The sequence below is a fragment of the Vitis riparia genome, chromosome 4 (genome assembly GCF_004353265.1).
Source record: "Vitis riparia cultivar Riparia Gloire de Montpellier isolate 1030 chromosome 4, EGFV_Vit.rip_1.0, whole genome shotgun sequence".
In the NCBI taxonomy this organism is placed as follows: Eukaryota; Viridiplantae; Streptophyta; class Magnoliopsida; order Vitales; family Vitaceae; genus Vitis; species Vitis riparia.
Window position 1 is genome coordinate 3,607,791 of NC_048434.1, and position 144,179 is coordinate 3,751,969.

Sequence of the window (144,179 nt, forward strand, 5' to 3'; positions counted from 1 at the left end):
AAAATGACTTGTAACTTCCTTATAAAAATCAAACATTCTTCTTATAGTAAATGATTGGGTTCGGATTTTGGAACTCCAGCCTTTAGTTATTTTGTCGACATCTTCATCAATACAATCTGGTGGTAGTGGGGTGGAATCACAAATTGTGATAGAGTCGGCATCCCATTCCTCCCCTCTCACTCTCTTTACGTCCTTAAAGTATGATATAAGTGGTAGGGTTGGCTTTTTTGAGTTAGAGTTGATACAATAAAAAGGGAAATGGAATTATTGCCTTTTAATGACTCTTTTTTACAAAGGAAATCATCAAATAATACTATATTTTCATGCTCTAACCTTTTCCTCTTCCCTTGCTTTTTGTTGGTCCTCACCGCATGATTCCACTAACCCATCATAATCACCTTTTGAAGAAGTTTATGTTTGGGTATCAAAAAATTAAACCAAAAATGGAAGGGAAGGAAAAATAAAAAAAATAATGCAACTTGATCATGCATGGATGCTTTTACTATCTTGTTTATATATGCTGACTTAGCCATTATATATATCCATCAATTGATTTCACTTCTTCATACCAACGTACAGCTTAGCCTGCGGTTCACAGCTTCTATGGAGCTTCATCTTCTTCCCATTCTAACTTGCCTCTCTGTGAGACTTCACTTTTACCTTTCTTTTGTTTTTATTTTTCTAACATAACCCATTACATGACAAGGGCAATGCTAGTTATATTATTTTGCAGAAAATGGTACTTACACTAAATTTTCTTTAAAAAATGAACATTTTCTAATCCAAATTTTAAGTCTTACTGTTCTAAATTGTCTTTGTTACGTGGGTTTTCTGATTTCTCCTAATCTCCTTACTATATATTATGCATGAACTTGTAGCAGCTGGTGGTGGTTGTAAGCAATGCTTCTCTACCTTCTGAGGTCTACTGGAAGTTGGCTTTGTCGTATACTCCGATGCCCAAAGCCGTGCGAGATCTCTTGCAGCTGAGTTAGTTTCAATGAATCCCTAACTCATATGCAAATTTTTTTTTGTTCTTTTTTGAAATTTGGTGAAGAAAATAATTTACTGTTGAATATTAGTTAGGCAACTGATTCTTAATTAGCCACCTTGGCATAATTGTAATAGCTAGTAAGAGGATATTATTCATATACTTTCAATGAGTTTGCAGACTCAATGGAAGGTGGAAGTTCAATCAATGTGAGCAAGGTTGTACTAAATGCCATCCCAGCGGATGTCTTTATCAAATACCAAAACCCATTGGCTGTTGACACCCCCACTGAAGACCAACCTCAAGACACCTCCAGAAAAGGTTACTTCTTGGAAAAAGACCTGCATTCCACCACAAAAATGAAGATGCACTTCAGAAAAACTACAAATGAAGCCACTTTCTTACCCCGTCAAGTGGCCGACTCCATACCCTTTTCATCTGACAAGTTCCCAGAAATTCTAAACCGGTTTTCACTGAAACAAGATTCCGAGGAAGCTGAAATAATGAAGGAAACGATACAAGACTGTGAACAACCAGCCCTGGAAGGAGATTCCAGGTTCTGTGCCACATCCTTGGAATCCCTAATTGATTTTAGCATTTCAAAGCTTGGAAAAAACATCAAACTAATCTCAAATGGAGTTGAAATGGGAAGCCAAGAATACGAACTCGGAGTGGGAGTGAAGGTGGTTGCAGACAAATCAGTGGTGTGCCATAAGCAGAAGTATCCATACGCTGTGTTTTATTGCCATGCAATCCATAAGACGAGGGTTTACACACTTCCATTTGTGGGAACCGAGGATGGAACCAAAGCTGAGGTTGTGGCTTCTTGCCATATAGATACATCGGCTTGGAACCCGAAGCATGCGGCCTTTCAAGTGCTGAAAGTTAAACCAGGAACTGTCCCTGTTTGCCACTTCCTTCCTCGTGATGATCTCATCTGGGTTCCTAAATAGCTAGAAATCTGAAAGAAAAAAAAAAACCTCAAGCCCAGTCGCATAAGTCGATCTTGTATTTTCTAATATCCATATCTGATGTGCTTTGAATAAGTGCTGGTTAGAGGAATGTATGTATGTCTATGGGTACTATTTGCAATGTAATTCGGGTTATGCCATGACCATCTTCTTGGTTTTTATCCATGTTTTCATAACTGGACTGGTCATTGAACGTGAAAAATTATCAGTTTATGGTTCACCGGTTGGACCGGTGGTCGAACCGCGGTTGAACCAGTAGTCGAACCGGTAACGTCATAAATATGTAATTTATATATTATTAAAATTAAAAATAATTCTAAAAAATTAAAATATATATGAATAAATTAAAAATCAATAATATTATTTTATATACTTGATATTATCGAATTAAATCATATTAAAATTTTAAATTTTATTAAATGAAATATGTGTAATATTTAAAAGTGAATATATTAAAATGAAAATTTAAACTAATTTTATAATTTTTAAAAATATTATATTATTTTTATTTAATATTATAAAAAAATTAAAATCCAATATATATTATTTTGTTTGGCATATTAGATAACAAATTGTGTGTAGCCGAGTGGTGTCTTAGCAATCCCACATCAAAATCTTAAAGAAATAAGGGTGCAAAGGATGCTTATAAAAGCTATCCTCATTGAAGGCCAAGACATCATCCCATCTTGTGGGCTCAAGACTCAGCCACTTAATGGTTGGGGTGGGTATGGGCTTTGTTATAATAAGACATGGCCCAGCATGGTTTTTTGCCAAAAGTTTTTATACAATGGGGTCCTCATGCTTACAAAATGAGGGGGCAACTTGAACCGTTTGTTAGAATTATTTGGTTCCATTGGTTCACTGGTCCGACTGTCGTTTCAATACTTAAACGGTTTAATAGGGTAAATCGGTCAATAGTTGAATTGGTTGGATCAATTGGTCCGATCTGGTTTACACATCATTGGTTAAAACATGTAAAAGTATCTAAAATTGTGCCTTAAAAGCCAACAGTACTTCATGGGTAGTTTGACCATATCTTTTGCCCTTTGTGAATTAATTTAATGAAGAAGAATTTTTGGTTAAAGGGGTTAAAATAAGTTTGAAATCGAAAAAATGACCCATTTGAAATATTTTTATCATTTTTTAAGCCCTTTAAAACATTATTTCTCTCACTTTTTGCTCATTTTCCTTATGTTTTTGTCACCTCCTTTTCCAATGAAGCTCACTCACATCTTAGATAATTAGAAAAAGAAGGAAAGGGTCGGATAAAATAGATATTATATCTATATTCTTATTCAAATTAATAAAATTTTAATTTGACTACATAAGTTTTTCTTCAAAAGAAATTGATACATATATATATATATATATATATATATATATATATATATATATAAATATGATTGGTCAAACCATATTAAAAACCTTACATATCATTTTTATCTTTATGTTATTACATAACAAGGGCGATCCTAATTAGCTTCCACTAACATAATAAATTAATGAAGGCTCTCTCTGAATCATGCAAACCTGGTATTTTCTATTCTTGTATGATTGGTATTTGTTTCTCGAGAAACTGGTACTGTTTTCTTGGTCTTTTTTTTCTTCTTTTTTTTTTTTGTGCTCCAAATTAATTTAAAAGAATGTTTCGGACTAGCAGTTCCCTACCTTTAGACCCTTGTTGGTAAATGAAATGTAACTGATATTCTCTTTGTATTTCAACATGTATGAAATGAAAAACCTTTCATATTTCATATCTTCTCATAAAAACACAAATTTTATCTCATCAAGGGAAATGGTTGAGAATTTAAGTTGGTACTTTTTCTCATTTTTATACTTTCTTGGTTATGTTTGATTTTTGAAAATTTTGAGGAAAAATATAATGAAAAGAAAAAAGAAAATAGAAAAGAAAAGTGGAAGAGAAAGATGAAACCAAATAAAAAATAAATTTAAAATTAATAAAATATTTTTATACGCTTTTTGAAATTTATTTTACTTATTTTTCTTTATGATATAAATATTAAATAATTTAAAATTACATAAATTTGTAATTAATTTTTATTTTATATAGATGTATTTTCAATTTTTTTTTTACAATAAAACCAAAGATGAGAAAACCATCTTCTTTAAAATATTTTCCTTGGTTAATATTTTTTTTAAGGGGCCAAAAATAGCTTAAATGATTATTGTCACACTGAGACGAGTAAGTGAAAAAATCTTGTAGACAAAATTAAATATAGAGAAATAATTTGGCGATAAGGTTGCTAATTGCTGACTTGCCTTCAGAACCAACTGGGCATCAAAACCATTGAATCTTCTTTTATAACACATGTTTGTAGGATGAGTCATTATCAAGGGTGTCGTCCTGCTAAGAAAACAAAACAAAAAAGCTGATATTCCCATTATATATGGATTTTATATCCTTTTGGGTGTACCCCACTTCTGCATCAAACCCAGGCTTGTTTGCTCGTATATATGTATATCTTTTTTGGAATCAAATATAGCCACATAGCCTTAAGATATTTATTTTTAATTATTAATTAATTAATTAATTAATTAATTATTCTGGAAAATAAGTGATGGTGCCTTAGTAATGAATTACTTTAAAAAAATTGTAATAATTATATAAAAATTATAATTATTTTTTGTTTTTAGAATATCTAAAAAATTATTAAAAAAATATTTTCTTATATTTTATTTTTAAATTAAAATAAATAAATTATCCTAGATTGTTTTTAATTGTTTTTTCAAAGTAAATAGACTAGAAATGAATCATTGGACCTGTCAATCACTTCATCAATGATGAGTGCTAGCATGGCCATGAAATCAATTCTTGGCGCCACCGAATACAGACAATGATGATACTTAATTTAATTTGTTTGGCTTATCACTTTTGCTAGTTTTTGTCCATTCCCATTTTGTATTTTTTTTCCTAATTAAATTAAACTGTGAATAATAATAAAAACATTTTAAAAATTACTTATTAAATTTTACATATATTTGATGACTAAGATATAAATTTAACAAAATTGGGGGAAAATAGCCATTAAAGAATTATTTGAAATAGATATTTTTTTTTTCTATTTTTTTTATTAAATAAAATGTTATTGAAGTCACTGCAAAAATACTTTTCATTTATATCAAATATTATTATTATTATTATTGAATACTATAATATTGTATGAAAATGATGTACTCCAATAGCCGAATGTGGTGTGTTGAAAGTCCAATGTGATGCCTTAATATATTTTACTTCTTCCGGTCAAGATTTTATCCTTCTACTTGTCAAGTTTCAATTCTTTTCAAACAACTTTTTTATTTCCCCTCAATAATTGGTGCAATCTAAATGGTTTGGATTTATATCAAAATATCAATTAATTTTTCTTGAGAATGATATTATATGAAAATGATTTTACAGAAATCACTTTCATAGAGCTTTTATTTCACATGCGATCTTAGAAGATGTTAAAGCATGCGTCAATAATCGTACATGGTTTGGACTGATGTTATATAAGAATGCAATATAATGGAGGATTGAGAGGTATAAACAAGCGGAACAGTGCTAATCAGCAAAGGAAGAAATCCCCACATTTATAAAGTGTATAAATCTTCGGCTATGTTTGGTTCTCGAAAAATTTGAGGAAAAATGTAAAGGAAAGAAAATAAAGAGGAAAAATAAAAGGAAAGAAAAATCGAATGAAAATAAAAAATAAAGTTAAAGATGATAAATTATTTTTAATTGTTATTTCAAACTTATTTTATTTATTTTAACTCATCAATATAAAGATTAAATACTTTTAAAATACATAAGTTTCTAACTAATTTTAATTATATTTAATTTTTTTTTGAATATTTTATAAGACAACTAAACATAAGAAAATCATTTTCCTTAATTTTTTTTTTTTTTTTTTTTGTATTTTTCGGGAACCAAACATAACCTTCAAGAATATATTAATCAAAGTAATGATGAAAAGTTATAATAAAAGGTTTTTATTCTTTTTACGATTGATATTACATACATAATTTTTACTCTCTTTAACGAAATCCTAAATTATAAGAAAATAGAAATACACTAAGGATAAATTCATCATTAACATTTTATTATTCAAAAGACATCCCGAACTATGGAAAGTGACCATCTCCTTCCTTATATTTATTTTCATATCCTATTTATTTTTTTTACAAGCTTGTTAGGTGAAAATTAGTTCTAAAAACACCAAAAACTGTTCTTAAAAACTGTTTTCCAGAATAGTTTTAAAAAACAACAACCAAACAGACCCTTAATTTCAATAATTTAAGGAAAAAGAAAGGGTTTGTAGGTGGGGGTGTGGTGGTTGGGTGGAACTTACCTTTGTGAAAATACAAAAAAACAGTTAAGAAAAAAAAAACAAGAAAAATAAATTATTCTTTGAATATTGAAAAAATACTGAAAACATCTTTTTATTGTTCTAAAAAAAGTGATTTTTGAGAACACGAAAAACATAAAAAAAAAATAAAAACACACCCCCTTCCCCAAACAAATTTTTTATGTTTTTTGTTTTTTGTTTTTAAGAACAGAAAATAGTTCTTGAAAACAGGAATCAAACAGACCCAACGTTATCTTACGTTTTTTTGGAAGAGTGAGAGATACAAGTAGAACAATTAAAATGGATAAAAAGAAATGAGAGGGAAAAAATGCTTTTGAAGGAAAATAAAATAGAAGGGTAAACTTTTCAAATATAATCAAAATTAATGAAATCTATCAGGAGTATAAGAATTATGGAGAGAGAGAAAGGGAAAACATATATAAATTTGTATTAAGAATTTAAGAGTGAAGAGAAGGTGGGGACAATGGAGATGGAAAGATAGACAAATCAAGAATTTGTAACCACTTTTACTTCTTCATAAATTGACAATGACATATTCCCATTTGGTGTGTGTTCATATATGGATTTTATATCCTTTTGGGTGTACCCCACTTCTGCATCAAACCCAGGCTTGTTTGACCATTCATATGTATACCTTTTTTGGAGTCAAATAAGTGATGGTGCCTTTCATGTCATCCATTATTGTGATCACAATTTTTCTTGTATCTTCAACAAATTTTTTTTTTCAATCAAAATATTTGTAAACATGTTAGTAATGAATTGCTTAAAAATAAATAAATATTGTAATAATTATTTAAAAATTATAATTATTTTTTGTTTTAGAATATTTAAAAAAATAATTTTTTTATATTTGATTTTTAAATAAAATAAATAAATTATCCTAGATTTTTTTATTTTAATTGTTTTTTCAAAGTAAATAGACTAGAAATGAATCATTGAACCCAATTATTGGTGCCGATCAATTCATCAATGATGAGTGCCAGCATGACCATGAAATAAATTCTTGGCACCGCCTGATACAGACGATCTTTGTTTTGCTTATCACTTTTGCTAGTTTTTGTTCATTCTTATTTTGTCTTTTTTTTTCCTAATTAAATTAAATTGTGAATAATAATAAAAACATTTTAAAAATTATTTATTAAATTAAGAATTATTTAGTAAATTATATACATATGTCTAGAATATAAAAATATATTATTATCATTTTTAAACAAATAGACACTTTATAAAACATAAATTGATCGTTGTGTTGTTTTCATTCTTGAAAGTAAGACCACTCAAACAGTGGAGCTTTGAGGGGTCAACATGATAGGTGATAAAATTTTAGAATATGATATTTGAAATTATTTATAATATTTTTAAAATGATAATTTCAATTTAGAGAAAAAAATATATATTAAATTGAAATTATTTATTTAAAAGATAATTTTCAATTAATATTATAAAAATTAAATTTGAAAATAGTTTTAAAAGCATCATACCTTAATAATATTTTTAAAATTACAGTAATTTTTTTTTTCTTTCAAAAAATCTCCATTTTACTTCAACAAATATCTTATCGTGATCGTTGTAGATAACTCTCACGTGGTGATAATTCATGGGCATGGGCATGCAGGCTGCGGCGGCACTTGGTGATAATTTAAGGAAGGTGGCCCATATAAGGCAATGATTGAGCTGGCTTGTACACTCACCCTACAAGGCATGGCTTTCATTGCACAAGTGGCGCAAGTGGGAGTGCCAAAATAATAAAATAAGGCATTTATCACCACGCCAATTTTTTTTTTTTAATACTTTTTTCTTCTTTATGGTATTAAATATGATCATAAGAAATAAATTATCAGTACAATTGTATCTTCTTTTATAACAGACAGGTTGCCAATTACCAACTTGTCATAAAAGCCATTGCATCTTCTTTTATTACAACAAAAATAAAAAAAAACGTGACATGTTTGTAGGATGAATCATTATCAAGACAAGAAAACAAAAGAGACTAAAAAACAAAACAAAAAAGCTTATGATCATCTTTGTATTGCTGCTATGCCACTATTTCAGTATCGAAAAGTACCACCCAAATAAAAATGATAACATGATAATGTCGTCTCTGAATCAAGCATTCATCATCAGGCTTGATCACTCAAATTATCTTCTATTGTGTACTCAGATGCTGAATATTGTAATCGTTAATGGACTCAAGGAGATGATCAATGGCTCACAACCTTCTCCTCCAATTTTTCTTAAGAATTCTGAAAGTACAAACCCAGATTTTCAGATCTGGCAACGACATAGTCGTTTTGTCATGTGTTGGATTTATTCATCTCTCATTGAGAATGTAATGTCGCAAATCATCGATCTCACTTCCGCTTCTGAAATCTGGAGTGCTCTTGAAAAATTCTTCTTTTGCTGCATTAATTGTATTTAATATCTTATTTATTTTTTTATTTTTTAAATTTATTGTATTTAAATTTATTTTTTATTTTTTTTTCATATTTAATTTTTTTATTTGTATTTTGTCTCATTTTTTAAATCAATTTATTTTTTAATTAATTAATTAATTAATTAATTATTCTTGAAAATAAGTGATGGTGCCCTTCATGTTACCCATTATTGTGATTACAAGTTCTTGTGTCTTCAACCAATATTTTTTTAATCAAAATATTTGTAAAAATATTAGTAATGAATTACTTAAAAAATTAAATATTATAATAATTATTTAACTATATTTATTTTATTTTATTTTATTTTTTTTTTTACTTTTCCTTTGTATTTGAAATAGTGTATAAAAAAATGAAGTATTCAACTTCAATTTTTTTTTTTTTTTACTATATTAAGTTTAAAAATTTTAAAATCGATTTAAAATATTTAAAATATATAATGTATACTTTTTGTATAAAAAGTTTTAATTTTTATGCAAAATTTGATTAATTTAAAAAAAAAACAAAAATAGGAAATATATTCTAGGACACTTATTTTGTTAATTTTTAAATAAAAATATAAACATGAAATTATCGTCTATAGATTTTGTTAATTTTAATTGTTTTTTTCAAAGTAAATAGACTAGAAATGATTCATTGAACCCTACTATTGGTGCCCATCATTCCTACTCTCCCCGAACTATTTAAAAAAAAATTAAGATCTTCAAAATGCATAATTTGGATATTGCAAATAATGACCAAAAGGATACCTAAAAACTCAACCAAATTCTTGAAATTCAATATCAAGAACCAACACCATATTCTTATACTCGATGTCTCTTTGGGATCTCTCGTCTTTCAAATGAACTATGTGCATCATCTTTGCATCCAATTTCTTAGTTGACCAATGTCCACCGCAAAGGAATTATTATTAGTAATTAGAGATATGATGGAACCAAACTCAACTCCTATAGCGTCAAAGCTTGACATGACTGAAACGGTTGTTGCATCCTACTAAAAAGACAATAAGGCATCACACACATCTTTCTTTCTACCATAAAGAAAGGGATATCATCGTTACTCATAAATCATAATGATTCATAAACACACCTTCAACAGAGTGAACCCAGGGTAAATCCTGTAAAGAGGCAAAACATTATGCATCGGTTTTGAACATATTAAATATGACTTGCATCCACTATCCCAAATACCCAATATCATTGTCGAGTTGCTACATTTAAAGTGAGGAAACGACTTTAGAAATTAAACCTTGTTATCATTTGATTGTCTCTATTAATATAGAAAATTAATTACGGCCTGTCTTTATTATTTGAATATCAAATAGTTCAATTCGCAAAGACACAACGAAATGTTATGAATTTTTTAGAAAATAGAGGGACGGCTACTTATGTTGATTCATGTTTGAAGCGAAGGGAGCAAGCCAGGAGGGCAGGTTCCTCGTTTGATTTTTGGTTTAAATACATTTAGAATTCATTTTAGCATAATATAAAAATAATGAGTTATTTTAATAAAATCTAATATAAAAAAATTTATCAAATATCAAATTATTATATATAAGTTGTTTTCAAACTTAATAATTTATTTATGTATTTAATTGTTGGGAGTTAGTAGGAAGGAATATAGAGTAGATTTAAATGATTTGGTAAAATTAATAATTTAGGTAGGTAAAAAGAAGAAAAATAAGAAAATAGACCTTTCACCGGCTTCAATTAAGAGGAGGTTGGTGTGGTTGGTGTTTAAGAGAGACGTTTGCAATTAGAAGAGGATCGAGGAGTAAAAGAAAAGAAAAAAACACAAGTCATTAATGGGAGCATTTAATGCTTTCATATCCTTTTGTATTAAAAGCTTTCAGACTTGGAAAAACTGCTGCGCCTCGTTTGGACTCTTCCTCCTTCCTCAATTATTGGGCCTGTTTGATTTCTCTCTCCTTATTAATCTGCCACCTTTGACCCGCTTGGCCTTTTCTTTGCCATACTTAATACTCCTATATTTCCCAATTCATATAAACACATTTATTAAATATTTATTACTTAAGCATTCGGAAGGGTCAGCATTCTCTTACCATTAATATATACATTTAAATATGATTAATGATGGAGCATTCTCTCCCTCCCGTGAAACCGGCCGGCTGGCGTCATCACCGGCCGCCACTCATACCTCTCACCGCCCCGACAGACAAAGGTTGTGTTTTTCAGCCTGGCTCAAAAATCGTGGATTTAGGGTTCGTGAAATTTAAATCCAATGGCACAACAGCAAAGAGACCCCAGAACAGATCTAGAAAACACAGGGAGCAAAAAAGGAGCAATTTTTTTGGTTTTCCTTGGGGGTTTGGTATGGGTTTTCTCGGAAATCAAACGAGGATGAATTTTCCCGAAAATCGAATGGGGGATGGATTTTCTTGGGGATCAAACGGGGATTTTTTTTGCTTCCGCCGCCGCCGCCGTTGTGTTTTTCAGCCTGGCTAAAAAATCGTGGATTTAGGGTTCGTGAAATTTAAATCCAATGGCACAACAACAAAGAGACCCCTAGAACAGATCCAGAAAACACAGGGAGCAAAAAAGAAAAACAATTGTTTTGGATTTCCTTGGGGGTTTTGCATGGATTTTCTCGGAAATCAAACGAGGATGAATTTTCCCGGAAATCGAATGGGGGATGGATTTTCTTGGGAATCAAACGAGGATGAATTTGCATAAATCATAAGCACTAAAATATGTTCATGTGGCTTGTTTACATAAACCATAAGTACTAAAATTTATTAACTACTGATTAGGGAAGATCAGGGAATTTACATAAATCAAACAACCCTTAAAAAAGCCAAGAAATTTAGAAAAATAATGATAGGGGAATTGTACCTATTCAAATGTGTGGCTTGTTTTCCTTAGACATTGGCATAGTAGCAGCCAAAGTAAAAAACCCACCTAGAGAAGACAGTACTTTAGCATATATATAGATAAAAGTTAAAGACTGAAAAGAGAAGAAACAGTGAAGTACTTAAGGCTCACGGGGAGGAAAGCAGAGACATGGTCGGGAAGAAGACAAAACTACATTAATAAAGCTCTGAAATTGCAGCAGAAAGCTCTATCCATTTCAGAGAAAAGGACCAAGGTTGGCTAAGCTTGTAAGAAAAGCAGTGAAGTTGTTTGCATGTATAAGGAAGGAGATATAAATTATTTTTCTTTTTCATTTTAGTTTTGAAATATTTTCTCATTTAGTATAAAATGTATAGAAAATAATATTAAGGAAACATGCATTGCTTTGGCATCTCTTGTTGGAATTTTTATGTGTGGACTTACATAATCAATTTAATAATGTCATAAATCAGTGTTATTTATTTTTGCATTGTGGTCCATAATGGGACTGGACACATATTGTTGCTTCATTTTTTATGGGCTCACCCTAATTCACTTGACTGGCCCATTAAGTCAAGTGGTGGTCCAAATAATGTGTGTGATATATATATGAATATATTTATTTATTTATATATATATATATAAAAGAAAAGGAAGGGCTCCCTCTCTGGCTGTCTCCATGCTCCTTCCTCCTTTGGCTGAAAGAGAGCACGCACTCTCGTTTTGGACTGAATCCGGGTGTAGAAGGGAAGAGCTCATTAACCCGTAATTCTCGCACCATCAAGCACCGGAGGAGCTTCCTGAGTACCAGAAAAGATGAAGAAATGGCCTTTCACGAAATTAACCAAGGTGAACGATTCCGTTTTTACCGTTCAATGCATGCTTAAATGTCAACATGTGATCTTATGCTGTTTAAATTTTCTTCAATTGGTATCAGAGCAAGCATGGATGACATTTGAGCTGCAATTTTGGGTTAATTTTTGGGTTTCCCGTTTCCTGTTGTGGAAGCAATTTTTTTTGGAATTTTATTTCTCGTTTGATGTTGATTCTCTGTTTTCAAGCCCGATTGTTGTTGGAAACTTGTAGAGAATATTGTTTGGAGCAAAACCCATCATTTTATTTGATTTTTGGAGCTTGTTTGGTGGGATTTCGAGAATTAGGGCTTGCTTTGGTTCTTCCTATTATGCGTTTTTTGTGCAAATTTTGGGATTAGATTGAAGGTTTGATGTTTGAGGATGGAAATCTAAGCGTTTTTTGTTGGAAAATGCCCAAAATTTTGGCCGAAAAAGAAATTTTTTTTTTCTCCTGCACCAGCCCGTGTTCAGCTGGAGAAGGAGATGAACAGTGACGTGATGACGTCATCATGACGTCATAAAAAAAAAAAAAAAAAAAAAAAAAAAAAAAAACCAAATTTTTTTTTTTTGTTTGTTGCCTTGGTATTCTTGGATTGATTATGCATGTTGTTAGAATTATTATGCAATTGTTAAAATTGACTTTATTGGGATAATTATTATAATTATTGGTTTTATGGTATAATTTTTTATTTTGTACCAATAATGTTGTCCAAGGTCAATTTTGTTAACTATTTGAATTTATTGTGGCAATTTATAACACTTGTGTGATTGCCTATCGCAATTCCAAGTGTGTCAAGTTGCGCAAAAGCCCTAAGTGATTATCTGGGTTCATGCTGGTGGTACGGGTATAGCAGAGATGTGCATCGAAGAATGGGCTTTTGGCATCAGTATGACATCATTATGATAGGTAAAAAATTGGGTTTGTGGTGTATTTCTTTTTATTCCTTTATTCCTTAAAGGACTTCCAGTACACGTGTTTTATTATTATTATTATTATTTTAGTTTCCTTCAACCAAAAATTTCATTTTTAAATTTTAATCTTAAATTCAATTTTCCATAATTCCAATATTATTTAATTATTTATTTATCTATTTATTTGCTTATTATTATTATTATTATTATTATTATTATTATTATTAAGTTTTAATTTTTTAAAATTTAATTCTCGAAATAATTTTTCTAATGTTCTAATTTTAAATTTAATTTTTCAAGATCCAATTTTTTTTTAAAATTTAATTTTCTCAAAACCTCACAATTCCGAATTAAAATTTTAAAATGTCACCTCCAAATAAATCTTCAAAACTCTATTTCCTGTGAAGTCAAATCTTTAAAAATTCAATTCTCCTACAATTCTTCAAAATTTCATTCTCTTAAATTTAATTTTCAAATTTTCATTTTCACATATTTTTTTTTGAAATTCTGATCCTCAAATTCATTTTTTTTTAAAAAAAACTTCTATCTTTAAATAATTCTTCCAAATTCCAGTTTTCAAATTCTAATTCCTAATTTAAAAAATTTTAATTCTATATTTATTTATTTAATCATTATTATTTTCGTATTATTATTATTTTATTTTAGTTATTTTTTTTCTTAAAATTTCATTTTTAAATAATTCTTCCCAATTTCGGTTTTCAAATTTAATTCTCAATTCATCAAAATTCCAACTTTCAAATTTAATCTCCAATTTCCAAATTTTCAATTTTCACATGTATTTATTTATTTATTTATTTATTGTTATCATCATTTTATTTATTTCTTTTAAAAAAATTCCACCTTCAAATAATTTTCAAGGTTCCAATTTTCATAATTTAGTTTTCATATTTCCAACTCTCAAATAATTTTAAAAATTCTAATTTCTTTCAATTTCAATTTCCAAAATTCCAATTCTTGAATTTAATTCCCAATACTTCAATTTTTAAATAACCTTCGAGATTCCATTTTTTCAAATAAATTTTGAAAATCCAATTTTCTTTCAAATAGTTTTAATTCTGTTATGGTTTTCAAACAATCTTATGCTCCTCTTAATTTTAATAAGCATGAATGAACTTTTCATAATTCTGGAGTAATAGAATATGTGATATTAATTCATGCAAAATAAACGGGTTTTGGTGGGGGCCCCACATATGTGACTGATAGATCGATTGACAGATAGATCGATTTGATTATGATACATGATTGATTTATCCTACTTTATGATATGCTCGAAATTATTCCTTAATTGTGCACTAACCTCACTTCTTGATAGCGCTTCATGGATCACTGCCCAGGTACGCATCCACATCCACTCTGGTCATTTTCGGTATGCATGTTTAGATTCTCACGTGTTCATGATCACTCTGAGTATTCATTGATTTCCTCATCAATTGCCATGATTGCTTCATTTTATTAGTAGAGACCCCCGACTTTAGGGACTTAAAGGGGTGCTACGGTTTGTACCGTACCTTCCCGATAAGTAACCTGACCCCCGAACTCGATCCGGTTTCTCACAGACCGCCTTTCTCAAAATAAGGAGTCACACTTAGGGTTTTTCTTTCTTATTTTGTTTACCCTTTTAAAAATAAAACAAAAATAAGTGGCAACTCCAAGTCATTTTTTTTAATCAATATAAATCAACTTTTCAAAATTAAAATCGAGCTCACCATCGAGTGGGAAATGCATGAGCCGAAATACGGGGTCCACAAAATGGCGACTCCGTTGGGGATCACTAGAGGGTCAAGCTTGAACATAAATTGAGGCAAATGTGGCGTTTGATTGGTTGATCAGTGGGTACCCACCTCTCTTTGTGCGTGTGTTTATTTGACTATTGATTACACATTGAGAGCCCTTGATATCATTACACTTGATGCATGCTTGGGTGTTTGTTTTTACTAGGGACATTGACATGTTGATTATGATGATTGTTTATCTTGATTGAGCATTCCGATTGTGGCGTTTTTTTTTCGTGCTTCATATCTATATATGTTTGGGACATTGATATGTTGATTATGTTGATAGCTCATCTTACCTTGCTTAGCATAGTGACCCTGATTTTGTCATGTTTGTTCTGATTACCTCGCATGTATAGACTCACCATTGTATATCATTTGATTGGACATGATTGATTCTCTCGGCTATATATTATCTTGATTATCATGGAGCATGCTATCATTGTCAGATATTCTTATTGATTAGCTTGTATGTAGATTTGAATGATATATACCTGTTTTTGCATGACTGTCTGTTGCATGATTTCTCTGGTTCCGTGTGATTGCATGAGTTGCTTGTTTATGTGGGACACACGCTTATCCCCTTATTTCCCAGTCCCTAGTCTCGGTCGATATTGTTTTCCTCGGTCTCGTATTTGATACGAAACTTGTTGCTTTGTTTGCTCTTCGACCGAGCTAGTGATTAGGAGTAGGGTCTAGCGATGGACTATATCTATGTTTGGGAGCATTCTAGAGGTGGTCAACATATTGATGTTGATTGAAGTCCGAACTTTGAAGACTTATATAGCCTAGAGTTAGATTTCAGGATATTTGTGTGGCCAGTGTGTCTTCTTTTAGTTTCATAGGATTTTCGGATGCACCCACACCACTCACTGTGCACCTTAGATCGTCAATGAGTGATCAGAGTTGTGAGATACGCTAGCCATTAGGAGAGCTTTCACCATATGAGCCCCTTGGGATGCGAGGTAGTGCATGTGTGGAGGTGATGACCACCTTGCATGGAAGCGCCCCGTCTCTTTGGAGGCATACAGAGGGTTGCGTACCACAGGAGGGTACGATCGCTTCTACTAGGGATCTTTTAAAGTCTACCATTTTCCTCTTAGAGCCACCTTGACCTTGTAGGTTGAGCTATAGATCCTTTGATTAGGATTCCTTCCTCACACGTGGGTGCATCTGAGAGCCTTCAGAGCCTTTGTAGTCACAGTTTGGATTTGTTACTCATTTTTTTTTTAGTCTCCATTTGAGAGTGCTCAGAGATCGGTTTGAGTTTGAGTATCGGTTGGATCACCTTTGTCGTGTCACCTTGGATTATGTTTTTCACTCGATGAGTTTGTCATGCTTTCTCCCTAGGGCTTTCGTCTTTCTTTCTTGGTTCGACACATCCATTCACTTTGTCGTCACTTGCTTGATGTTTTGGGATATGTTCATTGATTATGCTCACTTTTTTATATTCTTCACCTATCATGGGCTTGATAGTTCATTCTTTGGTTGACTCGCCTGATTCTATTTTCAACCATATTTTCATTACAGAAAGGTGAAAGACAGGTTTTCACATTCACACCATTTTTGAGATGTTCACATTTATCACCTAATCATTTTTCTTTATTGAGCTTGGGTTGAAATTTAGAGATATTTTATTATAGATGGAGTATCGATCTCATGACAGTGTTGTTTTTCACACCTCATTCATTTTTTGGATCGTTGATAGAAATTTTTTAGTCACATTTGCAGCATAGTGGACACCTTTATGACCTTAGAGTTTCTGTCATATTTCCAGTTTTAGATTGCCATCACAGGACCATATATCAAATGATATGTTATACTTTTGACTTGGGACATCTATTCATTTGCGCGTCATGATCACTCTGGCCTGACCTATCATGAAGGATATTGAACCTATTGACCTAGGATTAGGAGATCGACCTAGGGAGTTTGAGATTGTGACCCGTTTCACCTTCTAATCTGAGCAGTACCGTATCTATATCCATATCCTGACTTTTCAGACTTGATGACTTATCCATTTCGGATTTGACATGACACCATCCCCTGATACCACTATACGACCTTACCATCCTTGTTCGCCTTAGCATATTACAGTACCATTGCTTGTTCTTTCCATCATTTCCTTGATCTGACCAGGCAGAGTCCGAGATGGTTTGACCTAAGATGAGCTCTAGATGGTGATAGATGGATTTTGATGAGAGAGTGGCTTGACTGCTTGATGATATTGTTGAGATAAAGGGGTTATCATGGAACATCCAGATTTGAGTCATTGCACATGACTTCAGAGAGTTGGGATGATTAGAGATGGTGATTTTATGAGACGATGGTGAGTGGCTTATGATGATGGAGTGAGGTGATTATCAGAGGACATTGACGATTATCACAGAGCATCAGTGAGAGATTTCACACGATTTCAGAGGAGTTGACATGATTTTGTTGGACGAATGCCAGTCGTTAGTATTGACCATGTGAGATCTTGAAAGCACGATGTTCGAGGTTGTGGTTAAAGGATGGGTGGCCATCATTTCATGAGCCCATTGACCCTATCATCCTTACATATAGAGTTACCCGTTGCTAGCCCTTTGAGCCTCACACGAGCACATAACCTTTTTTTTCATCACCTCATTTACCTATCACACCGGGTTGGGGACCCTGTAGTGCTTACATGCTATGTTTGGATGCGTCATGAGTTCCAGACCTGACATACATATTCGAGCCTCATTCTTCACTCTTCACTGTGATATTTTCCGCTTAAACATCATTTCATCATTATTTTTCTGATATCACATATCACCACTTGTGATATTCGTTCTTTGTCTTTTCTTTCATTATTGCTTACTCGACATTATCTGTGTTTCACCTTGAGTGGTGGTTTTTCACAGGTCACTGCATGGAGGATTGTCACGTTCCTCCCCCGTTTGCCTTATGGGCAGTGGTTCAGAGATGTTATTTTGAGAGGTTGTCTTGTTAGTGAGGATTCATGTTACATTTGTATGTGGAGAGGGTTTGATCATTTGGGTATGTATTTTCATGGGAGTTCATTCATTATTGATCAGAGTATGCGCAAAAAAAAAAAAAAAAAAAAAAAAAAAAAAGAGGCGCATTCATCATTGTATCATTCTCCATTAGGCATGTGTATGGACATGCCGGTTTACTTCATTCAGCTTATGTGTCAGAGAGAGTTCGTATGAGAGCTTATTTATGAGATTCTATCTTGGTGTATATTTTGGGTGAGAGTATGAGTCATCCATTCGATTTTTGTGAGAGAGACGAGCGACCTTTCTTTAGTATCTCTGGATCCTTGTTCTATCCATCATTCCATCTATTTCAGATGTGACTACTTTCTATGCTTTGATGCAGGTTGACCATTACTCATTTTTCTATCTCTTTGTTTTCTTGTATCTTTGTTTTGTTCCTCCATTCCACCCTACCTCATCTGATTTCATTCTTTTCTCATTCTGCTTTATGTTTGACTTGGGTTCAACATCCACACTTTATTCTTGCTTATTCGATATGTCCATTCCTTTATCATCACTTTTCGTGTGGGGACCCCCAGGTCCGGAACTCATGACGTTTTCTGCGCATTGCATCTCATGCATGAGGGGTACGGGGATTATATCATTGGGATCTTTGAGCCTAGTTTCCTTTTGTTTCTTTCACCCTATTACCTTAGCCTATGTTACGTCCCGTGTCTGAAGACCACCCTGAGGCCATTACTTTACATCGTGTTTGACAACTCCCACATGGGCAATACTCGAGCTTGGTCGGAGATTATTTCTCGGAGCATGATGGATGGGGAGTTGAGATGATGATTTACACTAGGCCATACCCCTCTTATCAGCGATGGATTTTCAGAGGCGGCATTATCTACACTGGGGCATACCCCGCTCATCGATGTCAGTTTCTTAGTGGGATGACGTTTTGCACTGAGGCATAGTCAGTTGGTTTCTTCATTCAGTTTATGATGGATTGAGAGTTGTGGGATGACCTTACACTAGGGCATGGCCATCTTAGAAAGAACTTTTATTGGAGATACAGTCACTCTACTCGATACTTTGCATTGGAACACACTCTACTCAGTGATGGTTGATTTTTGAGATGACGTTTTATTTTGAGGCGTAGCCCTCTCATATGGTGATGGACTTTGTTTTTTTTATTGGAGCAGTCACTTCAGGTGGTTTATACCGAGGCATAGCCAGTTCATTCGTACTCATAGAGCTCAGGGATTGTGATTTATATGGATTATGTTGAGATGTTTCCATTTTTGGCGTCAGGAGTGGAGATCGATTGATTTATTGATATGCACTATGCGTGGTCCTTTTCAGCAGTTGTTGACTTGGATGCACTGATTTACACTGGGGAATAGCCGGGAGGGAGAGCTTTCTTTGGAGCATAGCCACTCTATTTGGATCCTTTACACTGGGGCATGTCCATCTTTTGGAGGGAGATCAGATTGGTTCATGACATTGGAGCATCTGATGAGTGATATGGAGATCATTGGATTATTTCATGTTGTCCTCATTGCATACTAGGGCATAACCGCCTAGTTGGATGTTTTGACATTGAGATTTAACTTCCTGTTTGTGATTATTGCTTTTCGATGGATTATGGAGCTCTTGATACCTTGGGTTTAGTCTTCTCGGCATACTTGGACGATCTCGGATACATACCTTTCATCTCGTACTCAGTTATTTCACCCTGGATACTTTCATGCCTCCTATCATACCAGAGCCTGATCATCACCTTATTTTATCCTACACATCCCACCGTGACACCTGACCTCACCCTTATCTCGATTAGGAGGAGACGTGGATCAGTCCTTGATCACTTTGGTTGTGTTTTCATACATCTTTCGGACTTTAGGTTCAACATCTTCCATGATGGCAAAGCCTAATAGATTGCCGATTTATTAGTGACGATGTTTTCCATTTTGACAGTTGACATGTTGAGTGTTGATTTGCTTGTTTCTTTGTGTTTTGAGCACTAGTCATCACTGTTTTATCCATCAGTTATTTTTGTTTTGTTAGCATGGTGTCACGATGCATGGTCCTATTTGGCATTACCTATTTGAGGTTGGGCATTTCCGTTACCTGATGGATGAGCTTATTTCAGAGTACAGTAGTTTTGAGACATTGTATATCTCAGTCTGTGAGGCAAGTGATCCTTCACAGCTTTGGGCATGGGAGTGTGAGGCAAAACCAACTTCCAGTAACCCTCAGAAGGTAGAGTAGCATGGCTTACTACCACCACCACCTGCGATTAAGTTGCATTAATCGCAATAACACAACTGAAAGGTACAAAAATGATGTTGCAGTTACCACAAACTACAAATGAAGCTATGTTCTTGCCTCGTCAAGTTGCTGACTCCATACCATTTTCCTCTAAGAAGCTACCCAAAATTTTGAATCGGCTTTCAGTGAAGGAAAAATCTGCAGAAACTGAGCTGATGAAGAAGGAGATAGAAGAGTGTGAGGAGGCTGCCATGGATGGAGAATCTAGGTTCTGTGCAACATCATTAGAGTCCTTAATCGATTTCAGCACTTCAAAGCTCGGAAGAAATGTGAATGAGGTCAAAACGGGAAGCCAAGAGTATGGATTTGGAGTGGGAATGAAGAATGTTGCAGACAAATCAGTGGTGTGCCATAAGATGAACTACCCATATGCTGTTTTCTACTGCCATACATTCACTAAGACACGGACTTATATGATTCCATTGGTGGGTGCTGATGGACTTGGAAGGCCACATGCTGTGGGTGCCAAGCTGATGTATCACTGTGACAAGCTGCCATGACTTTAGATTTGCTTCCATCTAATATCCACGCTCCACAGAATATTCCTGCACCATGAGTGGATAATCATTTTTATCTGGAAATCAATGATTTTACATGTTCTAATCAATGATGAAGTACGCGATATGATAAAAACCAAGAAGATGATCCTAATAGAATTATGTTGCAAATGGTATCCATAAACATGCATTCATTCCTCGAACCAGCGCTTATTCAAAGCACACCAGATATGGATATTAGAAAATACAAGATGGAATTGTGCAACTGGGGCTTGAGGCTTAGTTTTTTTTTCCAGATTTCTATCTATTTAGGAATCCAAATGAGATCATCACGGGGAAGGAAATGGCAAACAGGGACAGTTCCTGGTTTAACTTTTAGAACTTGAAAGGCGACATGCTTCGGGTTCCAAGCCGACGTATCGATATGGCAAGAAGCCACAATTTCAGCTTTGGTCCCATCCTCGGTTCCCACAAATGGAAGCGTGTAAACCCTTGTCTTGTGGATTGCATGGCGGTAAAACACAGCATATGGGTACTTCTGCTTATGGCACACCATTGATTTATCTGCTACAACCTTCACTCCCACTCCCAGTTCGTATTTCTGGCTTCCCATTTCAACCTCATTTGAGATTGGTTTGATGTTTTTTCCAAGCTTTGAAATGCTGAAATCAATTAGGGATTCCAAGGATGTGGCACAGAACCTAGAATCTCCTTCCAGGGCTGGTTGTTCAGTCTTGTGTCGTTTCCTTCATTATTTCAGCTTCCTCGGAGTCTTTTTTCAATGAAAACCGGTTTAGAATTTCTGGGAGCTTGTCAGATGAAAAGGGTATAGAGTCGGCTACTTGACGGTGTAAGAAAGTGGCTTCATTTTTAGTTTATCTGAAGTGCATCTTCATTTTTGTGGTGGAATGCTGATCTTTTTCCAAGAAGTAGCCTTTTCTGGAGGTGTCTTGAGGTTGGTCTTCAGTGGCGGTGTCAGGAGCCGATAGTTTTCCATACCCAATATAGACAGGTCCTGGGATGGCATTTAGTACAACCTTGCTGACATTGATTAAACTTCCACCTTCCATTGAGTCCAAATTCATTGAAACATATATGAATAATACCCCCCTTAGTGGTTAAAATTATGCCCAATGGGCTAATTTAGAATGAGCTGCCTAACTAATATTTAACAGTAAATGATTTTCTTCACAAAACTAAAAGGAAAAAAAAATGGTGTATATGATTTAGGGGTTCATTGAAACTAACTTGGCTGTAAGAGACCTCACACGGCTTTCGGCATCGGAGTATACGACAAAGCCAATTTCCAGTAAACCTCAGGAGGTAGAGAAGCATTGCTTACAACCACTAGCAGTTGCCACAAGTTCATGCATATATGTAACTTCGATAGTAAGAAGATTCAGGAGAAATCAGAAACCCACATAACAACGACAATTCAGAGTAGTGAGACTTAAAACTTAATTAGAAAATGTTCATTTTTTAAAGAAAATTTAGTGTAAGTACCATTTTCTGCAAAATAATATAACTAGCATTGCCCTTATGTAACGGGGTATGTCAAAAAAGAAAAAAAAAAGGAAGGTAAAAGTAAAGTCTCATAAAGAAGCAAGTTAGAATGGGAAGAAGATGAAGCTCCACTGAAGCTGTGAACCGCAGCAGAAATATAGTAATGGAGTGAAAACAGAAGTGAGGCTAAGCTGTATCACTGTGACGAGGAAGGAAATGGCAAACAGGGACAGTTCCTGGTTTAACTTTCAGAACTTGAAAGGCGACATGCTTCGAGTTCCAAGCCGACGTATCGATATGGCAAGAAGCCACAATTTCAGCTTTGGTCCCATCCTCAGTTCCCATAAATGGAAGCGTGTAAACCCTTGTCTTGTGGATTGCATGGCAGTAAAACACAGCATATGGGTACTTCTGCTTATGGCACACCACTGATTTGTCTGCTACAACCTTCACTCCCACTCCCAGTTCGTATTCCTGGCTTCCCATTTCAACCTCATTTGAGATTGGTTTGATGTTTTTTCCAAGCTTTGAAATGCTGAAATCAATTAGGGATTCCAAGGATGTGGCACAGAACCTGGAATCTCCTTCTAGGGCTGGTTGTTCAAGCATTTCAAAGCTTTTCTTTAGAAAATGAACATTATCTAATTAAGTTTTAAGTCTCACTGCTCTGAATTGTCGTTGTTATGTGGGTTTTTGATTTGTCCTGAATCTTCTTACTATCGAAGTTACATATATGCATGAACTTGTGGCAGCTGCTGGTGGTTGTAAGCAATGCTTCTCTACCTCCTAAGGTTTACTGGAAATTGGCTTTGCCGTATACTCCGATGCCGAAAGCCGTGTGAGGTCTCTTACAGCCAAGTTAGTTTCAATGAACCCCTAAATCATATACACCATTTTTTTTTCCTTTTAGTTTTGTGAAGAAAATCATTTATTGTTAAATATTAGTTAGGCAGCTCATTCTAAATTAGCCCCTTGGGCATAATTTTAACCACTAAGGGGGGTATTATTCATATATGTTTCAATGAATTTGGACTCAATGGAAGGTGGAAGTTTAATCAATGTCAGCAAGGTTGTACTAAATGCCATCCCAGGACCTGTCTATATTGGGTACGGAAAACTATCGGCTCCTGACACCGCCACTGAAGACCAACCTCAAGACACCTCCAGAAAAGGCTACTTCTTGGAAAAAGATCAGCATTCCACCACAAAAATGAAGATGCACTTCAGACAAACTAAAAATGAAGCCACTTTCTTACACCGTCAAGTAGCCGACTCTATACCCTTTTCATCTGACAAGCTCCCAGAAATTCTAAACCGGTTTTCACTGAAAGAAGACTCCGAGGAAGTTGAAATAATGAAGGAAACGACACAAGACTAAACAACCAGCCCTGGAAGGAGATTCTAGGTTCTGTGCCACATCCTTGGAATCCCTAATTGATTTCAGTCAAAGCTTGGAAAAAACATCAAACCAATCTCAAATGAGGTTGAAATGGGAAGCCAGGAATACGAACTGGGAGTGGGAGTGAAGGTTGTAGCAGACAAATCAGTGGTGTGCCATAAGCAGAAGTACCCATATGCTGTGTTTTACCGCCATGCAATCCACAAGACAAGGGTTTACACGCTTCCATTTGTGGGAACCGAGGATGGGACCAAAGCTGAAATTGTGGCTTCTTGCCATATCGATACGTTGGCTTGGAACCCGAAGCATGTCGCCTTTCAAGTTCTGAAAGTTAAACCAGGAACTGTCCCTGTTTGCCATTTCCTTCCCCGTGATGATCTCATTTGGATTCCTAAATAGATAGAAATCTGGAAAAAAAAAACTAAGCCTCAAGCCCCAGTTGCACAATTGCATCTTGTATTTTCTAATATCCATATCTTGTGTGCTTTGAATAAGCGCTGGTTCAAGGAATGTATGCATGTTTATGGGTACCATTTGCAACATAATTCTGTTAGGATTATCGTCTTGGTTTTTATCATATCACGTACTTCATCATTGATTAGAACATGTAAAATCATCCGAACTTGTGCCTTAAAAGCAAACAGGACTCCATGAGTTGTTCGGCCACATCTTTTGTCCCTGTGAATTGATTGGAGATTTTTTTTCTTCTTTTCTTAATTTCAATCGGTAGCTTTAACCATATTTATAGGATTTCAATGGTAATGAATACAATCCAAATGAAATTAAAAGTTAAAACAAGTGTTTTAGAAAGAAACATATCACTGCTCCATGCAACCTCTAGTGATATCTTTTTCATTGATTCTTTTTCCAGATAAAAATGATTATCCACTCATGGTGCAGGAATATTTCTCCTCACAAATCATATTTGGTCAGCGAGAAAAAGAGAAAGTGATAGAAAGTAAGAATTTAAGAGACAAAAACTCCAAAATGAAAAATTAAATTAAAGAATGGCTAGACAAGTTGCTAAAGCTGCTACTATGATGAGCTCTAAGGTGGTTTCCAAGTCTCCATTAGTCTTTAAGTCACCTCAAGTGTAAATTCAAGAAAAATCTCTTATAAAAGAGAAAGGTAACAAGAAGAAGAGGATAGAGAAGCTTATTGAGAAGAAGACGTACGTGGAAATGAAAGATCAGGGTATTGAGTTCACACCAAGAAAGTTCATTGTAAATCACTTATGTTGTGAAGATATTTTAGCTTTCAAATTCTAGAGTGATACTCTTTTCAATGAGTTGATGAACAGAAAAAAGACGAAAGAAATGATTCTTGTGCTGCTATAGAAAATCTTACAAACAAAACAAAAGAAGAAAAGTAAAGATCACATGCTTGTAGCAGGATCTTTGACAAGGGTTCCATCATAGCAAAAAGACAAAGGAAACAATCCGCTAAAACTTTATACATATATAAAACTTTATATATATAAAGTTAAAGCAGTGTAAGGATTAATTATTATATGTGTGGGGCATGAGTCATTATGATTGATCTAAGCAAATAAATTATTTGGGAGATTAATATTTGAAAAATGGCCCATCTTATGTTAGATTCCCATTAGTTGTTTTTATTTGTATATAGTTTTCTTTTGTTCTTAATTAACAAACACCTATTGCATTATTAAGTTTATGTTTATATAAAAAATTAAATAAAAATAAAACTTTATTAAATAACTAAACTTTAGTTATCTTATTTTTAATTATATTAATTTATTAATTAAAATATAAAAATTATCATAATAATCTTCTTGTTTATTTATCTTTTTAAAATATTTTTGTATGATAATTATTAGAGAAGTATAAACTTAAAGACTGTACAAATGTAAAAACTACAAGTCAAGGATTACAAAGCATAAATCCATTACTGAAGGAAAAATATATAATTTTATTTGACAAATATTATCCCTAAGGTTTACTTTCCAGTACTTATATTGATATTCACATTTGTATTACCACTAATGGTATTTCTAAATCTAATGGCTTTTTTGATGATCCCATTTCCCTATTAGAATGTAGTGTTACATGACATCACTCTCTTTCATTCCTATGCAATTTGAAAATTTCCATTGTTTTCGCCGGGCTTAGACCATGTCACTGGAACGGATATGTTAAGAGTGACAATTGTGATCCATTATTTTTTGTTAAAAATAAATACAATTTTAGTATTTTTGTAGAAATTTTAATTATTTACTTTCTGATCCATTATTTAAAATTTTAAATTAAATTGAAATTTTATATATAATCGAATTTTTACGTGTGGATGGTCCGTTCCAACCCATTATTATTTTATTTCAGTGACAACAAAAAGGAGAATTTCATTGTTTAATTACCTCAACAATGCTCATGTCACAATTATTCAAAGAATATAGTCCTGATCAGAACGATACTGACAAGTATTATTATTATTTTATTTGAATGATAATAAAAATATGACGTGGTCGATGGTAAGGCCCATTATATTATTGCGGTTAATATAAGCTTGAAATGTGACTTGCAAAACCTACTTACAAGATATGGGTTAGTTAATAAGACAAAATTAATTTGATTGATCTTTTTCAATCTTATCCTCCCAAGAAGATCTTGTTACGAAATAACAAGAATAAAAATCCACGGGTATAAGAGACGAAAATTCACTATATAAAAATTTGACACAGAAAAAAAAAAATTCGAACAATTATATCAAAAGCATAATCATCGTAACCCTAAAAAATTATATATATATCATCGTGTGTATATATATTGATACGATTCCTCTACTACCATCATAAGTCCTGTAAAAAATCTCATAATTTTAACTTCACCATATATATTGCATTGTAAGCTTTTTAGATTTGACTAAATAGAATTCGTGTTATTAAGCTCTAACAGATTCAATGGGAAAATTTTAAGACAAGTAAAATAGAGGAAAATAATGAAAAGGTTTAAATTTGACAAATTTGGTTAATTTTATACATACATTGAAATTTATTTATTTTTTTCTTTCTCTTGAAATAAATGAGCATTAAAAATATATTAATTTTGTATATTTTATTTTATTTTATTTCATTATAAAAATAACCACAAATCATATAAATTTGGTTTCTTTTTAAATTTACTTTTTTAATATGTTTTATGATTTAAAGAGAGATTAAATAAAAGGTGGCAAGTGGGGTATGATTTAACTTTACCTTTGTCTGATTGCCATAAGAAGAAATTGAATGCTAACAAAAACCTAGTCATAGAATATTAACACATACGTCAGGTTGGTAGGAGGATGTACGTACGTCATAGGTGACATCCATTTATAAAAGTAATTAATAAATGGTTCCCATTTTTCACTAACTTATAATCTATCTATATATTAAGAAATCTCTTTCATAGGTATTTCAACCAGTAATAGAACATGCTTTCCAAACCCATCCATCTTGTTCCAATTTTATTTTTTTGTCTTTTATAAAAGATTTATCAAATTATCAATTTTTTAAATAAATACTAATTTAATTGCGGTTATGATCAATTTCCTTTCAACCTCCTCCATGATGGCCTCATTAGTCTAGATCTTTTGGAGGTAGTGTGCATAGGTCGGATGGAATCAACTGTAGATAGTATATATCTAATAAGTTTGGTTCTTTCTTTGGAGAGCATGAGAGTATATACCCTGTCAAAAAATGCATATTGCTGTTTAAGAGCATGTGACAGAAATAACTCCAAAAAAATACCAAGTGGGGAGTATAATTTGTGCATTATTTAAACAGAAATGTATAAAGAATACTATCTTCTCCGGGATAAGGATTCCAATCGATCACCCAATTCCAATGGAAAGCATCTACCAAATAGATAAAAGACTATGAACAACCTCTCACACAGAATATTGTCTTAAATTTCAATTAGATAATGACGATGCAACGACCTCTGACGCATGAAAATCTTGCGTAGTTTAATGGAATTAGCTTTGTCTGTGTCTATGCCACTAGCATTTTGATTAATGCTTGTGGGACATGAGTGAGAGAAGAAATCCACTATAAATAGGAAGCCATGCACTTCCTTCCTTCCCATTCCGAGTTCTAGGTAAGCTAGCTTTGTACGAGTTGGATTAGTTTCAGAGCTTTAATGGAGTTTCATCCCCTTCCCATTCTGACTTCTTTCTTGGTGAGCCTTCACTTCCACCTTTTCCGATCTATAGGACTGTGAGCCGATATTTGTGATTACATTTTCCCTTTATTTGCAGTTGAGAGAACTCACGTATAGAAATTTTTTTTGTGACAAACTTAATGGAAATCCATTGAGATATATATTAGTTTCAAAGTTTCAATTTTTTTTTTTTTTTTTTTCATTTGTAGGTGGCTTTTCTTGATAACTTCTTTGTATTTCTTGACTGACATGTATATATGGCATGAACTTGTGGCAGCTGGTGGTGGTGGTGGTGAGCCATGCTTATTCTCTACCTTCCGATGTTGATGGGAAGTCGGCTTTGCCTATTACTCCCTTCCGGAAAGCTATGCGGAATCTCTTAATGCAGCCTGGTTGGTTTCAATAACTCTGCAACTTCCTTTTTTGTTGGCTCACAATAAACCTGTTTGAGAATTGTTACTAGTTTGATCGTTAACCAAATCATGCACACACACATGAGCATAAAAAAAATAATAATAATAAAATAAAAAGGATAAATTTTTTTATATGATGTGGTGATCATTGTGACCGCTACGTCAACGTAGTGCACTAATACTCAAGAATCTACTTATTAAAATAAATGAAAAGGGTTACAATGATGAAACTCTCGAAAAACACTTTTCAATTGCAACCACGCTTTTTAAAAAATGAAACCCTAATTTATAAAAGGATTAAATATGTAATATGAGCAAATTTGTTATTTATCATATATTAAAATGAATGAAAAGGGTTACAATGAAACTCTTGAAAAACACTTTTCAATTGCAACCACACCTTTTAAAAAATAAAACCCTAATATATAAAAGGGTTAAATATATTATAGGAGCAAATTCGTCATTTATCATATAAAAAAAAATTCTCCAAATACCCCGATAAAAGAGCAACAATAACTTAAAATTGTTTTTATTCAAGTATATTGTTGTAGTAAAATTGTTTATGTTATTCTATAGTTTGTTGCTGTGTAAGAGGAATATTAATAACAACTAGTTTCAAACATAATACTGAAGATCATATTACCATTTTTTTTTTCATGTTGAAGATATAATATGATTATCAAACAAAATGGGGTGACTTTGATTTAAAGTATTTAATTATAAGTTAATAATTTTAGAAATAAAATTTTGAATAAGTATAAACATGAAATAATCCAATAAAACTAAGACTTGATATATAAATTCTAAGAATAAAATATTATGCTCGTTTAACATAAATGTTAAAATTTTAATTTGATATTTAAATTTATAAATAAAAATGGAATTAAGAAAAATAAATTGAAATGATTTTAATGAATATAAAGTAAACATTATTTAATTTAATTTTAGTATATAAAGATAAAAATTAATATATATATATACACACACCTTTATAACTATATAATAAGTAATGAATATGTAACACCTAATACCATGCTAAATTATACTATATCAACAATTATCCTCAAAGTTTGGAAATGATGGCAAAGAGTTCTAATGTTTGACCTACTTACAAAGAAGACTTAGAACCCGTTTAATAGTGATTTTGAGAAGCACTCTTAACCTTTTTAATACTTGAAAGTTTTTATTATTCAAGTATTAAAAAGTCCATAAATGTTTTCTAAAATCAGTATGAAACATATTCTTAGAAATGACAACAAATTAATAGATTTAAGTTGTTATTACTCCTATTTAGGTGAACCTGCCTAATAACATTTATCAAACAAGTCATTTTAATTGAGTTGATGGCTTCAATCTTGACACTATTCATTTTGATTTATTTAGTTAATTTAGTGAATTGTTTTTAAATGATTATAATGTGGCTTATATATAATCATTTTAATTATCGTGTCATATTAACACGATTATAATTAAACCCCACATATCACTAGTTGTCGTAAATGAGAAAAGTATATTTCATGCGTTTATTTGAAAGCATATGCATAGTAGGAAACCATTTTTTCATATTTCAAAGTGTTATCCTAAAATATTTGTTAATTTATACGCTTTTAGATAAATAAAATAAAATCGAAATACTACCTTTTAATAATACAAATATTATATTGGATTTAGACGAGTACACATTTCACTTGAAAATTTTTGATAGGTTATGTTTACAATTTGTAAATTTTGTAATTTTTTTACCTTAACATGTGAAAGGAGGATCCAATTCTTACCTCTAATGATAGACTAACGATCATGAGTAGATATTAAATAACAAGCCCAACTGGGCCCTTGAGTAATAGACTTTCACAAACAATCATTCTCCAACTTGTCTATAGTAGCATTTTGAAATTAAGATGCAAACTCTCAAAAAGCAGGAAGTTCTACCGATGCTCAAAAGCATGCTAGCTCGATTGCCGAATATGAAGCAGTCTATGGAAACCCTCAAAAAGTAGAAGGAAGTCCTATCAATTCTCACAAGGATGGTAGCCCAATTGCCGGATATGATGCAGTCTATGGAAACCCTCAGAAAGCTGGAGGAAGTTCTATCAAGGCTCACAATGATGCTAACTCAGTTGCCGGATATGATGCAGTCTATGGAAACCCTCAAAAATTAGGACGAAGTTCTACCAATGCTCATCACAAAGATGCTGGCGCAATTGCTGGATATGATGCAGTCTATGGAAGCACGAAAAAACAAGGGGATGCTAGTCCAATTGCTGGATATGATGCAGTCTATGGAAGCACGAAAAAACAAGGGGATGCTAGTCCGATTACTGGATATGATGCAGTCTATGGAAGCACGAAAAAACAAGGGGATGCTAGTCCAATTGCTGGATATGATGCAGTCTATGGAAGCACGAAAAAACAAGGGGATGCTAGTCCGATTACTGGATATGATGCAGTCTATGGAAGCACGAAAAAACAAGGGGATGCTAGTCCAATTGCTGGATATGATGCAGTCTATGGAAGCACGAAAAAACAAGGGGATGCTAGTCCGATTGCTGGATATGATGCAGTCTATGGAAGCACTCGAAAACAAGGGGATGCTAGTCCAATTGCTGGATATGATGCAGTCTATGGAACCTCTCAAAAAGCAGAAGAAAGTTCCATCAATGTTCACAAGGATGCTAGCTCAATTGCCGGATATGATGCAGTCTATGGAAACTCTCAACAAAAAGCAGGAGGAAGTTCTATCAATGCTCACAAAGATTCTAGCCCAGTTGCGAGTTATGGTGCAGTTAATGTGTTTTTGGAAAAAGACCTGCATCCTGGGACAAAAATGGCTGTGCGCTTCACAAAAACCTCAAGTGCAGCTCATTTCTTGCCCCATCAAGTTGCTGAATCCATACCTTTTTCATCAAACAAGCTACCAGAAATTTTGAAGCGATTCTCCATGAAAGAAAACTCCGCAGAAGCCCAGATGATACAGAAAACAATAAAACAATGTGAGACACCTGCCATAGTAGGAGAAGTTAAGTACTGTGCGAGGTCCTTGGAGTCCCTAATTGATTTCAGCACTTCAAGGCTGGGAAAAAACATTCGAGTTCTCTCCAATGAGGTGGAAGCGGACATCCAGGAGTATAAATTTGGAGAGGGAGTGAAGATGGTGGGAGAGAAATCAGTGGTGTGCCACCAGCTGAACTATCCATATGCTGTGGCATTCTGCCATACACTTCACATGACAAAGATTTACATGGTTCCATTGGTGGGTGCTGATGGAACCAGAGTTGAAGCTGTAGCAGTTTGTCACCGGGACACTTCAACTTGGGACCCAAAGGCTTTGGTCTTTCAAAGCCTCAAAGTTAAGCCAGGAACTTTGCCCATCTGCCATTTCCTTCCTAATGGTCATATTGTCTGGGTTCCAAAGTAGGTAGAGATCCGCAGAAAGCCTCAAACCCAATTGCTGGCTTGCAGTTTCTGTAATATATTGTATGCTATTTGAATAACGGCAAGGGTTGAGGAATGTGTGTCCTAACTCCTATGTGTAATATTATTCAGTAACGAGTGACTGTCTCCTTGATTATTTATTTCTTCGAGTTAATTTCATTCTCCTTCTCTCAATTAAGTACGTCTAGCTCCCATAATTTTAAAATTTCAGTAAATATTAGGCTTATTCTTTTCATTTCTTATTTTCACTTATTACCTATTTCATTCAAAATAAAGGAAATGTATGATGAAATTTTAAATTTACGAGAATTAAATATATTTAATCAAAATCTTAAAAATGGTGAATGAAATTAACTTTTATTTTTCTGTTAATATTATCTATTGCAAATAAAAGGAAACAGTGACCAGAAGAATAGTGGCAATACTTACTATAATCATTTTATTTCAGTAATAATAAAAGCAAAATTTTCATTATTTAATTACCTCAACAATAATCATGTCACAATTACTCAAAGAATATAGTCCTGATCGGAACAATACTGACAATTATTATTATTATTTTATTTGCATGATAGTAAAAATATGACATTTATCTCTTTTTGTTTTATCTACTTAATTTCCAAACCCATCCATTTTTTTCCAATGAGTTTTCTATTTTTATTTATTTTATATTTTATAAAAGATTTTTCAAATTATCAAATTTTTAAATAAATATTAGTTTGATTGTGGTTATCAATTTTCTTGCTATACAAAGAAAAACAGCAAATCAAACGGTATTTGATGTTTTAAACTCTTTAACAAATCTAATAACTTTTAAAAATAATTTAGAAACCAATTAATACCTATTGCAACCTAAAAATGTGCTATCCATGTTGACAATTTATTACCCCATTTCCAATTGTAGTTGTAGATGAGGGAGATAATTTTCCTGATGAGGACATTATTATAGACATTATTACGATGGTATGGAAAAGTGAAGGATGCATTATGATGGAGCTTCCAACAATCGAGAACATGTTGTTGATGTATTTTAGTTATTTCTCTTCTAGGTGATCACATTCCTAATCAATTATATAATCATAATGATTGAAATCGATGCAATCGAAGCATTAAAAAACCAATGTGAAGGAACGAGTCTTAAGTACAAATAAATGGAATCACTTATAAAAATTAAGAATATAAAAAATAATATTTAAATTTAAAAATGTATTAATAATCTAATAAATTATTATCAAATATAAAGATATATGATCTCCATCACATTTTTCAACTGCCGTCCAACTTGGCAGCCAATGTCGCTACCCTCCTTTCAACCTCTTCCATGATGACCTCATTAGTCTAGATCTTTCGGAGATAGTCTGCATAGGTCCCATGGAATCAATAGTAGAGAGTATGTATATATCTAATAAGTTTGGTTCTTTCTTTAGAGAGCATGAGAATATACCCTGTCGACAATAATGTCGGTTTCCCATCAGAATGAGTTTGTAGAGGAGAAAAAAAAAAGGGTAGCTTTAGCACAAAATTCATATTACTGTATGTGACAGAAATAACTTTAAAAAATACCGAGTGGGGATTAAAATTTGTTCATTATTTAAAAAGAAATGTATAAGAATACTATCTAATTCTCCGGGATCAAGATTCCAATCAATCAGCCAATTCCATTGGAAAGCATCTATCAGATAGATAAAGCCGATGAACAACCTCTCACACAGGATATTGTCTTAAATTTCAATTAGATAATGACAATGCGACAACCTCTCACACATGAATGCCTTACGTAGTGGTTTAATGGAATTAGCTTTGTTTGTGCCTATGCCACCAGCATTTTGATTAATGCTTGTGGGACATGAGTGAGAGAAGAAATCAACAATAAATAGGAAGCCATGAACTTCCTTCCTTTCCATTCTGGGTTCTAGGCTGCTAGTTTTGTACGAGTTGGAGTAGTTTCAGAGCTTTAATGGAGTTTCATCTCCTTCCCATTCTGACTTCTTTCTTGGTGAGCCTTCACTTCCACCTTTTCTTGAACACTTCGTTTTTATATTTCATGGAATATAACTTACATATATGTCATGAAGTACTTGTGGCAGCTGGTGGTGGTCAGCCATGCTTATTCTCTACCTTCCGAGGTTGATTGGATGTCGGGTTTGCCTAACACTCCCTTCCCGAAAGCTATGCGGAATCTCTTAATGCAGCCTGGTTGGTTTCCAACTTCCTCTTTTGTTGGCTCATAGTAATAGTGTGTTGAATAATGTATTTATGAGTATCATCTATCAAATATTTCTTCAGAAAATATTATAAGTGTTTTTTCAATTATGATTTTTCATATTTTTAAAGATATTTCCTAAAATTTGATCAAATATCAAATGAGTTCTAAACTGTTTGAGAACTATTGCTAGTTTGAATGACCATAATAGACTAAAAAATAACTTGAGTAGAGATGAGATTGATTTATTTTAATATTTATGTCAATTATGGGGATTATAGGTAACGACGAATTTGAAAAATAAAATTTAACATCGAGTATAAATGAGTTATAATCATGCGAAATTATCAATAACCATGTTTTGATAAAATATTTGCTGCTTAATGCAACAAATTAAATGGCCTTAGTTACACCATCAATCATGGGTTTATGTGTGGCTTTAGAAAATATGTGTCCTTCATTATTTCTCAAGTTATTATCATCGTCATCATAATTAACCTTTTAAATTGTTGAATTTGCAAACACAACAAAAGACGGAAGTTCTACCAATGCTGACAAGACCATCCCCACTGCTAAATATGACACCCTTTATGAAAACCCTCAAAAAGCAGCGAAAAGTTCTATAAATGCTCACAAGGATGCTAGCCAAATTGATCAATATGATTTAGTTCATGGAAACCTTAAAAAGTTAAATGAAAGCTCTAACGAATCTCCCAAGGATGCTATCTCACTTGTCGGATATGATGCAATCTATGGAAACGCCAAAAAGCAAGGAGATGCTGTCCCAATTACCGGATCATATGATGCAGTCTATGGAAACCCCAAAAAACAAGGAGATGCTACCCCCCAAAAAACAAGGAGATGCTACCCCCGGATCATATGATGCAGTCTATGGAAACCCCAACAAACAAGAAGATGCCACCCCAGGATCATATGATGCAGTCTATGGAAACCCCAACAAACAAGGAGATGCTGCCCCAGTTACCGGATCATATGATGCAGTCTATGGAAACCCCAAAAAACAAGGAGATGCTGCCCCAGTTACTGGATCATATGATGCAGTCTATGGAAACCCCAAAAAACAAGGAGATGCTGCCCCAGTTACCGGATCATATGATGCAGTCTATGGAAACCCCAAAAAACAAGGAGATGCTGCCTCAGTTACGGAATCATATGATGCAGTCTATGGAAACCCCACAAAACAAGGAGATGCTTCCCCAGTTACCGGATCATATGATGCAATCTATGGAAACCCTAAAAAACAAGGAGCTGCTACTCCAGTTACCGGACCATATGATGCAGTCTACGGAAACCCCAAAAAACAAGGGGATGCTACCCCAATCACCGGGTCATATGATGCAGTGTATGGAAACCCTCAAAAAATTGTAGGAAGTTCTATTAATGCTCAGAAGGATGCTAGCTCAATTGCCGGATATGATGCAGTCTACGGAAGCGCTCAAAAAGTGGTGAAAGTTCCATCAATGCCCACAAGGATGCCAACTCAATTGCCGGATATTATGCAGCCTATGGAAACCCTCGAGATGCAGGTGAAAGTTCTATTGATGCTGGCAAGGCTAGCCCAACTGCCTCATATCGGACTGTTTACGGAAATCCTCGAAAAGCAAGTGGAAGCACTGATATCAATGATGGTAAGCCTAGTAGAACTATGCAATACGAGAGGGTCTACGGAAATCCTCAAAAAGCAGGCGGAAGTTCTGTAAGCGCGGGCAAAAATAGTCCAAACATGCAACAAGGACACCAAGATGGTACCAGTACAGGTAATGTGTTCTTGGAAAAAGACCTGCATCCTGGGACTAAAATGATGGTGCGCTTCACAAAAACCTCAAGTGCAGCTCATTTCTTGCCTCAGCAAGTTGCTGAATCCATACCTTTTTCATCAAACAAGCTACCAGAAATTTTGAATCAGTTCTCAGTGAAAGAAAACTCCGCAGAAGCCAAGATAATACAGAAAACAATAGAAGAATGTGAGAAGCCGGCCATAGAAGGAGAAGAGAAGTACTGTGCGAGATCGTTGGAGTCCCTAATCGATTTCAGCACTTCAAAGCTTGGAAAAAACATTCGAGCACTCCCAAATGTGGTGGAAGGGGAAATCCAGGAATATAAATTTGGAGAGGGAGCGAAGATGCTTGGAGAGAAATCAGTGGTGTGCCACCAGCTGAACTATCCATATGCTGTGGCTCTTTGCCATGCATTTCACATGACAAAAATTTACAAGGTTCCATTGGTGGGAGCTGATGGAACCAGAGTTCAAGCTTTAGCAGTATGTCATGAGGACACATCGATTTGGGACCCAAATGCTTTGGCTTTTCAAGTGCTCAAAGTTAAGCCAGGAACTTGGCCCATCTGTCATTTCCTTCCCAATGGTCATTTTGTGTGGGTTCCAAACTAGGCAGAGATCCGTCCGCAGAAAGCCTCAAACCCAATTGCTGGCTTGCAGTTTGTGTAATATATTGTGTGCTTTGAATAACTGCAAGGGTTGAGGAATGTATGTCCTATGAGCAATATTATTCAGCAATGAGTGACTCTCCCTTTTCTTTTCTTTTTTTCCCTTTCAGTACTACCCATTGCAGCAATTGCAATGCTAAACATGCACTGAGTATCATATCTAAACGCCCACCAGAAGACAGTTTGAGATTACATATATGAAACTATGGCTTGTAATGCTTTTATAAAAAAAAAAAAAGTTCTAGCATATTAAAAAGCTTGTAATATTTTTATCAATAGTACTCTCATAATATCTATATTAAAAATTTACTTTTAGAAGTGTTTTGATAACTTGTTAGGCAATAGAAATTATTATTTATTTTTTTTTTTAGGATGGCAGGGCAAAAATTGTCATGATCAGGAGGCAGCTAGAAAAAATTATGAATGGTAAATAAGAAAATTATATTAAATAATTTTATGTCTTGTATATTAAAGAATATAAAATAACATCATCAATAATTTTAATATATTTTATAACAATTTTTTTTTTAAAAAAATATTTCTAAAAGAATTTAGCCATTCTTTTAATTTTTTTTTTCAAATAACTAATATAAACTAATTGAAAATAATCAAATTAACTTTTGTTGTAGAGTTGTAAGTGAACTTGTAATTTGTAGGGAATTAAACCGAATTCTCAACCCGTGAGAAACAAAAATTAGAGAAAACACACGCCAAAGAAAAAACAATCACACGCACAAGACAGTATTTACGTGGTTCGACAATTTACCTACGTCTACGGAGTTGTAAGGATATCACTATTATCAGGGAAGAATACAGAGTACAACCTAGCGGTTACAATATCCTCTCTATATATATAACACGGTAACCCCACCATACTAAAAAACCCTAATTACAAAAGATGGTTCCACAATGGGTTAAACGAGTCCAACAGACCTCAATAAATCTCCCATTAAAAAACCATGCAATATTATTCGGGTCGGGTCGTCAAATCGGATCAAACAAAACTAGGCTCCACAAAGTCCAACATAATTAAATATCATTGTAGATTCATCATTATTTAGTTAAACATTAGAGTCCAAAATATTTAAACATCTCAAAATAAACCACCATTAAAAATTTATTTAATAAAATTTTTGTTGACAAAATATTTCTTTTATTCATAGAAGTAACAAAACCTATTAGTATGATAGAATTTTTTTTTAAAAATAATTTTCTATTTTTGGTTCTTAAGAATAAAAAACAAAATGTTTTTAAATAACACCTTTTAGTTATTTTCTAGTGTTTTTATTTGTTTTTTGAGGATTGTTTTAATAAATAATTATATTAACACATTGAATGATTAAAAATAAAACACTAAATATAAAAATTATTTTTAAAAATATTAAAAATGAGTTTAAAATATTTTAGGTTTTTAAATAGATTTTTGTTCTATAAAAACTAGAAAACAATTTTAAAAAACTGTTTTCAAAAACTATTTTTTGATAAATACTTTTAAAAACAATTACCAAACAAAACCTAAAATTTTTTATATGTTTTTTGTTGTTAGAAATAGCAAAGCAAACAAAATATGAACGATGTTTCCATTCATAGGCGGGCATAGCCATATAAGTGTTGCTTCACAGAAGCATATTTCAGGCTTTCAGCTATCCTTGTATGGAAAGCTCAGTCTATGTATCAATTTCTTCCGTAGTGTAGGGATCAATCCTTGAGCTTACTGAGATGATAGAGGTTTCATATTCTTGAGAAAGGCCTTCAAAGATTGCATCTATATAGTCTTCGACAGAGTTTATGGCCAACTAGAGGAAGAAGATCAACTGTGCTTAAAAGCATACTTCAACTACAATTTTATAAAAGTATTACAATTTAATTTCTATTTAGTAAAAATAATTTTTACAAATTGTTTAAAGAAAAAGATCCTTTTATAAGTTCATCTACAAACTTTTTTTCAACTCAATCTTATTTACAAGAGTATTAAAATTCAATTCAAATATATTGGTAAAAAAAGGTTTGATAGAAAATTATTTTTACAAAAGAGAATTCAATTCTTCTTTTTTAATTTTAAGAAAATGATTTATTTTATCCTTAATTTGATAAATAAAAAATTAAAAAGAAATTCTCTATGTTGGCTTAAAAAAAAAACAAAAAAGAATTTCTCGATTTTATTAAGTGAACTTCGTAAACTATTTGGATTTCATTAAAAGATCTCAACTTTATTATTTAAAAAATCAAATGAATTTTTTTTTTTAAAGGATTCCAATTGAATTTTTTATTTGGATTAAGCAAAATTTATTCAGATAATTTTACCGATTTTATAAGGAAAGAAGGGTTTTCAATTCCATTTTAATTGGGAGGTTATAATTTTATTTTTATTTTTATTAAAAAAAAGTGATTTTGATGGTTTCAAAAAGAAATATATATATATATATAAAGGATTTTTGTCGTTTCATGGTTTAAGTAAAAAGATTTTTCATTTTATTTAAGGATTTTTGCATGCTGTTTTTATTTTGTTACATTAAAAAAAAATCATATTAAACACACAAAAAATAGGATAATGTCCGGTCAAAAGGTTTTCAATTTATTAATGGCATGATTTTCGGATTATTTAAAAAATAAAAATCTCAATTTTATCTAAATGGATTTCATATTTTTATTTTTATTTTTTAAAAAGAAAAAAAGAAAATTCATTTGTTTATTTACTTTTTTTTTTTCTGTGGGTGGAGGAAAAGGTGGAAGAAAAAGGCCAAAATTTGGGTTTGAATTACTGCAATATTATTCAGTAATGAGTGACTCTCTCTATTATTCATCTTAGCATGCACTTAGTATTATATCAACACACCCACCAGAAGAGGATACCTTTACGGTTACCTTTACAACTTCATAATTATTTTGAGTTCTGCATTAGAATCGCCCTTTTAACAATTATTATAATTAATTAAAATTAATATAATGATGTATTTAATTATGTTAAACTTGGACAATCCCCTCAATCATTGAATTTGTAAAGCTTTTGGAAGAAGGGCATGGAGCCCAATGGTTCCAAAATAATTAATCAAGTTGATGGGACTAGTCCCTTTCTCCTTTCATTACTGAAATTACAGTTCGCTCCCATCATCGTCCCTTCATTTTCACTTTATGGTATTAAAGTTGCATTGTCTGGCATTCAGAATGACTGGTGGTGATAATTCATAAGTCTGTCTCGTCACATCTATTATAAGTCTGTCTCGTCACATCCAATGGCTACTGCGAAGGAGTCCTGGCCCCACCATATAGAGGCACCTCCCTTGAGCTCTTTCCATCCCAGCTCAGCCACATTCCTCTTCAGTTAGAGAGCTTTCATGGAGTTTTACCTCCTTCCCCTTCTGGCATTTCTCTCCGTGAGCCTTAACTTCCAACTTTACTAATCAAATCATAAAGCATGCACTACATTATTATTTCGGAAAATCAATACAAAGCCCAGATGAAACTATTCTTTACAAAGCATTTTCAAAATATTTTTCTGAAAATATTGAAAAAAGCAATATGCAAATTTAAATGGACGGAGTTCGCAACATGCATGCATGTTCATCATTTTCAAAATATTACAATGCATATGCAGTGTTTTACTGTCAAAAGATCCCGGCCACAAGAGCTTAAATGGTTCCATTGGTGGGCAGGGATGGGACAAAAGCGAAAGCAGTTGCAGTGTGTCATACAAATACAATGGAATGGAATCCCAAGTATTTGGCCTTTCAGCAGCTCAAAGTCAAACCAGGAACTGCTCCCATCTGCCACTTCCTTCCTAAGGATCACATCGTCTGGGGTTTCAAAATAGAAATGCATGGGCAGTAAATAAATAATGAAAATAGCTCATCTTTAGTTCTTCGATCGGTAATGTTATGAACTTATGAGTTATTTGCTGCCACCCTCTCCCAATGTGTTATGTATGTATGTTTGTATGCGTGTGGGATATCGTATGTATTCTGGTATGCTTCTCATCAATGCTTGGAGCGAAGTCAATAACTATCGTGGGTACCACCACCTCTATAATTGAAGAATTCATAAGTTGGTATGTAAAAGACCACTGGCTTTTGGACAAGGGACGTGCATGGAGCCCAATGTTTATAAAATAATTAATCAAGTTGGATGGACCTATCTTTTTTTCCTTCAAATGCTTTATCTTCACTATCTTTATGACCAAAATAAATAAATAAATATCTATAATTGAAGAATTGAAGAATTCATAAGTTGGTATGTAAAAGATCACTGGCTTTTGGACAAGGGACATGCATGGAACCCAATGTTTATAAAACAATTAATCAAGTTGGATGGACCTAACCTTTTTTCCTTCAAACCCTTTATCTTCACTATCTTTATGACAAAAATAAATAAATAAATAAACATATGAAATTATGTTTTCTCCCACCAACATCCTTTCCCTTTTCTCATTTCATTTTCCTTGTGAGAAAGGGAATAAAATGATGGAGATGAAAAGAGCCCAAACAGGATCTCTTAAAGAACTAGGAAGTTGGATGTAAAATATATCTACTAAAAAAAATCAGACTTTGAGTTGATGGTAGTCTTTGTCTACTAAAATGCTAGTTGGTAAATATATGTTTCACAATTACTTGCTTAGATTTTTCTTATAAACGTAGCCTAGTCAATAAATTCATGGATGATCCAGATAAATTATAAAGTTATCTATTATAAATTCTTATTAAAAAAATAAGCTAAGAAGTAAGATTAATTTTAATTACAAAATAATATTAAATTTTCAAAACAATACAAACATACCTTCAGACCTTCCAAAATATTAACTTTAATCAAAGAATAATATTTATGATGGGTGGTAAAACTATCTAAATATGTTCCACTTAACTTCTATAAATAGGTGGCTTCCTTCGTTTTCAAAATCACAATGATAGGCCTTGGGAGACTACCACACTTGAGAAAAGTGAAAAAAGATTGCCCCCAAAATTAAAGAGGTTTTTCAAAAGTTTTGAAGATAAATTTGAAGATTAAGAGATACTAAGTTTGTAGCATCTTTGATATGAGATTAATTAAGCATTTGTCAATAAATGTGAGCCAAGCCAAAGTCTAAACTAAATCAAGACTCAATTCAAGTTCATTTTAGAAGAATTAGAGGACCATATAAAGATTGTACATCATTCCTTAAATTAATTAAATTTCAATTTCACTACTAATTTTTCTTTAAGAGAAATTTGCATGTACAAATTTCTTATACACCCAATGAGACAATCTCTATCTCTCATTACAAACAAAAAATATCTATATGGAGTCTAGAAAAAGTTCTAACCCCTTAACTCAAAGCAACGCAAAAGCAACTTTCCAACAACAAACTCTAGTTATTTCTTTCTTTGATCAAACTACAAATTATGAAGGAACTACTCCCAAGAACCCAAACATCTCTTTAGCTTTGTTGGAGGTAAAAGAAAAAATACACGATTGAGTGAGTGGTACCACACCCAACCTCTATTCCGAAAGAGCCTTCAAACTCTGAGTTATTTTCTTCTGCAGAAGACAATGAGCCTAGAAGTAGGACTACTCCAACATTTCGTAGTGATGTTTCCAAGGCAATGCATGACATGGTCATTGTTTCTATTGATTATTCTAATGCCATCATGCTATTATGATAACAAACACACTTACTTCACAACAACATGCTAACATAGCCAAAACAATTGAAACTCTCACTAAGCCTCAAACCCAATTGTTGGCTTGCATTTCTGTAATATATTGTGTGCAATGAATAACTGCAAGGGTTGAGGAATGTGTCCTATCACCTATGTGCAGTATTATTCAGTAATGAGTGACTCTCCTTGGTTTTTTTTCCCCTTTTAGTGCTACGGCTACCCATTGCAGCGATTGCTAAACATGCACATAGTATTATATTTAAACGCCTACAAGAAGACAGTTTGAGACGAATACATATACAAATAACAATGGTGGGTGTCTCCACCTCTATGATTGAACTCATTAAGCACCACCTGCTTTTGGACAAAGGACATGGAGCCCAATGTTTCCGAAATAATTAATCAAGTTGATGGGATTAGTCCTTTGCTCCGCAATGAACCAACCTCTGAAATTATATTTGCTCCCACCAACGTTTTAACACCCCAAAATTTAATCTAGGGGCAAAGTAGTAATTTACAAAGTAATTAATTAAATTCATTAAGGGTGAAAGAGTTATTTTACAATTAAAAATCCTAGGTATAAATTCGATTTTCGTCTTGTCTTCTTCATTCAGAAAACCCTATCAACCAGAAGTAGAGAATTGGAAATCATAGGGCTCAAGAGTTAGAGATTTAGAGTTGAAGTTCAGGTTTTTTCCAGGTAAGATTATAACCCTAAATTAATATATTATATTCATTAGTTAGTTCTGAACACACTAGTTATTCTTTGAAAAAAAATTTAATTTAGATTAGGGTTAGTTATTTTTTAATTTGTTTTAATATCAAAATATTGGAAATTTAGTATTATTGGTGGTTTTGTTGTTAGAAATTGGGAAATCTTAAGTTTTTGAAAAAAAAAAAATGATTCTATGGAAGATTTCGATTTCGGTTAAGGTTAACCTATTTTAAAACTTTTAGGTCAAAATATTGAAATTAAGAGTATAGGTTGTTCTATTGATGAAAATAGGAAAATTCAAAATTTCTTAGATAAATAGATCTAAGTAATGAAATTTAAAAAAAAAATGAGTAAATAAATATATTGTTATATGTGGCTCAAGGGATTAGAAAATATTAAAAAAAAAAGAAAAAAGAAAAAAAGAATGCCTGCTTGTGGAAAATGAAGAATGGTGAAAAGAAAAAAAAATAGTAATATTAATAATAAAAGAAGATGTGTACGAATGTGTTTGGTGGTTAATATATATATATATATATATATATATATATATATATATATATATATAAAATATAATGATGGAGAGTTATCGTGTATAGGTTATGTTAGGTGAAAAAAAAAACTTGAAAGTGAGAGAATATAATTTATAAATAAAAAACATAGAATTTAATTAGTGAAATAAATTGTAGTTTAATTAAATTATGTTGTGTCCCAAGAAATAAATTGAAAATAAAATTTAAGTTTTATATAAATTAGAAATTTATTAATTTTTCTAAAAGAGGAATATATTAAATTATCTTTCTTAATTAAAAACATTAATTTGAATACCTAAAATTTTAGGATTGTCAAACTTATAATTTTAAATAAATAGTAATAGTTATTTCTCTTATACTTTGTTAAGTGAATAATAAATTTTTCATAATTATTTTTCTCCCAAGTTTTTGAGGATTTTTTTTGAGGTAAGGGAAATTAATACAATTATTTTTTTTTTAGAAACAAATTTTTATATACATCATTTGAAAACATTTTGAGTTATTATTTGTTTTATGCATGGATAAAATATGTTTTGCATGAAAAGTATGTTAGAACCTAACATTTTGTTTACAATAGAGAAATGTGGAGATATATATTATGTTTTGCAAATTTGAATAATTGAAATAAGTGTTTGACTCTGGTTTGTTTGACTCTTGTCAACGGGATATAATAGTTGATCTTTACATTTCTTGGTGGGGAATGTAATTGATTTAGACCTCAACCTATAAGGGTTTGGTTAGAGGTTATTAATAATACTAATAGTGTTTGATTTCGTCCACCTTAAAAGAATAATTTGAAGCTAATCACTTATTTGAAAAGTCCCACCTAACTCAGTACCATTTGATGTTTGATGACCAGAGTAAATAAATGATTTGAATGTTTTAACTGAATTTGTTATGAAAATGTTTGAATCATAAATAAAAGTGTATAGTAAAAGTTTTGAATGTATTGGCAAAATTAACTCAAAGGTTTATGAAAATAATTAGTTATAATATCTCCTATTTTGCAAGTGAACTTAAAATATTTGATCCATGAAATTGTATTAATATTTCTTATTGGGCTTTGAGCTCATTTCCCTTTGTTGATAATTTTTCAGGTACCCTTAGTTCAGGCGATGAGTGATGGTTAGGTCGGGAAATGGTCATCATTAGGATTTTGCTTATGATGTTATTTTTTGACATTGTTAGCTTATAAGTTTATGTTTATTTGGATTATTTGGTTCTTGGAAGCTATTTAGATATTGAACTTTTAAAATTTTATGATAATTTGAAGTTGAGATTTGGAGATTATGACCATGGATGAGCCACTATTTCATTTAAAAACCCATAACAAGGTGATTTGGGCCCGATCCCCACTTCGGTTCACACATTCGAACCCTTGGTACATCCATAACAAAATTTGGTACATCCTTCATAAAATTTGGTACATTCTTCACAAAATTTGGTACATCCGATCCGACAGATTCCGGGATTCCCATTTCAACATGGATGGTCCATAATTTCTTTTATAAACCCATAACAAAGTGATTGGGAGTCGATCCTCACTTCGAAACGCATTTTCGGACTCTCGGTACATTCTTCACAAAATTTGGTACATCCGATGCTAGTGATTTCAGGACCCCCTTTTGACCATGGATGAGCCACTATTTCATTTAGAAACCCATAACAAAGTGATTTGGGTCTGATCCCCACTTCGGATCACACTTTGGAACCATTGGTACATCCTTAACAAAATTTGGTACATCCTTAATTAAATTTGGTACATCCGATCCGATAGATTCCGAGACTCCCATTTCAACATTGATGGTCCATAATTGCTTTTAGAAACCCATAACAAAGTGATTGGGGGTCGATCCGCACTTCGTGACTCATTTTCGGACTCTTAGTACATCCTTCATTAAATTTGGTACATCCGAGCTTAGTGATTTCAGGACCCTCTTCTGACCATGGATGAGCCACTATTTCATTTAAAAACCCATAACAAAGTAATTTGGGTCCGATCCCCACTTCGGTTCACAGTTTGGAACCCTTGGTACATCCTTCACAAAATTTGGTACATCCTTCACAAAATTTGGTACATCTTTCATTAAATTTGGTACATCCGATCCGACATATTTCGAGACCCCCATTTCAACATCGATGGTCCATAATTGCTTTCAGAAACCCATAACAAAGTGATTTGGGGCCGATCCCCACTTCGGAATGCATTTTTAGACCCTTAGTACATCCTTAACAAAATTTGGTACATCCGAGCTTAGTGATTCCGGGACCCTCTTCTGACCATGGATGAGCCACTATTTCATTTAAAAACCCATAACAAAGTGATTTGGGCCCGACCCCCACTTCGGTTCACAGTTTGGAACCCTTGGTACATCCTTCACAAAATTTGGTACATCCAATCCGACAGATTCGGAGACCCCCATTTCAACATGGATGGTTCATAATTTCTTTTAGAAACCCATAACAAAGTGATTTGGGGCCGATCCCCACTTCGGAATGCATTTTTACAACCTTGGTACATCCTTAACAAAATTTGGTACATCCGAGCTTAGTGATTCTGGGACCCTCTTCTGACCATGGATGAGCCACTATTTCATTTAAAAACCCATAACAAAGTGATTTGGGCCCGATCCCCACTTCGGTTCACACTTTGGAACCCTTGATAAATCCTTAACAAAATTTGGTACATCCTTCACAAAATTGGGTATATCCTTCATTAAATTTGGTACATCCGAGCCTAGTGATTTCAGGACCCCCTTTTGACCATGGATGAGCCACTATTTCATTTAGAAACCCATAAAAAAGTGATTTGGGGCCGATCCCCACTTCGGATCACACTTTGGAACCATTGGTACATCCTTCACAAAATTTGGTACATCCTTAATTAAATTTGGTACATCCTTCACTAAATTTGGTAAATCCGATCCGATGGATTCCAAGACCCCCATTTCAACATCGATGGTCTATAATTGCTTTTAGAAACCCATAACAAAGTGATTTGGGGCCGATCCCCACTTCGGAAAGCATTTTTAGACCCTTGGTACATCCTTAACAAAATTTGGTACACCCGAGCTTAGTAATTCCGGAACCATCTTCTGACCATGGATGAGCCACTATTTCATTTAAAAACCCATAACAAAGTGATTTGGGCCCGATCCCCACTTCGGTTCACACTTTGGAACCCTTGGTACATCCTTTACAAAATCTGGTACATCTTTCACAAAATTTGGTACATCCGATGCTAGTGAATTCGGGACCCCCTTTTGACCATGGATGAGCCATTATTTCATTTAGAAACAAATAACAAAGTGATTTGGGCCCGATCCCCACATCGGTTCACACTTTGGAACCCTTGATACATCCTTAACAAAATTTGGTACATCCTTCACAAAATTTGGTACATCCTTCAATAAATTTGGTACATCCGATCCGACAGATTCCGAGACCCCCATTTCAACATGGATCGTCCATAATTTCTTTAAGAAACCCAGAACAAAGTGATTGGGAGTCGATCCTCACTTCGAAACGCATTTTCGGACCCTCGGTACATTCTTCATAAAATTTGGTACATCCTTCATTAAATTTGGTACATCTGAGCCTAGTGATTTCGGGACCCCCTTTTCACCATGGATGAGCCACTATTTCATTTAGAAACCCATAAAAAAGTGACTTCGGGCCGATCCCCACTTCGGAACGCATTTTTAGACCCTTTGTACATCCTTAAGAAAATTTGGTACATCCTTAATTAAATTTGGTACATCCGATCCGATGGATTCCGAAACCCCCATTTGAACATGTATGGTCCACAATTGCTTTTAGAAACCCATAACAAAGTGATTTGGGGCCAATCCCCACTTCGGAACGCATTTTTAGACCCTTGGTACATCCTAAACAAAATTAGGTACATCCGAGAGTAGTTATTTCGGAACCCTCTTCTGACCATGGGAGAGCCACTATTTCATTTAAAAACCCATAACAAAGTGATTTGGGCCCGATCCCCACTTCGGTTCACACTTTGGAACCCTAGGTAAATCCTTTACAAAATCTGGTACATCTTTCACAAAATTTGGTACATTCGATGCTAGTGAATTCGGGACCCCCTTTTGACCATGGATGAGCGATTATTTCATTTAGAAACAAATAACAAAGTGATTTGGGCCCGATCCCCACATCGGTTCACACTTTGGAACCCTTGGTACATCCTTAACAAAATTTGGTACATCCTTCAATAAATTTGGTACATCCTTCAATAAATTTGGTACATCCGATCCGACAGATTCTGAGACCCCCATTTCAACATGGATCGTCCATAATTTCTTTAAGAAACCCATAACAAAGTGATTGGGAGTCGATCCTCACTTCGAAACGCATTTTCGGACCCTCGGTACATTCTTCATAAAATTTGGTACATCCTTCATTAAATTTGGTACATCTGAGCCTAGTGATTTCAGGACCCCCTTTTGATCATGGATGAGCCACTATTTCATTTAGAAACCCATAAAAAAGTGATTTGGGGTCGATCCCCACTTCGGAACACATTTTTAGACCTTTGGTACATCCTTCACAAAATTTGGTACATCCTTAATTAAATTTGGTACATCCTTCATTAAATTTGGTACATCCGATCCGATGGATTCCGAAACCCCCATTTGAACATGTATGGTCCACAATTGCTTTTAGAAACCCATAACAAAGTGATTTGGGGCCAATCCCCACTTCGGAACGCATTTTTAGACCCTTGGTACATCCTTAACAAAATTTGGTACATCCGAGATTAGGTATTCCGGGACCCTCTTCTGACCATGGATGAGCCACTATTTCATTTAAAAACCCATAACAAAGTAATTTGGGCCCGATCCCCACTTTGGTTCACACTTTGGAACCCTTGGTACATCATTTACAAAATTTGGTACATCCTTCACAAAATTTGGTACATCCGATGCTAGTGAATTCGGGACCCCCTTTTGACCATGGATGAGCCATTATTTCATTTAGAAACAAATAACAAAGTGATTTGGGCCCGATCCCCACATCGGTTCACACTTTGGAACCCTTGATACATCCTTAACAAAATTTGGTACATCCTTCACAAAATTTGGTACATCCTTCAATAAATTTGGTACATCCGATCCGACAGATTCCGAGACCCCCATTTCAACATGGATCGTCCATAATTTCTTTAAGAAACCCAGAACAAAGTGATTGGGAGTCGATCCTCACTTCGAAACGCATTTTCGGACCCTCGGTACATTCTTCATAAAATTTGGTACATCCTTCATTAAATTTGGTACATCTGAGCCTAGTGATTTCGGGACCCCCTTTTCACCATGGATGAGCCACTATTTCATTTAGAACCCCATAAAAAAGTGATTTCGGGCCGATCCCCACTTCGGAACGCATTTTTAGACCCTTTGTACATCCTTAAGAAAATTTGGTACATCCTTAATTAAATTTGGTACATCCTTCATTAAATTTGGTACATTCGATCCGATGGATTCCGAAACCCCCATTTGAACATGTATGGTCCACAATTGCTTTTAGAAACCCATAACAAAGTGATTTGGGGCCAATCCCCACTTCGGAACGCATTTTTAGACCCTTGGTATATCCTTCATTAAATTTGGTACATCCGATCCGACAGATTCCGAGACCCCCATTTCAACATGGATGGTCTATAATTGCTTTCAAAAACCCATAACAAAGTGATTTCGGGCCGATCCCCACTTCGAAATGCATTTTTACACCCTTAGTACATCCTTAACAAAATTTGGTACATCCGAGCTTAGTGATTCCGGGACCCTCTTCTGACCATGGATGAGCCACTATTCCATTTAAAAACCCATAACAAAGTAATTTAGGCCCGATCCCCACTTCGGTTGACACTTTGGAACCCTTGGTACATCCTTTACAAAATTTGGTACATCCTTCACAAAATTTGGTATATCCTTCATTAAATTTGGTACATCCGATCCGACAGATTCCGAGACCCCCATTTCAACATGGATGGTCTATAATTGCTTTCAAAAACCCATAACAAAGTGATTTGGGGCCGATTCCCACTTCGGAACGCATTTTTACACCCTTGGTACATCTTTAAAAAAATTTGGTACATCCGAGCTTAGTGATTCCGGGACCCTCTTCTGAACATGGATGAGCCACTATTTCATTTAGAAACCAATAACAAAGTGATTTGGGCCCGATCCCCACTTCGGTTCACACTTTGGAACCCTAGGTAAATCCTTTACAAAATCTGGTACATCCTTCACAAAATTTGGTACATCCGATGCTAGTGAATTCGGGACCCCCTTTTGACCATGGATGAGCCACAATTTCATTTAAAAACAAATAACAAAGTGATTTGGGCCCGATCCCCACATCGGTTCACACTTTGGAACCCTTGGTACATCCTTAACAAAATTTGGTACATCCTTCACAAAATTTGGTACATCCTTCAATAAATTTGGTACATCCGATCCGACAGATTCCGAGACCCCCATTTCAACATGGATCGTCCATAATTTCTTTAAGAAACCCAGAACAAAGTGATTGGGTGTCGATCCTCACTTCGAAACGCATTTTCGGACCCTCGGTACATTCTTCATAAAATTTGGTACATCCTTCATTAAATTTGGTACATCTGAGCCTGGTGATTTCGAGACCCCCTTTTCACCATGGATGAGCCACTATTTCATTTAGAAACCCATAAAAAAGTGATTTGGGGTCAATCCCCACTTCGGAACGCATTTTTAGACCCTTGGTACATCCTTAACAAAATTTGGTACATCCTTAATTAAATTTGGTACATCTTTCATTAAATTTGGTACATCCGATCCGACGGATTCTGAAACCCCCATTTGAACATTTATGGTCCACAATTGCTTTTAGGAAACCCATAACAAAGTGATTTGGGGCCAATCCCCACTTCGGAACGCATTTTTAGACCCTTGGCACATCCTTAACAAAATTTGGTACATCCGAGATTAGGTATTCCAGAACCTCTTCTGACCATGGGAAAGCCATTATTTCATTTAAAAACCCATAACAAAGTGATTTGGGCCCGATCCCCACTTCGGTTCACACTTTGGAACCCTTGGTAAATCCTTCACAAAATCCGGTACATCCCTCACAAAATCTGGTACATCCGATGTTAGTGATTTCGGGACCCCCTTTTCACCATGGATGAGCCACTATTTCATTTAGAAACAAATAACAAAGTGATTTGGGCCCGATCCCCACTTCGGTTCACACTTTGGAACCCTAGGTAAATCCTTTACAAAATCTGGTACATCCTTCACAAAATTTGGTACATCCGATGCTAGTGAATTCGGGACCCCCTTTTGACCATGGATGAGCCACAATTTCATTTAGAAACAAATAACAAAGTGATTTGGGCCCGATCCCCACATCGGTTCACACTTTGGAACCCTTGGTACATCCTTAACAAAATTTGGTACATCCTTCACAAAATTTGGTACATCCTTCAATAAATTTGGTACATCCGATCCGACAGATTCTGAGACCCCCATTTCAACATGGATCGTCCATAATTTCTTTAAGAAACCCAGAACAAAGTGATTGGGTGTTGATCCTCACTTCGAAACGCATTTTCGGACCCTCGGTACATTCTTCATAAAATTTGGTACATCCTTCATTAAATTTGGTACATCTGAGCCTGGTGATTTCGAGACCCCCTTTTCACCATGGATGAGCCACTATTTCATTTAGAAACCCATAAAAAAGTGATTTGGGGTCAATCCCCACTTCGGAACGCATTTTTAGACCCTTGGTACATTCTTAACAAAATTTGGTACATCCTTAATTAAATTTGGTACATCTTTCATTAAATTTGGTACATCCGATCCGACGGATTCTGAAACCCCCATTTGAACATTTATGGTCCACAATTGCTTTTAGGAAACCCATAACAAAGTGATTTGGGGCCAATCCCCACTTCGGAACGCATTTTTAGACCCTTGGCACATCCTTAACAAAATTTGGTACATCCGAGATTAGGTATTCCAGAACCTCTTCTGACCATGGGAAAGCCATTATTTCATTTAAAAACCCATAACAAAGTGATTTGGGCCCGATCCCCACTTCGGTTCACACTTTGGAACCCTTGGTAAATCCTTCACAAAATCCGGTACATCCCTCACAAAATCTGGTACATCCGATGTTAGTGATTTCGGGACCCCCTTTTCACCATGGATGAGCCACTATTTCATTTAGAAACAAATAACAAAGTGATTTGGGCCCGATCCCCACTTCGGTTCACACTTTGGAACCCTAGGTAAATCCTTTACAAAATCTGGTACATCCTTCACAAAATTTGGTACATCCGATGCTAGTGAATTCGGGACCCCCTTTTGACCATGGATGAGCCACAATTTCATTTAGAAACAAATAACAAAGTGATTTGGGCCCGATCCCCACATCGGTTCACACTTTGGAACCCTTGGTACATCCTTAACAAAATTTGGTACATCCTTCACAAAATTTGGTACATCATTCAATAAATTTGGTACATCCGATCCGACAGATTCCGAGACCCCCATTTCAACATGGATCGTCCATAATTTCTTTAAGAAACCCAGAACAAAGTGATTGGGAGTCGATCCTCACTTCGAAACGCATTTTCGGACCATCGGTACATTCTTCATAAAATTTGGTACATCCTTCATTAAATTTGGTACATCTGAGCCTAGTGATTTCGGGACCCCCTTTTCACCATGGATGAGCCACTATTTCATTTAGAAACCCATAAAAAAATGATTTGGGGCCGATCCCCACTTCGGAACGCATTTTTAGACCCTTGGTACATCCTTAACAAAATTTGGTACATCCTTAATTAAATTTGGTACATCCTTCATTAAATTTGGTACATCCGATCCGACAGATTCCGAGACCCCCATTTCAACATGGATGGTCTATAATTGCTTTCAAAAACCCATAACAAAGTGATTTGGGGCCTATCCCCACTTCGAAATGCATTTTTAGACCCTTAGTACATCCTTAACAAAATTTGGTACATCCGAGCTTAGTGATTCCGGGACCCTCTTCTGACCATGGATGAGCCACTATTCCATTTAAAAACCTATAACAAAGTAATTTAGGCCCGATCCCCACTTCGGTTCACACTTTGGAACCCTTGGTACATCCTTTACAAAATTTGGTACATCCTTCACAAAATTTGGTACATCTGATGCTAGTGAATTCGGGACCCCCTTTTGACCATGGATGAGCCACTATTTCATTTAGAAACAAATAACAAAGTGATTTGGGCCCGATCCCCACATCGGTTCACACTTTGGAACCCTTGGTACATCCTTAACAAAATTTGGTACATCCTTCACAAAATTTGGTACATCCTTCAATAAATTTGGTACATCCGATGCGACAGATTCCGAGACCCCCATTTCAACATGGATCGTCCATAATTTCTTTAAGAAACCCAGAACAAAGTGATTGGGAGTCGATCCTCACTTCGAAACGCATTTTCGGACCCTCGATACATTCTTCATAAAATTTGGTACATCCTTCATTAAATTTGGTACATCTAAGCCTAGTGATTTTGGGACCCCCTTTTCACCATGGATGAGCCACTATTTCATTTAGAAACCCATAAAAAAGTGATTTGGGGTCGATCCCCACTTCGGAACGCATTTTTAGACCCTTGGTACATCTTTAACAAAATTTGGTACATCCTTAATTAAATTTGGTACATCCTTCATTAAATTTGGTACATCCGATCCGACAAATTCCGAGACCCCAATTTCAACATGGATGGTCTATAATTGCTTTCAAAACCCCATAACAAAGTGATTTGGGGCCTATCCCCACTTCGAAATGCATTTTTAGACCCTTAGTACATACTTAACAAAATTTGGTACATCCGAGCTTAGTGATTCCGGGACCCTCTTCTGACCATGGATGAGCCACTATTCCATTTAAAAACCCATAACAAAGTAATTTAGGCCCGATCCCCACTTCGGTTCACACTTTGGAACCCTTGGTACATCCTTTACAAAATTTGGTACATCCTTCACAAAATTTGGTATATCCTTCATTAAATTTGGTACATCCGATCCGACAGATTCCGAGACCCCCATTTCAACATGGACGGTCTATAATTGCTTTCAAAAACCCATAACAAAGTGATTTGGGGCCGATCCCCACTTTGGAAAACATTTTTAGACCCTTGGTACATCCTTAACAAAATTTGGTACATTTGAGCTTATTGATCCCGAAACCCTCTTCTGACCATGGATGAGCCACTATTTCATTTAAAAACCCATAACAAAGTGATTTGGGCCCGATCCCAACTTTGCTTCACACTTTGAAACCCTTGGTACATCCTTAACAAAATTTGGAGCGTCCTTCATTAAATTTGGTACATCCGATCTGACAGATTCCGAGACCCCCATTTCAACATGGATGGTCCATAATTGCTTTTGGAAACCCATAACAAAGTGATTTGGGTCCGATCCCCACTTTGGAACGCATTTTTAGACCCTTGTTACAGCCTTAACAAAATTTGGTACATCCGAGCTTAGCGATTCCGGGACCCTCCTCTAACCATGGATGAGCCACTATTTCATTTCAAAACCCATAACAAATTGATTTGGGCCCAATCCCCACTTCGGTTCAAACTTTGGAACCCTTGGTACATCCTTAAAAAAATTTGGTACATCCTTAAAAAAATTTGGTACATCCTTCACAAAATTTGGTACATCCTTCATTAAATTTGGTACATCCAATCTGACAGATTCCGAGACGCCCATTTCAACATGGATGGTCCATAACTGCTTTTTGAAACCCATAACAAAGTGATTTGGGGCCGATCCCCACTTCGGAATGCATTTTTAGACCCTTGGTACACCCTTAACAAAATTTGGTACATCCGATGGTACACCCTTAATTAAATTTGGTACATCTTTCATTAAATTTGGTACATCCGATCCGATGGATTCCAAGACCCCCATTTCATCATGGATGGTCTATAATTGCTTTTAAAAACCCATAACAAAGTGATTTGGGGCCGATCCCCACTTCAGAAAGCATTTTTAGACCCTTGGTACATCCTTAACAAAACTTGGTACATCCGAGCTTAGTGATTCTGGAACCCTCTTCTGACCATGGATGAGCCACTATTTCATTTAAAAACCCATAACAAAGTGATTTGGACCCGATCTCCACTTCGGTTCACACTTTGGAACCCTTGGTACATCCTTAACAAAATTTGGTACGTCCTTCACAAAATTTGGTACATCCTTCATTAAATTTGGTACATCCGATCCGATAGATTCTGAGACCCCCATTTCAACATGGATGGTCCATAATTTCTTTTAGAAACCTATAACAAAGTGATTGGGAGTCGATCCTCACTTCCAAACGCATTTTCGAACCCTCGGTACATTCTTCACAAAATTTGGTACATCCTTCATTAAATTTGGTACATTCGAGCCTAGTGATTTCGGGACCCCCTTTTGGCCATGGGTGAGCCACTATTTCATTTAGAAACCCATAACAAAGTGATTTGGGCCCGATCCCCACTTCAGATCGCACTTTGGAACCCTTAGTACATCCTTAACAAAATTTGGTACATCCTTCATTAAATTTGGTACATCCGATCCGACAGATTCCGAGACCCCCATTTCAACATGGATGGTCCATAATTGCTTTCAGAAACCCATAACAAAGTGATTTGGGGTCAATCCTCACTTCGGAACGCATTTTTAAACCCTTGGTACATCCTTAACAAAATTTGGTACATCCAAGCTTAGTGATTCCGGGACCCTCTTCTGACCATGGATGAGCCACTATTTCATTTAAAAACCCATAACAATTTGATTTGGGCTCGATCCCCACTTCGGTTCACACTTTGGAACCCTTGGTACATCCTTAACAAAATTTGGTACATCTTTCATTAAATTTGGTACTTGATGCGACTCATGGTAGCTTAGCTTTAAAGGCGTATCAACAAAATTTATACCTTGGATACTATTACTAAAGTAGCCAAGCTACTATAGCATAGTGGTTCTAGGATCGTTCACTGGGAAGGGTTTTCGCCAACACAAGTGATATTCAAATTAGGAAAATAGGTGATTTTCTTATGGATGTTAGCTTTAAAAGAAGATGTAAATGTTTTAGAGAGATTTAAACTAATTTAAGCTAACATTAAAGACTAAAATGAAAGGGTGTAAAAACAAGTTTCTCAAAGATAGGATAGCTATGCTCTGGCTCTTATGCAAATTGGAAATCTCAGGATAGGCTCCTCGCGTTGGGGTTGCAACTATGGTGATGCTTGCTTCCCGAACCGGTATGGATTTAACAAATCAAGTTTTAATCCTTTAAAATGGCAAAACAGATGGTAGTGAATTTCATGAATGGTTAGTCACCTTAGACTTCCTCTGAATGGCTCGTAAGAGATAACTAATGGTCTAAAGCCAAAAGCTTACCAAATATTGGCAACTCAAAGTCATTCCAAGTGATAAACTCACCTTTCAATGGCCTTTGAAATTGGTTCTAATGGATTAATGCAAAACTTGGAATTGAAAACCTCACCTTCCAATAGCTCGTAGGAGATAACTAATGGATAGAAATCCAAAAGCTTATCAAGTATTGGCCGTTGGAAGTTGTCCAATGGAAATAAAAACTAAACTTTGCATTAATGAACCATTAATGAAAAACGACTACCTTACCTTCCGGGTGCAAGAAATTTCCATGGGAATGCATCCAAGCCATCACATAACATCCATACTTTGAGAAACTTAAAAGGTTAGCCTCTCATCCTTGGGGATTTCATCCACCAAGGATGTTTGGCTACTAAGAAAATAGAAATGGAGAAGAACCGGAGAAGAGAAAAAACAAGCTTTATATATATCTTACATATCTTCCATATATTTCTCCATATGTTTCAACGGATGCAAAGGAGTATAAATAGAGAAGTTTTTCCAACCTTCCTAGCTAAGAAATCTTATGATTGGTGGATTACAAGGAGAAGAATGGAAATTTATACAAAAATATCTAAAAAGAAAAGATCTCATGTGGAGTCGGCAAAACAGGGGAGGGGTGTGCGAAATTTTCACACACCTGAAGGGGGTGTGCGAAATTCGCACACCATTCGCACACCTGAAGGGGGTGTGCGAAACTTTCGCACACCTGAAGCAGTTTTCTTCCGAAGGTCATAACTTCCTCGTTTCAGCTCCAAATCGTACACGGTTTGAAGCATTGGATTCTTGACTTCTTGAGCTTTAAAATGATATATATAGCATGTAAAAAATGGACTTCGGGAAGTGCTCCAAAAGTTCCCAATAAGACTGCAGCTGCTGTCCTCTGTTTTCCTCCTTGCTTCTCTTTGCTTCTCTTTTGCTTTTCTTTGCTTCTCTTTGCTTTTCTTTGCTTTTCTTCTTTGGTTGGCTTGTCTAAGTAGCTCCTCCATCATTTGGCATGCTTGAATTGATTCATAAGCTGATATAAACATGTAAACTTGCCACAAAATGGTTAAAACCAATTACTAAGGACCTTAATGAATTAATTGGGTTAAATGAATATGATTACTACTCAAAGGTGCTTAAAACCATTATAATTAGGTCTACAAAATAGCACTTTTTGGTAGTAATCAGTACATCCGATCCGACAGATTCCGAGACGCCCATTTCAACATGGATGGTCCATAATTGCTTTTGGAAACCCATAACAAAGTGATTTGGGGCCGATCCCCACTTCGGAATGCATTTTTAGACCCTTGGTACACCCTTAACAAAATTTGTTACATCCAAGCTTAGTAATTCCGGGACCCTATTCTCACCATGGATGAGCCACTATTTCATTTAAAAACCCATAACAAAGTGATTTGGGCCCGATCCCCACTTCAGTTCACACTTTGGAACCCTTGGTACATCATTTACAAAATTTGGTACATCCTTCACAAAATTTGGTACATCCTTCATTAAATTTGGTACATCTGATCCGACAAATTCCGAGACCCCCATTTCAACATGGATGGTCCATAATTGCTTTTAGAAACCCATAACAAAGTGATTTGGGGCCGATCCTCACTTCGGAACGCATTTTTACACCCTTGGTACATCCTTAACAAAATTTGGTACATCCGAGCTTAGTGATTCCGGGACCCTCTTCTGACCATGAATGAGCCACTATTTCATTTAAAAACCCATAACAAAGTGATTTGGGCCCGATCCCCACTTCGGTTCACACTTTGAAACTCTTGATACATCCTTAACAAAATTTGGTACATCCTTCATTTTTGGTACATCCGATCCAACAGATTCCGAGACCCCCATTTCAACATGGATGGTCCATAATTTCTTTAAGAAACCCATAACCAAGTGATTGGGAGTTGATCCTCACTTCAAAACACATTTTCGGACCCTCGGTACATACTTCACAAAATTTTGTACAGCCTTCAATAAATTTGGTACATCCGAACCTAGTGATTTCGGGACCCACTTTTGACCATGGATGAGCCACTATTTCATTTAGAAACCCATAACAAAGTGATTTGGGGCCGATCCCCACTTCGGATCGCACTTTGGACCTAATGGTACATCCTTCACAAAATTTGGTACATCCTTAATTAAATTTGGTACATCCTTCATTAAATTTGGTATCCGATCCGATGGATTCCAAGACCCCCATTTCAACATGGATGGTCTATAATTGCTTTTAGAAACCCTTAAAAAAGTGATTTGGGGCCGATCCCCACTTCGAAAAGCATTTTTAGACCCTTGGTACATCCTTAACAAAATTTGGTACAACCGAGCTTAGTCATTCTGGAACCCTCTTCTGACCATGGATGAGCTACTATTTCATTTAAAAACCCATAACAAAGTGATTTGGGCCCGATCCCCACTTTGGTTCACACTTTGGAACCCTTGGTACATCCTTAACAAAATTTGGTACATCCTTCACAAAATTTGGTACATCCTTCATGAAATTTGGTACATCCGATCCGATAGATTCCGAGACCCCCATTTCAACATGGATGGTCCATAATTTCTTTTACAAACCTATAACAAAGTGATTGGGAGTCGATCCTCACTTCGAAACGCATTTTCGAACCCTCGGTACATTCTTCACAAAATTTGGTACATCCTTCATTAAATTTGGTACATTTGAGCCTAGTGATTTCGGGACCCCCTTTTGACCATGGGAGAGCCACTATTTCATTTAGAAACCCATAGAAAAGTGATTTGGGCCCGATCCCCACTTCGGATCGCATTTTGGAACCCTTGATACATCCTTAACAAAATTTGGTACATCCTTCATTAAATTTGGTACATCCGATCCGATAGATTCCGAGACCCCCATTTCAACATGGATGGTCCATAATTGCTTTTAGAAACCCATAAAAAAATGATTGGGGGTCGATCCCCACTTCGTGACTCATTTTCAAACCCATAGTACATCCTTCATTAAATTTGGTACATCCGATCTTAGTGATTCCGGCACCCTCTTCTGACCATGGATGATCCACTATTTCATTTAAAAACCCATAACAAAGTGATTTGGGCCCGATCCCCACTTCGGTTCACACTTTGGAACCCTTGGTACATCTTTAACAAAATTTGGTACATCCTTCATTAAATTTGGTACATCCTCTCCAACATATTCCGAGACCCCCATTTCAACATGGATGGTCCATAATTGCTTTTAGAAACCCACAACAAAGCGATTTGGGGCCGATCCCCACTTCGGAAAGCATTTTTAGACCCTTGGTACATCCTTAACAAAATTTGGTACATTCGAGCTTATTGATTCCGAAACCCTCTTCTGACCATGGATGAGCCACTATTTCATTTAAAAACCCATAACAAAGTGATTTGGGCCCGATCCCCACTTCAGTTCACACTTTGGAACCCTTGGTACATCTTTAACAAAATTTGGTACATCCTTCATTAAATTTGGTACATCCTCTCCAACATATTCCGAGACCCTCATTTCAACATGGATGGTCCATAATTGCTTTTAGAAACCCACAACAAAGCGATTTGGGGCCGATCCTCACTTCGGAAAGCATTTTTAGACCCTTGGTACATCCTTAACAAAATTTGGTACATTCGAGCTTATTGATTCCGAAACCCTCTTCTGACCATGGATGAGCCACTATTTCATTTAAAAACCCATAACAAAGTGATTTGGGCCCGATCCCCACTTCAGTTCACACTTTGGAACTCTTGGTACATCTTTAACAAAATTTGGTACATCCTTCATTAAATTTGGTACATCCTCTCCAACATATTCCGAGACCCCCATTTCAACATGGATGGTCCATAATTGGTTTTAGAAACCCACAACAAAGCGATTTGGGGCCGATCCCCACTTCGGAAAGCATTTTTAGACCCTTGGTACATCCTTAACAAAATTTGGTACATTCGAGCTTATTGATTCCGAAACCCTCTTCTGACCATGGATGAGCCACTATTTCATTTAAAAACCCATAACAAAGTGATTTGGGCCCGATCCCCACTTCAGTTCACACTTTGGAACCCTTGGTACATCTTTAACAAAATTTGGTACATCCTTCATTAAATTTGGTACATCCTCTCCAACATATTCCGAGACCCTCATTTCAACATGGATGGTCCATAATTGCTTTTAGAAACCCACAACAAAGCGATTTGGGGCCGATCCCCACTTCGGAAAGCATTTTTAGACCCTTGGTACATCCTTAACAAAATTTGGTACATCCGATCTTAGTGATTCCGACACCCTCTTCTGACCATGGATGAGCCACTATTTCATTTAAAAACCCATAACAAAGTGATTTGGGCCCGATCCCCACTTCGGTTCACACTTTGGAACCCTTGGTACATCTTTAACAAAATTTGGTACATTCTTCAATAAATTTGGTACATCCTTTCCAACATATTCCGAGACCCTCATTTCAACATGGATGGTCCATAATTGCTTTTAGAAACCCACAACAAAGTGATTTGGGGCCAATCCCCACTTCGGAAAGCATTTTTAGACCCTTGGTACATCTTTAACAAAATTTGGTACATTCGAGCTTATTGATTCCGAAACCCTCTTCTGACCATGGATGAGCCACTATTTCATTTAAAAACCTATAACAAAGTGATTTGGGCCCGATCCCAACTTCGGTTCACACTTTGGAACCCTTGGTACATCCTTAACAAAATTTGGTGCATCCATCATTAAATTTGGTACATCCGATCCGACAGATTCCGAGACCCCCATTTCAACATGGATGGTCCATAATTGCTTTTGGAAACCCATAACAAAGTCATTTGGGTCCGATCCCCACTTCGGAACGCATTTTTAGACCCTTGGTACATCCTTAACAAAATTGGGTACATCCGAGCTTAGTGATTTCGGGACCCTCTTCTGACCATGGATGAGCCACTATTTCATTTAAAAGCCCATAACAAAGTGATTTGGGCCCGATCCCCACTTCGGTTCACACTTTGAAACTCATGATACATCCTTAAAAATTTTTGGTACATCTTTCACTAAATTTGGTACATCCTTCATTAAATTTGGTACATCCGATCCAACAGATTCCGAGACCCCCATTTCAATATGATGGTCCATAATTTCTTTAAGAAACCCATAACAAAGCGATTGGGAGTCGATCCTCACTTCGAAACGAATTTTCGGACCCTCGGTACATTCTGCACAAAATTTGGTACATCCTTCATTAAATTTGGTACATCCGAATCTAGTGATTTCGGGACCGACTTTTGACCGTGGATGAGCCACTATTTCATTTAGAAACCCATAACAAAGTGATTTGGGGCCGATCCCCACTTCGGATCGCACTTTTGAACCATTGGTATATCCTTCACAAAATTTGGTATACCCTTAATTAAAGTTTGTACATCCTTCATTAAATTTGGTACATCCGATCCGATGGATTCCAAGACCCCCATTTCAACATGGATGGTCTATAATTGCTTTTAGAAACCCTTAACAAAGTGATTTGGGGCCGATCCCCACTTCGGAAAGCATTTTTAGACCCTTGGTACATCCTTAACAAAATTTGGTACAACCGAGCTTAGTCATTCTGGAAACCTCTTCTGACCATGGATGAGCTACTATTTCATTTAAAAACCCATAACAAAGTGATTTGGGCCCGATCCTCACTTCGGTTCACACTTTGGAACCCTTGGTACATCCTTAACAAAATTTGGTACATCCTTCACAAAATTTGGTACATCCTTCATTAAATTTGGTACATTCGATCCGATAGATTCCGAGACCCCCATTCCAACATGGATGGTCCATAATTTCTTTTACAAACCTATAACAAAGTGATTGGGAGTCGATCCTCACTTCGAAACACATTTTCGGACCCTCGGTACATTCTTCACAAAATTTTGTACAGCCTTCATTAAATTTGGTACATTCGAGCCTTGTAATTTTGGGACCCCCTTTTGACCACGGGAAAGCCACTATTTCATTTAGAAACCTAGAAAAAAGTGATTTGGGCCCCATCCCCACTACGGATCGCATTTTGGAATCCTTGATACATCCTTAACAAAATTTGGTACATCCTTCATTAAATTTGGTACATTCGATCCGATAGATTCCGAGACCCCCATTTCAACATGGATGGTCCATAATTGCTTTTAGAAACCCATAACAAAGTGATTGGGGGTCGATCCCCACTCCGTGACTCATTTTCAGACCCTTAGTACATCCTTCATTAAATTTGGTACATCCGATCTTAGTGATTCCAGCACCCTCTTCTGACCATGGATGAGCCACTATTTCATTTAAAAACCCATAACAAAGTGATTTGGGACCGATCCCCACTTCGGTTCACACTTTGGAACCCTTGGTACATCCTTTACAAAATTTGGTACATCCGATCCGACAGATTCCGAGACCCCCATTTCAACATGGATGGTCCATAATTGCTTTTAGAAACCCATAACAAAGTGATTTGGGGCCAATCGTCACTTCGGAACGCATTTTTAAACCCTATGTACATCCTTAACAAAATTTGGTACATCCGAGCTTAGTGATTCCGGGACCCTCTTCTGACCATGGATGAGCCACTATTTCATTTAAAAACCCATAACAAATTGATTTGGGCCTGATCCCCACTTCGGTTCACACTTTGGAACCCTTGGTACATCCTTAACAAAATTTGGTACATCCTTCACAAAATTTGGTACATCCTCTCCGACAGATTCCGAGACGCCCATTTCAACATGGATGGTCCATAATTGCTTTTAGAAACCCATAACAAAGTGATTTGGGGCCGATCCCCACTTCGGAATGCATTTTTACACCCTTGGTCTATCCTTAACAAAATTTAGTACATCCGAGCTTAGTGATTCCGGGACCCTCTTCTGACCATGGATGAGCCACTATTTCATTTAAAAACCCATAACAAATTGATTTGGGCTCGATCCCCACTTCGGTTCACACTTTGGAACCCTTGGTACATCCTTAACAAAATTTGGTACATCCTTCACAAAATTTGGTACATCCTCTCCGACAGATTCCGAGACGCCCATTTCAACATGGATGGTCCATAATTGCTTTTAGAAACCCATAACAAAGTGATTTGGGGCCGATCCCCACTTTGGAATGCATTTTTAGACCCTTGGTACACCCTTAACAAAATTTGTTACATCCAAGGTTAGTAATTCTGGGACCCTATTCTCACCATGGATGAGCCACTATTTCATTTAAAAACCCATAACAAAGTGATTTGGGTCCGATCCCCACTTCGGTTCACACTTTGGAACCCTTGGTACATCATTTACAAAATTTGGTACATCCTTCACAAAATTTGGTACATCCTTCATTAAATTTGGTACATCCGATCCGACATATTCCGAGACCCCCATTTCAACATGGATGATCCATAATTGCTTTTAGAAACCCATAACAAAGTGATTTGGGGCCGATCCCCACTTTGGAATGCATTTTTAGACCCTTGGTACACCCTTAACAAAATTTGTTACATCCAAGCTTAGTAATTCTGGGACCCTATTCTCACCATGGATGAGCCACTATTTCATTTAAAAACCCATAACAAAGTGATTTGGGTCCGATCCCCTCTTCGGTTCAGACTTTGGAACCCTTGGTACATCATTTACAAAATTTGGTACATCCTTCACAAAATTTGGTACATCCTTCATTAAATTTGGTACATCCGATCCGACATATTCCGAGACCCCCATTTCAACATGGATGGTCCATAATTGCTTTTAGAAACCCATAACAAAGTGATTTGGGGCCGATCCCCACTTCGGAACGCATTTTTAGACCCTTGGTACATCCTTAACAAAATTTGGTACATCCGAGCTTAGTGATTCCGGGACCCTCTTCTAACCATGGATGAGCCACTATTTCATTTAAAAGCCCATAACAAAGTGATTTGGGCCCGATCTCCACTTCGGTTCACACTTTGGAACCTTTTGTACATCCTTAACAAAATTTGGTACATCCTTCACAAAATTTGGTACATCATCTCCGACAGATTCCGAGACGCCCATTTCAACATGGATGGTCCATAATTGCTTTTAGAAACCCATAACAAAGTGATTTGGGGCCGATCCCCACTTTGGAATGCATTTTTAGACCCTTGGTACACCCTTAACAAAATTTGTTACATCCAAGCTTAGTAATTCCGGGACCCTATTCTCACCATGGATGAGGCACTATTTCATTTAGAAACGCATAACAAAGTGATTTGGGCCCGATCCCCACTTCGGTTCACACTTTGGAACCCTTGGTACATCATTTACAAAATTTGGTACATCCTTCACAAAATTTGGTACATCCTTCATTAAATTTGGTACATTTGATCCGACAGATTCCGAGACCCCCATTTCAACATGGATGGTCCATAATTGCTTTTAGAAACCCATAACATAGTGATTTGGGGCCGATCCTCACTTCGGAACGCATTTTTACACCCTTGGTACATCCTTAACAAAATTTGGTACATCCGAGCTTAGTGATTCCGAGACCCTCTTTTGACCATGGATGAGCCACTATTTCATTTAAAAACCCATAACAAAGTGATTTGGGCCCGATCCCCACTTCGGTTCACACTTTGAAACTCTTGATACATCCCTAACAAAATTTGGTACATCCTTCATTTTTGGTACATCCGATCCAACAGATTCCGACACCCCCATTTCAACATGGATGGTCCATAATTTCTTTAAGAAACCTATAACAAAGTGATTGGGAGTCGATCCTCACTTCGAAACACATTTTCGGACCCTCGGTACATTCTTCACAAAATTTTGTACAACCTTCATTAAATTTGATACATCCGAACCTAGTGATTTCGAGACCCACTTTTGACCATGGATGAGCCACTATTTCATTTAGAAACCCATAATAAAGTGATTTGGGGCCGATCCCCACTTCGGATCGCACTTTGGAACTAATGGTACATCCTTAATTAAATTTGGTACATCCGATCCGATGGATTCCAAGACCCCCATTTCATCATGGATGGTCTATAATTGCTTTTTGAAACCCATAACAAAGTGATTTGGGGCCGATCCCCACTTCAGAAAGCATTTTTAGACCCTTGGTACATCCTTAACAAAATTTGGTACATCCGAGCTTAGTGATTCCGGGACCCTCTTCTGACCATGGATGAGCCACTATTTCATTTAAAAACCCATAACAAAGTGATTTGGGGCAAATCCCCACTTCGGTTCATACTTTGGAACCCTTGGTACATACTTTACAAAATTTGGTACATCCTTCATCAAATTTCGTACATCCGATCCGACAGATTCCGAGACCCCCATTTCAACATGGATGGTCCATAATTGCTTTTAGAAACCCATAACAAAGTGATTTGGGGCCGATCCCCACTTCGGAATGCATTTTTAGACCCTTGGTACACTCTTAACAAAATATTGTACATCCAAGCTTAGTGATTCCGGGACCCTCTTCTGACCATGGATGAGCCACTATTTCATTTAAATACCCATAAAAAAGTGATTTGGGCCTTATCCCCACTTCAGGTCACACTTTGAAACCCTTGGTACATCCTTAACAAAATTTGGTACATCCTTCACAAAATTTGGTACATCCGATCCGACATATTCCTAGACCCCCATTTCAACATGGATGGTCCATAATTTCTTTAAGAAACCCATAACAAAGTGATTGGGAGTCGATCCTCACTTCGAAACGCCTTTTCGGACCCTCGGTACATTCTTCACAAAATTTGGTACATCCTTCATTAAATTTGGTACATCAAAACCTAGTGATTTCGGGACCCACTTTTGACCATGGATGAGCCACTATTTTATTTAGAAACCCTTAACAAAGTGATTTGGGGCCGATCCCCACTTCGGATTCTACTTTGGAACCCTTGGTACGTCCTTTACAAAATTTGGTACATCCTTCACAAAATTTGGTACATCCTTCATTAAATTTGGTACATCCAATCCGACAGATTATAAGACCCCCATTTCAACATGGATGGTCCATAATTTCTTTTAGAAACCCATAACAAAGTGATTAGGAGTCGATCCTCACTTCGAAACGCATTTTCGGACCCTCGGTACATTCTTCACAAAATTTGGTACATCCTTTATTAAATTTGGTACATCCGAGCCTAGTGATTTCGGGACCCCCTTTTGACCATGGATGAGCCACTATTTCATTTAGAAACCCATAACAAAGTGATTTGGGCCCGATCCCCACTTCGGATCGCACTTTGGAACCCTTGGTACATCCTTAACAAAATTTGGTATATCCTTAATTAAATTTGGTACATCCTTCATTAAATTTGGTACATCTGATCCGATAGATTCCGAGACCCCCATTTCAACATGAATGGTCCATAATTTCTTTTAGAAACCCATAACAAAGTGATTGAGGGTCGATCCCCACTTCGTGACTCATTTTCGGACCCTTAGTACATCCTTCATTAAACTTGGTACATCTGAACTTAGTGATTCCGGGACCCTCTTCTGACCATGGATGAGCCACTATTTCATTTAAAAATCCATAACAAAGTGATTTGGGCCCGATCCCCACTTCAGTTAACACTCTGGAACCTTTGGTACATCCTTCACAAAATTTGGTACATCCTTCATTAAATTTGGTACATCTGATCCGACAGATTCCGAGACCCCCATTTCAACATGGATGGTCCATAATTTCATTTAGAAACCCATAACAAAGTGATTGGGGGTTGATCCCCACTTCGGAACGCATTTTCGAACCCTTGATACATCCTTCACAAAATTTGTTACATCCTTCATTAAATATGGTACATCCAAGCCTAGTGATTCCGGGACCCCCTTCTGACCATGGATGAGCCACTATTTTATTTAAAAACCCATAACAAAGTGATTTGGGGTCGATCCCCACTTCGGAAAGCATTTTTGGACCCTTGGTACATCATTCACAAAATTTGGTACATCCTTCATTAAAGTTGGTACATCCGATCCGACAGATTCCAAGACCCCCATTTCAACATGGATGGTCCATAATTTCTTTTATAAACCCATAACAAAGTGATTGGGGGTCGATCCCCACTTCGTGACTCATTTTCGGACCCTTGGTACATCCTTTATTAAATTTGGTACATCTGAGCCTAGTGATTTCGGGACCCCCATCAAACAATGGATGGACCATAATTTCATTTAGAAACCCATAACAAAGTGATTAGGGGTCGATCCCCACTTCGGAACGCATTTTCGAACCCTTGGTACATCCTTCATTAAATTTGGTACATCCGAGTTTAGTGATTCCGGGACCCCCATCTGAGCATAGATGGGTCATAATTTCATTTAATATATTTAAGTTATTTATTTTAAAATTAAAAAAAATACTTTTATTAAAACATATTTTATTACATTTTAAATAAAAACTAAATTGATTTATATCAAATATTTGATTTGAGATATGATTTCTAAAAATTTATTACAAATATGTGGTGGCAATTTTTCTATTAAAATTAATTTATTTAAATAATTAAAATTATTAATCATTTATCTAATCAAATTAATTTTAAGTTATAAAATATTATGACTTCATTATATTTTTTGTTATATTGTAGCATATTCTAAGTACAACTATTTTTGTAATATTTAAAAATACAAAATTTTGAAATTAAATAAAAGTAAACGGATAAATAAAAAAATTATTAATGAGCTAAATAAAAAAAGTAGTTAAAAAAATTAAGATAATAAAAAATAAATTGAAAATTGAACAATTAAATTTTTTTTAAATGATAAATATTTAGAAAAAATCTATGATTTTGAATCAACAAGGAATCATTTCCAACGTTTATTTCATATGAACATCAAGGGCCAACCTTTTAAGCTATCAGTATGCCTCCATTTGCCTTATTGCCCAACCCACACCTCAACTCTAGTCATCCTAAAGGCATGCCTCTGACAGAGAGTCATGTCTTTCTCTTTCCTACTGCAAGTAGCTTAACAAAAAGAAGTTTTTCACCAACATTTATGTGTCTTCCATCAAGGTTTTGCTCTTAGGTTGACTACTGCACATAGCCTACCAATATAATGGTTTTAGCAATAGGCATGCCCCTAAAATCAAGGGTGTGTCCCTACGTTGCATATTGCATATAGAATTTCCCAATAAAGTTATCATACCCATGGGCATACCTATGCAACCAAGGGTGTGTCCCTACGTTGCATATTGCATATAGAATTTCCCAATAAAGTTATCATACCCATGGGCATACCTATGCAACCAAGGGTGCACCCCTGCTTTGCCTTCTGCATGTAGCATAGTTATATAATATCATTAACACATAAGCATGCCTTTCAAATGGAAGGTGCACTCCTAGATTGCCTTCTGCACATAACATACTAAACTAATGTTCGAATGCCTTCCCATGGTGTTAATGGTTTAACCTCCCTTTTACAAACACCTCACATAACACGAAACCAATTTTAAAGATGAAAAACGATAGGGTTGCCTATGATCTAATAGGCACAACCTTATTTTGGCTACTGCCCATTTCACACAAAACTAAATAATATGCTTAAGGGTCATCAGCCAAAAAACAGCAGCCCTTACATGTAAAGGTTGGCCACGATTATGCCCACTAGTTAACAATCTCGTTTTTTTTCCAAGGACGCCATATGAATCAATGTCACTTCAATGCCATATTTGAACAATAATGACCAAGGTACATATTTTGCTATTACAATTACATTATCATGTAACATATCCCATAATATTGAAGAACAACATACAATCACAATATATGTACACCAAACACTTCAAATCCAATAAATTACTCATTGCTTATAATCAAGGAAACAACAACGAAGATTACCAAACTATTTCATACTAATATAAAGTCAATCTTACATTATGAAGTTTAATAAAAAAAAACTTACAACAATGGGTTGTTACATGTCACACGATTATGCCCAGGCTGATTACAACGAGAACAATGAACCGTTTTTTTTTACATGAATTGAGACTCGATTCAACGTTTCCTAGGTCTTCCAGGAGGTCGCTTTGTGGTTGGAGGATTAAGAAAGGGATAAGTATGACCCAAGGCATCATGAACGGTTCCATCTTCATCAATCATTGGCATGTCATGCGTTACCAAAGTACGCATGCTTCTAGAGTATATCTTCTCTTGCAAATTGTACTTATACTAGTCATCAACATAATCAGATACATCAAACCCCATTCGCCGTATAGCTGCACAAGCATGATCACATGGGATTCCAGACATTTTTCATGCTTTACATGTGCAAGTTCGCTCCATTAAGTCCACTTCCAGGAATGTTTTTCCATTGGATACTTTCATCGAACTACCCAAGTGTAAATAAGTGATATAATTTTCACTTTTTCCAATGTTCAATGCAATCTTTTCTTCTGTTTTAGGACCAATACACCCATTCCATTTTACAAGTCCATTTTTATGCTCGACTAAAAGAGTCTTAACTTATCCATATGCTCGATGAAGAAAACACAAATGTTATGGTGTCATTCATGTCTTAACCAAGAATTGAAAGACTCGGCCAAATTACTTGTCATCTTATCCCAACGCATCTTCTTAAATTTAGAGATTGCCCAATGTTGAGGGTTATTTTCTTCAACCCACTTTGCCAAATCATGATTAAATGTCCTTAAAGTATCCATTGCAACCTCATAATCACAATCTAACCTAGCATAGGCGATAGAATCAAGCATTTGCAAAGCATTTTCCTTTCCTTTCCTCCCTTTAGTGTTCAGCTTTGTTAGAAAGCTACTGAAGTTTTCTTTAATGTGACGATAGCAATGTGCATGGTTTTCACTACCAAATACCTCTGAAACACTACGGATAATCCCTTGGTGCCTATCAGATATTATTATAACATCTCTTTCACCTATGACCATCTTCAATTTCTCTAAAAACCAAAGCCAATCCTCGTAATTCTCAGAGCTAAATAAGCCATAAGCAAGTGGAAACATGCCATCGTCAACATCATAGGAAGAAGCTGAAAATAAAGCACCCTTATATGGCCCACTCATGTGGGATGAATCTATTGATATAATAAGCTGACATCCCAGTTGAAACCCATGTATTGACACTGAAAGGGCAACAAACAATTGCATAAAATGACCATCATCCGAACATCTATATTCAGCAATCGTCCCTGGATTTGTTTCAATAAGCCTTGTACATAACCAAGGTAACAACTTATATGAACATTGCGGCACACCATGAATTCGTTCTTTAGCCTTCTCTTTCAAGTTCCATGCTTGACAATAATTCAATTGCATTCTGTATTGTCGATGAAAGTCCTTACATATTTGACGGGGTAAGTAATCTGGATTTGAATGAATAACATCATCAATCATAGCTGTGGCTCGATTACAACGAACTACTGGTTCGGAAATTGACACATCTTCTAAAGAGTGGTTATGTTCATTTATAAATGTATGCACTTGAACTATTTTTGTTCTCCCAACAGCACGAGCAGTTACTTTCCAAGGGCATCCTTCAACAACACATATTACAGTCATATGCTTAAGACAATTCCTCTTAAACTTATATCTAAAACGGCCTCCTATTGACATGAGATATATTGCATCCCGAAATTCATTTGCAGTTGAGAAGGTATGCCCACTACCCAATATTGCACTCTCAAAACGGCTTGACTCTAGTGGACCAACATGTGATTCAACACATCTTTGATGAAATCCTCGTGATTGCATTCTAATATCAACATCTCTTGTTGAATATGGGACCGGTGAGTTAGACCCTACGATTGTTTCGTTCAAGCTGCATTATAACATCTAATGAAAAACATAAATATTACAAAATAAATAAATACATGGAATCATTTAAGATTATATATTTTTTTGATATAACTTACCCTTGTCCTCCATTTTCAATCGTTTCATCGTCTTCAACTGTTGATGCTAAACATATATATACACGTGCACATCGATCACTAAATTGAAACATGTTTGTCAAGTCTTCATCATTTTTCAATGGTTGAAGTGCATATAAATCAAACGGGACAGTATATGAAAATGTTGGTCCCACTATATTGATGTTCATTTTCCCACAAATCCTTGAAACAAAATCATTATATGTCATTGATCGTTCTAAACTTAGACCCTCTCGTCTCCCACCCATATATTCTACATTGCCATGTTCATCCCTTACTAGCTCTCCTCCAATGTGCAGATAACAATAAATTGTATTACTTGGATCCATTTAAATGCTACTTGATCATGTGCAGCCCCTATTTAGAAGCATGAACCTTTAGTCAAGCTGAAACAATTAACTAATTTCTTAATAACACTGCATAAACCAACTTACTTATAACAAAACTAATTATCATGCCTATGACCATCATATATTAATACATCGTTTATCTTTGAAACTTTACAAACGAGCTTCATTTACATTTCATAGTCAACAATTAATGGTATAGATATATAGACATGCATAGTGTAAACTTAACATTAAGCAATGCAATTATTCTATTTTACTTCGTAGTAATTTGCTATGTTATATAAGTTAGGGAGTGAACCTCTCAATTCATGGGCTAACCATTGTTTTGGTAACTCTTCAAGCCAAATTGTGCTAATGTCACTCTCTTCGGGCCACTCCCTCAAACAATGGGTTGACCTTTATTTTGCCCATTGCCCAAATTTAACCACAACAATGTTACAACCAAGGGCCGACCTCTAAACAATTGGGTCAGCCCTTATTTTGCCCACTGCCCAACTTAAACCACAATAATGTTTACAACCAAGGGCCGACCTCCAAAAAAATGGGTCAACCTTTATTTTCCCCACTGCCTAGATTAAACCACAACAATGTTTACAACCAAGGGCCGACCTCCAAACAAATGGGTCAGCCTTTATTTTGCCTACTGTCCAGATTAAACCACAACAATATTTACAACTAAGGGCCTACCTCCAAACAAATGGGTCAGCCTTTAATTCACTTATTGCAACCTCTTACGAAAACAATAATTTCACCCAAATGTCATTAACTGAATTACGGCCAACCCCTTCATCCAAGGGTAGACCCTTACTATGACCACTACACACATAAACAAAACAAATTTCATATTTGTGGTTGTGACCATCAATTTTGAACCTAAGGCTCCAATACTATTTTCCCTAATTCCCACATAAATTCATGCCCGCTATACTAAATTTGTTTTATTTTCTTCTTCAATTCAACCCTTATTCATTACAAATTCAAAACTTTTATTAAGAAATTTATTCAAACTTTAATCCCAATCATTTTTAAAATTTATACTCATCTACTCATTACTAAACATGAATTCTTTTCCCATGCATTAGATTCACCAATTAACAATTATAAAATATCACTCAAATTACTCATTTTGGAATCCCAGATAAACAACATTAAACAACAAAACATCTCGAATCCCATATAAACAACATTAAACAACAAATTGTTTGAACAGTCCTAAAAATTGTATTCCCTTCACATGCAATAGTCATATTTTTCTTCTCTTTTCCGTATTCTTCCCAACAACCACATACAACACAAACACAACAATTCATAAAATAAAACAAAATCAATATAGCTTACTACTATCTCATTTTCCCATCATTTATCAAAATTTAAGCCATATTTCATTTCAAATAAACCCTAAATAAATTAAAATATAAATTTAGATACAATATTAATGGACATTGAACATGTAGAAATATGCAATGTAATCAAGTTTAAATCACAAAATTGCAGAAATCACATAACTATGACATTATTCAAATTTCAAAAAATCAAAATGACAAATCAAAATATAAAGTTATTACAAAATTTAATAACATATATATATATATATATATATATATATATATATCACCTGGAAAAACTCTTGCTTTAAAAGTTAAATGCAACTATAATATTTTTATTCTTCGTTATCTCGTTCTCTCAATTGCTTTCTTTCTCCTTTTTCTATATAAAAGCAAAATAGGAAGTACAACCAGGAGAAAATTGACTGTCACTCCTAAAATAAGAAGAAGGAAATGGGTTTTTTTTGTCTACCTGGCCTTTGTTAGGGGGTTCACACTTGGACTTTTGTTTTCAGATTGATGTTTGGTGGGAAAAATGAAGATGTCGTCTTCCTTATGGTGATGGAGGAGAAACAAAATAAGAGATCAAGTTTGGAGGTTTGTTTGGGGTTGATGGGTTATCGCGATTTGAGAACCTACCAGATTTTTTATGGATCCTTTCGCCTTGTGATGGGCTGTGCCTGTGAACGAATGAGAAAGAACATGGGTTTTTGGTACTAGGGTTTGGTTGAAGAAAGAAGAAGATATTTGGGGGTAAATATTGTTTAAAACATCAATCCATGTGGAATGTCTAGCTGGCCGATGACATGTAACTGAGCCATGTCATTGGCTTAAGTGGACAACAAGCAAAACTATAGGAGGTTATTATTGGAAGGGCCAGCAATATCACTATTACAGTGTATGAAAGATGATTTATTTTTCACAAAATCCATTGAATTTGAAAAGAAAAAAGTTAATTTTCCAAAAGACAAAATTTTGCCCCTTGGTGTATGATTACATAAATTCCCCATTTAAGATCGGCCCACTATCTTCCTCAATTACTCCATTTTATATTTTTCTATTTTTGAAAGAATCTTTACGGATCTTCAATAATTAATGAGAAGTACTATCTTCCTCATCCCATTCCTCCCCCTCTCACTCTCTTTACGTCCTTAAAGTAAGTCGTAGGGTTGGCTTTTTTGAGTTAGAGTTGGTACAATAAAAAGGGAAATGGAATTATTGCCTTTTCATCCAGATGAGCAGCCACAATCATTTACTTCAAAAGAATCAAAGCATCTTCCTTTTGCAGTGAAAGACATGTGAAATTCATTGAGTTTGAATTTCAATAAATTTGAATTGAATTTGAATTTGAATTTACCAATTCAAGGCAACGGGGCAGTCCTCAAAAGTGGATTTTAAGACAACAAGTTTGAAGTTTGGGTATCAAAAAATTAAACCAAAAATGGAAGGGAAGGAAAAAAAATTAATTAATAAATTATATTTATATATTTTTTAAAAAGTATTCTACTTATTTTCTTTTATTACAAAAAATAAAAAATAATTTATAAATTTATAAATTTTTAATTAGTAAAATGATGCCTATAATTGCAAAACAACATTGATTATATTGTTACAAATTTTGCATTCAAAATAAAATTGGATGTCATTCATGAGTTTGGTAGTGGTTTTAAAAAGTTTTTTTTATATATATATATTTATAACATATGAAGATTTTTATTTTTTAAATATTAAAAATATTAAAAATATTTCATAAAATTATTATCAAACGGATAGTGGTTGTGAAAAACGTTTTTATCTTTTGTAATATTTAAAAGATAAAATTTTTGAAATGTTAAAAATATTAAAAGTATTTCGTAAAATCACTATTAAACGAGTTATTAGAGTGTGTTTGAGAGCCCATTTGATAGTAATTTTATGAAGCGCTTCTAACCCTTTTAACACTTGAAATTTTTTATCATTCAAGTGTTATAAATACTATAAACATTTTATAGAATTATTATCAAATACAATATGAGAATTATTATTAAAAACATTTTTGGTTTTTTTAATACTTGAAAGATAAAAATTTTGAAATATTAAAAGCACTCCTTAAAATCACAACCAAATGGATCTTTAGAATATATTAAACAATGATTTTAAAAAACACTTTTAACCTTAAAAACATTTTAAAACATAAATTAAGTGTTTGAAAATTTTTATCAAATATTTTTAAAAATCTTAAAAATTACTAATAATATGAAAAAATTAGATTTTTTTTTTAAGAAACCTTTATTATTAATTTCCCTAAAAACACTTTTAAAGAAAATGCTTATATTAAAAACATTTTAAGACGATGTTTTAAGATCTCATCTGATAGTAATTATAGAAAACACTTTTAATCTTTTTAATATTTAAAAAAATTTATTATTTAAGTGTTAAAAATATTATAAACGCTTTTTAAAATCACCCTTAAATGTACTCTAAATTTATATATATAATAGAGTTTTCAGGATTCAACAACCACGGATATTATGTTTCGGAGAGATGAAAGAAAATTTTGATTTAACGGATCTTCAATAATTAATGAGAAGTACTATCTTCCTCATCCCATTCCTCCCCCTCTCACTCTCTTTACGTCCTTAAAGTAAGTGGTAGGGATGTTGCCACTGAGTCTAGAGATGTATTGAAACAAATCAGGTTGCAAGTGATCCTTCATAACTTTGGGCATGGGAGTATGAGGCAAAACTATCTTCCAGTAACCCTCAGAGAAGATAGAGAAGCATGGCTTACTACCACCACCACCACCGAGTCAACTTGACGAGTGTTCTCACTTCATCCTCTTCCCATTCTGGCTTTTCTTTCGGTAAGTCCACATCTTTTTCCTCTTCATTTTTATTATGAATGTTGTCAATCAAATATTCTTTCAGTTGTGTTATTGTTATTAATGCAACTTAATTGCAGGTGGTGGTGGTAGTAAGCCATGCTTCTCTACCTTCTGAAGGTTACTGGAAGTTGGTTTTGTCTCATACTCCCATGCCCAAAGCTGTGAAGGATCACTTGCAGCCTGGTTTGTTTCAATACATCTCTAGACTCAGTGGCAACATCCTTTCTTTTAGGTTATTCAATCTCACATTAAGCTCATAATTTTTCTTTGTCATTGTTGAATTTGCAAATTCAAGGCGTAACTTCTTTCAATGCTTCTGCTGCCAGATGTTTTGGGATTCACAATCAGTTCAACAAAATCCCTCAACCATTCCATGCAAAGCAGGCTCAAGATGGCTTAAATATAGGTAACTTCTTCTTGCAAATAGATCTGCACCCAGGTACAAAAATGATGCTGCAGTTGCCACAAAGTACAAATGAAGGTATGTTCTTGCCTTGTCAAGTTGCTGACTCCATATCCTTTTCATCTAAGAAGTTACCCAAAATTTTGAACCGGCTTTCAGTGAAGGAAAAATCTGCAGAAGCTGAGCTGATGAAGAAGGAGATAGAAGAGCTAGTGTGAGGAGGCTGCCATTGATGGAGAATCTAGGTTCTGTGCAACATCATTAGAGTCCCTAATCGATTTCAGCACTTCAAAGCTCGGAAGAAATGTGAATGTGCTGACGAATGAGGTCAAAACGGGAAGCCAAGAGTATGAATTTGGAGTGGGAATGAAGAAGGTTGCAGACAAATCAGTGGTGTGCCATAAGATGAACTACCCATATGCTGTTTTCTATTGCCATACCTTCACTAAGACACGAACTTACATGATTCCATTGGTGGGTGCTGATGGAAGCAAAGCTAGAGCCATGGCAGCTTGTCACAGTGATACATCAGCTTGGCACCCACAGCATGTGGCCTTCCAAGTGCTCAAAATTAAGCCAGGAACGGTTGCAGTCTATCATTTCCTTCACAACAATGCCATGGTCTGGATTCCAAAGTAAGAATCAGCCTCAAGCCTCAAGCCTCAAGCCCAGTTGCATTATCAGTTCCATCTTAAAGCTGTTTGTAGTATGAATGGTTAGAATAAATGCAGGTTCGAGGATTAATGTGTGTAGTGTGCAATTGATGCTATGTATTCATCAATGTTTCCAGGTTGATTAATTAAGGAGTATTATGGTATATATATATATATATATATATATATATATACCATAATACTCCTTAATTAATCAACCTGGAAACATTGATGAATAGATAGCATGCAATAGTCCTCAGCAAAGCAATTAGCCAATATTTTTTTTTATATTAATTCCAATCATATGAAATATTGGAAATAGCCTTCACTGTTTCATATATGGCCGGAGGAAGAATTGAATAAGATTAATGTTGTTGTGCCCTGAAGCCAAACAATACATGTGTAATATGGGCCATAAATTTAAAAATACACAAATTTATAATTAATTTTAATAATATGTGATAAACCCATATTCTTTAATATTTTTTTTAGAATCAAACATAACTTAAATGATTATTACTACACCTACACGAGTGAGTGAAAAAACTCTTACAAACAAAACTAAATATAGAGAAACAGTTTGGAGATAAGGTTGCCAATTGCCAACTTGCCATCAAAGCCATTGCATCTTCTTTTATTACAACAAAAATAGAAAAACGTGACATGTTTGTAGGATGAGTCATTATCAAGGGTTTCCTCGTGACAAGAAAACAAAAGAGACTAAAAAACAAAACAAAAAAGCTTTGCTTCTATGGCACTATTTCAGTACCGAGTTCACGGGACCATGTGCAGAGACTGATCAATCCTTCAATTGCTCTCCAACTCCAACACCACCCATCTGAGATAAACCCCGGGAATTTTCCGTACGAGTTTCTCCAAGTGCTTCGGTAGTTCCATGACCCAATTGGCCTGATAAAAGGCCATTTTCATTTTCATCTTTAGAAGGCAAATTAATCTCCAATGTCAAATTTCTTTTAACTGGGCCTTTTCCTGCTGATGAACCACGAGCAGTGGAATTATCATCCGGAGAAGTTACCAAATAGTTGTCTAAGGTGCCCTTGCTACTGGGAGAACCATCGACTGCTCTTTTTGAATCTTTTTCGATTCTTCCAGTCTTCAAACCAGGAGATAGCAGTTTCCTTTTCTTTGAAGAAAAAAACTGCATACAGAAACCAATTACAGGCCAAGAACGAATGCAAATTACTTCAAATTTGAACAAGAAAGGCGAAAATCTCTGTAACCCTACCACATGAAAATTTTCATAAAATTGCCTCATCAAAAATAGAAGATTCGTTGCATGTTTTACCAAGAACAATGCAACAAAGATGAAATTTTGAAGAGAAAATGAATACAAAAATAGAAAAACGTGACATGTTTGTAGGATGAGTCATTATCAATGTTTGTAGGACGAGTTCACGGGACCATGCGCAGAGACTGAGCAATCTTGGTCCCGCACATACAAGCTTGCAAAAGGAAGTCACTCAAGAGGTTTGAATTTTCCGAAATGACCGCCAACAAGTGCCATGTGCACAGGAAAGGCAGATAACAATGGACCCAAACCCGGCCCAAATCTTTAGACGGCTGTATTTTCCTTTACGATTGAAAAAATACGACTAATTCAAGACGTAACAATATAAAGGAAAACCTACATAAAAATCACCTTTGCAGGCACAGAGTATTGGCCCAAAAGAATCTATTGCCGACCCAATTCTTAGATTAGCAAGCTGAATTTCATGTGAGTTTAATTAACCTAATTGGAGTTGGTCTAATCTAATCCGCAATCTTACCTTGTTATGAATCAAAATATTATAGGCAAGCCAACTAGGTATATCGTTATCAATCTTAAGACCACGTATATTTAGGGTTTAGAGTTTATGATTCATAGTTTATGGTTCACAATAGACAATTCATGGTTAATAAGTTAATAACTAATAGCATGATAATTTTGAGATTTATGGTAATACAGTTTAGTGTGTTTTCTAGATATCTTGTAATCATCATGTTCCATTGTTGACAACCTTTCATTGTTAACAACACAACATCTTTTTCATCAAACTTTTTTGTTAGTATAGGAACTCTAGGGTCAAGTTGATTATGGACAAGCTTAGTAACTCCTTGTCTAATTGGTTGCAATCACACGGACCATATAGCTTTTTTTATAAGAAGTCCTACTCACAAAGAGTAGTGCAATGTCCAACTACCCTTGGCAATGAAGTTAGTGAGGGTTAGATGGAAAAAAAAGGGATGATTAGAAAAGGATTGGCTCTAGTATTCCCTTTCTCCTAGGAAATAAAGTGGATGAGTTCAAGGTGGTTTTATAGATAGAAATGAACAGGCTACTTAATATTGTGGTTGAAGATCTTTATGTAGGATAATCTAATCATAGTTGTTCAGTTATCTTTATTTGGACCATTATGGTTTTTCAAGTGGCATGTAAATCTCTATGCAAAGGGCACCATTGGTTACTTAAAACTGGTATGATATGTTATGATAGAATCTTTAAAAGCATGCCATGATATAACAAATGTAAAGTTTATGATTTATTTAATAATATCTCAATTGAACTTTTTTATATCTTTGTTTTATGCATTATACTTTATGAGTATCCTGACTTGCATCTCTTTTATGAGTATCTTGACTTGCATCTCTTGTATCGTACATAACTTAGGTGGATTGGGAGTTGTATAAAAAAATCCAAGTCATGGGTTCCTTGCAAGTTGATGATTTGTTTACAACTAATCTGTGGACTTAGGCAATCTATTTGAGATTGTAATGCATTACCTCTTAGTTGGAGAAATAACTAGTCTTGGGCATCGAGATAAGACTCTCATGATAAGTGCACTACTGTGTGCAGTTACACATTAGACGAAATCTGCAGTGAATCATGATGTAAGTTCACAGAAGTATGAGATAATCATGACTTCACCAAATTGTTATGATACATTGTCTCTTAACCTTAAGAGAATATTGAGTTTTTGCATTCGTAGTGGCTTTGACCAACTATTAAGATCCTAAAGTGATCATATATTCCTTATGAATTGGGTTACTGTTGATGAAAGCCAACATCAACAAGTATTATTAATAGAGGTACCATGATATCTCATGGACTTTGAGACAGTGTGTCCCCTTAGGTAGTTCTAAGAAAGTGTATTTAGGTAAACTATAATCATAGTAGTTTTTTAAGTAGAATTTGAGATAAACTCTTAGTGAGCTAGGACATGTCAATTGATTACACAATAGGAAAATTTGTAACTCAAGAATGGTAGAGGTGATTTTGAGAGGCTAATAGTTTTTATCTTACTAGATTATGAATACTAATTCATGAGAAAACTATGTATAGTGGAGCAGGTCACGGATCTGACTTAGTGTCTTGTTGTAATATACATAGGACATTGAAGTACAATTGACTTTTTATAGCGGGATGTTGAGTCATCATCAAAATTTGATTATGAGGGAGCTAGTACTGTCCTATAAGTCCCATCGATCCTTATTTAAGCTCATATACCTCAATGACTATATTTATAATGATTGGATTGATTCTTGGTTCACTTATATACATAAGGGTATTTTGATAACTATGTAAGGTTATATAAGAATAAGTGAAAGACATTTCTAAATTGTGACGAAAGGCTTCCCATGTTTAGGAATGAATCTATTGCATTTGAAGATTGAGATATTGTGGGATATTGAGTTGGAAAGATGGACGAATCAAGAATTTGTAATCAATTTTACTTCATAAATTGAGAATGACATATTCTCACTTGCCGTGTGTTGAAATTAGTTTTAAATAGCATATAAAGGTAATTTATTGTATTTAAATTTATTTTTCATATTTTTTTCTTCTTTATTTTTTTTATTTGTATTTTGTCTAATTTTTTAAAATCAATTTATTATTTTTAATTTTAATTAATGAATGAATGAATTAATTAATTAATTAATTATTCTTGAAATAAGTGATGGTGCCTTTCATGTTATCCATTATTGTGATCACAAGTTCTCTTGTGTCCTCAATCAATATTTTTTTAATCAAAATATTTGTAAAAATGTTAGTAATGAATTACTTAAAAAATTAAGTGTTATAATAATTATTTAAAAAATATAATTATGTTTTGTTCTTAGAATATATTAAATAAAAAAATACTGAAAAAATGATTTTCTTACAAAAAAAAAAATATGAAAATATAAAATATTATTAAAATTAGTTTTCAAATTATTTAATTTTTATATGAAAGACTTATAAAATAAATTTGAAAACGTGTATTAAAATAATTTATTAATTTTATTTATATATATATTTTTTATCTTCTTTCGTTTTCTTTTTCTTTTTCTTTTATTTACTTTTCCTCTTTATTTGAAAAAGTGTATAAAAAATGAAGTATTCATTTTTTTTTTTTTTTGACTATTTTAAGTTTTAAAATTTTAAAATCAATTTTAAATATTTTAAATATATAATGTATACTTTTTGTATAAAAAGTTTTAATTTTTATACAAAATTTGATTATTTTATAATTTAAAAACAAAAATAGGAAAGATATCCTAGGACACTTATTATGTTAATTTTTAAATAAAAATATAAACATGGAATTATCGTCTATAGATTTTGTTACTTTTAGTTTTTAGTTTTTTTCAAAGTAAATAGACTAGAAATGATTCATTGAACCCTACTATCGGTGCCCATCATTCCATCCATGCCAAAGTGGCCGTGAAATAAATTCTTGGTGCCGCCGGACACCAACAATCGTGACACTTAATTTAATTTGTCAGGTTTTTGTCAATTTTCATGATCACTTTCGCTAGTTTAACAAGGGTCTCCAAAAAGTCCGCGGCCCACGGCCCGACCCGGCCTGAGCCCATTTCTGGATGGGCCGAGCCATGGGCCCCAATTTAGGCCCGACCCGATGGGCTGGCCTGCCTGTAGGCCCGCCACTTAATATATATATATATAAATATTCAAGAAATAGAAAATGCTACATTAATAAAAATATTTATTGCTAACTATTTTATTCATTGAATGTATACATTACATTTGAAAATGTGGGAAAAGTTTACATCACTACAAAATAAATACATTTCAACTAGGTTGGCACCTACTTATTTGTCAATCATTTGTACTTTTCAACCACAAAAACCTAGAAGCCGAGATAATAAAGAAGGAGCTAGAGGAATGCGAGGAGCCTGCCATGGAAGGAGAAGCAAGGTATTGTGCAACATCATTAGAGTCCATAATCGATTTCAGCACTTCAAAGCTTGGAAGAAATGTGAATGTGCTGACGAATGAGGTCAAAACGGGGAGCCAGGAGTATGAGTTTGGAGTGGGAATGAAGAAGCTTGCCGACAAATCAGTGGTGTGCCATAAGATGAACGACCCATATGTCAAGAACATCTTTAGCTTTAAAATCAAATTCATAAGACATTTAAATTTGTCAAATTGTGGAAAGTGTCTCTTCAAGAGACACCTTTAATGCATATTGGATTTTTTGCCACGTCGAAAGTGTCTCTGCAAGAGACACCTTTAATGTATATTGGATTTTTTGCCACGTGGAAAGTGTTTTTTCAAGAGACACCTTTAATATAAATCAAATTTTCTGAAATTGTAAAAGGTGTCTCTTGAAGAGATACCTTTAGCTTAAATTCAATTCTTTCATGATTTTGAAAATTATGGAAGGTGTCTCTTCAAAAGACACCTTCCACGTGGCCAAAACTGTCGTAAATCTATCAATATTTTCAAAACTACCATTTTTTAATTATAATTTTTTAAAATTGCCGCAAAAGTTAAAAAAGCCCCCTGAGCGTCGGCAGTGGGCTCAGTTTCTGTCCCAAATTATATATTATTTATTTATTTGTCCCTGTTGATGCCCATTCGGTAATTAGAAATAAAGATGAAAGGTGGGTGGGCAGTGGGCTTGTGGCCCAAATTATACATATGGTGTTTGCCTTCTGGGCACGACATTAATCTTATTCAATTCTTTCTCCGTAGATAAATGAAACAGTGAAGGTTATTTCCAATATTTCATACGATTGAAATTAAAATAAAAACAAACTAAAAAAATATTGGCTAACTCTGTAGTATGTAACATTGATCACAACCAAAATAGTCATGCATTGTTGAATACTATTGTACACAATATTTATACATATCATAATATTCCTTAATCAACCTGGACACGTTGATGAATACATAGCATCAATTGCACACTACACACATTAATCCTCAAACCTGTATTTATTCTAAGTTTCAAACCATTCATACTACAAACAGCTTTCAGATGGAACTGATAATGCAACTGGGCTTGAGGCTTTCAGCTTATCCCTTACTTTGGAATCCAGACCATGGCATTGTTGTGAAGGAAATGACAGACAGGGACCGTTCCTTGCTTAATTTTGAGCACTTGGAAGGCCGCATGCTGTGGGTGCCAAGCTGATGTATCACTGTGACAAGCTGCCGTGGCTTTAGCTTCGCTTCCATCAGCACCCACCAATGGAATCATGTAAGTCCGTGTCTTAGCAGTAGAAAACAGCATATGGGTAGTTCATCTTATGGCACACCACTGATTTGTCTGCAACCTTCTTCATTCCCATTCCAAATTCATACTCTTGATTTCCCGTTTTTACCTCATTCGTCAGCACATTCACATTTCTTCCGAGCTTTGAGGTGTTGAAATCGATTAGGGACTCTAATGATGTTGCACAGAACCTAGATTCTCCATCCATCTCAGCCTCCTCACACTCTTCTATCTCCTTCTTCATCAGCTCAGCTTCTGCAGATTTTTCCTTCACTGAAAGCCGGTTCAAAATTTCGGGTAGCTTCTTAAATGAAAAGGGTATGGAGTCAGCAACTTGACGAGCGTTCACACTCCGTCCTCTTCCCATTCTGGCTTTTCTTTCAGTAAGTCCACATCTTTTTCCTCTTCATTTTTGTTATGAATATTGTCAATCGAATATTCTTTCAGCTGTGTTATTGTGATTAATGCAACTGAATTGCAGGTGGTGGTGGTAGTAAGCCATGCTTCTCTACCTTCTGAGGGTTACTGGAAATTGGTTTTGCCTCCTACTCCCATGCCCAAAGCTGTAAGGTTATGTTTGGTTCCGGAACCAAGAGTTTGAATTTGGAGTGGGAATGAAGAAGGTTGAAGACAAATCAGTGGTGTGCCATAAAATTTCGGGTAGCTTCTTAGATGAAAAGGTTATGGAGTCAGCAACTTGACAAGGCAATAAAAATTCTTTATTGCCTTGTTTTATCATTTGGGTGTCCCACTTGTGCAATGAAAGCCATGCCTTTCAGGTTTTGTACTATTTGTTAGGTGAGTGTACAAGCACCAGCTCCGTCATTGCCTTTTACGTTAATTGAATTTATATTAATGGTGTCTCACTTGCGCCGCTTGTGCAATGAAAGCCATGGCTTGTAAGGTGAGTGTCCAAGCCAGCTCATTCATTGCCTTTTACGTAAAGACTGACTGTATGGGCCACCATTACAATCGATTAAACTCTTCCTTAAATTGTCACCTGCATGCCTGCATTATTGACGTATGCTTTAACATCTTCTAAGATCGCATGTGAAATAGAAGCTCTATGAAAGTGATTTCTATAAAATCATTTTCATACAATATCGTTCTCAAGAAAAATTAATTAATATTTTGATATAAATCCAAACCATTTAGATTGCACCAATAATTGAGGGGAAAAGAAAAAGTTGTTTGAAAAGAATTGAAACTTGACAAGCAGAAGGATAAAATCCTGACCGGAAGAAGAAAAATACATTAACGTACAACATCATTTTCATACAATATTATAGTATTAAAAAAATGATAATAATAATATTTGATATAAATGAAAAGTATTTTTGTAATGATTTCAATAATATTTTATTTAATAAAAAAATTGAAAAAAAATATCTATTTCAAATAATTCTTAAATGGCTATTTTTCCCCAATTTTGTTAAATTTAAATCTTAGTCATCAAATATATGTAAAATTTAATAAATAAGTCTTAATTTAATAAATAATTTTTAATTTTTTTTTATTGTTATTCACAGTTTAATTTAATTAAGAAAAAAAAAATACAAAATGAGAATGGACAAAAACTAGCAAAAGTGATAAGCCAAACAAATTAAATTAAGTATCACGATTGTCTGTATCCAGTGGTGCCAAGAATTTATTCCATGGCCATGCTGGCACTCATCATTGATGAAGTGATTGGTACCAATATTGGGTTCAATGATTCATTTCTAGTTTATTTACTTTGAAAAAACAATTAAAATTCAAAAATAAAAATAAAAATGTATGATAATTTATTTATTTTATTGAAAATTAAATAAAAGAAAATTATTTTTTAATAATTTTTCAAATATTCTAAAAACAAAAAAAATAGTTATAATTTTTAAATAATTATTACAATATTTAATTTTTTTAAGTAATTCATTACTAACATGTTTTCAAATATTTTGATTTTAAAAATATTTGTTGAAGATACAAGAAAAATTGTGATCACAATAATGGATGACATGAAAGGCACCACCACTTATTTTCCAGATTAATTAATTAATAATTAAAAATAAATATCTTAAGGCTATGTGGCTATATTTGATTCCAAAAAAGATATACATATATATGAGCAAACAAGGCTGGGTTTGATGCAGAAGTGGGGTACACCCAAAAGGACATAAAATCCATATATGAACACACACCAAATGGGAATATGTCATTCTCAATTTATGGAGAAGTAAAATTGGTTACAAATTCTTGATTTGTCCATCTTTCCATCTCCATTGTCCCCACCTTCTCTTCCACTCTTAAATTCTTAATACAAATTTATATATGTTTTCCCTTTCTCTCTCCATAATTCATATACTCATGATAGATTTCATTAATTTTGATTATATTTGAACAAGTTTACCCTTCTATTTTATTTTCCTTCAAAAGCATTTTTTTCCCTCTCATTTTTTTTTTATCCATTTTAATTGTTCCACTCGTATCTCTCACTCTTCCAAAAAACCTAAGATAACTCTATGTATGTGTCTAGTAAGTAATAGTAACTAAAATGGGATTTCATAGAAATAATTGAGATAATTTTACATGCTTAACCAATCATGCATGACTGAATTACAAATTCTTGATGCTTTCTTCAAATTTCTAGTTATTTGGGAATCCAGATGATATCATTATGGGGAAGGAAATGGCAAACAGGGACAGTTCCTAGTTTAACTTTCAGAAATTTAAAGGCTGCATGCTTCGGGTTCCAAGCCGATGTATCGATATGGCAAGAAGCCACAACTTCAGCTTTGGTTCCATCCTTGATTCCCACAAATGGAAGTGTGTAAACCCTTGTGTTGTGGATTGCATGGCAGTAAAACACAACGTATGGGTACTTCTGCTTATGGCACACCACTGATTTGTCTGCAACCACCATTTCAACCTCATTTGAGATTGCTTTGATGTTCTTCCCAAGCTCTGAAATGCTGAAATCAACTAGGGACTCCAAGGATGTGGCACAGAACCTGGAATCTCCTTCCAGGGCTGGTTGTTCACACTCTTGTATATTTCAGCTTCCTCAAAATCTTGCTTAAGTGAAAACCTATTTAGAATTTCTGGTAGCTTGTCAGATGAAAAGGGTATGGAGTCGGCTATTTGATGGGGTAAGAACAGAGCTCGATTTGTAGTTTTTCTGAAGTGCATCTTCATTTTCGTGCTGGAATGCAGGTCTTTTTCCAAAGAAGTAACCTTTTCTTGAAGTATCTTGAGGTCGATCTTCAGTGGGGGTTTCGGCAGCTGATGGGTTTTGCTGTTGGACATAATCATTTCCTGGGAAGGCATTTAGCACAATCTCGCTGGCATTGATAGAACTTCCATCCTCCATCGAGTCTGCAAATTATTCAGCAGTGAAATTAAGAATAAGCTGCCGACTAATATTCGACAGAAAATTATTTTCTTCACCAAACTAAAAGGAAAAAAATTGTTGCATATGAGTTTAGAGATTCAATTATAATTAACTGAGTTGCAAGAGATCTCGCACAGCCCTCGGCATTGGAGTATTTGGCAAGGCCAACTTCCAGTAATCCTCAGAAGGTAGAGAAGCATGGCTCACTGCTACCACCACCTGCCACCAGGTTCATGCATATAAATTACACACTGAAGCTTTAGGAGAAGTTGGAATACCCACAAACTTAAATTTGTTGGAATTAAGGGTATGGAAACAAGAGACTAGCTCAAAAAATACAAATAAAGAACATAATAAATAAGAAGAATAGAGCGAGATGTGTACTCTATAAGCTAGATGTGTATAACTTGGGTTTCGAAAGAATTCATCCAAATAGATGTATGAAAATACTCCCTGAAAAACTCTCTGAAAAATTGGTATACGGATTTACTTTATAAACCACTAATACAGTTCCAATGGGAATCCACTTGTAATTAGAAGATGACACAAAATGTAAGGTGATTCTACTTATAAAATGAATGAAACTCTACTAACACAATTTCGAAAGAACTTTTCCCAAAAATATAACACTAATAGAATAAAATAAAATAAAAAATAATTCTCAATAGGACTTTTACAAAATATATATATAAGACTAATAGAATAAAATAAAATAAATTAAAAATAATTCCTAAAAATAAAAATAGAAATTATTTACACTATTCCTACAAAATTCTCAAACAAGAAAGTGCTCATTTTATTTGAGAAAAATGCAGGATGAGTGCCATTTTTGCAAAATAACATAAATATGTATTAATTATTCTGCATGTCGTGGAAAAAATTACGTGGAAGATGAGAAAGTAAAGCTAGCATAGGCCTCTTCTATATATAACCGGTATGTTACCAAAATTAAAAGCTAGCAAGGTAAAAGTAAAGTCTCACAGAGAGGGAAACTCAGAATGGGAAGAAGATGAAACTCCATTGAAGTCATGAAGTGTAGCAGAAAGGACTGTACAGAAAGGAACAGTAGTTTTAGAGACACCAAGAGAAATAAGGTTAAGCTGGGTGGGAAGAAGTGAAATGAATTGATAGCTAATTTGGCATGTATATGTAAGAGGATTTTGATAAATATAAAGAGATAATATTTAAATACACATTAATAAGACACAAAGCAATATACCTTGATCATGTTATCATTTTTATCTGGGTGGTACTTTTCGGTACTGGAAAAGTAGTGCCATAGCAGCAATACAATGACCATCAGCTTTTCTGTTTAGTTTTTTAGTCTCTTTTGTTTTCTTATCAGGACGACACCCTTGATAATGACTCATCCTACAAACATGTGTTATAAAAGAAGATTCAATGGTTTTGATGGCAAGTTGGCAATTGGCAACCTATTGTTGTAGAAGAAGATAAAATGGTTCTGAAGGCAAGTCGGCAATTGGCAACCTTATCACCAAATTATTTCTTTGTATTTAATTTTATCTGCAAGATTTTTACTTAGTGTGACAATAATCATTTAAACTATTTTTGGTTCCTTAAAAAATATTAACCAAAGAAAAAATATTAAAGAATATGGTTTTCACATCTTTGGTTTTATTGTAAAAAAAAATTTAAAAATATATTAATATATATATAACAAAAATTAATTACAAATTTATGTATTTTAAAATTATTTAATATTTATATGATAAAGGGAAATAAGTAAATTAAATTTCAAAAAGCATATAAAAATATTTTATTAATTTTGAATTTATTTTTTATTTGGTTTCACTTTTCTTTTCCACTTTTCTTTTCTTTTTTCTTTTTTATTTTTATTATATTTTTCCTCAAATTTTTCAAAAATCAAACATAACCAAGAAAGTATAGACGAAGAGAAAAAGTACCAACTTAAATTCTCAACCATTTACCTTGATGAGATAAAATTTGTGTTTTTATGGGAAGATATGAAATATGAAAGGTTTTTCCATTTCATACATGTTGAAATACAAGAGAATATTGGTTACGTTTCATTCATCAACAAAGGTCTAAAGCTAGGGAACTGCTAGTTCGAAAGATTCTTTTAGATTAATTTGGAGCAACAAAAAAAAAAAAGACCAAGAACACACTCCCACTTTCTCAAAAAACAAATACCAATCATACAAGAATAGAAAATATCAGGTTTACGTTATTTGGAGAAAGTCTCCATTAATTTATTATGTTGGTGGAAGCTAGTTAGGATCACACTTGTTAGTGTAATAACATAAAGATAAAAATGATATAAAGGTTTTTAATATGGTTTGACCAATCATACTTATATATATATATATATATAATATATATATATATAGAGAGAGAGAGAGAGAGAGAGAGAGAGAGAGAGAGAGAGCTTGGTTTTCTAGCTATAGATATAATATCCACTTTATCTAGCTCTTTCCTTGTTTTTCTATTTATCTAGAGCATGCTAAAGCTTGATCTCAATTAATTTGAGTTTAATTCGTACTTTGACTTGATGTGGTTTTGAGTCTTGACTTGATTTGAGCTTTGTATAATTTAGGCATCTTGACTTGAGTTGGGTCTTAATATGACCGGATAGCTTTGACTTGATTTGGTCGTTAGTGTAATTTAGACCTTGACATTACTTGATCATTAATGTGATTTGGGCTTAAATGTGATTTAAACTTTATATTTTAATTTTCAAAATATACATTAATTGGAAGTACTAGCTTATCTTTAATAAAAACGTTTTTTAGATAAATGATGCAAGTATAAATTCAATTGTAGTAATAATACAGTACAAAAAGGTAGGTTTTTGGTATCAACCACCAATCTTGGCTAAAAGGAAGTTTCAATGTGACAATAGGATCGATATGGATGCAAACAAGAGAGACTGCAACTTAATTTATTTATTACGTAATTGTTAGCCCAAGGGTTCTCCTAATCGGGTTTTGATGGTAACAAATCATGGTTAAGTGACTAATTGTTTTAAATGGTAAAGAATCTCAGGTATAATTTTGGAAATTCATTCAAGGACCAAATGGATACAAGATCGAGACTATTGGAAGTCCCTTGATCATAGGAAATGAATGTAAGATGAATGCATGGGTGCACTTAAGGTTTTCATACCATTTCATACATCTTTGAAAAACTCGGTTTATTCTTTAAACTTTCAAATTCATTCAAACCCGAGTTTTATCAAATGTACATTAGGCAAAATGTTTTAAAACTGACATATTTATTCTCCTAAAGACCTTGCCTAAGTAGTAGAAAAGAAAGGAATTTAAAAAGGAAGGTTTTCGGGGCCAAAAGGCTCAACCGGTCGAGGCTATGGCCAACCGGCTCAACCGGTTGGGGAACCAATCGACCGGTTGCCCTTGTCCGGTCGAGGAGTGTCAAAAACACTTTCTCTTATCTAGTAGCCTTCTCTTCCCGATTGAGGTTCACACCCTTCCCGATCGAGGTCCGGTCGAGGCAACGGTAACCTGTCAAAGCATTTAATGCCCAACGGCTAGTGTTCGGTCGACCCCTAACTTGACCGGTCAAGTGTACCTTTTGCTGTTTTTGACTCATGGGCTTAGAAACCTATATATTAAGAGCTCCACTTCATTTATGAACAAGAGAACACTTGCAATCAATTGTCTACCTACCTGTTCTTGATCAAAAAGCTCTCATTTCCTTCTTGGTGCATTAAATCATCATTTACATACTCCTTAGTGCACCTTTGTGAGTCATCCTAGCTTTGTTTTGTATTTGATCCATCTTTGAGCTAGGTTGAGTGTTTTATTCTTATAAAAGCCAAGCGTTTAAGCCTTCAAGAGGTGTAATTCTTGAAGAGATTGTGTGAGAGCCCATTGGAGCCGGAATCCAAGTGTAAGAAGATTAGAAGTTTGGTTGAAGCTTCAAGTTAGTGGAACCCTCACTCGGTTAGGAGATTGAGGAGAGTAGACGTAGGCAAGGAAGTGCCGAACCACTATAAAACCCGAGTTTGAATTCTCTAACTCTATCTCTTTACTTTCATTTATATTGTGCTTGAAATTGTAATTATTGAAAAGATTTTAAAAAACTCAATTCATCCCCCTCTTAGGTGTTTTTCTTAATTAAGCATAGCCTCTATTTTCTCAGTAATTAATTCTATTTCTTCCATTAAAAGCTATTGAATCCTTCCACAATGTCAAGTAAGTTAGTCACACACAATATACATTCCTCAAATCTGCATATATTGTTGAATACATAGTAATACATTGACACATTATACATGTGTATATATATATATATATATACATTCATGATCAAACCTGGATTTATTCTATTAATTATCTATAAAATGGAAGTATATATGCAACTGGGCATGAGGCTTCTTTACATATTAAATTAATTTCTAACTATTTAGGAATCCAGACTATGTCATTATTTGAGAGAAAGTGGCAAACAGGAGTTCCTAGCTTAACTTTGAGCACTCTAAGACCAAATGATTTGGGTGTCAAGCTGATGTATCCATGTGACAAACCGCTATGGCTTTAACCATCATAACCTTTTATGTCACTTCCTTCCATATTTTAAATTAGCCTCAAAAAGGTCAAAAGCAATTTAAAATATTAATTTAGGACATGCTATGATGATAATTACAAGTTGATAAAACAAAGGCTATGAATTAATTAAGGAAAATACCCAAAAGGGGGGGTGAATTGGGTTTTTCAAAATCTTTTTCCACACAATAATATATCCACAAAATAAATAAAGGAAAGAGATAAAGTTAGAGAATTCAAACTCGGGTTTATAGTGGTTCGACCCTTCCTTGCCTACGTCCACTCTCCTCAATCTCCTAACCGAGTGAGGGTTCCACTATCTTGAAGCTTCAATCAAGCTTTCAATCGCCTTACACTTGGATTTCGGCTCCAATGGGCTCTTACACAATCTCTTCAAGATTTGAACCACTTGAAGGCTTTCACACTCAGTTTACACAAGGATGAAACTCTCAACCTAGCTTAAGGATGGCTCAAGTACAAGAGAAAGCTAGGATGAATTGCAAGAGTGCACTAAGAATATGCAAGTGATGGTTTGATGCACTTAGAAAGAAAATGAGAGCTTTTTAATCAAGAACAGGTAGGTAAGCTTTGAATGCAATAGTTCTCTTACTCATAAATGAAGAGGAGCTCTCAATTTATAGGTTTCTAAGCTCGGGAGACAAAAACAGCAGAAAAGTAGCCTCGACCGGACGAGCAAAGGGTCGACCGGATCATTAGGCGTTGGTGCATTTAATGCATAACAGGTTACCGCTGCCTCGACCGGACCTCGACCGGACAAGGGTGAGGCTCAACCGGGAAGAGAAAGCTACTGGGAGAGAGAGAAAATTTTGTGTCTCCCTCGACCGGACCTCGACCGGACAAGGGCAACCGGTCGACCGGTTCCCCAACCGGTTGAGCCGGTTGGCCATAGCCTCAACCGGTTGAGCCTTTTAGCCCCGAAAACCTATCCTTTTTTATTTCTTTCTTTTCCAATACTTAGGCAAAGTCTTTAGGTGAGTTAATATGTCAATTTTGAATCAATTTGCCTAAGGTATATTTGATAAAACTCGGGTTTTAAAGAAAATCAAGTTTTAGAGAATAAACCGAGTTTTCTAAGATGCATGAAAAGGTATGAACATCCTAAGTGCACTCATGCTATCATCTTACATTCATTTCCTATGATCACAAGTCTTCCAAATGATCTCGATCCCGTATTCGTTTGGTTCTTGATGAATTTTTGAGATTAAGCCTGAGATTCTTAACAGTTTAAAACAATTAGTCACTTAACCATGGTTTGTTATCATCAAAACCTGATTAGGAGAACCCTTGGGCTAACACAAGTTATATATTTACATAAAAGGGGTAAGTGATATAAAAATTAGTTAATGGGCCAAAAGGACATAAGGGTATAATCAAGGAAAGTCCAAAGGATTTAATCCTATATAATTTTATAAAAACCTTGACATTATTTTTTACTAGAAATTTTAATAAAAAAAATATGGAATTGAAGGTTAAGAAAAATTCAACCCATGACATTTTATGAAAATATATCTCATGCTATTTCATTGTCACAAAAAGAAATTATGGGCACATTTGTGCAAAATGCTCCAAGTGCAAGAATGATGGGTTTGTGCTCTTATGGGTAAATATGGACCTCCTAATCTAGGCTTGACTTGAAATGACTACTTATTTCTATATTGACCCTATGTGTGAGGGACAAAAGAAAGCAATCTTGAAAGATTTTGTTCAGGGTAAGAGGAAAGAAAAGCCCACAAGGAATATCTTGCATACTGTGAAACCAATATTTGGTTAATCTCGATTTTGATGATAACAAAATAAGGTTTGAACTAATGATTATATTTCAAGTGTGACTAGAAAAAAAGATTCCCAAAGTAACAATCACAAAGATAAAATCAACGCAAACCCAAAGGAAAATCAATAAGAAGAAGAAGACCTCAAAAAGAAGTGTTTTTCAAGACTTATCTATCATAGGATTTCTTTGTAAGGTTGTTGGTGCACTAGGTTTTTCATGCATTACATTCTTTATTTATGCACCAAAATCATCCAAGAGTTATTTTGTTTTAAACCTTTTAAAATTGGATAATTTCATGTTTTCAAATAAAACCTTGTTTCAAATGCTTTACGAATTTGTTTAAAAGGTTTTAAGTTGAAAAATATGGTTGTTGAGCCAAAAATAGCTCAATCAGTTGAATCGGATAAGGAATCGATCGACCTGTTTAGTTTAATCGGTCAAGGGGTGTAAAAACCTTCTCTATATTCTAGAATACTTGTTCAATTGGTCAAGATTGAACCTCAACCGGTCGAGGGACGGTCAAGGGGCGGCCGAGGTCCAATGATCACATGTCATGCATTAAATGCTAATAACTAGTGAACCGATCAAACCGGAGCCTGACCGAATGAACTCTCAATGGCTAGTTTGGTTTTTTTCCCTCCATAAAAATGCTTTAATCTTCATTGTTTCAAGAGCTTAACATTCCTAAACATTTCTTGAATATATTTTAGCCTTGAGAGAGTGTGTTTTTTAGTGTACCATTATTCTAAAACTTCCATATCATTAGTGCATCTTTCAATCATAATTTTTCTTATACATTTGAATCTAAAGTTTTGTACTAGGATTTTGTGAAATTATTTGTAAATCTTTGAGAGGAAAAATCCAAGCTTGAGATATCACCTAGGGATTCTCAAGTGTAGGGTATCATTGAGGAGTTATTCAAGAGTGAGGTATCTCTTGAGGATTGTAAAGAATGCTTGGAGCTAAAAGTCGAAAAAGGTGGATTGGAACTGTAATCCAATTGTATTGCTTGAAGGCTTGATTTGGAAGCCTTGAATTAGTGAGACCTCAAACTTGAGATTGAAGATAGAGGAGAGTGGATGTAGGTTGGGTTATGTCAAACCACTATAAAAATCTTAGGATTAATAAAATATAAATTATATATTCAAATCTCATAGGTTTGACCGTGGTTCAATCTGTCCGATCGATTCAATGACCTATTTGGTTCCAAAAATATTGAGCTTACCACCACCATTTTTGGAAAAATTAGTTCTCAATAAATTAGCAAAATTGTTTCCAAAATTACCTCGATTATTACCTCTACTTGAATTTCCATTGGTATAGAAACCACGTCCTTGAAGGCCAAACTGTTGCTGGTTGAATTGTGACTAACTCTAGTTATTGTTTCCTCCTTGAAACTTGAATTGTCCAGTCCTTTGATTTTTCTTATAGTTGTTTCCTTGCGATGGCAGGGAGGCTATGCTTGCTTAAAGAAGATTGGCCTCATCAGTGGCATTTTGTTGCTCTAAGAAATGCTCATAAGTAAGCAACATACTGTGTATCTCTGCTAGATACAGAGGTTCATGCCTAGATGTTATAGAGACCACAAAGGAGTTGTAATCAACTCCTAAACCACCAAGCAAATAAAGAACGTGGTCATGTTCAGAAATCGATTCTCCAATTGCAACAAGATTATCTGCAACAAATTTTACCTTGAGAAGATATTCCATCATATTCAAACCGTCTTTCTTCATAGTTTGAAGTTAAAGACGAAGTTGCATAATTCTAGACTTTGATGTAGCAAAGGAGAATTTTTCAAGAGCACTCCAGATTTCAGAAGCAGAAGTGATCGATGATTTAAGACATTACATTTTCCATGAGAGATTAATAAATCCAACACATGAATAAACGACTGTGTTGTTGCCAGATCTGAAAATCTGGGTTTGTACTTTTAGAATTCTCAAGAAAAATTGGAGGAGAAGGTTGTGAGCCATCGATCGTCTCCTTGAGTCCATTAACGATTACAATACTCAGCATCTGAGTACACAATAGAAGATAATTGGGTGATCAAGCTTGATGATGAATGCTTGATTCAGAGACGACATTATCGGAATTGTATTTGGGCTTGAACTGGTACCATTTTGGTGAGAACGAGCGAGTGTAGAGGAAGAGAGTAATCATCAGACGCCATGGAACCTTGATTATGTTATCATTTTTATTTGGGTGGTACTTTTCAGTACTGAAATAGTGCCATAGCAGCAATACAAAGATGATCATCAGCTTTTTAATTTGTTTTGCTTTTTAGTCTCTTTTGTTTTCTTGTCAGGACGAAACCCTTGATAACGACTCATTCTACAAACATGTCGTGTGTTTTTATTTTTGTTGTAATAAAAGAAGATGCAATGGCTTTGATGGCAAGTTCGCAATAGGCAACCTGTCTGTTATAAAGCATTCTTGCACTATATGCTAGATATATGTCGTTTCCAGACAAACAAGTAAGCAACTAAGCTTTGGGCTGTGGGATAGTTAAGTCCACCCTATTTTGATCAAACGATAGTTGATCGGTACAACAAAAATCGAACGATTCATCTGGTTTGATAGTTTGATTGCTAGTTCACCTGATTCGATAGTGGTCCAAATTAAAGATGGATTAATTACCTTAATCGGGTTGGAAAGGTCGCCGACCAGTTGGACAAGTCGGTTTGATCTAGATCTTAAAACATTGGATAAGCCATAGTGCCAAGTTCGTAACAAATATGGTCATATTGTTATCAATTGTTATCATTGTTTTGATTATTCTTTCTAATATGTAAATAACCTTATGTAAATAATCAACTTGCAACGATAATTGCTTCTCTTTCTATTGTTGGTAATGACAACTAGCTTATCGACACTAGTGCTACTCATCATCTCACTCTTAATTTGAATAATGTCACAACACCTCTCCTATTTTTGGGCCCTAACAAAGTTATTGTCTCAAATGGTATTGGTCTGACTATATCATGTTGGTTCTTCTTCTCTTCTTTTTGGTTCACGACCTTTAATTCTAAAAAGTGTTTTACATGTTTCTCGCATTGCTACGAATCTTCTTAATGTTCGTAAGTTAAGCGTTGATAATAAAGTAGTTGTTGAATTTCATGCTAATGGTTTTGTTGTAAAGGATCAAACTACAAAGAGAGCTCTAGTCCAAGGCAAAATTGACAATGGTCTATACAAGTTATGTTTGCTTCCCTGAGGGTCTTTGGTTCGGATGGGAAGTGTGGGTGGGGGCCGTTGGTGGCAACCATTGCATAAATTTTTAAATAATAAGGAGCCTTACGAAGTCAAACTAGCCAAAGGGAATTTTGGAGAACTTGAATATGAGCATTTCATGTCATGGGGTTGGACTGTCATAACTGGTTGTTGTGATATGTCAAGATGGGTCTTCAATTGAGTCGAGATGTCTTCCATGTTTGAGAACAAATCTGTTATATTTGAGGAAGGAGATATTGCATGCTGAGATGACATCTCAATTGGTATAGGATGACCCGGCCCGGTGGGCTGGCCCACCACTTAATATATATATATATATATATATATATATATATATAAATATTCAAGAAATAGAAAATGCTACATTAATAAAAATATTTATTGCTAACTATTTTATTCATTGAATGTATACATTACATTTGAAAATGTGGGAAAAGTTTACATCACTACAAAATAAATACATCCCAACTAGGTTGACACCTACTTATTTGTCAATCATTTGTACTTTTCAACCACAAAAATAAAAATAAAAATATGACATACATTTAGTAAAATATTTTAATCATTATCTCTTGGCGGTGATGGCGAACTATCGCAAATCCATGAAGATCTTGAAGATTTTAGTTTTTCTATATCGACAAGCATATTTTCTTCTTGAATAGAATCAAATATCCTTTTATCTGCTATTGCCCAGTCTTTCCCACATATATTTGCTTCAATAGAATCCGACGCTAACTGCATTGTTTATCACTAACTACTCTTCCACCTACACTAAAAGTAGCTTCTGATGCAACTGTACTCACAGGAACTGTTAGTACATCACGAGTAATGATAAAAAGTACATGATATTTGTGTTGTTGTGATTTCCACCATATTAAAATATCAAAATCTTCATCATCTTCAAATGAAATTAAATCAATATTAAGATATCTATCTAAATCAGTTGTGTTGTTTGGAGAACTATTTGTTGCCTTCTTTCGACTTTTTAACATTTCTAGAGCTCCTTTATAAAAAGATGAAGAGCTTGTAGATGTAGGTGGTAATTTAATAGAACTAATATCATCACCATATTTTTCTTTATAATAGTTGTATAAATTATATAATAATGAATTTATTTCATTTTTAATTTCTTCAATTTTTATTTGGTCATTAAAATAAATAATTGTTAACCATTCATTCAAAGCTTCAAATTTCAATCTAGGGTCCACAATTAAACCAAGAAAAAAAATTAAAGGTATTTCTCCCCAATATTTTCTAAATTTTTCTATCATTGCAAATATTGCATCATTAAATATATCAAATTTAAATATTTTTGAAGTACAATAAAAATATTAGTTATTTGCATGACAACTCGGTTTGAAGATGGATAATATACACCACAAAAATTTGGTGGCTAGTTACACAAAAGAGGGTCAGCTCAGTTGGTGGCTAGCTCTCCTTGAATGCTTATGGATCCATAACGAAAAGGGTTCGAATCCTCTTCCCTTCAAAACTCAAAAGTATTTTAATTTTTACCCAATACCCACCCAAGCCCACCCAGCCTGCCTACCAAGCCCGCCTAGCCCGCCCAGCTTGAGGGCCCACAGGCTGGGCCACGGGCCTTAGATTTACCAAGGGCCCGGCCCGACCAGCCCGTTGACCAGTCAATGGGCTTAGTGGCCAGCCCGGGTTAGGCCATGGGCCTTACTCCTCCGGGCCGACCAGCCCAGCCCGGCCCGTTGGAGACCCTCAGTTTTCATTTTGACGTAAATTTGATGATTAAGATAGAAATTTAACATTGGGAAAAATAGCCGTTAAAGAATTATTTGAAAAACATTTTTTCCAATTTTTTTATTGAATAAAATGTTATCAAAATCATTGCAAAAAATGTTTTTCATTAATATCAAATATTAATTAATTAATTAATTTTTTAATATGATAATATTGTATGAAAATGACATACTCTAATACTTCAATATAGTGTGGTGATATATTTTTGCTTCTTCTGATTAAGATTTTATCATTTTTGGACAAGTTTCACTTCTTTTCCAATACTCTCAAACTAATCGGATGCTTCAACCCTATAAGATCAGGGGAGAGGACGACCCTTGACATCCTTTGTGTAACACAAGTGCATAATATGATATTTTATATATTATTTTTATAAATATTTGACAAATTAAAAGGATATTATTAAACAAATAGACACTTCATAAAACGTAAATTGACTGCTTAGTTGTTTTTATTCGTGAAAGAAAGACCAGCCAAGCAGTGGTGGTTGAGGGGTCACATGATTGGTGATAAAATTGTTTATATCCACATTTACAAAAACCTATTCTTGAGAAGGGATCTTCAGGACACTCATGTGCTAGTTTAATTATCTCGTTGTAATGGAACTTACATGAATAAATGAACTTGGTGGCATGCATGCAGGTGATGGTGGTAGTAATCCATGCCTCTCTACCTGATGAGGGTTACTGGAAGTTGGCTTTGCCTCGCACTCCCATGCCTAAAGCTATACTAGATCTGTTGCAGTCCAGTTAGTTTCATTAAATCTCTACCCTACTCTTCTGCAACATCTTTTACTGATTCTAATTATGGTCTCCTATCATAGAATTAAACTGCAGAGTAAAGATTGTTCTTTATAACTATTTGCTTTATTTCTTGAAAATTATTTGTCTAGACTAACATTTCTAACTCTTCTTTGTAATTGCTGTACTTGCAAATTCAACAGAAGGTCTAAGTTCTGTCGATGCTTCTACTGCCTCTTGTACTATTCACATCCACTTCGATAAATTCTCTCAACCCGCGGGAGAAGAGGCTCAAGTAGATGACTCAAAAATAGGTAGCTTCTTGGAAACAGACCTGCATCCAGGTAAAAAAATGAAGATGAACTTGGCCACAACTACAAATGGAGCTGTTTTCTTGCCTCATCAAGTTGCTGAATCCATACCCTTTTCATCCAACAAGCTACCTGAAATATTGAACCGGTTTTCCCTGAAAGAAAAATCCACAGAAGCCGAGATAATAAAGGAGCTAGAGGAATGCGAGGAGCCTGCCATGGAAGGAGAAGCAAGGTACTGTACAACATCATTAGAGTCCCTAATCGATTTCAGCACTTCAAAGCTTGGAAGAAATGTGAATGTGCTGGCGAATGAGGTCAAAACGGGGAGCCAGGAGTATGAGTTTGGAGTGGGAATGGAGAAGCTTGCCGACAAATCAGTGGTGTGCTATAAGATGAACTACCCATATGTTGTTTTCTACTGCCATACATTCACTAAGACACGGACTTACATGATTCCGTTGGTGGGTGCTGATGGAAGCAAAGCTAAAGCCATGTCATCTTGTCATAGTGACAGATCAGCTTGGCACCCAAAACATGTGGCCTTCAAAGTGCTCAATGTTAAGCCAGGAACAGTCCCTGTCTGCCATTTCGTTCACAACAATGCCATGGTCTGGATTCCAAAATAGCCTGATGATGAAATCAACGGAAATATTTAATCCTCAACCACAGTTGCATTGTTCCACGTAATAGTCGTTTCTAGTATCAATGGTGTGGTTTGAACAAATGCAGGTTAATTTGAGAAGAATGTAGTGTGGAATGCTATTCATCAATCTTTCCCGGTTGATTAAAGGAATATTGTATATATTGTTGTGTGGCATAATATTCAGTAATTAATGAATCACTATGAATTATCCTAGTGTATATATTGTAGTTGTGCAAATGATCCTATTTATATTTTAAAAATTAATTTTAAAATTTGAATTAGTAATTTTTTTAAATCTTAATTTTTAAAATGATTTCAACCCTTTTAACCAAATATTTTATGTTAAAAATTATTATTAGTATATATATATATATATTAGAAATCCCTATTTTACTTTAACAAATATCTTATCAGGCTTTTTTTAACTTACACACCTAGTTCAAAAAATAATTATTAAAAAATGGTAGTTTGGAAAAAAAAAAAATCTTAAAATATGATAGTTACAAAACTATTGATAAATTTTGAATACTTTTTGCTTATTTATGACATTTTTCATAATTTCATAAAATTAAATTTATGTTGAAGGTGTCTCTTCAAAAGACACTTTTTTCATAATTTTTTTATTAGTTATACACGTTAAAAACAAATTGAAGTTATACTAAAAAATATAATTTCCACAATGTCATAGAATCAAATTTATACCAAAGGTGTCTCTTGAAGAGATATCTTCCACAATTTTCATATTAGCCATATAGTGAAAAAAAAATTGTATTTACGTTTAAGGCATATATCTCTATAATTTCACAAAATTGAATTTGCACTAAGGCGATGTTTGTTTTTTTGACTTTTTGTTAAAAGTAATTTGCTTTCAAAATTTAAGTTTTTTTTTTTTTTTCTAGTTTTTGATGACTTATTATTGAATTTTCAATTTTTTTTGGCTAAATAGAAAAAACAAACTTTTTAAACCTCCCCAAATCACGATTGCAACCCGACACTCAACGCCCAACCCTAGCCCATCCCTTGTAGCTCTCTAGTCTTAATTGCAATCGGCGATCCCCAACCCTCACCTCATCATTGTGTAGCTCATTGGTTCCACGACGATCACCAAGCTTTCTCAAGGTAATTTCTTCCCCATTTTCTCTCTATTTAGGTTTCAACTTTCGTTCTTCCTCTTTCTCAGCAATGGGGTTAAACCATAGGTAGAATGATTGTTTTATGTTTGGAAATGGTTTATTAATATCTTCTCTAGTACGATTCTTTATGATTCTCATGCCAATGGTTTATTTTGAAGTTTTGTGGGGAATTTTGACTTTGTGGGAGTGGGTTTGATGAGTTTACAGGTTCAATGAATTTTGTAGAGATGCTCATGGGTTTTGTGGATACATTTGTGTGATTCGATTTTGACTTTGAGGAACCATTTGTGTGATTTTGTGGGCTATTTTTTGCCTGCTTGGGTTGTTTTTTGTTGCCTTTGTACCGTGTCATTCACTTGTCTAATGTGCAGAGTGAAGCTTTGTCATTCACTTGTACTTGGTTGTTGGAGGAAATAATAATATCAAAATAAGAATTGTTAACCAATTTTTAAACAATAATATGCATTTTCTGAATGTATGTTATTGCTTGATTTGACTCCGTGTTCTTGTTTCCTGTTGTTTTGCATTGAAATTACTCCCTTCCTTTGAAAACCTTCTGCCATATAAACAGGACTATAAAAGAATCACATAGAGAGAGTTTGACAAATTTTGCAATCTCAAAACATCTTGGATTTTCCAATTTCATAAGAGAGTGATAATTTCTATGGCATAACCAATACAAAAAAGTACGGTTCTTATATCAAATGAACAACAAAAATGAATGAACTCATTCCTCACCAGAATCCTTCCGTGGTTGGAGGCCACCAATCTCGAAAACCCTAGAAGTTTATGACATGGGGGATGAATTAGAATCCATATTGAAGAGGGCTTATTTTTACAAGTGCCGATGCTGATCCACTCTTTTTTTTTTTTTTTTTGTAATAAATAACTTCACAATTTTTAATTTTAAGCTTCTATCCTTTGCCTTCAATCTTCAATCTCTGCTATTGTATTAATGGCCCTGGGAGCTGCCTAAGAAAATGAAAAAAATGGACCAACCAAACTCAAAGATGACAATAGTTTGGTGGCTGCCCTTGAAGAAGATCCACAGAAGAATGGACAGTTCAGAAAGGGGAAGAGGGTCAGAAAACACACTGTACTTTGGGAAGAGAGAGTGAATTGAATTGGTTGTTCTTGTACATGATCAGAGATGTTTAATTGGCCTGGATAAAAAAACATATATCTCTCATTAATAAGATATATATGTAGCATAGTCAGGCTTAAAATTGAATGCCATTAACTATGACAAAGACTGCCATACACAATTGTGCATGGCACATGCACATCCCATCAGCATCCTATGCTTCTTATGGATAAAAGGTGAATTTGCTTTTAGGGCAGACTAGACATGTAGTGCGATTTTGTTATCTGATGGGATTCTTGGTGTTACCGTATATATGGTTATAGAAAACAGCATTATTAAACTGGTGGCTGTCTTAGGGATTGTTAACTTCTTGAGGTTGCTTATAGAAGAAAAGATTGTTCTAAAGCAACTAAAGTGAATATTGTGTTTGCCAGACAATTGTTTATTCCTTCCGTTAACATTTAGGGCATTGGATGGATTATCTCTGTTAGAACCTTGCAAGATATTGTGAGTACTTTTTTCTGCTTATAGTTGAAGCCTTTGTTAGTGTTGAAAGCTAGCTGGCTAGCTGCTTCCTTTCTTGAATTCAAGAAAGAATTTTTTTGCCACCACCAAAAGAAAAAGTAAAGGTAAATAAAAAAATTTATTTATTTTTGTATGTTTTTTTTTTTAAAAATTTTGACTTATTTTTACCTATGAAATTTAAATAATTTAAAAATAAATAAAATTTAAACTAATTTTAATTATATTTGATTTTAATTTTTTTTTTTATAATGAAAGAGAAAACCATTTTTTCAGCATTTGTTTAAGTAGTTCCCAAAATATCCAAGAAATCTCTATATATAGAAACCAACACACTTCACTGCTTTCCATGCAACTTGCAAGCTTCTTGTCTCAATTTCTGAGTTTCTGAGCTTTTACCATTAATGGAGTTCCTTCGTCCTCTTCCCATTCTGGCTTTTCTTTCAGTAAGTCCACATCTTTTTCCTCTTCATTTTTGTTATGAATATTGTCAATCAAATATTCTTTCAGTTGTGTTATTGTGATTAATGCAACTTAATTGCAGGTGGTGGTGGTAGTAAGCCATGCTTCTCTACCTTCTGAGGGTTACTGGAAGTTGGTTTTGCCTCACACTCCCATGCCCAAAGCTGTGAAGGATCACTTGTACCCTGGTTGGTTTCAATACATCTCTAGACTCAGTTGCAACATCCTTTCTTTTAGGTCATTCGATCTTACATTAAGCTTATAATTTTTCTTTGTCATTGCTAAATTTGCAAATTCAAGGTGTAACTTCTTTCAATGCTTCTGCTGCTGCTTTTTGTTTGGGGATTTACTATGGGTTCAACAAAATCCCTCAACCATTCCATGCAAAGCAGGCCCAAGATGGCTTAAATATAGGTAACTTCTTCTTGCAAACAGATCTGCACCCAGGTACAAAAATGGTGCTGCAGTTGCCACAAACTACAAATGAAGCTATGTTCTTGCCTCGTCAAGTTGCTGACTCCATACCTTTTTCATCTAAGAAGCTACCCGAAATTTTGAACCGGCTTTCAGTGAAGGAAAAATCTGCAGAAGCTGAGCTGATGAAGAAGGAGATAGAAGATTGTGAGGAGCCTGCCATGGATGGAGAATCTAGGTTCTGTGCAACATCATTAGAGTCCCTAATCGATTTCAGCACTTCAAAGCTCGGAAGAAATGTGAATGTGCTGACGAATGAGGTTAGAATGGGAAGCCAAGAGTTTGAATTGGAGTGAGAATGAAGAAGGTTGCAGACAAATCAGTGTGTGTCATAAGATGAACTACCCATATGCTGTTTTCTACTGCCATACATTCGCTAAGACACGGACTTACATGATTCCGTTGGTGGGTGCTGATGGAAGCAAAGCTAAAGCCATGTCATCTTGTCATAGTGATACGTCAGCTTGGCACCACAGCATGTGGCCTTCCAAGTGCTCAAAATTAAGCCAGGAACGGTCCCTATCTGTCATTTCCTTCACAACAATGCCATGGTCTGGATTCCAAAGTAAGGGATAGCTGAAAGCCTCAGCCCAGCTGCATTATCAGTTCCATCTTAAAGCTGTTTGTAGTATGAATGGTTAAAAACTTAGAATAAATGCAGGTTTGAGGATTAATGCATGTATTGTGCAATTGATGCTATTTATTCATTAATGTGTCAATATTTATTGATTTTTTAGGTTACCGATATTTTGTGTCAATATTTATCGATATATCTCATATAAATCCATAAAATCGAAATACCTATACATGAATTCGTGATTACTTATATTTTATCCCTACTTTACACTCATCAAATCCTAACCTATGCCTCACTTTGGCTTTCATTTGCATTCCTCCTTCAACTAAAGTTTGTAAGAGAGAAGAGATGTGCAGTCATTGCTAACTATTTGGACATGACAAAAAATCTTAAGAGGAGTGAAAGATGTTTTCTCAAAGGAGTGCTTATATATATAAATAAAGAGTATTAAATATAGAAGAGGTTGACGGAAACAGAGTGCAAAGACGCTTTCTCAAAGTAGTGTTTTTTCTTTTTTTTTTAAAAAGAATATTAAATATAGATGAACGAGGTTGGGAGAAAAAATGTGCAAGATGCTTTCTCAAGTGTTGGCTTGATATATTTTTTTCTTTTTTCTTTTTATTTTTAAATAATATCAATCATTTAAAAAAAAAAAAAAGGAAACTCTTATATTAAGGTAGAATTTTATTTTTTTCTTATCAAAACTTCTATTTTTACTTATTAAATGCATCACATGAGTGTTTATTATTTTGATATATCTAGAATGAAAATCTATTCCCGTCACATAAGAGATTTTGTACATATATAACATGATATGCGATAAGAACAACAAAACTACTTCATTGATTTTGAATAAGAACAAACAAAATTACTTAATTGACTTTTTCTTTTGAGTAGAAAATATAAGAATCTGAATATAGAGCCAACACATAAGAGGACAGTAAAGTCTTGAATAGAAATTGATGTTACAAAGGGATTAAGGGTTTTTGAGAGAGGACATGGGGTTGGGAAACTACTTGATCACATGGTAGTCTGAGGGAGTTTGAGGTAAACAATAGATTTAACTTGACCCTTAATCTCTGTACTTGTATAAAATGTTCTTTACTTTGTATAGTAGTTGGATCGATTTATATGGTCAACAGTAGGTTGGGTTATATCTATAGAAAATAATCTTTCTAATCATAAACAATTAAAACCAAAAGTGATTATGGAGCTCAATCAATAAAGATATAGAAATTAAGATTTTAAACTAAAACTAGTCAAATGAAAAGAAAATCTTTAGAAAATTCTCAAATCAGTTTGAGGAACCACACAAACATGTTAGATTTTAATCTTAACAAGGTGGTTTAAAGTTAATACAAGTTAAATCTAATCAAATGATAGATTTAGATTTGGAAATACTTGAATTTGGCATTTTAGGTTCAAATCTCAAGTCATATATTAGATTATTCCAATTTTCTGTAGTTTCTCGATTCATTGATTATGCACTGATTTATCTTCTAAGATTCATTTTAATCTTATATGCAACTAATCAAATGAGGTCTCCATTATTGATTAATAGATGATCAAATATCATTGGAACTAAATAAGCAATGTCTTTCCCTTAATTATCTACGCAGAGAGTTCAATCCAAAAAAAATTACAAATTTAAATAAGTTTTTTCTCGCATGTCATATTTGGTTGGCGAGAATAAGAGAAAGTAATAGAAAATAAGAATTTAAGAGATAAGTTAAATAATAATTTTTTTTCCTCACATATCACATATAGCACTGGAAGTATTATTTCCTTTGTCTTTTTGTTGTGATGAAACCTTGACAAACATTGTCATATCATATCCCAGTTTGCAAGAATATTTTTCCACTCTCCTAGTGTTGGTGGAACTTAATTATTTAGACACGCATGTCTTATATAGTAACTCTTAATATTTTAATATACAAAGGAAATAATTAAGAGCTACTATATACAAGATATGCATATCTAAATAATTAAGTTCCACTGACACTAGGAGAGTGAAAAAATCTTACAAATAAAACAAAAGAAGAAAACATGATGTGTTTATAGTATTGGGAAATGATATGAAATGTTTATCATGGGTTCCATCATAGTAAAAAATAAAGGAAATAGTTCTTCCACTACTATACAAGATATGTATGTCTAACTAATTACATCCACCATACTAGATAAGTGAAAAAATATTGCAAACAAACAAAAGAAGTAATTAACATGATATATATGCTTGTAGCTACCAATGATGTCAAACTATCCTATCTATGTGGTTCACATTGACCTTGAGATTTAACCATTTGAAGGTACATAGTGAGCTTGACAAATTGCACACAATATACCTATCTTGAGCCTTGATTTATCCAAAGGCCTATAGTAGGCCTAATCATCTTCAACCTTCACACGCCCATCACATGGTCATTTTTCAACCATCATTTTCCTAGGGAGTAACATTACTACATACCTAATGATCAATCACTTCGTTAACTCATAAGGTTCCTATGATTTGAACCTATATGACGTGATTAGTTTGACACCATTTGTTTTAATTTTAAAGCTTTATTACATCTAGGTAGTTTTATCAAGTCATATATTGTGGTTTTCCTATAAAGATTTCATCTCTTCTTGTATGACATTTGATCACTCTTCTTTTCTTCATATGATAATACCTTTTGGTAAGTTTTTGGCTCTCTTCTTAGTGATCATCGCATACTAAATAAGGGAGTATCTTCTAGAATCGAATCTAGCTATCGGATCTTCTTAACTAAGATTCTCACCAAGTTGCTCATCTTCATCTATGAGCTCATCATCCATTAGAGGGACATCATCATGATTGTCCTATACATCTCTCTTATCATCAAGACACAGTATTGATGGATGAACTATACTTGGGTCAACTAGTTCATCATCAATAGATTTTGGTTTTTCTAACTTACCAAATTTTGAAATGATTTGATCATCAAGAAATTCAAAATCTCTATTTTTGGTGATTTTCTAGTGGACCAAGTCTTAGAATCTATACCCAAATTCTTCATGATTATACTAAACAAAAATACACTGCTTTGACTTCCAACAAATACCTTGCAACCAAAAAAAAAAAAAAATTCAGATAATCATAAGCAACATCTTTTGCTATCCAAAATCTTTCAAGCACGTCACCATTCAAAAGAATTGAGGGAGAAAGATTTATTAAGAGATACCACCTATTCTACTTACCATTGTTACCTAAATCCTCCATTTAATTAGCTAAATAAAATCCATAAATATCTAAACTCTCCAATACCATTTATTGGGAAAACTAGTTATTTCAAAATAATTCAAATACAAAAACAAATCTAAGCAAAACAAATAAATGATTTTTCCCTTTTCATGTAAACAAATATGTAAATCTAACTATATCAAGTGAATAAAACGAGTAAGATAAATTAACATAATTCACAAAAATCAAGATACAAATTTTACAAGGAAAACCCTTCGATGTGAAGGGAAAAATCATGAGTTGTGGCCAACTTAAAACTTTTACAAATAAAAAACTAATAAGCTACATCAAGTTCTTCTCTAGAAATTACATCATTTTTTTTTTTTTTTAACATAGAGAATATGATATTTTATACATATAAATTACACGGAGGACAACCCTCGACATCCTTTGTGTAACACAATAAGACTGATTCAAGTTCATAATATGATATTTTATACATTATTTTTATAAATATTTGAAAATAATATTTGAGAAATTAAAAGGATATTATTTTCAGTGCAACCCAAATCTAATGGCTCTCCACAGCTTCATCAACAAGCTTAGAAATACCCACAAACATGTCAAACCTCTCATAAAAAAAATAAAAAAAAAAAAATAAAAAAAAAAAGCAAAGAAATACAAATAGAGTTTTTCTAGAAAAATCCAAAGAGTCGTCCTCCTTAACCGTCCTTCCCTCCTCCCTTTCTTTGGTTGCAAGATGGTCCCTTTATCCCCAAATCAGGTTCACCAACTTTCTGTCCATGCTCATGCCTTGCCTCCAATGCTCCAACTAACGCTACACCTCTATTCCCGCTCTTAGCAACCAAAAAAAAAAAATGTCACAATCATGTATTAGCAAAAAGGGTCAGGCCCAATACAAGATTTAATAAATACATCAACCCAAATCAACTAATATAATAGGCTCAAATTTCAATCACCAATAACATATGAGCCCAAATCCATATCAATAAGCAAATTAGGCCCTAATCTCATAACGTCAAGCCAAATACAAAAATAAAATAAAAACAAATGAGAAAATTAAAATAAAATGAAATAATAAAAAAAACAAATAAGTAAATGAAATCTTACCTATCTCCTAACCACGAATAGAGATGCAACAATCGATGGTCATGGGGAGTGATAATGAAGACATGGGCACGTTTGTGGCAGTGCATAAAAGAAAATAAAAGAAGAAGAAAAAAAAGGTAAAAATAAATAAATAAAATAAAATAATAAAATAAAAACTTAAAAGAGATAAAAATAGGGAATATATAGTCGGAGAGTGAGGGGGATGACGATTGGAAGTGGTGCGAGTAGTAGCACCGCGATGACAACTTGGTGGTGGTGGAGTCGATGAAGAAATGGAAAGAAAAAAAAAGGAAAAGAAAAAGAAAGGAAAATAAGAGAAGAAGAATGAGAAAGGATGATGGAGGCTGTGAGGAGGCGGCATGGGGAAAAATGGGCTTTTAGGGTTTTACTTTTGAAATGGATGGTGGAGATTAAAAAGGAAAAAAGAATGGTTAGGATTAGTTCTCACATTTGGGTATGGAAAGTTGGGCCTAGGTTGGACTTAGGTTGGGCTAAAATTAAAATGGAATGAGCCCAAATAAATACAATCAAAATAAGCCCTATAATGAATAATAAATAAATAAATAATAGCAAAAATAAAATAAGTCATCAAAAACTAGAAAAACAAACAACTTAAATTTTGAAAGTAAATTATTTTTATCAAAAAACAAAAAAAAAAACAAATGCCACCTTAGTGTAAATTCAATTTTGTTGAATTATAGAGATGCCTTCAATGTAAATTCAATTTTTTTCCACGTGGCTAATATGAAAATTGTCGAAGATGTCTCTTCAAGAGACACCTTTAGTATAAATTTGATTTTATGACATTGTGGAAATGATATTTTTTAGTATAACTTCATTTTTTTTTTTAACGTGTATGACTAATAAAAAAAATATGAAAAAAGTGTCTTTTGAAGAGACACCTTTAACATAATAAATTCAATTTTATGGAATTATGAAAAAGTGTCTTTTGAAGAGACACCTTGAACATAAATTCAATTTTATAAAATTATGAAAAGTGTCTCAAAAAGGCAAAAATAAATGTCCTAAATTTATCAATAGTTTTATAACTATCATATTTTAAGAAATTTTTTTCCAAACTACCATTTTTTAAACTAGGTGTATAAGTTAAAATAGCCCGATAAGATCTTTGTTGAAGTAAAATAAGGATTTCTAAATATATATATATATAGTAATAATAATTTTTAACATGAAATATTTGGTTAAAAGGGTTGAAATTATTTTTAAAATTAAGGTTTAAAAAAATTACTAATTCAAATTTTAAAATTAATTTTTAAAAATATAAATAAGATCATTTGCCCAAGTACAATATATAGGATAATTCATAGTGATTCATTAATTACTGAATATTATACCACACAACAATATATACAATTCCTTTAATAAACCGGGAAAGATTGATGAATAGCATTCCACATTACATTCTTCTCAAATTAACCTGCATTTGTTCAAACCACACCATTGATACTAGAAACGACTATTACATGGAACAATGCAACTGGGCTTGAGGATTAAATCTTTCCGTTGATTTCATCATCAGGCTATTTTGGAATCCAAACCATGGCATTGTTGTGAACGAAATGGCAGACAGGGACTGTTCCTGGCTTAACATTGAGCACTTTGAAGGCCACATGTTTTGGGTGCCAAGCTGATCTGTCACTATGACAAGCTGACATGGCTTTAGCTTTGCTTCTATCAGCACCCACTAACGGAATCATGTAAGTCCGTGTCTTAGTGAATGTATGGCAGTAGAAAACACCTTCTACAATTCCTAAAAATTTTAATTTATACCAAAGGTGTCTCTTCAAGATACACCTTCTAGAATTCCAAAAAATTAGATTTATACTAAATGTGTCTCTTGGAAAGACACTTTACACAATTTCACAAAATCCAATATGTATTTTATTTGTGGAAATGATTTTAAAGCTAAATATGTCTCTCTTTAATGTATGAAAATTGTGGAAAGTGTGTATAAACCCAATTTTTTTAAAATAATAGAAGGTGTCTCTTCAAGAGACACCTTCAATATAATTCCATTTTTTGGGAATTGTGAAATGTGTCTCTTGATACCTTCCACAATTTTAAAAATATTGGGTTTATATTGAAAGTGCTTGTTCAAAAGACACTTTCCACAATTTCCATTCAAACAGTGGAAAATTTTGAATTTATGCTGACACCTTCCATAATTACAAAAAAAATGGAATTATATTCGGACGCCGTTCATAATTTTTAAAAAATTGGGTTTATACTGAAAGTGTCTCTTGAAGAGACACTTTCAACAATTTTTCAGTAAAAATTTCGAATTTTGAAAAGGGAATTTCTTCAACTGATGTATGTGGATTGCCTATTAAAGATCAACATACCTTCTTGCAACAGTTGAGAGCAATGAAACAAATAAAAATATTTCTTATTTGTTTTTAATTTTAACAAAAAAAAGATAGTATTTTTTATTTTTTATTTTAACAAATAAAAAGTGAAGAATCTCCTTGAATTTAAATTTGAATTTGAATTTGAATTTCAATTATTGCAGGTACTAATCTAATCAGGTTATTATTTTTTTATTTTGTTGCAACCCCCATTTGATTCCCAAGTTTTTGCACTCCCCGTTTGATTCCCAAGAAAATCCATCCCCCATTTGCTTTCCAGGAAAATTCATCCTCCTTTGATTTCCGAGAAAGTCCATGCAAAAGCCCCTAAAAAACAAACAAAAAAAGGCTTTTTTTTTTGCTCCGTGCTTTCTAGATCTGTCCAAGGGTTTCTTTGCTTTTGTGCCATTGGATTTAAATTTCACAAACCCTAAATCCACGATTTTTGAGCCACGCTGAAAAACACAACCTTTCCCCTCAAATCATGATCACCTTTCCCCTCAAATCATGATCAGATTACCAAATAGCTTATGTTTTTTTATAAATAAAAAATTGGACAGATACCCTGTGCGCGGGCTAGACTGGTAGGAAATATTGGGAATTTTTTTTTTCAACTTTCCCACACTTTCTTGGCAACCAAACAGAATCACAACAAGCCAAACCACAAAAAAAATTAAAACTTTCTCCATTATTTTTAGTCTACTCCGTTTCATTGTAAAAAAAAACAAAAACTTTATTTTTTTTACAACTTTCCCACACTTTCTCGGTGACCAAACACAACCACACCATCAAATATAACCACAAAACTTACAGAAAACATCGGGGGCAATGGTTTCTTAGATCTGCACTTCACTTCCTTCCTATTGGTGTTGAGGCAAGGATCTCCACCCCATGATTAGCGTGCGGGATAATGGGTTTTTGGGCAGAGGAGTTTTGATGCAGAGAAGAAAAACGAGAAGGGAAGAGAAGAAAAACGGGAAGGGAAATGGAAAGGGGGGAATGGGTTTTCATATCTCATCCTACGTGTTCAAAAGTGCCGTAGATTTGGAATTATTTTCCAAACTATGGTATTTTAAATATTTTTTTTTTAATAACAGTATATTTATCAAGAATCCGATGCTCAGGTGGATTTTTTAACAAACCACGAGAGCAAATTGCTCCTAACAAAAAAGATGCACCAAAATGTATATAAAAGAATATTAAAGATTATTTTATTAAATAAATTAATTTTAATTATTTTATTTTTATATTTGATTTAATTTATTATCAAAAATATAAAAATATAAATTTATTAATAGGTCTTTATATATATATATATATATATATAATGTATATATTTATTAAATATAAAAATAAAAATATTAAAAAAATTATACATATATTATTATTTATTTGATATAATTGAATACATTTAAATTAAAATGGATCATAATTTTAATATTAAATATATTTTAAAATTAGACATGTTATCATAATATCATTATAAATTAATATATAATGTAACTTAATAATAAATGTATAATTATAAAATTTATATTTTTTATTGACATAGAAAATATTATTATCAAATATGATAAATTATATATGTTAAATATTTTTATCCTTGCTTTCTACACATCAAACCCTAACCTATGCCCTCACATTTGGCTTTCTTTTGCATTCCTCCTTCAACTAAAGTTTGTAAAGAGAGAAGAGATGTGCGGTCATTGCTAACTATTTTGACGTGACAAAAAATCTTAAAAAGAGTGCAAAGATGCTTTCTCAAAGGTGTGCTTATATATATAAAAATAAAGAGTATTAAATATAGAAGAGGTTGATAGAAATAGAGTGCAAAGACGCTTTCTCAAAGTAGTTTTTTTTTTTTTTTTTTGAAAAAAAAAAGGAACGAACGAGGTTGGGAGAAAAAGAGTGCAAATATGCTTTCTCCAAGTGTTGGCTTGATATATATATATATATTCTTTTTAAATAATATCAATCATTAAAAAAAATAGGAAAACTCTTATATAAAAGGTAGAATTTTATTATTTATTTATTTTTTTAAATTTCTTATCAAAACTTCTATTTTCACTTATCAAATGCATCACATGAGTGTTTATTATTTTGATATATCTAGAAATGAAAAATCTATTCCATCACATAAGAGATTTTGTACATATCTAACATGATATGTGTGATAAGAACAAACAAAAACTACATTGATTTTGAATAAGAACAAACAAAAATTACTTAATTGACTTTTTCTTTTGAGTAGAAAATATAAGAATCTAAATATAGAGCCAACAACATGAAGCGGACAGTAAAGTCTTGAATAGAAATTGATGTTACAAAGGGATTAAGGGTTTTTGAGAGAGGACATGGGGTTGGGAAAACTAGCTACTTGATCCACATGGTAGTCTGAGGGAGTTTGAGGTAAACAATAGGTTTAACTTGACCCTTAATTAATATGTGTACTTGTATAAAATGTTCTTTATTTTGTATGGTAGCTTGGATCGATTTATATGGTCAGCAGTAGGGCGGGTTATCATCTATAGAACCAATAATATTTCTAATCATCAATCAATTAGAAACTAAAAGTGATTATGGAGCATAATCAAATAAAGATATAGAAATTAAGATTTTAACTAAACTAGTCAAATGAAAAGAAAATCTCTAGAAAAATTCTCAAATTAGTTTGAGGAACCACACAAACATGTTAGATTTTAATCTCAATTTTGTGGGTTAAAGTTAATCCAAGACTAAATCTAATCAAATGATAGATTTAGATTTGGAAATACTCGAATTTGGCATTTTAGGTTCAAATCTCAAAGTCAATTTATTAGATTATTCCAATTTTTTGTAGTTTCTCGATTCATCAATTATGCACCGATTCATCTTCTAAGATTCATTTTAATCTTATATGCAACAAATCAAATGAGGTCTCCATTATTGATTAATAGGTGATTAAATATTATTAGAACTAAATAAGCAATGTCTTTCCCTTAATTATCTACATAGAGAGTTCAATCCAAAAAAAATTACAAGTTAAAATAAGTGTTTTTTGAAAAGAAATATATCATTGTTCTATGCAGCCTCTGGTAAAATCTTTTTCACCAATTGTTTCTCCAGGTAAAACTAATCAAACACTCATGTTGAAGGAATATTTTTTTCTTGCATATCATATTTGGTTGGCAATAAATAAGAGAAAGCAATAGAAAATAAGAATTTAAGAGATAAGTTAAAATAATTTTTTTTTTCTCACATATCACATATAGCACTAGAAAAATTATTTTCTTTGTCTTTTTGTTGTGATGAAATCCTTGACAAACATCGTCGTATCATACCCCAACACTACAAGCACGTCATGATTTTTTGTTTTGTTTTGTTTGCAAGATTTTTCCACTCTCCTAGTGTTAGTGGAACTTAATTATTTAGACACACATGTCTTATATAGTAACTCTTAATATCTTAATATACAAAGGAAATAATTAAGATACATGACAATGTTTGTCATGGGTTCCACCACAGCAAAAAGACGAAGGTATTTAATTCTTCCACTACTATATAAGATATGTATGTCTAACTAATTACATCCCACCATACTAGATGAGTGAAAAAATCTTGCAAACAAAACAAAAGAAGTAAATTAACATGCCATGCTTGTAGCTAACAATGATGTCAAACTAATCTTATTTATGTGGTTCACACTTATCTTGAGACTTAACCATTTGGAGGTACATAGTGAAGCTTGACAAATTGCACACAACATACCTAACTTGACCTTTGATTTATCCAAAAGTTTATGGTAGGCCTAATCATCTTCGACCTTCACATGCCCATCACGTGGTCATTTTTCAACCATCATTTGATCACTCTTTTTTTTTTTTTTCATACGATAATACCTTTTGGTAAGTTTGTGGCTTATCTCTTCTTAGTGATCATCACATACTCAATAGGGAGTATCTTCTAGAATCTATCTAGCTATCGGATCTTCTTAACTACGATTCTCATCAACTTGCTCATCTTCATCTATGAGCTCATCATCCATTAGAGGGACATCATTATAATCATCCTATACAACTCTCTTATCATCAATACACAGTATTGATGGATGAACCATACTTGGGTCAACTAGTTAATCATCAATAGATTTTGGTTTTTCTAACTAGTCAAAATTTGCAATGATTTGATCATCAAGAAATTCAAAATCTCTATTTTTGGTGATTTTCTAGTGGACCAAGTCTTAGAATCTATACCCAAATTCTTCATGATTATACTAAACAAAAATACACTGCTTTGACTTCCAACAAATACCTTGCAACCAAAAAAAAAAAAAAAGTTTCAAATAATCATAAGAAACATCTTTTCCTATCCAAAATCTTTCAAGCACATCACCATTCAAAGGAATTGAGTGAGAAAGATTTATTAAGAGATACCACCTATTGTACTTACCATTGTTACCTGAATCCTCCATTTAATTAGCTAAAAAATCCATAAATATCTAAACTCTCCAATACCATTTATTGGGAAAACTAGTTATTTCAAAATAATTCAAATACAAAAACAAATCTAAGCAAAACAAATAAATGATTTTTCCCTTTCCATGTAATCAAATATGTAATTCTAGCCATATCAAGTGAATAAAATGGTCAAGATAAATTAACACAATTCACAAAAGTCAAGATACAAATTTTACAAGGAAAACCCTTCAATGTGAAGGGAAAAATCATGAGTTGTGATCAACTCAAAACTTTTACAAATAAAAAATTGATGAGTTGCATCAAGTTCTTGTCTAGAAACAAAACGAAAGAGAATCACTCATCAATTACTCATCCAAAGGTAGATTTCAACAAATATCTTCAACCTCAAAGTTTGGATTTTACCAAAATAAAATCAATAAAAGAGAAGAAACAATTATCTACATCAATAAAATTAACTATAGTTTAAATCGCCACTAACAATATGTTAAAATCTCAAAAAGATAAAAGCAAGATTTATCATGTTATATATTTCTAGGGATTGTAACAAATCTCAAATTCTATGTTTGGTTTATTTATATTTATTCTCATTCCTATTAAAAAAATTTGAATAAAGTAGGATAGGATAGATATAAGAAATTCCCATACACTTCCTACTCCAACCGTTTAATATATATATTTTTAAATTTCTAATTTTTTTTAAATTTAAGTTTTCTATGTATTGAATTATTCTAAAATTTTAAAATTATTATATTAATTAATTATAGTTTTTTCATACTTATTATTAATAATTATTACAAAAATAAACTTGAACATAAATAACTAAATATTTATTTTTGTTCAAATATTTTATATCATAGAATTTTGAAAATAGACCAAATATATAAATTCCAATAATATATCATAAAACAATTGCCCACCATAGTGGTTTTCTAACCTTTTGGTGGATGACAAGACTTTGGTTTGAGCCTTGTTTATTTTCATTATTTGTCCAAATCCTAAAATCCTACATGGGAAGATATATGCAGTTTGCAATTGAGCTTTGGATCGTGGGAAATTTAAGTCCACCCTATTTTGGTCAAATGATAGTTGATCGGTTCAACAAAAAAAGGATGATTCATCTGGTTCAACAGTCTGATCGTTAGTTCACCCGGTTTGACAATGGTTCAAATCAAAGACGGTCTAATCACCTCAATTGGGTTGAAAAGGCCATCAATTGATTGGACGAATTGGTCTGGTCCTGATTTTAAAATGTTGGGTATGCCATAATGCCAAGCTTGTAACAAGTATGAAAAGGCCATCATATTGCCATCAATTGCTATCATCATTTTGATAATTCTTTCCAACCTTCTATAAATAATCAACTTGTGGCGATGATTGCTTTTCTTTCTATTGTTGGTAATGACAACTGGCTTATGGACAGTGCTGCTACTCACCATCTCACTCCTAATCTGAATAGTGTCATAACACCTTTCCTATCGTGACAAATGGTACTAGTCTAACAGTATATCATGTTGGTTCTTCTTTTCTTTCTGGTTCACGACCTTTTATTTTAAAAAATGTTTTACATGTTCCTTACATTGCTACTATATCTTCTTAATGTTCATAAGTTGTGCGTTGATATGCTAATTTTTTTGTTGTAAATGATCAAGTTACGAAGAAAACTCTTATCCAAGGCAAAATTGACAATGGTCTGTACAAGCTATGTGTGATCCCTTGAGGGTCTTTGGTTCGGATGGGAAGTGTGGGTGGGGGGCCATGGCATAAATTTTTAAATAAAAGTCGAACTAGCCAAAGGGAATTTTGGAGAGCTTGAATATGAGCATTTCATGTCATGGGGTTGGACTGTCATAACTGGTTGTTGTGATATGCATGTCAAGATGGGTCTTCAATTGTGTGGAGATGCCTTCCATGTTTGAGAACAAATCTGTTATATTTGAGGAAGGAGATATTGCATGCTGAGACGACATCTCAATTGGCAAATCAATATCAATGTTCTCAATTGGTATAGGATGTGCTTCAGCAAGAATGTGATCTTGTGGATTATTTTCCAACTGTGATGAAAGGCTTCCCATGTCTTAGAAATGAATCTATTGCATTTGAAGACTGAGATATTGTGGGATATTGAGCTGGAAAGATGGACAAATCAAGAATTTGTAACCAATTTTATTTCATAAATTGAGAATGACATATTCCCACCGTATGTTGAAATTAGTTTTAAATAGCATATAAATATAATTTATTGTATTTAAATTTATTTATTTTTGTATATTTCTTTTTATAGTTTTTTCTTCTTTATTTTTTTATTTGTATTTTGTCTAATTTTTTAAATCAATTTATTTTTTTATTTTTAATTAATTAATTAATTAATTATTCTTGAAAATAAGTGATGGTGCCTTTCATGTTATCCATTATTGTGATCCCAAGTTCTCGTGTCCTCAACCAATATATTTTTAATCAAAATATTTGTAAAAATGTTAGTAATGAATTACTTAAAAAATTAAGTGTTATAATAATTATTTAAAAACTATAACTATGTTTCGTTCTTAGAATATATTAAATAAAAAATACTGAAAAATGATTTTTTTCATATTTGATTTTATTATGAAAAATATGAAAAAATAAAATATTATTAAAATTAGTTTTTAAAACTATTTAATTTTTATATGAAAGACTTATAAAATAAATTTGAAAAACGTGTATAAAAATAATTTATTAACTTTATTTATACATTTTTTTTTTATCTTCTTTCATTTTTTTTTCTTTTTTTATTTACTTTTCCCCTTTATTTGAAATAGTGTATAAAAAATGAAGTATTCAATTTTTTTTTTAAATATTTTAAGTTTTAAAATTTTAAAATCAATTTTAAATATTTTAAATATATAATGTATACTTTTTGTATAAAAAGTTTTAATTTTTATACAAAATTTGATTATTTTTTATTTTGAAAACAAAAATAGGAAATAGATCCCAGGACACTTATTATGTTAATTTTTAAATAAAAATATAAACATGGAATTATCGTCTATAGATTTTGTTAATTTATTTTTTTTTTTCAAAGTAAATAGACTAGAAATGATTCATTGAACCCTACTATTGATGCCCACCATTCCATCAATGCCAGAGTGGCCATGAAATAAATTCTTGGTGCCGCCAAACACAAACAATCGTGACACTTAATTTAATTTGTTAGGTTTTTGTCAATTTTCATGATCACTTTTGCTAGTTTTTATTTTGTCTTCTTTTTTTAATTAAATTAAACTGTGAATAATAATTAAAATATTCACACACATATGCATTAAAATAAGGTACATAACAAAAAAAAATGCAACTTGATTATATAGCAAGTGTACAAGGCACACCAAGGCTAAAGAAGAAAGAAAATAGAATTTGTGACATACTAACCTATCATGTACTCAGATTATCAGCAAAATCCAATAAATAAATATTGGACTTTGTTTGGAAGTTGTTCGTAAAAATGGTTTTTTGTTTTTTAGAATAGAAAAAAGTTTTCTAACTCATAAAACATGTTTGATACACTTCTAACAAAATAACTTTTCAAAATAGAGCAAATTTTAGGTGTTCTCAATTTCTTTTTATAAAGTTTTCTAAGCAATAACTAAAAATATGGAGAATACTTTAAAAACTTTTGCATTGTACATAACTGCATAGTACATGCATAGAGAACAAGCCAAGAAAACTATTTTTCATATTTGAATTTCCAAACAAAATTTTGTTCCTAAAAGTAATTGAGAACTATTTTTCTTAAAAATTGTTTTGAGAATCATTTTCAAAAACAATCCTAAACAAGCCCTTGGCATCTCCCATCAAACACACTGACCACAAAAGTACATATTTAAGAAAGATATTTCACAACCACATCCAAATGCTCCAACTTTTTGAAGATTATTCCTCTTTTCCCTATGGTCCGAAACAAATAGAAATGAATTATTCTCTAAACAAGTTAGTATCTTTTATCCCCCAAAATTTGTCATACCAACCAAAAACACATAATTTTTTTTTCGATAAGTAAACACATATATTAGCAAAAGGCGAAGCGCCACATAGGATACAGGGAGTATACTAGGCGACGAAGCCTCACAACAAAAAAATCAAAAAACAACAAAACCCACCAGCCCTTAACTGGAGGTTATCCACTCCAGGAAACTTATAAAGGAACGAGGCTCCACACCATTATACAATTTTGCCCACCCCCACATATTACAAACAAAAGAATTCTTTACTTTCTGTATAGCTACCTCCCCCCTGAATGCTAATCTATTCCTTTCCTTCCACACCGTCCAGAAAATAAATAACGGTATGGCTCTCTAAATTTTCTTCCTCTTATTTCCCACAAAAGAACCTTTCCAGCTGATCACCGCCTCCTTTACAGTTTTTGGAAAGACCCACTAGGCTCCAAACAGATTAAGAACCATCCCCCACAACACACTACCCACTAAACAATGGATAAGAAGATGATTAACGTTTTCCTCGTCACTACCACATAGGTAACACCTATTAGGAAATTGTCATCCTCTCTTTTGAAGCCTATTAAGAGTAAGAACCCTCCCCCAAGTAGCTTCCCACGCAAAAAACGCTAGCTTGGAAGGAACGTTCTCCACCCAAATGCCTTTTTTGGGAAATAAAGGGGAACTATGGCTGATCATCAGCCCATACGCTTCCTTGACGTCAAACTTCCCATTTTTTCCTCCCTTCCATAAGGCCAAGTCCTCCTCCAAGGTAATTCTTTGACTCCTTAGGATTTGAAGCAATTCTTCAACCAAGGTCAACTCCCAATCATTGAAGCCTCTAATAAACCTTAGGTTCCAACTTCCTTGGCCAGAATTCTGGTCCCATAAATCCCCCACAGTGTCACTCTTTTGGGCAGCCACATTGAAGAGTTGAGGGAACCTCCGGGCCAGCTCCACATCCCCACACCAAGGGTCCTTCCAAAACCTGATTTTTGTGCTTTTTCCTACCTTAAAAATCATATTATCCCAACACCAATTAGCTTCTTTCAGAATCTCCTTCCAAACCCCAACACCAAACGCCCCATTTGCTTTTTTAGTTCTCCACCCAAATTCCTCTTGCCCATATTTTGCCATAAGAACACGTTTCTACAACTCCTCCTTGGCACGAGCAAATCTCCACACCCATTTTCCAAGTAGGGCTTTGTTCAAATAGACTAATTTCCTCAAACCAAACCCCCCCTTCTCCTTGCCCACACACACTCTCTCCCAATTGACTATGTGAGCTTTTCTTTCCGTACTTCCCCTCCCCACAAGAAATCTCTTTGCAATTTTTCTAGTCTTCTTGCCACTACCTTAGGCATACGGAAGAGGTGCAATTGATATAATGGCATGCTAGCCAGCGTACTCTTTATGAGGGTGATTCTACCACCCTTGGAGATGTATTGCCGCTTCCAAAGGGCTAATTTCCACCTCATCCTTTCTTCCACCCCATCCCACACATAACCAGCTTTATTGGGCGCGCCCAGAGGCAGCCCCAGGTAAGTTGAAGGCAGCTGACCTACCTTGCAGCCCAACTCCACAACCATCTCAAGGATCTCCTCCACCTCCCCTATTGGAATAATTTCGTTTTTAGCCAAATTGATCCTCAGCCCTGAAGCGGCTTCAAACCAACATAAAATCCAGCTCAAGAATGTCATATCATCTTTCCTAGCCTCACAGAAAACTATGGCATCATCCACAAAGAGAAGGTGAGAGATAATAACAGCCTACCTCCTACCCCTCTGGATCCTACATCCAGAGATGCAGCCCCCTTCCACTGCCCTCCGAATAAGGGCACTCAGCACTTCCATTCCCATGATAAACAAATATGGGGATAGAAGGTCGCCTTGCCGAAGCCCCTTAGAGCTAGAGAAGAACCCAACTGGCTCCCCATTTACTAACACTGAGAATTTAGCAGTCGAGATGCAGCTCCATATCCACTCCCTCCACTTAGTCCCAAAACCCTTTTTTTCCATAACCCTCATCAAGAACTGCCAATTGACACTGTCGTACGCCTTTTCAATATCTAGTTTGCATATCAGGCCTTTCTTTCCTTCTTTTTTCCATGAGTCAATCACCTCATTTACGATTAGAGACGCATCCAAAATCTGCCTACCCATGACAAAAGCGTTCTGGTCTGAAGAGACCACTCTACCAATCACATTTTTAATCCTATTGGCCAGCACCTTAGCCAAAAGTTTATATAACCCGCCTAAGAGACTAATCGGCCTGAAGTCCCCCAGCTCCTCCGCTCCTCCTTTTTTGGGGATCAGAACCAAGAACGTGGTATTGAGGCTCTTGAGAAAAGCATTATGCTCATGGAATTCCTTGAACATCTCCAAAACCTCCTCCTTCACAAACTCCCAGCAGAATTGCCAAAAGGCCCTCGTAAAGCCATCCAAACCTAGAGTCTTGTCCCCATTCATGTCCATTAAGGCCGAATGGACCTCCTCTTCCATGAATGGCAGCTCCAAGATGTCCGCCTCTTGTTGGCAAATATGATTCAGATTTAACCCCCCCCCCCCCCCCCCCCCCCCCCCCCCCCTCCCCTATATCTGTCTTCCACTCCGAGTCTTCCGTTAATAACCGATGAAAGGCGTCTACTATTCCGGTCCTAACTTCATGCTCCTCTGACATCCAAACCCCACTGATTTTTATTCTTTCCATTGTATGTCTTTTTCGGTGCGCATTTGCCATTCGATGGAAATACCCCGTATTTTTATCCCCTTCTCTTAGCCACAGCTCCCTTGAGAGCTGCCGCCAGTGTGTCTCCTCCAGCTTAACCCACTTAGCATAACCTTCTTTCGCTTCTTTTTTTTCTGGAAAATTCCTCCTCAGACAGGCTCCTCTCACTTTCCACTTGATCCCAATAGTCCACTTGCTGTAAGACAGCCAATTTATTACTCTCCAAGTTCCCAAACACCTCCCTGTTCCAAACTTTTAAGTTTTGTTTAATCCCCTTCAGTTTGTAGTCAGCTTATAGCTAACCCTACCACTGACCGACATCCCCTACCACCAACTCCTCAAAAGGTCTTTAAACCCTTCCACTTTCAGCCACATGTTCTCGAACCTGAACGGAGAAGGGCCTCTTCTTTTGCCACCCCCTTCGATTATGATTGGAAAATGATCTGATATAGGCCGAGATAATCTCTTCTGAGTCACATTGCTGAACTGATCAAGCCAGTTGGGGGAAACCAAAAATCTATCCAGCCTGGCCCAGGCTTGATTATGAAGCCCCCCACTCCACGTGAAAGAGCCCCCTTGGAGGGGAAGATCAATTAGCTCAAGGTCATCCATAACCTGAGCAAACCTCCTCATAGCTGAGGTCACCCTCCCTTGCTTGCTTCTTTCTCCTTGAGCGAGAGTAACATTAAAATCTTCCCCTACACACCATGGGTCACCCCAAAGACCTCTGATTGCTCCAAATTCACTCCAAAGACACTCCCTATCCTCTTTGGTGAAAGGGCCATAAACACCCGTGAACACCCAGACTACCCCATTTTTCACAGTTCTAAATTTACAAGAAATTAAGAATTGGCCCTCCTCCCACTCCAGCATTTCCAATGACCTTTTGTTCCAACAAATCAGCACACCCCCAGCTGCTCCAACAGCTTCAAGAGTTCTCCAGTCTAAGAATCTCCCCACCCCTAAGCTTTTCACCACCCCATCAGTCATTAGCTGAATTTTTGTCTCTTGGATACAAAACAAGTCCACCTTCTGTTTTCTAACCACTGACTTAATAATCCTTCTTTTATTAACGTCATTTGCACCCCTCACATTCCAACTCATCAGTTTAAGATTCATTAACCCAACAATAATTGGCCCCCTCTACTTTTTAAATGATTGTTCTTCTTGTCATTCCCCTTATATTTGACTGAACATTCCAACCTTTTGAGCTCCCTCTCAAATTTTGATTTCTCCAGTAACCCTTTGCTATGTATCATTTCCCGTCTTTTTCTAATTTTGGACAAAAAGTCCAGTATTTCCCTCTCCAGACCTTCTATTGAAAATCCCAACAACTTGCTAAACTTAGCCAAGCTACTTTCCTCCCAATTAGTCTCCTTCTCGCTCCTTAGAACCTAGGACCCGGTCAGAATTGGAGTTCATTCCGAGTTTTGAACCTCTAAAGCATCACAATTGATCTCAATCAGGTCCCAGTAGCTCTCTCTATTCACTGTAACCCCCCCTGTGGCTGTGAGCTCCATCTTGTTTTCTTTCTGGCAGCTCTCCCTTAATTCCCCAGGGTGGTCGCAAAACTCCCTCTCCGGAGTCCGACCAAAAAGAGAAGAAGAAAAGAGAGAGGATTCCCTAACCCTTAGATTTGAAGAGGACCCATACCTAAAGGCTTCATCCACGATCGCTCTTTCTGCCATTGAGCACGGGAGAGTCGGCATCTGCTTCCCACTAACCTCCTTCTCACGACACTTGATGAATTCCGTTTCCAGCTTTAGGCCCAGATCCTTTTCAGTGCCTGTGCCCATGATTTTAGTCTACGATTGGCCCAAACAGCCCCCAACCATGATAGTAGCCCCATGGGACAGGAACTCCAGCCCTTCGGAGGCCCGTCCCTCAGTCGGCCCACACTCCATCCCAACTACAGCCAATTCAACCCCTTTAGAAAGAGGCGGGCCTTGCGTAGTTGGCCCATAGTCCCGCTTCAGGCCCATGGGGCCAAGACCCGATCCAGACGAACTCGACCCTTCGCCCGCGGATCCAAAACTCTGCCGGGTCACCCGCCTGAGATGGGTCCAGTTTTCAAACTCGCCCCCACCCTCCCCTCCCACCTGCTTTCTCGTCACTTCATCTGACCGACGTTGTTCCTTGGGTTCAGCGCCCAACTTTTCTCTCACACGCCATCCTGCGCGTGAATCACCACCACCCCTAACCTCCCCTCTCTGCCTCCCAAATTCGTCTCAGCCATCCCCCTGTTTTTTCCTTATTGTCGGCGGAATCTCCCACCACAAAGATACGACATATACCTCACCCTCCACCCCAATCTCCATCAAACTCGGCAAAGCCCCTCCATTCAGCTTTACCTGGATCCTTGCCCATTCCAAGTCCTCTTTCCTTTCCGTTTGAGGATCGATGCCTAGGAACCCGCCGCACTCTTCCCCCACTCTCCTCAGGATCGACGGCACCCACAGCGAGATTGGAAGACCCAGGATCCTCACCCAAGCTTCTTTCTTATTTTCACTCTCTACAGAGCATCCAAACCTCGCGCTCCACATCTCCAAACCCAGTTGGGTCCCTCCCATTGATCTCACCCCCAAAGCTAGGACCCTCTTGGCTTCTTCCACCGTCTCAAATTCCAACAGGGCACAACCCTTTCCCAATCTAGCCAGGCCTAATTTACCTTTCAATCCCCACGCTCTTGCCACTGACCACCTCAAACTCGCTAGGTCCTCTTCTCGTGCTGATTTAGGGTTCCATTTACCTATCAGGCATTGCTTCAATCTGCTCACATTGTTCCTTATTTCCTCCTCCTTTGTCTCTACTATGACTCTTGTAGTATCCTTGAGCATAGAGCCCCTGGCCACTTCCACATACGACCTACCTGAATCCCTTCCTCCTTGATCAATTTCCTTTACCTCGAGCTGAAACCCTACCCTCCGTAGGGACTCCACCATAGAAATCCATCCTCCCTTTTCCCCTTTCCCTTTTGGTATACACATACCAAATCTCCTTTTCTCCAGATCTGTCACCCCTAGGCGGATGAAGCTCCCGGCCCTATTAGCCTCTCTCACCATGGAATAGATCCTCCCTTTTTCTTTCCAGCCCTTCTCCCATCTTCCATCTTTCTCATCCTTCATGCACTGAATCAGCCCTTCCATGAGCAACCCCACACTCGTCGGCCCCAGCCGGACCCAAGACACTAACCCTCCCTTGCTTTTCGAGATAATGACATGGCTCTTGCCATTTCTCTCCTCAGCTTCTACTTCGAACACCTTCGATTCCACCACGAATCTATTTCATTTCCTCTTCCCTCGATTTTCCGCCCGGCTTTCCCCTTCCTCGCCTTCGCTCGCATGATCACCCTCGTTCTCTCTCATTTTCGCCTTTCCGATAAAGGTTTTCTATATCATACCAAAAGCACATAATTGATTGCACAAAAAACAACTTAAAAAACACCAAACAAGGAGAACACTAAGAACCACAAGCTAAAGGCACACTAGCAATAGATTAAAATATGACCGATTGAACTATTATTTCCATATAAAGAAAACACCAATAAAATAAGGTCTAACTTTATCTCATCTATTGATCAACTAGAAGAATTTCCCCCATACCACCTCCCAAGCAAAAAAAATATTCAGCTTGAAAGGTCCCATAAGCACCAAAATAGACAATTCTTCTATTTTGTACCTTCCATAAGCACAACAAGGTCACATTCCATACTTTCCTCTTCCTTTTGCAAACAAACCCTTCTTGATAACTATCCAAGGAATCCTATAGACTTAAGAAATGCTCTAGAAATACCAAATGAGGAAAGCAATGAAGAGTCGAAGACCATAAACTATGAGCCATCTGGTAACGTATAATCAAGTGACCAATCAATTGCTTATCATGCTTACACAAAAAACACTAATTGGTTATTATCCTACCCTTCACCTAAGCTGGTCCAAGATGAGAATCTTATCCTCTTTGAGCATTCTTAAATATATTGATTTTATCTTTGACTCCCTGTTAAAGAGTCAAGGCCCTTGAAGCTAATCGTTCTTTCCCTTATGAGTCTTTTTCTTCTTAATAAAAGAGAGGAAAAGGCATTAGCTTCTAAGAGCATTGTGTATTTCCATCGTAATTGAGCAACATATAAGAATACCTTTGGAAAATGAGATCAATATCACAAGATAATAAGACTAGCTCTAGAAACCAGTAAACGCTTGAATGCATAGAGAAGAAATGAGTTTGAAGCAACATAGAACTTCAATTTTGTAAGATTATGATCTATTGACCTGGAATTAAAGGAGCCTAATGCTGCCTCAAAGGCACAGAAAACAATTTACCTGGTCAAGAGCAGACAATTGCATGAACCTTTCATAGAACAATTCCCAATCTGGCTCAACATCAACATTAATGGGTGTCACTAAGTAAACTAGATGCAAATCAGATGCAAGAACAAATCCTTCTCGTGCCCTTGAAAGATCATCCAGCACAACCTAGGAAAACAATGGCAAAAGCATAATTTAAATTTACTCAACATAGTTTACACCAACTGCATGGCTTAAGTTACATAAATATAAAGAAATAAAAATAGGCAAACTAATTGAGAATTGAAATTACTCAAAAAGGCACCAATAACAGAAAACTAGTTAGGAAGGTTGTAAAAGAGAAAGCACAGGCAAAGGGAAAAAATGAGAGCTGCAAAGATATTACAAGTGATTCTTCAGGACAGAGAGAACTGCCAAAAGCTGCCCGTCCAAGAGGAGTGGTGCTCTATAACTTAGTATCTTCATTCCATTCAAGAAATTTTCTGTGGCATAACCACCTAAGAGAATCCTGTGCTGATTTAACCACATCTTGAAATGGCTTGGTGGAATTAAGAAGAGTGCGCCTAACATATCGATTAATATCATTAGCAGTTTGAACAATTCCGCTAGCCACAACTTCCAAGATTGCATGAGTCATTCCATTCTTATCTTCAGAGAGACTAGAATACAATGGTGGACAACTCTCATTGAGAAGTCCACAAATTCTTTTGACCTCCTCAGGTTTGCAAATCAGTACCTGGTTTGGGTAAGAAAAAATGAAGAACTTAATGAGTAAATCTAAAGATTAAAAAAACCTGAAAGTGTGTTAACTGAAAGTCCGAAACACATAATAAAGCAGAAGTTACTCAATTGGTATAAAACAGCTCCCAGATAAACATTAGATCAACACATTAAGCAATGAAATAACCCAGTAACACGTTCAGAGACAAAAATATAAACATGCAAAAACAATAGAACATACATTTTCCCCTTTTGTATCTATTCCAGTTCGTCCAGCCCGTCCAGCCATCTGTTTGTACCTAGTTCCATCAATAAAATCACGACCAATCCTTGGTTGTCGGAAAATGACCCTCCTAGCAGGGAGGTTAACACCAGCAGCTAAGGTAGATGTAGCAGTTAAGACACGTAGGAGCCCTTTGCGATAGCATGTCTCGACAATCTCTCTTTCCTCACCTGTATTAAAAGAGCAGAACTGCTAGACACTCAGAAATTGGGAGGCTCATATAATTTAAAATCAAGAAGAACACTTGAAATTTCAAAATTAAAATTGCCTTTACAATGCAACAACCTCAAAAAGAATAGATACATGAATCAAAAGTTGAAAATTAAGAAGCATCCTTTGTACATTCACTGCAAGAAATTTTAATTACCACAACAGGAATACATGAAGTTAGACGTAACCAAAAGGACCAAACCGTGAGGCCAGCATGGTGATAGGCAACACCAGAAGGGAGAGTTTCTTCCAGTATAGGATCCAGTCCCGCAGGAGATCTCCGTAAGGCATCAATAGCTGAACTAATATCAACAAACTCACCAGTATCGTTTTTGGGAACCGAGGATGGGACCAAAGCTGAAGTTGTGGCTTCTTGCCATATCGATACGTCGGCTTGGAACCCGAAACATGTCACCTTTCAAGTTCTGAAAGTTAAACCAGGAAGTGTCCCTGTTTGCCATTTCCTTCCCCGTGAGGATCTCATCTGGATTCCTAAATAGATAGAAATATGGAAAAAAAAACTAAGCCTCAAGCTTAGTTGCATAATTCCATCTTGTATTTTCTAATATCCATATCTGATGTGCTTTGAATAAGCGCTGGTTCGAGGAATGTATACATGTTTATGGGTACCATTTGCAATATAATTCTGTTAGGTCATGATCATCTTCTTGGTTTTTATCATATCGCATACTTCATCATTGATTAGAACATGTAAAATCTTCTGAACTTGTGCCTTAAAAGCAAAAAGGACTCCATGAGTTGTTTGGCCACATCTTTTGTCCCTGTGAATTGATTCGAGATTTTTTTTTTCTTCTTTTCTTAATTTCAATCTGTAGCTTTAACCATATTTATAGGATTTCAATGGTAATGAATACAATCCAAATGAAATTAAAAGTTAAAACAAGTGTTTTAGAAAGAAACATATCACTGCTCCATGCAACCTCTGGTGATATCTTTTTCATTGATTCTTTTTCCAGATAAAAATGATTATCCACTCATGGTGCAGGAATATTTCTCCTCACAAATCATATTTGGTCAGCGAGAAATAAGAGAAAGTGATAAAAAGTAAGAATTTAAGAGACAAAAACTCCAAAATGAAAAATTAAATTCAAAAATGGCTAGACAAGTTGCTAAAGCTGCTACTATGATGAGCTTTAAGGTGGTTTCCAAGTCTCCATTAGTCTTAAGTCACCTCAACTGTAAAAGTGTCCGAAGAAGGTAGTTCAAGAAGAATCTCTTATAAAAGTTCAGGGAAAAGAGAAAGGTAACGAGAAGAAGAGGATAGAGAAGCTTGTTGAGAAGAAGACGTACGTGGAAATGAAAGATCAGGGTATTGAGTTCACACCAAGAAAGTTCATTGTAAATCACTTATGTTGTGAAGATATTTTAGCTTTCAAATTCTAGAGTGATACTCTTTTCAATGAGTTGATGAACAGAAAAAAGACGGAAGAAATAATTCTTGTGCTGCTATAGAAAATCTTACAAACAAAACAAAAGAAGAAAAGTAAAGATCACATGCTTGTAGCAGGATCTTTGACAAGGGTTCCATCATAGCAAAAAGACAAAGGAAACAATCCACTAAAACTTTATACATATATAAAACTTTATATTTATATATATGAAGTTAAAGCAGTGTAAGGATTAATTCTTATATGTGTGGGGCATGAGTCATTATGATTGATCTAAGCAAATAAATTATTTGGGAGATTAATATTTGAAAAATGGTCCATCTTATGTTAGATTCCCATTAGTTGTTTTTATTTGTATATAATTTTCTTTTGTTCTTAATTAACAAACACCTATTGCATTATTAAGTTTATGTTTATATAAAAAATTAAATAAAAATAAAACTTTATTAAATAACTAAACTTTAGTTATCTTATTTTTAATTCTATTAATTTATTAATTAAAATATAAAAATTATCATAATAATCTTCTGGTTTATTTATCTTTTTAAAATATTTTTGTATGATAATTATTAGAGAAGTATAAACTTAAAGACTGTACAAATGTAAAAACTACAAGTCAAGGATTACAAAGCATAAATCCATTATTGAAGGAAAATTATATAATTTTATTTGACAAATATTATCCCTAAGATTTATTTTCCAGTACTTATATTGATATTCACATTTGTATTACCACTAATGGGAAAGATAGAAGAATGAATCCAATTTCTAAATCCAATGGCTTTTTCGATGATCCCATTTCCCTATTTGTTTTTTTAAGAAATCGACTTTCATTGCCTTGAAGGAAAGAAAGACTTTATGATCGACTCAATGCTAATTGCTTCGAAATAGACATGTCAAAGTGAGATCGGTCAAATATAGGGAGTCGATTGTAGTTTTAAAATTTTGAAGAGTGGAGTGTCAAACAACGAGGTGGTTTTAGGTGTACAAGGAAAATGAAGAGGTTTAGAAGATGAATGAAATTTTTTGAAATAAACCCTTGCACCCAATTGCTTAAAAAAAAAAGAGGTTGATGAATTTTGTAAAAAATCGGGGAAAAACTAAGTGAACCTAAATTGAAATTCAACTTAATAAGATTTTCAAAAGTTCTAAAAATAGGGGTTCCTTGGACTTCTTTCTTTTCATGAAAAGAACCTCAATTAAGCTAATTAAATCCAATGCTTCAAACTTGTGAGTTGTACCTCTCTGTGAAATCTTTAAACCGTCCACTAATTTCCAATTAACTAGCTAGAGGAAAGAACTACCACTGATGGTTGAAGGGAAAATTTGAGCTATTCTTAACATACCAAACTAACACACTTACCTAAGGAAAGAAGACTTAAAAAGTACAAAAGCTTTGGATTGATGGTTGTTCCTTACCAAATTCAATTACATAATCTTATTATAAGAGACAAAAGAAAATTGTTATCAAATTTGACCAGCTGAGTTATTAGAATGTAGTGTTACAAGACATCACTCTCTTTCACATTCCTATGCAATTTGAAATTTTCCATTGTTTTCGCCGGGCTTAGACCATGTCACTGGGACGGATATGTTAAGAGTCACAATTGTGATCCATTTTTTTTGTTAAAAATAAATACAATTTAGTATTTTTGTAGAAATTTTAATTATTTACTTTCTGATCCATTATTTAAAATTTAAAATTAAATTGAAATTTTATATATAATCGAATTTTTACTTGTGGATGGTCCGTTCCAACCCATTACTTAATCACCCCAATAGTACTCATGTCACAATTATTCAAAGGAAACAGTGCCCAGAAGAATAGTGACAATTGTTACTATTATTATTTTGTTTCAGTGACAACAAAAAGGAGAATTTCATTGTTTAATTACCTCAACAATGCTCATGTCACAATTATTCAAAGAATATAGTCCTGATCAGAACAATACTGACAAGTATTATTATTATTTTATTTGAATGATAATAAAAATATGACGTGGTCGATGGTAAGGCCCATTATATTATTGCGGTTAATGTAAGCTTCACATGTGACTTGCAAAACCTACTTTACAGATATGGGTTAGTTAGTAAGACAAAATTAATTTGATTGATATCTTTTTCAATTTTATCCTCCTGAGTAGATCTTGTTACGAAATAGCAAAAATAGGTAATAAAAAATAAAATAGAATAAAAAAATATAGATTTATGTAAAAAACCTTAAACGGGAAAAAACCACGGGTAGAAGAAAATAAAATTCACTATATAAAAAATTTGATACAAGAAAAAAAATAAAAATAGAACGATTATACCAAAAGCATAAAAAACTATATACATCATCGTGTATATATATATATATTGATTGGATTCTTCTACTAGTACCATAGGTCTCATAAAAAATCTCTTAATTTTAACTTCACCATATATATTGCACCATAAGCTTTTTAGATTTGACTAAATAGAATTCGGGTTATTAAGCTCTAATAGATTCATTCGGAAAAATTTTAGGACAAGTAAAATAGAGGAAAATGATGAAAAGGTTTAAATTTGACAAATTTGATTAATTTTATACATACATTTAAATTTATTATTTTTTCTCTTTCTCTTGAAATTTATTTATTTTATTTCATTAGAAAAATAACCACAAATCATATAAATTTGGTTTCTTTTTTACATTTACTTTTCTAATATGTTTTATGATTTAAAGAGAGATTAAATAAAGGTGGCAAGTGGGGTATGATTTAAATTTACCTTTGTCTGATTGCCATTAGAAGAAATTGAATGCTAACAAAAACCTAGTCATAGAATATTAACTCATACGTCAGGTTGGTAGGAGCATGTACGTACGTCATAGGTGACACCCATTTATAAAAGAAATCAATAAATGGTTCCCATTTTTCACAAACTTATAATCTATCTATATATTAAGAAATCCCTTTCATAGGTATTTCAACCAGTGATAGAACATGCTTTCCAATCCCATCCATCTTGTTCCAATTTTATTTTTTTGTCTTTTATAAAAGATTTATCAAATCATCAAATTTTTAAACAAACACTAATTTAATTGCAGTTATGATCAATTTCCTTTCAACCTCCTCCATGATGGCCTCATTAGTCTAGATCTAGTAAGTTTGGCTCTTTCTTTGGAGAGAGAGCATGAGAGTATATACCCTGTCAAAAAATGCATATTGCTGTTTAAGAGCATGTGACAGAAATAACTTCAAAAAAAAAAACCAAGTGGGGAGTACAATTTGTGCATTATTTAAACAGAAATGTATAAAGAATACTATTTTCTCCGGGATCAAGATTCCAATCGATCACCCAATTCCAATGGAAAGCATCTACCAAATAGATAAAAGACCATGAACAACCTCTCACACAGAATATTGTCTTAAATTTCAATTAGATAATGACGATGCAACGACCTCTGACGCAAGAAAGCCTTACGTAGTTTAATGGAATAGCTTTGTCTGTGTCCATGCCACTAGCATTTTGATTAATGCTTGTGGGACATGAGTGAGAGAAGAAATCCACTACAAATAGGAAGCCATGCACTTCCTTCCTTCCCATTCTGAGTTCTAGGTAAGCTAGCTTTGTACGAGTTGGATTAGTTTCAGAGCTTTAATGGAGTTTCATCTCGTTCCCATTCTGACTTCTTTCTTGGTGAGCCTTCACTTCCACGTTTTCCGATCTATAGGACAGTGAACCGATATTTGTGATTACATTTTCCCTTTATTTGCAGTTGAGAGAACTCACGTATAGAAATTTTTTTTGTGACAAACTTAATGGAAATCCATTGAGATATATATTAGTTTCAAAGTTTCAGTTTTTTTTTTTTTTTTTCATTTGTAGGTGGCTTTTCTTGATAACTTCTTTGTATTTCTTGACTGACATATATGGCATGAACTTGTGGCAGCTGGTGGTGGTGGTGGTGAGCCATGCTTATTCTCTACCTTCCGATGTTGATGGGAGGTCGGCTTTGCCTACCACTCCCTTCCGAAAAGCTATGCGGAATCTCTTAATGCAGCCTGGTTGGTTTCAAAAACTCTGCAACTTCCTTTTTTGTTGGCTCACAATAAACCTGTTTGAGAACTGTTACTAGTTTGATCGTTAACCAAATCATGCACACACACATGAGCATCAAATAATAATAATAATAATAAAATAAAATGGATAAATTCTTTTATATGATGTGGTGATCATTGTGATCGCTACGGCAATGGAGTGCACTAATACTCAAGAATCTACTTATTAAAATGAATGAAAAATGTTATAATGATGAAACTCTCGAAAAACACTTTTCAATTGCAACCACGCTTTTAATAAATAAACCCTAATATATAAAAGGGTTAAATATATAATATGAGTAAATTCGTCATTAATCGTATATTAAAATGAATGAAAAGGGTTACAACAATGAAATTCTGGAAAAACATTTTTCAATTGCAACCACACTTTAAAAAAAATAAAACTCTAATATATAAAGGGTTAAATATATAATAAGAAAAAATTCTTCATTTATCATATAAAAAAAATTCTCCAAATACCCTGATAAAAGAGCAACAATAACTTAAAATTGTTTTTATTCAAGTATATAGTTGTAGTAAAATTGTTTATGTTATTCTATAGTTTGTTGCTGTGTAAGAGGAATATTAATAACAACTAGTTTCAAACATAATACTAAAGATCATATTACCATTTTTTTTTTCATGTTGAAGATATAATATGATTATTAAACAAAATGGGGTGACTTTGATTTAAAGTATTTAATTTTAAGTTAATAATTTTAGAAATAAAATTTTGAATAAGTATAAACATGAAATAATCCAATAAAACTAAGACTTGATATATAAATTCTAAGAATAAAATATTATGCTCATTTAACATAAATGTGAAAATTTTAATTTGATATTTAAATTTATAAATAAAAATGGAATTAATAAAAATAAATTGAAATGATTTTAATGAATATAAAATAAACATTATTTAATTTAGTTTTAGTATATAAAAGATAAAAATTAATATATATATATATATATATATATATACACACCTTTATAACTATATAATAAGTAATGAATATGTAACACCTAATACCATGCTAAATTATAATATATCAATAATTATCCTCAAAGTTTGAAAATGATGGCAAAGAGTTTTAATGTTTGACCTACTTACAACCCGTTTTAGAGTGATTTTGGGAAGCACTCTTAACCTTTTTAATACTTGAAAGTTTTTATTATTCAAGTGTTAAAAAGTCTATAAATGTTTTCTAAAATCAGCATGAAACATACTATTAGAAATGATAACAAATTAATAGGTTTAAGTTGTTATTACTCCTGTTTGGGTTAACCTACCTAATAACATTTATCAAACAAGTCATTTTAATTGAGTCTATGGAAGCACGAAATACTCTTAGAAATAGCTGGCGCAATTGCTGGATATGATGCAGTCTATGGAAGCACGAAAAAACAAGGGGATGCTAGTCCAATTGCTGGATATGATGCAGTCTATGGAAGCACTCAAAAACAAGGGGATGCTAGTCCAATTGCTGGATATGATGCAGTCTATGGAACCTCTCAAAAAGCAGAAGGAAGTTCCATCAATGTTCACAAGGATGCTAGCTCAATTGCCGGATATGATGCAGTCTATGGAACCCCTCAAAAAGCAATAGAAAGTTCCACCAAAGCTCACAAGGATGCTAGCCAAATTGCTGGATATGATGCAGTCTATGGAAACTCTCAACAAAAAGCAGGAGGAAGTTCTATCAATGCTCACAAAGATTCTAGCCCAGTTGCGAGTTATAGTGCAGTTAATGCGTTTTTGGAAAAAGACCTGCATCCTGGGACAAAAATGGAGGTGCGCTTCACAAAAACCTCAAGTGCAGCTCATTTCTTGCCCCTTCAAGTGGCTGAATCCATACCTTTTTCATCAAACAAGCTACCAGAAATTTTGAAGGGATTCTCCGTGAAAGAAAACTCCGCAGAAGCCCAGATAATACAGAAAACAATAAAACAATGTGAGACACCTGCCATAGTAGGAGAAGTTAAGTACTGTGCGAGGTCCTTGGAGTCCCTAATTGATTTCAGCACTTCAAGGCTGGGAAAAAAACATTCGAGTTCTCTCCAATGAGGTGGAAGCGGATATCCAGGAGTATAAATTTGGAGAAGGAGTGAAGATGGTGGGAGAGAAATCAGTGGTGTGCCACCAGCTGAACTATCCATATGCTGTGTCTTTCTGCCATACACTTCACATGACAAAGATTTATATGGTTCCATTGGTGGGTGCTGATGGAACCAGAGTTGAAGCTGTAGCAGTTTGTCACGGGGACACTTCAACTTGGGACCCCAGGGCTTCGATCTTTCAAAGCCTCAAAGTTAAGCCAGGAACTTTGCCCATCTGCCATTTCCTTCCCAATGGTCATATTGTCTGGATTCCAAAGTAGGTAGAGATCCGCAGAAAGCCTCAAACCCAATTGCTGGCTTGCAGTTTCTGTAATATATTGTGTGCTTTGAATAACTGCTAGGGTTGAGGAATGTGTGTCCTAACTCCTATGTGTAATATTATTCAGTAACGAGTGACTCTCTCCTTGGTTATTTATTTTTTCAGGTTAATTTCATTCACCTTATTTCGATTAAGTACATCTAGCTCCCATAATTTTAAAATTTTATTAAACACTTTCCATATTCTTTTCATTTTTTATTCACTTATTACCTATTTTATTCAAAATAAAGAAAATATACGATGAAATTTCAAATTTGTGAGAACTAAATGTATTTAATCAAAATCTTAAAAATGGTGAATGAAATTAACTCTTATTTTCCTTTTAGTACTATCTATTGCAAACAATCACTGAACGGGCGCTTAGTACCTAGTGTATATAAACGCCCACCAAATGACATTATGAAACTATTATATCAAACCATGGCCTCTAATGCTATTCTCTGAAAAAGCCAAAAAAAAAAAATATATCTTAACCTGTGAGGCTTCTAGCATGTTAAAAAGCTTGTAATACTTTTGTCAAATAGTACTCTTATAATATATTTTTCCTGATGAGGACATTATTATAAATATTATTAAGATGTTACGACAAAGTGAAGGATGTATTCTGAGGTAACTTCTAACAGTTAACTATATGTTGCTTCTAGGTGATCACATTTCTAACCAATCATATTATCTTGTGCTGAGAGTTATGTAGCGACAGATAATTATAATGATCGAAATCGATGCAATCGAAGAAACTAAAAAACCAGTGTGAAGGAATGAGTCTTTTAAGTACAAATAAATGGAATCATGTATAAGCATATAAAAAATAATACTTAAATTAAAAATATATATATAATCTAATAAATTATTATCAAATATAAAAAAAGAATGATCTCGATTACCATTTTTCAACCGCCCTCCAACTTGGTAGCCAATGTGGCTACCCTCCTTTCAACCTCCGCCATGATGGCCTCATTAGTCTAGATCTTTCGGAGATGGTATGCATAGGTCCGATGGAATCAATTGTAGGGAGTATATATCTAATAAGTTTGGTTCTTTCTTTAGAGAGCGTGAGAGTATACCCTGTCGACAGTATTGTCGGTTTCCCACCCGAATGGGTTTGTAGAGGAGAAAAAAAAATGGTTGTTTTAGCATAAATGGCATATTACTGTATGTGACAGAAATAACTTTAAAAAAATACCAAGTGGGGAGTAAAATTAGATCATTATTTAGAAAGAAATATATAAGAATACTATCTAATTCTCCGGGATCAAGGTTCCAATCAATCACCCAATTCCAATGGAAAGCATCTATCAAATAGATAAACCCAATGAACAACCTCTCACACAGAATATTGTCTTAAATTTCAATTAGATACTGACGATGCGACAACCTCTCACACATGAATGCCTTACGTAGTAGTTTAATGGAATTAGCTTTGTCTGTGCCTATGCCACCAGCATTTTGGTTAATGCTTGTGGGACATGAGTGAGAGAAGAAATCAACAATAAATAGGAAGCCATGAACTTCCTTCCTTTCCATTCTGGGTTCTAGGCTGCTAGCTTTGTACGAGTTGGAGTAGTTTCAGAGATTTAATGGAGTTTCATCTCCTTCCCATTCTGACTTCTTTCTTGGTGAGCCTTCACTTCCACCTTTTCTTGAATACTTCGTTTTTATATTTCATGGAATATAACTTGCATATATGGCATGAAGTACTTGTGGCAGCTGGTGGTGGTCAGCCATGCTTATTCTCTACCTTCCGAGGTTGATTGGAAGTCGGATTTGCCTAACACTCCCTTCCCGAAAGCTATGCGGAATCTCTTAATGCAGCCTGGTTGGTTTCCAACTTCCTCTTTTGTTGGCTCATAGTAATAATGTGTTGAATAATGTATTTACGAGAATCATCTATCAAATATTTCTTCAGAAAATATTATAAGTATTTTTCCAATGATGATTTTTCATATTTTTAAAGATATTTCCTAAAATTTTATCAAATATCAAATGAGTTCTAAACCTGTTTGAGAACTATTGCTAGTTTGAAAGACCATAATAGACTAAAAAATAACTTGAGTAGAGATGAGATTTATTTATTTTAATATTTATGTCAATTATGGGGATTATAGGTAATGACGAATTTGAAAAACAAAATGTAACATCGAGTATAAATGAGTTATAATCATGTGAAATTACCAATAACCATGTTTTGATAAAATATTTGCTGCAACAAATTAAATGGCCTTAGTTACACCATCAATCATGGGTTTATGTGTGGCTTTAGAAAATGTGTCCTTAATTATTTCTCAAGTTATTATCATCGTCATCATAATTAACCTTTTCAATTGTTGAATTTGCAAACACAACAAAAGACGGAAGTTCTACCAATGCTGACAAGACCATCCCCACTGCTAAATACGGCACCCTTTATGAAAACCCTCAAAAAGCAGCGAAAAGTTCTATAAATGCTCACAAGGATGCTAGCCAAATTGATCAATACGATTTAGTTCATGGAAACCTTAAAAAGTTAAATGAAAGCTCTATCGAATCTCCCAAGGATGCTAGCTCACTTGTCGGATATGATGCAATCTATGGAAACGCCAAAAAACAAGGAGATGTTGTCCCAATTACCGGATCATATGATGCAGTCTATGGAAACCCCAAAAACAAGGAGATGCTACCCCCGGATCATATGATGCAGTCTATGGAAACCCCAAAAAACAAGGAGATGCTACCCCCGGATCATATGATGCAGTCTATGGAAACCCCAACAAACAAGGAGATGCTGCCCCAGTTACCGGATCATATGATGCAGTCTATGGAAACCCCAAAAAACAAGGAGATGCTACCCCCGGATCATATGATGCAGTCTATGGAAACCCCAACAAACAAGAAGATGCCACCCCCGGGTCATATGATGCAGTCTATGGAAACCCCAACAAACAAGGAGATGCTGCCCCAGTTACCGGATCATATGATGCAGTCTATGGAAACCCCACAAAACAAGGAGATGCTTCCCCAGTTACCGGATCATATGATGCAGTCTATGGAAACCCTAAAAAACAAGGAGCTGCTACTCCAGTTACCGGACCATATGATGCAGTCTACGGAAACCCCAAAAAACAAGGGGATGCTACCCCAATCACCGGATCATATGATGCAGTGTATGGAAACCCTCAAAAAATTGTAGGAAGTTCCATTAATGCTCATAAGGATGCCAGCCCAATTGCCGGATATGATGCAGTTTATAGAAACCCTCAAAAAGCAGGAGGAAGTTCTATTAATGCTCAGAAGGATGCTAGCTCAATTGCTGGATATGATGCAGTCCACGGAAGCGCTCAAAAAGTAGGTGAAAGTTCCATCAATGCCCACAAGGATGCCAACTCAATTGCCGGATATTATGCAGCCTATGGAAACCCTCGAGATGCAGGTGAAAGTTCTATTGATGCTGGCAAGCCTAGCCCAACTGCCTCATATCGGACTGTTTACGGAAATCCTCGAAAAGCAAGTGGAAGCACTGATATCAATGCTGGTAAGCCTAGTAGAACTATGCAATACGAGAGGGTCTACGGAAATCCTCAAAAAGCAGGCGGAAGTTCTGTAAGCGCGGGCAAAAATAGTCCAACATGCAACAAGGACACCAAGATGGTACAGTACAGTAATGTGTTCTTGGAAAAAGACCTGCATCCTGGACTAAATGATGGTGCGCTTCACAAAAACTCAAGTGCCAGCTCTTTTTGCCTCAGCAAGTTGCTGAATCCATACTTTTTCATCAACAAGCTACCAGAAATTTTGAATCATTCTCAGTGAAGAAAATCCGCAGAGCAGATAATACAGAAAACAATAGAAGAATGTGAGAAGCCGGCCATAGAAGGAGAAAGAAGTATGTGCGAGATCGTTGGAGTCCCTAATCGATTTCAGCACTTCAAAGTTGGAAAAAACATTCGAGCACTCCCAAATGTGGTGGAAGGGGAAATCCAGGAATATAAATTTGGAGAGGGAGCGAAGATGCTTGGAGAGAAATCAGTGGTGTGCCACCAGCTGACTATCATATGCTGTGCTCTTTGCCATGCATTTCATGACAAAAATTTACAAGGTTCCATTGTGGAGCTGATGGAACCAGAGTTCAAGCTTTAGCAGTATGTCATGAGGACACATCGATTTGGGACCCAAATGCTTTGGCTTTCAAGTGCTCAAAGTTAAGCAGGAACTTGGCCATCTGTCATTTCCTTCCCAATGGTCATTTTGTGTGGGTTCCAAACTAGGCAGAGATCCGTCCGCAGAAAGCCTCAAACCCAATTGCTGGCTTGCAGTTTGTGTAATATATTGTGTGCTTTGAATAACTGCAAGGGTTGAGGAATGTATGTCCTATGAGCAATATTATTCAGCAATGAGTGACTCTCTCGCTTTTTTTTTTTTTTCCCTTTCAGTACTACCCATTGCAGCAATTGCAATGCTAAACATACACTGAGTATCATATCTAAACGCCCACCAGAGGACAGTTTGAGATTTACATAAATGAAACTATGGCTTGTAATGCTGTTATAAAAAAAAAAAGTTCTAGCATATTAAAAAGCTTGTAATATTTTTATCAATAGTACTCTCATAATATCTATATTAAAAATCTACTTTTAGAAGTGTTTCGATAACTTGTTAGGTAATAGAAAGTATTTTTTTTTTTTTAGGATGGCGGGGCAGAAATTGTCATGAGGAGGCAGCTAGAAAAAATTATGAATGGTAAATAAGAAAATTATATTAAATAATGTTATGTCTTGCATATTAAAGAATATAAAATAACAATATCAATTTTTTAATATATTTTATAACAATTTTTTTTTTAAATATTTCTAAAAGAATTTAGCAATTCTTTTATTTTATTTTTTCAAATAACTAATACAAACTAATTGATAATAATCAAATTAACTTTTGTTGTAGAGTTGTAAGTGAACTTGTAATTAAGTGTCATTGTAGATTCACCATTATTTAGTTAAACATTAAAGTCCAAAATATTTAAACATCTCAAAATAAACCACCATTAAAAATTTATTTAATAAAATTTTTGTTAACAAAATATTTCTTTGATTCATAGAAGTAACAGAACCTATTATGAGAATTGTTTTTTAAAATAATTTTCTATTTTTTTTCTTAAGAACAAAAAAACAAAATGTTTTTAAATAAATCCTTTTAGTTATTTTCTGTTGTTTTTATTTGTTTTTGGAGGATTGTTTTAATAAATAATTATATAAACATATTGAATGATTAAAAATAAAATACCAAATATAAAAATTATTTTTAAAAATATTAAAAATGGTTAAAATATTTTAGGTTTCTAAATAGATTTTTGTTCTATAAAAACTAAAAAACTATTTTAAAAAACTATTTTCAAAAACTATTTTTTCATAAATATTTTTAAAAGCAATTACCAAACAAAACCTAAAATTTTTTATATGTTTTTTGTTGTTAGAAATAGCAAAGCAAACAAAATATGAACCATGTTTCCATTCATACGCGGGCATAGCCATATAAGTGTTGCTTCACAGAAGCATATTTCAGGCTTTCAGCTATCCTTATATGGAAAGCTCAGTCTATGTATCAATTGAAAAAGCATTAAATATATTGGTCTTTTTTCTTCTTAATTTTTTTTTTTTCCTTTTGTTAGCTTATGGATATAGTTTAATTATGAAAGTTGCTTTTCTCAGTTATTCAAAATGAGTGGTATATACATATGCATGCTGCTCAGTCGTTGCATAATTCTCTCCTTCCTTGCTGGGTCAATTTTTCCAACAACTTCTAAAGCTTGATGAGTCCGAAAGTGTCTATAATTCTTCTGCTCTTGCAAGAAATCTTCAAAGGCTTCTTATTAATTAAATTTTAGTTTCTAACCCTAGTTAATTCTTTAAGTTATGAATTTGGTGTCAGATACCATAAAGTAAATAACCCGAATTATTTATTAGAGACCATAAGGTATATAATCCAAATTATTTATTAGATTATCATTCCTAACCTCAATTCCTATGTGATAGAATAACCATTAGCACACTTTAAATTATAATATCACTTTTTCTCCTACATCTATGATAATTCAAGATTGTAGTTGAGAAAAAAATATTGATGAAAAACTTATTATTCTCGTGTTGGTGGTGGAGTCCTTGATTTAAGGACACGAAATACACATGCCAAATCTCGGTCTATGTATATGTATGATATATATAAAGAATGTTGGATAAGGAAATTCTGGACATGACCAAATTTGAATTGTGTATTGCCACTTATATTTGGCAATAAGATGTGATTTACGTGAAAAATTGGTGGTGGTAGGAGCCTATAAATAGAGGTCTCTTCTCCTCATTCCATTTATCCTATAATTGAGAGAAAAATAGTGGCGCAACTATTTGAGTGAAAAAGTGAGATTCACAGACACCAATTCATGGGAAATCTACATGTAGTAGATAGTAGGTCATGGATTAGAGTTTCATCTCATTATTATTTATATAGGGTACTGAAGTACAGTTGATTTTCTATAATGGGATGTTGAATCAACTTCATAATTGGATTCTAAGAGTGTCAATACTCCTATAGGTCCTAATGGTCTTTGCTATGAACTCATACATTGTGTTGGCATGGTTTATGAGGGTTGGATTGACTTTAGGCTTACTCTTGTGCATAAAAGAGTTTTGATAATTACACAAAGTTGTATAGGAGATAATGAATAAGGTCTTTAGATTAGACTAATTGATTAATTAGATAGTCATGTGTGGTTAATTAATCAATTATGACTTATATTAGGGTAGATTAAGTAACTCAAACTCAAGTCACTTAAACCTAGTAAGAGAATCTTATAAATACCCTTTAGAAATTAGGGCTAAGGTTTTCATGGCCTTAGACAATTGTCTTCTATCTCAAAGAGAGAGCATAGGTTTCCACAATTTCAAAGCCCACATTTTGGAGTGTCAAGATTATGGTTTAAGTTATCAAATAGAAAATCTTGGGTGAACAAGACTCCCAAACTATTTAAGCATGTTCTTCATCGTGAGGAATTGATATGAGAACATTCAGATTTAGGTATGAATACTATATTTTTAGATCTATAATTAATAATAGTTTTTGCTACCATTTTACTTCATCGTGATAGATTTATACATACCTAGGGATAGATGCATACACCTACTAGATCTAGGGATAGGGAATTCCCAACAACTATAGCCAAGGAATATGCATGGAATGGACAAGTATTGAAGCTTAGTCTTATTGTAAGGTCAGAGGTTGGGGTGGAATACACACCCAAACACTTTTAGTTGAGAGTAATCAGGTGGTGTGTTGAAAAGAGTTCCAATGGAGTTTTATTCTTTAGAACCAGAGTGGGTAACCTGTTAGTAAGAAAAATGCATGTGCAAAGGCCTCATCACAATGTTTGATGGGTAGAGAGGCTTGTACTAGGAGGGTGAGTGCCTATTCAACAATGAGGTGATGTTTATGCTCAGTTGTTCCATTTTGTTTATGGGCGTAGGAACATGAGGTTCTCTGGATAATGTCATTTGAGAAAGGATAATGTGTGAAGGTACGATATTCTCCGCCCTAATCAGTTTGTATAGCCTTACTTTTATGACCCATTTAAGCTCAGCTTGAGACTTGAAATTAAGAAAGGCTTGAAATGCTTCATCAGATTTTTACTTAAAAGCATGTAAATCCATGCATAGTCTTTGACACACAGTTTATAGCCAACTAGGGGAGGAAGATCAACTGTGCTTAAAAGCATATTTCAACTACAATTTTATAAAAGTATTACAATTTAATTTCTATTTAGGAAAAATAACTTTTACAAATTGTTTAAAGAAAAAAATCCTTTTATAAGTTCATCTTCAAAGTATTTTTCAACTCAATCTTATTTGCAAGAGTATTAAAATTCAATTCAAATATATTGGTAAAAAAAGGTTTGATAGAAAATGATTTTTACGAAAGAGAATTCAATTTTCTTTTTTAATTTTAAGAAAATGATTTATTTTATCCTTAATTTGATAAATAAAAATTAAAAGAAATTCTCTATGTTTGGCTTAAAAAAAAAGAGTTTCTTGATTTTATTAAGTGAACTTCGTAAACTATTTGGATTTTATTAAAAGATCTCAACTTTATTATTTAAAAAATCAAATGATTTTTTTTTTATTTAAAAAAAAAGGATTCCAATTGAATTTTTTATTCCGATTAAGCAAAATTTATTCAGATAATTTTACCAATTTTATAAGGAAAGAAGGGTTTTCAATTCCATTTTAATTGGGAGGTTATAATTTTATTTTTATTTTTTATAAAAAATATTTTGATGGTTTCAAAAAGAAATATAATATATATATATATATTATATATTATATATATATATATAATATAATATATATATAATATATATAAAGGATTTTGTCGTTTCATTGTTTAAGTAAAAAGATTTTTCATTTTATTTAAGGATTTTTGCAAGCTGTTTTAATTTTGTTACATTAAAAAAAAAAAATCAAATTAAATACAAAAAAAAAAAAGGATAATGTCCGGTCAAAAGGTTTTCAATTTATTAATGGCATGATTTTCGGATTATTTAAAAAATAAAAATCTCAACTTTATCTAAATGGATTTCATATTTTTATTTTTTAAAAAAAAAAAAGAAAAAAGAAAATTCATTTGTTTATTTACTTTTTTTTTTCCTGTGGGTGGAGGAAAATGGCCAAAATTTGGGTTTGAATTACTGCAAGGGTTGAGGAATGTGTGTCACCACCTATGTGCAATATTATTCAGTAATGAGTGACTCTCTCTATTATTCAGCTTAGCATGCACTTAGTGTTGGTGGCGAAATTCCCTTGTTACAATAATTGTCAATAGCAACGGAATCTCGGTCAACGCATAGTAGTATTTCCTCCTTCCTCCTGCAAAAAAATGTCCGGACAGGATGTCCGGGCACACCTTTCGATGGTTTTGTTAGCCATGGTTCAAGAGATCAAACTATCAGGCTATTTCAGGGGTAGTCAGCCTTACCTTCCTCCTTGTGTGAAGACCCTTTTATATAGTGTCAGAAAGTATGGCACCGCTTTGCTAGCGGGTCCCATTGTCATGATTGTGACTCATAGGGTAGCAAAGCAATCATGACATTTCTGGTGCTAGGTGGCGGTTGTCAGAAAGGTATTTAGGCGGTGGACGTCGCCGCAATCTATGACTTTAAACATCTGAGATGTGTCAGGAGACCTGAGAGGACTTGGGAATGTCTTGTCGAATGTATTTTGCATTAATGATGAGTGACAGTTCGGGAAACTTGGTCGTCAGTGTTGTCAGAGTTATCTTTTAGATAGTAGGCGGAAATGGATCCGGTGAATAGCGAGTGTCTGTCGAGCTAAGCTGTCCGGGTAAGCTGTCACCAGAGTATCCGGACATGTATGT

At 34.3% G+C, this 144,179-nt stretch overlaps 10 protein-coding genes and 4 pseudogenes across 13 annotated transcripts; 10 read left to right on the forward strand and 4 right to left on the reverse strand.

The window, feature by feature from the left end:
- Positions 1-574: 574 nt before the first annotated feature.
- LOC117913062 (BURP domain protein RD22-like) lies at positions 575-2,135 on the forward strand. Its single transcript, XM_034827957.1, has 3 exons — positions 575-642; positions 882-987; positions 1,169-2,135. The coding sequence occupies exons 1-3, from the start codon at positions 604-606 to the stop codon at positions 1,939-1,941; spliced, it is 918 nt and encodes a 305-aa protein (XP_034683848.1). The 5' UTR covers positions 575-603; the 3' UTR covers positions 1,942-2,135.
- An 18,073-nt stretch (positions 2,136-20,208) lies between these two features.
- LOC117912713 (BURP domain protein RD22-like) lies at positions 20,209-20,960 on the forward strand. Its single transcript, XM_034827399.1, has 2 exons — positions 20,209-20,391; positions 20,484-20,960. Exons 1-2 carry the CDS (start codon positions 20,209-20,211, stop codon positions 20,958-20,960), a joined length of 660 nt encoding a protein of 219 aa, XP_034683290.1.
- Positions 20,961-21,070: 110 nt separating this feature from the next.
- LOC117913147 lies at positions 21,071-21,951 on the reverse strand (annotated as a pseudogene).
- A 695-nt stretch (positions 21,952-22,646) lies between these two features.
- Positions 22,647-23,069, reverse strand: LOC117912714 (BURP domain protein RD22-like). The gene has a single exon (XM_034827400.1). It carries the CDS (start codon positions 23,067-23,069, stop codon positions 22,647-22,649), a length of 423 nt encoding a protein of 140 aa, XP_034683291.1.
- Positions 23,070-23,281: 212 nt separating this feature from the next.
- On the forward strand, positions 23,282-24,525 carry LOC117913394 (BURP domain protein RD22-like). The gene is made up of 2 exons (XM_034828365.1): positions 23,282-23,550; positions 23,914-24,525. Exons 1-2 carry the CDS (start codon positions 23,482-23,484, stop codon positions 24,256-24,258), a joined length of 414 nt encoding a protein of 137 aa, XP_034684256.1. The 5' UTR covers positions 23,282-23,481; the 3' UTR covers positions 24,259-24,525.
- Positions 24,526-27,943: 3,418 nt separating this feature from the next.
- Positions 27,944-32,035, forward strand: LOC117912221 (BURP domain-containing protein 3-like). 3 transcript variants are annotated; one of them, XM_034826729.1, is made up of 3 exons: positions 27,944-28,034; positions 28,294-28,408; positions 30,346-32,035. In XM_034826729.1, exons 1-3 carry the CDS (start codon positions 27,996-27,998, stop codon positions 31,842-31,844), a joined length of 1,653 nt encoding a protein of 550 aa, XP_034682620.1. In that variant the 5' UTR covers positions 27,944-27,995; the 3' UTR covers positions 31,845-32,035. The 3 variants fall into 3 exon arrangements, with proteins under 3 accessions (XP_034682620.1, XP_034682621.1, XP_034682622.1); XM_034826730.1 differs by having other exon boundaries at positions 30,349-32,035; XM_034826731.1 differs by having other exon boundaries at positions 30,649-32,015.
- Positions 32,036-35,497: 3,462 nt separating this feature from the next.
- On the forward strand, positions 35,498-36,622 carry LOC117913373 (BURP domain protein RD22-like). The gene has a single exon (XM_034828330.1). It carries the CDS (start codon positions 35,731-35,733, stop codon positions 36,472-36,474), a length of 744 nt encoding a protein of 247 aa, XP_034684221.1. The 5' UTR covers positions 35,498-35,730; the 3' UTR covers positions 36,475-36,622.
- Positions 36,623-75,196: 38,574 nt separating this feature from the next.
- On the forward strand, positions 75,197-76,525 carry LOC117912715 (BURP domain protein RD22-like). The gene is given in 4 exon segments (XM_034827401.1): positions 75,197-75,238; positions 75,377-75,482; positions 75,595-75,911; positions 75,913-76,525. Coding segments are annotated over 4 exon segments (894 nt in total). The 3' UTR covers positions 76,342-76,525.
- Positions 76,526-82,422: 5,897 nt separating this feature from the next.
- On the reverse strand, positions 82,423-83,624 carry LOC117912489 (annotated as a pseudogene).
- A 1,863-nt stretch (positions 83,625-85,487) lies between these two features.
- On the reverse strand, positions 85,488-87,247 carry LOC117912488 (annotated as a pseudogene).
- A 10,968-nt stretch (positions 87,248-98,215) lies between these two features.
- On the forward strand, positions 98,216-99,434 carry LOC117912486 (BURP domain-containing protein 3-like). 2 transcript variants are annotated; one of them, XM_034827078.1, is made up of 2 exons: positions 98,216-98,313; positions 98,509-99,434. In XM_034827078.1, the coding sequence occupies exons 1-2, from the start codon at positions 98,280-98,282 to the stop codon at positions 99,243-99,245; spliced, it is 771 nt and encodes a 256-aa protein (XP_034682969.1). In that variant the 5' UTR covers positions 98,216-98,279; the 3' UTR covers positions 99,246-99,434. The 2 variants fall into 2 exon arrangements, with proteins under 2 accessions (XP_034682969.1, XP_034682970.1); XM_034827079.1 differs by lacking the exon at positions 98,216-98,313 and adding an exon at positions 98,357-98,402.
- Positions 99,435-102,372: 2,938 nt separating this feature from the next.
- LOC117912716 (BURP domain-containing protein 1-like) lies at positions 102,373-103,233 on the forward strand. The gene is made up of 4 exons (XM_034827402.1): positions 102,373-102,447; positions 102,546-102,651; positions 102,764-102,877; positions 103,034-103,233. The coding sequence occupies exons 1-4, from the start codon at positions 102,406-102,408 to the stop codon at positions 103,231-103,233; spliced, it is 462 nt and encodes a 153-aa protein (XP_034683293.1). The 5' UTR covers positions 102,373-102,405.
- A 28,626-nt stretch (positions 103,234-131,859) lies between these two features.
- LOC117912077 lies at positions 131,860-134,926 on the forward strand (annotated as a pseudogene).
- A 1,555-nt stretch (positions 134,927-136,481) lies between these two features.
- Positions 136,482-138,905, forward strand: LOC117912718. Its single transcript, XM_034827410.1, has 3 exons — positions 136,482-136,608; positions 137,440-138,471; positions 138,592-138,905. Exons 1-3 carry the CDS (start codon positions 136,482-136,484, stop codon positions 138,903-138,905), a joined length of 1,473 nt encoding a protein of 490 aa, XP_034683301.1.
- The last annotated feature ends 5,274 nt before the right edge of the window (positions 138,906-144,179 follow it).

Coding starts and splice junctions, on each gene's coding strand:
- LOC117913062 (XM_034827957.1), top strand. CDS start 604: ATGGAGCTTCATCTTCTTCCCATTCTAACTTGCCTCTCT. Junction 643..881: donor CCATTCTAACTTGCCTCTCT/GTGAGACTTCAC, acceptor AACTTGTAGCAG/CTGGTGGTGGTTGTAAGCAA. Junction 988..1,168: donor GCGAGATCTCTTGCAGCTGA/GTTAGTTTCAAT, acceptor ATGAGTTTGCAG/ACTCAATGGAAGGTGGAAGT.
- LOC117912713 (XM_034827399.1), top strand. CDS start 20,209: ATGCATGGTCCTATTTGGCATTACCTATTTGAGGTTGGGCATTTCCGT. Junction 20,392..20,483: donor CTTCCAGTAACCCTCAGAAG/GTAGAGTAGCAT, acceptor ATGATGTTGCAG/TTACCACAAACTACAAATGA.
- LOC117912714 (XM_034827400.1), bottom strand. CDS start 23,069: ATGCTTGAACAACCAGCCCTAGAAGGAGATTCCAGGTTCTGTGCCACA.
- LOC117913394 (XM_034828365.1), top strand. CDS start 23,482: ATGAATTTGGACTCAATGGAAGGTGGAAGTTTAATCAATGTCAGCAAG. Junction 23,551..23,913: donor TTGTACTAAATGCCATCCCA/GGACCTGTCTAT, acceptor CAGTCAAAGCTT/GGAAAAAACATCAAACCAAT.
- LOC117912221 (XM_034826729.1), top strand. CDS start 27,996: ATGGAGTTTCATCCCCTTCCCATTCTGACTTCTTTCTTG. Junction 28,035..28,293: donor CCATTCTGACTTCTTTCTTG/GTGAGCCTTCAC, acceptor AACTTGTGGCAG/CTGGTGGTGGTGGTGGTGAG. Junction 28,409..30,345: donor GAATCTCTTAATGCAGCCTG/GTTGGTTTCAAT, acceptor ACTCTCAAAAAG/CAGGAAGTTCTACCGATGCT.
- LOC117913373 (XM_034828330.1), top strand. CDS start 35,731: ATGCAATACGAGAGGGTCTACGGAAATCCTCAAAAAGCAGGCGGAAGT.
- LOC117912486 (XM_034827078.1), top strand. CDS start 98,280: ATGCCTAAAGCTATACTAGATCTGTTGCAGTCCA. Junction 98,314..98,508: donor ACTAGATCTGTTGCAGTCCA/GTTAGTTTCATT, acceptor CAAATTCAACAG/AAGGTCTAAGTTCTGTCGAT.
- LOC117912716 (XM_034827402.1), top strand. CDS start 102,406: ATGGAGTTCCTTCGTCCTCTTCCCATTCTGGCTTTTCTTTCA. Junction 102,652..102,763: donor GAAGGATCACTTGTACCCTG/GTTGGTTTCAAT, acceptor TGCAAATTCAAG/GTGTAACTTCTTTCAATGCT. Junction 102,878..103,033: donor CCAAGATGGCTTAAATATAG/GTAACTTCTTCT, acceptor ACCGGCTTTCAG/TGAAGGAAAAATCTGCAGAA.
- LOC117912718 (XM_034827410.1), top strand. CDS start 136,482: ATGAAGTACTTGTGGCAGCTGGTGGTGGTCAGCCATGCTTATTCTCTA. Junction 136,609..137,439: donor GAATCTCTTAATGCAGCCTG/GTTGGTTTCCAA, acceptor CCCAAAAACAAG/GAGATGCTACCCCCGGATCA. Junction 138,472..138,591: donor GCATCCTGGACTAAATGATG/GTGCGCTTCACA, acceptor GAAAATCCGCAG/AGCAGATAATACAGAAAACA.